The sequence below is a fragment of the Psilocybe cubensis genome, chromosome 12 (assembly GCF_017499595.1).
Source record: "Psilocybe cubensis strain MGC-MH-2018 chromosome 12, whole genome shotgun sequence".
Taxonomy (NCBI): Eukaryota; Fungi; Basidiomycota; class Agaricomycetes; order Agaricales; family Agrocybaceae; genus Psilocybe; species Psilocybe cubensis.
The window spans coordinates 1,444,417-1,556,686 of record NC_063010.1 but is presented as its reverse complement, the minus strand read 5'-3'; the positions used below and the strand labels follow the sequence as shown (position 1 = coordinate 1,556,686).

Here is a 112,270-nt window from a genome sequence, read left to right as displayed (position 1 = left end):
CAAGCCCACCCAGCACACAAGGTCCAAAGCAAGCTTTTATCAATCTCCACCCCTGCGATTCACGGTAGAAGCGACGATGTCCTGCAAATCTACCGCTACTGCTTAGGGGGGTGGGCGAACCAACCAGCACTCCGTACCTCACCCCCTGGTTTCCACGACCCCCAATTACAGGAGTGGCGGCGGGGGGGTGCCACACATCGAGCGGGTAGGGTCAATTTCAACTGCCCCGCATGTCATAAGACAATCGCGCACTCCAGCCTGACACCAGCAGACTGAAGATACGCGACCTGAATGGAGTGGTATACTTCTGTGCTGGGCTTCTTGACCGTTGTGTGCGAGCGAGCCTGCGTTGTGTGGGATTGGTTAGTGGCTTTCAGGGAGATGGGACAGATGTTGGTTGGTCCAAGGCGGGTTGATCAAATTGCTGTGGGACGTTGTTAGCACAATTTTGACCTAGGCGAGATGGACTTACGCATGTGGGGAGTTGCCAGACCAATTACGGTGAAGATAGCTCAAGGCGGGGTAATAAAAGTGCTACTCAATGATGTTAGTAGACAATCTGATAAAGGCGGGTTGACTGTAACTTACTTTGTTTGAATAAGAGCTATCACATGTAGAGAAATCGTCAAATGTATATAAGGAACTCTTCGAAAATGAGATGAGATGATGGTAGAAGAGAGTCAAGAGACGATGGGGGTCTCTGTACACAACCGTCCGATTATTATACCCTCCCAGGGTATGTTCCTGTTTGCTTCCAGCTTCCCTCGATCTCTGACATGATTCCCCAAAACGGATCTTCGTATGTCGTCAGTGCACGCGACATAAACATGGCACGACAAACCGGACATGATGGAGTGAGCGACCGGCAGACACAAACAATCGAAACCACAAATTCATTCATAAATAGTCAGCCCGTGGATTTCTGTGTATTGTCGTTCGCAAGTCGTCCGTTGGGTAAAGTTGTCACGGTCGAGTTTTGACCACAGTGATCAAAATCTGCAGCGCGAGCTCACAAATCATAGGTATTGAGGGTCGGGAACCGATTCCATCTGCATACACGGGAAGGATGAACAACAGGGCACGCGTTGTACAATAATGAGCATAGAAGCAAGATAAAAAATGAGTCACGACTCACTAGCAAGGGGTAATCCCCTCACAATCTCGCGTTCACCTTACTGTACCCGTACGTCCAGCCTACCCACTCTGTTCTCGTCTTGTCGCGACAGAGAGAAGAGGAGACGGAACTCTGGTGTTCAGACCAAAATCTGCGTTTGGGACTGGATGTAGTGTTAGGGATGATGATGCGTGTATGTAGTTAGAGAAAAACCAATCGAGGTTGAGCTTGAGCTCATTAAACTGAACATATCAAAAGACCCACATACCCTCATCCATTTTCATTCCGTCCGTCTCGTCTAGAAGATGGACATGGTATGGTAGCCTACCTGAACGTATGGGGCAAGTCTGATTGTCACCACTGCTTTTTTACGTTCGATAATTGCAGACAGGTACGGTGGGGAGAAGGGGTGGGATTTTTTCAACATGAAAAGGATATTTGACCAGGTAAAAACAATGACCAAGATCAAGTCGAGGGAGAAAACAAGCGGAAGGTGTCGGAAAAAGTTGCACATATTCAAATATCACTGGTACCAGACATCAGCGTCAGAAATGCCACATAGACATGTACGTACGCCTTATAACCTCCCGAGAAGCTAGCGTAGACCGACTGAAGCACTGGCGTTTATTGCTGCCGTTGCTTGAACTAATCAAGTTACTTATCAAGGCACAGGTGGAACAAGCTGGATTAAAGTATTACGCCGTGCTCAAACCGGGTCGCCGGAAATCACCGACTTCGTCGTATCTAATCGCGTTTTGGGTTTTTCTGTTGATTTTTTTGCTTTCTGCAAGGAACCTCCACATCCATCCCCTACGTCGGCCTATCATACTGCGCTCAAAAAGTTGTCGCAGATGCTCGGAGAAGCTCTGAAATGGCATCACTTACAACTCACGTATCTACCCACGTCACACTAGGATAGGCGATAGCGAAGCAAGGGCGGCTTGGTGTGGATGCGTAGCAATGGGAAAGGTACACATGTATTTAGCCTTTAACTGAATGAGTGCGCAAGGTTTTCACAAGTTGAAAATGCAGAGAAAGGATACAAAGTCTCGAGCAGTCGTTCAGGGTCGAGAAGAGACACGGCGCGCTTAGATTCTTTGCTTTATTTGAGATTCTGATCTTTTCCTAGGGATTTTGTGCATCGGATTCATTATCGAGGATGAACAGCGCACTGTTACTTTTTTTTTGTTCTATTAAAATGCCTATACTGATATTGCTACCACGCACAGATATATGCGCATTGTCATGCACATCTCAATGACCATCCCATTCTCTCTTCCGAACTTGAAATAATTCATGCAAGACGCGCAAACACACCGTGTACCACCTATACGACACGCACAATTACCTATTGAATATCAATGCCGCCATCTGTAAACAATCTATAAACCCCTGCGTTCTTCTGTCCCGCTTCAAAATTCGGATTTGGAATTTGCATCTCACCGATCGCTCTCACACTTTTCTGCTGCTCCCAGACACAGTGACGTCGATACCGTTGAAACGCTGAGTTCAAAACCTTTATACCACACCAGAAAGACAGCATCTAATGAACTGGCTACCTCTCCCCCATCTATTTATTTGCCCTGTCAGCGCAACAGTCTTGCCGCCCTCCTTAACTGTCAGCCACCTCTACCCAGATTCGGTACTGCTCTCATCAAGCTCTATGCTGGAAACAATCAGTGTGACCGCTTCCCGTCAAGCTTCTTCCATTATTACTTCCTTAACAGCAACAACGAGCGGCATGCATTTGCATCGCTGCTACCTTACACTATACCAAGCATCTGTCAAGGGGCTCGTGGTCTCGGTGTCTCTCACACTCCTGCCGTCAAACTCAAAGAGCATCCAGAAAGCTTACTAGTATATATTTCTTGCTGGTGCTGACTATCTCTTCTTCCTTATCCGCCATTATCTCACATCTGCCTTCAGCAAGTAGCAAAACTGCTTCTGTCTCCACCTCTGTGCCATTCTCATGCGAAATTAACAGCGCACAATGCTTGTCTGACTCCCATCTCTCGTTATCTCTATGCTAAAGAGTAAAAAACCACCACTTATCTTTTCAACAACTTAGTCGTCATCGTTGTAATGCCTCCCGAGAGTAGAATCATGACCAAGAAACTTTATGCATGGCATTTGGTATGAGGTATCAAGCGAGATCCAATACAAATTGTAAAGTACAAAATTTAGTGAGTACACTACAACTCTCTGTCGCCCTTCTCTGGCTCCGGAAGAATATCATGGCTCCGGAAGAATATCATTAACCATAACGAGAGTAGTAAAACTTTCCTTCTCTTTCTCGTTGATTTCGTTTTCACTGTGCATATAATTGATTACTTGTGTCCAGAACCTTAGGCTAAGATCAGGGTGAGCAGCACTATTGCCTGCATCCCTGAACGTATTGGTACTGTGCGCCATCCATTCCATAGCGAGGTCATTGCTCAGGAGCAACTGGATAGCAGCCAAATGATCTTTGTTGAGTGAGGTGCTTGGATTTTCTAAAAGCTGACGTGCAACTTGAAGTCTTTTGTCGTCTCCAGAGAGGGACTGGTCTCTAAGAATTTGATCCAGTTTTTCTCTCCAGAACCTCGCATTTCCATGTCTTTTTTTCAAATATATAGGCACCAGACCTAACATTGCTGCCAACCTTTCTTGTGTGGTTTCAATAATTCTTCGGCGACGGATTTGGTTCATCCATTTCGGATCCTACGAGCACAACAGTCATAAGTTAAAACAACTAAAAAAGTGTAGAGGTCGCAACAAGGATACCTGGGTTTCAGTATAATCAGTGGCATCCCTAGTCACCTCGTCGGATACCGCTCCAATAGCACCTTCAATGGTGAGTGTATCTGTAGCAATCCTTGATGTTATTTCATGTCTATCCTTTGACGTTAATTGAAGTTTGTGTTCAAGCTCCTGTCGCTCTCTTGTTAGCGTTTCAATTATGGATTGAAGTCTACTTTGCTCAGCCTTCCACTTGGCCCTCTCCATGTTAAATTGGGATGTGAGTTTTTTCATATCTGTTGTTTTATTTTGAATAGTGGATTGAAGTATGCGCCGACCTTCATATGCCTGATTTAGTAAGTCCAATTGGTTCATCGATTCACTTTCCAGTTCATCGCGCTCCTTTTTAAGATTTGAATATGTAATCTTCAGCTCTTCTAACTCGTTTTTCAGCGACTCCAAAGACTTGATTTCTGCCAGATCTTGCATTTCCTCCGTAGCAGAACCTTCCTGTGATTCAGAATATCCTTGCTTTGGCAATGCATCTTCTTGCAAAGGTTCTGAGTCATTGACCAAAGCCGTTCCAAGAACAACTTCCCCAATCTCTGAATTGGGTTCGCTGATCTGATCATTAACCGGAGCAATAAGATCTAGAATTAGTTGGTTAGATTGGTCTTGGAATCCGACAATGATCACACACCTTGGGGGGGCTGGGGAACGCTGCCCTTTGACAGTGACAACAAGAGAAATGCATCCTCCAGCGTGGGTTTCCTTTCTTCTGCAACGATGGTGAATGCTGATCGACATACTGTTCATAGAGATTTAGGTAAAACTACTAACCTTGCTCTGCCCGGGCAGAAGCTAAGGAACTACTCCCGCTTGCTTGCTTCAGAGATTCCATCTTCATACGAGTTTTCTCTCTCTTCCGCTTCTTTTTATCTGCGTAGATAGTCAAAGGTAAATGTGAGTAATGCAATAATTAAATTGTTGCTGACAATAAACACACCTGATGATTCATAATCAGGCTCCGCGTTCGAGATGTTCTCCGAGTCTGGTTCAGCTTGGGCTGTCTGGCCTTCATTTATTTTACTGAAGAAGGCTCTTACGGACATCCTCTCATCTAAGATTTGTCAAAGATATAAGAAGACCGCATACACCACTTATCAGAGAAGATACACATACACAAATCTCTGTCAACTTCATGGTCGTTGACCCCATGCTCAATTGAAGGAGCAGCCAGCGAAAGGTGCCATACATTGGAATAGTATTCGACAATAATCGATCTTTCACCATCTAACCAATGGCCCGGGACTAAAAATGCCTTAAGATCACTGTGCTCGCTACTAGTGCCTACTATATAGCTATATCAACGATGTAATTTGATAAATTGGAGAGAAAGCCACATACCTTCATGATCTAATGGCTCAAGAGGAACTACCAATTGGCTACCGGCACACCGTGGAATTTGTGCCTTTGGGACACCGGCGTTTTTCGAAATCTTATTGATAAATTCCCTTTCAATGTGATTTTTATCCTTTCCTCCGCATTCAATTTGAAGATTGACAGCATCAGTGCTCCTGTCGGTGTGTAACTGGATTTTGAGAACCTTCATGTTCGATGACCTGTATAAAGGGTAGAAAAAAACAGAGGAGTCGATTCTTTCATTATAATTAGTCTTTATAAATCATCACCTGGCGTTATCGATGACTATTTCCTCCGACACTCCTCATGTTCGTGGTAAAATGGGTGTGGAAAAGAATAGATAGGTATCCAAGCACATGCTGCGCTTTTTAATCAACCTCCTACCTAGTAGAAAATAGTATAGCCTCTTTCCACTAGCAGATTTCTCCGCTAAAGGAAGACAATGTTAGCTTACTGTTCCAAACTTACATATTCCGATTGAGAAACAAGTTCACAGAATTCATACAATTGGTAAACAATAGGATCAACAACAACATGGTAGTGACTAGACTCAGAACTGGCACACATATAACTAAGGACGTTGGAAAGCAAAAGCAGGCCAATACAAGATATAATTGTCAAAGCAATAAAATCGGTGGAAGTCTACAAGTAAACATAGTCGCAGTAGACGAAGGATTATAGGACTTATGTAGGTGCATTGTCGGTAACGGCTTCAGCAGGGGAAGGACAAGGGAAGGAACCCATTCTTGTCATCAACATCAACCGTTTTCTTGCCAGATGCATCTCTGACGTGGTTTCTCAAATTCTAAGCAGCCCAGCAAAAGGAATTATTTTTCTAATAAGATATATGTCAAGACAATATTAAGACCCAAATTTGACACAATACCTCAACACGATGGTGCTTAATGAAGCTGACTACGGCGGCCAATTCGTCGATTTCTTCTTTAAAATTGGCCAGTTTGGAGGAAATCTGATGGTCAAACTCTTTCCATTCCTGTTGCACTGTGCAAATTTGGGCCCTCTGTTCTTCAAACTGTAGTTTCAAAGTCAGTACCGCCCTGTCACACTTCTCCCAGTGCAATCTATTTTTCTCCTGTGCCTCGTGCAAAGCGGTAGCAAATTCGTCAATTGTGGCATCCATGATTGCGAGGTCAGAGTCAATCTCCCTATCCAAAGCAGCCATGCCTTCGGTTATTGAGGCTAATCGGGCTGCATTCGCATTACGCTCTGCTTCCCGAGTGAGCCTTTCCTTTTGATATTCCTCCCGCTTCAAATTCAAGGCCTTGGATTTTACCATCACAGTGTTTGCATTGAGTATGCTACCGGGTGGTTCAGATTGTGTTTGACTGGTTCTGTTTGAATCAGAGGAAGAAAGGCTATCCTCCGATCTGCGTTGTCGTTCTTCAACTGCTGTATGAAAGTAGAAAATAATTTCGTTGTGTGCTCGGAATGATGTTCCATCGGTCCTTACCTTGCTGACTCCTAGCTGTAGATTCCTTCTTCTTCTTCAGCCTCCTCTGGCTTCTCTTAGAGATATTTCCTGGCACAACAATTTCTGGGGCATCTGCGATGGTGAACACGACGTTGTGAGTACTGTGTAATTGTGTGGCATTAGGAAGTATTACACACTTGGTTTGACTTGAACCAGTGGTCGTGACCGATTATTGCCACCATCAGTTTCTGGCAGTGTGTGTACTTCTATCTTGTCGGCAAGGCTAACCATGGCAGGCCTTCGAATTAGATGAAAGAATGAAAGACAAGGTAGATTTACGTTCAACTTTGGATTCCGGATGACATGACAAACTCGGCACCGATGGCTGCTTACGTCACACCGTTATTGGTTGCCTCGCAGGGTCTACCAACTTGACGTCAATCCATTGCTATCCCATTTCACACAGTTTAATGCTTTTGATTAACACTGAAATGCTACAGCTCTGTCTCTTGGGAAATTGTAGATAGGACAATCAGATTGTCTTTGTATAAGGCATTCAACTCCGGATTCCACTCAATATATGGGGGGCCGCCACCCATCACACAGTGGCCACCAGGCAAAATTTTGGAAGTCGACAACGCCTCAAGACTAGTTGCCTTGATCGCGTCCTGCAGCACAAACGTGCTTTTTGTGGAGTACCGCGGAGTCTGCTGCACCGTTTCCCCAAGAAACGAATCAACCTAGCGGCATACGTTAAATTAAAAAAACAAAGGAGATCTGGAGCTCACGCTGCCTCCACGCATGCGACATTTCAAATACCGCGCCGCGCCCACACTGGGCGTTTTTCAGAACCAGCTCCGCCCATCAACACGTCGACAATCCCTCCACTCGTGATGGACGCGACTGTTCCGTCCACCGACATCGCGCCGTTTGTGCCAGGCGGGTCCGTCTTCAGCGTTGTGATCAAGCGCGGAGACAAGGGCGACAGGATGCCCAACTCCGATGCAAGCCTATGATTTCAAGCAGCAGTACTCTAACATGAATCACTCACCAAAGCGCAGCAAACACCATCTTCGTCGGGCACCACCCACTACTCGAGCGGCCGTACACCAGGGGTGCCGTCAAACCCAACACCATACCACCCATATCAACATCAAGCAGCGTTATTGATTGTGGTCCAAGTCGTGGTCTATGTAGCCTTTTGGACAGCTCCCGTCTGACCCTAGGCTGGGTTGCAAGTTTCAACGTTCATGCGTTGCAACTCCAGAGTCGGGTACTCGTTAGCGTAGTCGGGTGTTGGGGGTATCTTTCAAAGATACCCCCAACACCTTTGACCAGTTGAGTACATCACATTGGCTTTCCCGAATCAAGTAATCATGGCATTAACAGCCCAAAGCTTGTCCTATTAGACGTTACAGTGACGCAATCTAACCTACGAGTCATGAAATGTCTTTGAAAAGAATGAAAAAATGCCCGTTATAAGACAGAATAAAAGGTCAAAATGTATGAGGCAATGCAAACAAAGCGTTGTTAATACATCCAGCGTGGTGAGTGACGATTTCACTGGGACTACAAACGGTAGCAGAAAAAACGTGTGCATCTATCTAAAAAGAAAAAGAGAAAAACAGAGAATCTAATAAACTTAGTATTCACATTGTAACAAAACAAGAGGGACGACTTACATAGAATAATGAGGTCCAACACATCAGATCTCTTTAGACTCGGGTGTTCGACAAAGCTCTGAGCTCGAGGCGCTCTATTAGTGTGGCATCGGGGGCGATGGCGTGCTTTGAGATTTATATTGAATATCATTTGACGATGACTGCTTGTATGCATTCGGGGACTTTTGTGGCAGATATAATGACCTCCTAGGCCTTCAGTGTTCTTGTGATGACGAAGGCAAGAATTTAGTGACATGTGATAGGAGTACAAGTCCTGAAAACCTGGAATAAGATAGTGAGACGATGAATTATGGCAGGGACAGGTTTTACTCACCAGAGAAGAGATCTTTCGACGCAAAGACCCTGACACATAACCTTGTGACTACTTTGAGAGCAAAACTAAAAGAAAAAAAAGAAGCTAAACGCGAAAACGAAAACAAAAAAGGAGAAAAAAACTTGGGGAACAGTAATTAGGCAATAAGGCTTATTGAGGATGATCAACGGGCGGACTCACAGCTGAAGCGGAATACAGGTACCCCAAGATCTGACTTCACTCCAGATGGCTCCATTGTTGGGCTATGACTGAATGACTGGCGTTGATGTGTTGCCAGTGTACATGTATTGCGGAGGGCCTAGGTAAAGTTAAACTGCGAGCCTTGCGAGAAAGAAATTAGACAGTCATGATAAAGGGAAAGTTAACTTACTAGTCATGATCTTTCCAATACATGACAGGGTAAAGAAGATCTCGAGTATCTCGAGGAATGCTAGAAATATTGCATATCAAAAGTTGGAACATCAAGTACTGTACGAGACTTACTGAAGGTGCCCTTTCCCGAGGAGTGCCCATCCATATCCCAACCAGACTTCGATGCTATCACATAAACTAATAAGCAAGCGTAATGCGTCGAATACGAGGAATAAAACGCGTTAAAGTATCGCAATCAAAGGGTGTGCAGTATCGTGTTGGTTGTCGTCTGAGGCTACAAAAGAAATAAGCCAATGTTATCAAAGAAAAGCAAAAAAAAAAAAAAAACAAACTTACCCCACGCCAACCACCACTCGCCCAAGCCCACCCAGCACACAAGGTCCAAAGCAAGCTTTTATCAATCTCCACCCCTGCGATTCACGGTAGAAGCGACGATGTCCTGCAAGTCTACCGCTACTGCTTAGGGGGGTGGGCGAACCAACCAGCACTCCGTACCTCACCCCCTGGTTTCCACGACCCCCAATTACAGGGGTGGCGGCGGGGGGGTGCCACACATCGAGCGGGTAGGGTCAATTTCAACTGCCCCGCATGTCACAAGACAATCGCGCACTCCAGCCTGACACCAGCAGACTGAAGATACGCGACCTGAATGGAGTGGTATACTTCTGTGCTGGGCTTCTTGACCGTTGTGTGCGAGCGAGCCTGCGTTGTGTGGGGTTGGTTAGTGGCTTTCAGAGGATGGGACAAACGTTGGTTGGTCCAAGGCGGGTTGATAAAATTACTGTGGGACGTTGTTAGCACAATTTTGACCTAGGCGAGATGGACTTACGCATGTGGGGAGTTGCCAGGCCGATTACGGTGAAGATAGCTCAAGGCGGGGTAATAAATGTGCTACCTAATAATGTTATTAGACAGTTTGATGAAGGCGGGTTGACTGTAACTTACTTTGTTTGAATAAGAGCCAAAGTATGTAGAGGAATTGTCAAATGTATAAGAAGAACTCTTCGAAAATGTGTTGAGATGATGGTGGAAGAGTGTCAAGAGACGATGGGAATCTCTGTTCTCAACCGTCCAATTCTTATACCCTCCGAGGGTATGTTCTTGTTTGCTTCCAGCTTCCCTCGATCTCTGACATGCTGTCAGCCACTTGACCAAAAGGGAATTACGATTCCCCAAAACGGATCTTTGTATGTCGCCAGTACACGCGTGATAAAGACATGACACAACAAACCAGAAATGGCGGGGTAGATGCTGGGCTAACAGAGACGGTCAAAAACACATAGTCGTCCTTACTTTGCAAGTCATTCGAGTTGATAAAGTCGCCACAGTTGAGTTCAAAAAACACTCACCAAAATTCCCAGCGTGAGTTCACAATATGGGCTTTGAGCGTCGAACATGATTTCTTCCTCGTCCGTTGCTCTATCCCAGTTGTGTACGCAAATCACTGCCAGCACATAGAAGATAATCAACGAAAAATAATTTGTGTAATAAGTAGCATACAAACACTTAGCATACGGTCTGTAAGATGATGCGAAAAGAACACGAGCCACGACTCACTAGCATAATCTTCACGATCCCATGTTCACCATGGTTTATACACGTAGCTCCAAGCCCCCACCCTATCCTTCTCCGAGACAAAATTCAGGCCAGTTTTTATGAAATTGATTTTATTTTTAAGGTCGAGGCAACCTCGGCTGTTGGTTTTGTCGTGACTGAGTAGTTGAATGAGGGAAAGGTCAAAGAAGTTCTGGTAATTGCTACTGGAAAAACTACAGGTGATGACGCGTGCGTGCTTGTGATTAGAGGAAAAGCCAGGAGTCCTGTCTAGACATGGACTTGGTATGTTGGCCTGCGTGGACGTGTGGGGCATGTCTGATTGTTTCCACTGATTTTTTGACATTCTACAAGTGCTGCGGGGAGCGGGGAGTAATATTTTTGGGCCTGAAAAAGATATATAGAGGGTGAACTGAGTGATCAAGATCAAGTCGAGGGAGAGAATAAAAAGCAGGTATTGAACGAAGACATACCTATTCAAGCACCCGTCGTCAGGAACGTTGCACAAATATTAACGCACACCTTATGAGTTCCCGAGAACTTAGCGTACAGTACAAAGTGACTGGAATGATTCTGGGCGATCGGTGATTGGATATGTAAAGCCCGTCTGAGCTGAGCGCCATAGGGTTCGCGCACATCCGCTCGCGTTGTCGACGTAGACAAAGTGCGATTGCGACAAATTGTACAGGTGTCTTATTGAAACGCAGGTGGGACCAATTTAGATTGGGAGGTTACATTTGATCCAAGGAGGGATGGAAAGTCAAGCTAAAAGAGACGACTCGGAGTCAAGAGAGCTTTTAATTACCGGGAAGTAGCCGAAATGCGCATCTAATCACATTTCGGTTTTTTGCTCTTTCTGTACACAACCACTACAATCATCCCTCACCCTTACCTCTCGCGCCATACCCACAACGTTGCCACAGATGCTCAGTAAAACACTATAATTCGCATCACTGCCACTTTTTGTATCTACCAGACTGGGTAACATGCGACACAATAGGACCTCTGCTCGGTGCTGTACCTCCAGCTGGAGTCCGTGCTCACAAATGCAGTTGTGCCGCAACCACACCCACAACCCTTGATTTGACCTGAAACTAGAAGAGAAACCGGGCCATTGTCATTGTGGGCATAGGCGGCGATGGTAATAGATTGCTCGGTTCAAAGTCGACCTGGTATCACTGGGCTATTGGGACAGTATTCGTGCCCAGTACATAGTTGCGTCCAGAACCTACAACTCGACCGTTGATGTAAAGCGTGTATTCGTTATCGGCAAAAATATACATCGTGATGGTGTCTGCTAATTGGCCGGGAGGGAGAGTGACTACCTTGCAGAATGCGCGAGCGGCTTGTCATTGGTCATGGGTGCTACCCGATGGCGGGTTTGAGCGTGGGTGATAAACGACGTGCGTGTTTATAGAAGTGTGTGATTCAATGTGCACGGGAGGAACAGGGTATCAGAAGGATTAGCACTTCAAACCGATGCTTAAACCTGGGGAGCTCAATTGGAGGATCTCAGGCATGTGGTGTGCGTGATTCTGCAGGGTAATAAAAATACATTGCCCGCCCAAGTTGAATGATTGGCAGGGTGTCCGTCAATGTGACTCACGTTGAGCATACCTTTCTCCACGACAGTGGTGATTTAAAATCTTGACGTTTCTCTCGTTTTCCTCACACTATCCACACACTAATCAGTGATTAACCAGTACAATCTGTTTGAAAGACCTCTGTACACTGCATCATGAAGCTCTTCTATCAAAGGAAACACACACTACCATCTCTGGCACCTGAAATAGTCCAATCCATCGGTCAAGAGGTGGGTACTATAAAATCACGTCCAGGTTTTGGTGGTTGATACAAATTGGTCATGTAAACAGCTCGGATTGTCCGATATCAAGAATCTTCGCCTAACGTGTAAAGTCATGGCTGACCTCCTGCTGTATCGAATGTTTCGGACACTGGACTTACAGATATCAAGATTGAACATGGAAGACGGGGTTCAAAAAATCGAGGCGCTATCAAAGGGGTGTGGTGCTACTTCAGCAGTGCGGGAACTTTCTATCGGGTCACTTTCACCGTTAAATGATCCAACATTCCTCCACTACTCCGTATATGACGTTCAAACCAATCAATGGGTTCCCGTTCCCTTCCCTAAACCTCCTCCTGAGGTGGTCAAAGCTGAAGAGAGGCTGAATCAATATCTTTTCGATGCTATTACTTCCATGAGGGGGTTATACCGAGTTAAGTAAGTACATAACTACTTTGTTCTTACATGAAAATTCTGAATCTCTGATGGTTTTCTCGCACTTAAAAGATGGGCGCCTGGTAAATATGATGGCGACCCTGTCTATAGACATATTTTGGACGCTTTGAAATCTCTGCCCAACTTACGCTCCCTTGAGATTCATTTTTGCAAATTCCAAATCCCGCTGGAACTAGATATGTTTAGAGGTCTTGACGAGCTAGTTGTGTCAACAGTTAAATCCTCGCCACTTCTACAAGACGAAATTCTTGAAAACCTTGCCAAAGCCATTGCTCAAAATCCGGATCTAAAATCACTGACAGTTACCGGTATCTCACACTTTGGACGACCCGAGGCCAATAGATACCAGAGCCTTCACCAACTATTCAAATATTGCTCGACGACGGCACCTCTTCGCCTCCGAAGCTTGAAATTGAAGTATTTTCTTATACGTCTAGACGACATTAACATAAGACACCTACAATGCTTGACAACTTTAAGCATCACACACGTTGACGATCCGAACTATATGTCCCCCCGTCTTGTCCAGCGCGGTTACTTTTTTGATGAAAAACGTCAGCCACTCATTCAGGAACGGAAGCTTTACGGATCGAGTACTGAAGAAATTTGGCAGAAACTCATTTCGACTGGGATCCATCTGGAAAAGATTGCCGTTGGCGGAGTGCCGAAATCGCTTCTTGATTACCTCTCATCGTATTCAGGGCTGAAGGAACTGAGTCTAATTCCAGGAGGGTTTGACGAAGGCGCCACATCCGATGCCATGGCTATTAGGTTCTTTAATTCGACCCTCAAGAGCCATGCCAACTCACTGGAATTGCTTCGTGTCCTACCACACTACGAGGGCGAATGGTGCTTCAGCTCCCGCAACAGTAAACAAATTTCGACTCTAACAAAGCTAAGACACCTGGCCGTTTCCATCAAACTATCCGATTTGAAGTTGGTGTCAATTACAAGCAACATTCAAGCACCCCTTCTTTCACAACAAGACGCAGTAGTAAGTTATCTAATTTTTTATTGTCAAGTGCCCAAAATAACGACTCTCATGATGGCACAGACACTTTTTCTTGATACAACACTGACCCATATGCCCAATATTGACAGCATCGATATCAGGGCCTCCGTGTTGGAAAGCCATCGAGGTGTTAAATGCGCCACTATTCCCGGACAATACTCCAGGGAAGTTTACAAGGAAATTGTAAAATGCATAACGTGCTATTCTGCGCCACTATCTTGCCAACGCCTACCAACTCTAGAGACAGGCTTTACCAAAATGATGTTTGTGGGAATGCGTACTATGCTTACTTCCAGCAGTGACAACGAAAATCAAGACGTCTCAAGCTTGCTGAAATACGTCGAGGCTACACCAAACATCACAACACGCCGCAGACGGCCTTTGCCTGAAGCATAGCTATCTCTGTTTTCTCGAGCTTCCAGGCCTGATCACAGTGTGTTTTGTCATGATAATTAACTTAATTTTCTGATATACATGTAACAAATTAGTCAGTACTATAAACATAAACATACTTCACTGAAACCATTCCAGTTGTGCCCTTGTCTGCCATGAGGTCTGACCAAATTCATTCTCCAGATTCACAACGTTTGCGGTCGTGAACACAGCCATGGTGCTCGTCGCAAATGTTGCCGGGCGCTGCTGACCATTATCCTCTATAGCATTGAGAGCATTATTTCTCCGTTGGCGAAATATCAAGAGCATTACACGGTTGGCAAAAATTGAGTGTAAGGAACGCTGCATGGGTAGGAGGACGGGTTTAAAAGCATACTTTTTTTCTTCATTAGAATAACCTCATGTCATGAAAAGAATTGTACGTACCGGCGCTGCGAATACCACACTAATATTTGCTAGGGTAAGGGCTGAGTTCGAGTGTACAGGTCGTTATTCCTACACTTATATTTGATTGATAGGGACCTACTGAGCATGCAGACACAGTACAGTATGCCGTTTTTATATAACTGAACAACCCACCGTGGGGTGAACCTATCAACTGATGGAATGGAGACATTTGTCATGCAATTCATGTTAAATTGAGAAATGGGTGGGCATACCGTCATAGCTAGCTCGGATTATTGTTAATCCAACAATTACTGCACAACGTTAATAAAGAAATCATCCGTCGACTTGGTACTTCATGTTGACTCACACGCTTCTCCCGAGAACACCATGGCATAAATAACAAGCAATGCTACGCGTCCTCGATTGTCGATGGTGAGAAATGCGATTTTGCATTTCAAGGCATCTGGAATGGGCAAGTCCAACGAAAAGGTCTGGATTTTTTTATAATCGAGGTAGGTCTTCCATGAGGTGGCAGCGAGCATGGTACTGAAGATTATCTGATACCAATAAGTAAATTCTTCGACTTTGAAAACGAATCGAATTTCTGAACATCTTACCATCATGAAAGGTCCCATGATCCACAGTACCAGCTTCCTACACCCCCATATTGCATATGTTCGAAGAATCAAGATACCTAATGTGACAGGTAAGCTAAGTACGCAACAGTGATAGCGAAATGCAAACACTGAGATAAGATCAGACCAAGCGTGACAAGCCCTGTCGAGGATCTTCAAATATGAGATCACTGCAAGTCACCCAAGCCGATGTACATACAGAAAGTAGTCGGATAAACAATTTTACATTCCTACAAGGGATATAAAGACGTCCGGTCTACATTTTGAAGTAAGAAAACACGCACGCTCTGAGACACATCTCCAGCCAATAAGGCTGGAATACAAATCAGTGATTATTTAGTCAAGTCAGTGACCATAATCGACGTACGGCGCAGAAAGAAAAAAATATCCAACACAGGCAAATATCGATTAAGGAAGAATAAAGTCAACCCTATTGACCGTGGACGCGTCCATGCAGTGTCAACCTTTGAATATTGTTATAAGATATTAGAATGGTAATTGACACGATTAGGAATAATGAAGGACTCTCACCTCGGTCTGTAGAGTACAAAAATAGTCGTAGATCTGAGGCAATCGGTTCCCAGCAAAGTTCAATGTCAGTTCTGTAGTGTAACAGTAGATTGATTCAAGCTTCAATAAGAAACTCACTAAGATAGTGTAACCAACAAATCCTACACTTAATGCTGCTCTTGCGGGTCCAGTTTCTGATGAAGAACCCACAGCTTGAAGGTGTTCCAGTATTGAATCGAGCATGGGTGAGTAGGTCAATTGTTCGAGAGGGATTGAACTCTATGTGCACGTCTCCAAATGTACTATTTGTGCGCATATACGGTCTATACCTAAGAGTTGTGGAGAGGAATATAGATGGGAAATGGGAAATTGGAAGGGAAGAGGGAAGGGCGAGCAGGACAGTTACCCATCTTTTCAGGCTTTCTTGAATGATCGGATGGAATTTGTAAAGAGCGGCAGCTCTATATTTAAGACGGCTAACACCTGGAATGCGATTCCATCGAGCTCGTAAGTCAAAACCGGAACGCCTAAAAAGTCGAAACTAGCATGGAAAAAGTTCATCAGCGTTGACAGTGACAAGTGCTCATCAAATTTTGACCCGAAAACTCTTCAAATGTGAACCAAAATATCGAATTGACTTAACTTCGAGCAACATGCTTTTGAGAAACGGGATAATCTCCTGACAGTCACAGCCATCTTTTAATTACTCATTGTTGGTAGCCAGAGAGATCGGTACAGAAAGTTTTCTCAATGACCCAAAGCAAGCATAGAGAGCAGAATCAGGAAATTAGGGCCTTTCGAGTCTCGACAACATCAACATCGTGGTTTCGTCGAGGCATCGCTTGTTGCCATTGGGCAACGGTTTTGAGCAGCGTGGGCAATCGTTTCCAAATGCAAATTGATGGCATCATTATCCCCGGCGGATCCCGAATTGTAGATGAAACTTGAAATAATTATCACACCGGCTTATTCAAAACAGCGTGGAGATTTCAGTTTGGAAAGTCAGACATTCGAGCGGGAAGCGCTAGAATGCCTGAATACCTGTTTATATACCTAAGTCATTCCGTTGTCTGGCCATACTTATCACTCTCTGACATGCTGTACATCCAATTTTTGATGGATAATTATATCTTCATGAGCGGTAGTGATAAATAATTGACTAGCATCGAGCCTACGATGACATCTGCGGCCATACAACGGACTCGAGTCATGAGTGCTATGTGGCGTTCGAGCAATGATTTATTTGAGTTCATCGTATCCACTCTAAATTATGTAGCCCTCTCTTTCCATGAATACCCCTCCAACTCTCCCTCTCGATATTCAAAATAAACCGATGTAAACATATCCATGGTACCATCCAACGCATTACTTGGGCGTCGCCTCGTATCTGAATCTACATGCTCAAATGTGTCGCGTTTCCGATTTTGAAATATAAGAAGAATAACTCGATTGGAGATTATTGAGTGCAAAACACGCTGTGCTGGGAGAAAAGTAGTTTGGACCGCGACCTGATTTTTTAAATCAGCTAAATAGGTAGAAGAAGGTAAAGTTCCGACGTACGGGTACGATGGCTAATACGAGAACATTCACGGTACTAATTCCTGTGAAAGTTTTGTCAATCAAATCTAGAATTTGATGGCCTATCCTGACCTAGCATGCAGATACAATAAACAATCCCTCTTTGATAGAATTGGGTTATCCACCGCGGGGATGAATGATGAGATACTAGAATGAATTCAAGATAATAAGAATCAAAGGCAAGGTTGGATGGCAGGCAATTGAAAGACAGGACCAAGGGTTTGTCAGACGACGACAGTGTGTCTGGGCGACAATTCGGGGTATGTCGAGAGATGTAAATATCAGAGTAGCCAACGACAATCGTGCAACAAAATGAATCAAGAGGAGACTTTTTAATAACCTGTCTCGAGAAAGGATTGAACAAACGGCCTTTCCGATGTCAGATCTTCCTTTGTAATGAACGACGAGATAGACGCCGCGGTCAATGAACAGTTGTGCAACTCCTTCTGTGCTTGTCGTAAAATTGAGTTTTCGTGTCGATTTCCCGCAACGACATTAAGTGCACAAATTCACGTTTTGTTAGCGTTTGTTCTCCAACGACCAAAATAAGGAGGCAGGCGCCGATAAGACACAAGCAGGTACCTCAGGTACACAGTGTTCTGAGAAAATTGGAGGTCCCGACAAAGTAAAACTTTCTAGATCAGAATAAGGCCGTGCGCACGATCCATTCAAATTGCAGAATCCTTCCCAAAGAGTCCGTTATACATCGTGATGAACCATAAAGCAGGTGGGTGACTAGATTGAGATCATTGCGGCTAGTATTGCAGATAGGATGTCGAAATTCAGGGTCTGCCGACAGCGCAACTAGACGTGAGACAGGAGATGAGAAAGAAGCAAAGAGACGCCATTATTGGAACTGGTCGGTTGTTGAAGAGAAATCCCAAGCAGTAGATGACAGTCGAGGTCAAGGTCTGTGATTCAACCCTCTTGATAGGGGACTCTGTTACGTAATAGGCTGGACGATAAGAAGCCAAGAAGACGACTGCAGCAGCGGTGAAATAGCGACAATAACATAAGTTTTATGTTCTGTTACATGGCTGAGAGAACAAAGGTCCTTTGAATAATATTTGCAGCGCTTGAATGAGGGGAGAGAGGACAGACGGTGTGCACGGACCCCAGTCGCGGCGCAGTCATACCGTTCAAGTCACGATTCGTGTTTTGTGCATACATCTCTCACTTGCATCCACTCCATCTCGCAACCACGGCCTCTTCAACTCCAGAGCGTAGCCCCAGTCCACCGCCGCCCACGACGAGCACGCCCACAGCAGCTCCAGCTCCTTCACCAGCCCCCGCCACCCCCAACTCACCTGCCAACGTCGCATTCCAGCAAGTAAAACGAACAGCCATGGAAGGGTGGAACAAGATCTCGTCCAGTCTCAACAGCATCAACTTTGCCCAAGCTGGCACAAAGTTCACAAAGGGCTTCAGCTCGAGCGTGCAGGCCACCCGAGAGCGTCTCGGACAGGTCTCGCCAGATGAGATCACCGAGCTTCCGCAGGGTGAGCAGAATCTGTCCAGCTCAGCGTTCAATAGTGTGCCCATGCTAAATGCTTTGCAGAGTACAAGGACCTCGAGGCCCGTGTCGACGCCCTGCGCGCCGCACATCTCTCCATGCTCAAGTGCGTAACAACTAACCAATACCAACCAGAGCCTCCAACTCACCGTGACCCACTCACAGGATAACCAAAGTCTACGAAAGCGAGTCGTACGACTACCCCGTTCAGATCCAAGAGTCCATCTCCGAGCTGTCCTCGTCTATCGGGTACAACATCACCTCGTTCGCCGCGTCCAACCTCAAGGGCACCAACTTGCCCGTGGCTGCACCCTCCGCGCCGCCCGCCTCGCAGCACAAGACGCTGCCGCACGCGCTCACCCGCGCAGCGCACGCAGCGACAACCGCCGTCACCTCGACTGCCGCAGGCGACTCGGACAAGCTCGGCAAGGCCCTCAACCTGTACGCGAGCGGGTGGGACAAGGTCGCTGCCGCGCGCCTTGACCAGGACACATCCATCCAGGAGAACTTCCTCCACCCCTGGCAGACCACGCTGAACTCATCGCTTGCCGTCGCAATCAAGGCGAGACAGGCTGTCCGCGTCAGCAGGCTCGAGCTCGATGCTGCTAAGCAATCGTACGCGTTGCACCTATCTCTAACCCGTTGATCTATTTTTTCTAATTGTTCACTACAGATTGAAGAATGCCAGCCCCGCTAAACAAGAGCAAGCTCGCCTTGAAGTCGAGAACGCCGAAGACGATCTTGTCCAAAAGACCGAAGTCGCCATCACACTCATGAAGACCGTCTTGGAAAACGTACGTCTTTCATTCCAACTTTCCATCTCCAACCAGTCCTAATCTCGCCCCTTGATAGCCTGAACCCATCAAGAACCTCAACGAGCTCGTCAAAGCACAGCTCATGTACTTCAGCATCGCCGCCGAAGCACTCTCCTCCGTCCAGGGCGAGATCGAAGAACTCAGCGTCGCCGCCGAAGGCGAATACAGGTGCGCAACCTCCCCCATCCCCCATTTGCTTATCTCTTCACTTTACTGACGCCGCATGCCCCCTAGGAAGTCCCGGGACCACTGAGATACCTCTCACTTGAACAAATGTACATTCTTAATTCAAATGATGAGATTAATGTCGTGTCGTATCGTATCGTCTTTTTTCCTTTGTTTTCTTCGATCTTTGCTATGGTTGACATTTCAACTTTCAACTTCCACCTTCCACCTTCCATTTCTCTTCTTTCTCTGCTGTTTGTTCCTCTGCGCTTCCGGCTGTGCCTTCTTCCTTCTCCACTCCCCTCGGCCATCTTCCAAACAATAAAGCAACACTTTCGACCCCTCTTCTCCGGTTTTGTGTTGGCTCTATTTAGTACACTCGTGTACAGCATTTACAGTCAGCATTCGTCCAGATTCCATATGCCTTCCCAATTTTTTCATTCTCCCATCTTTTTTTCCGGCGAGGGCGATTGAAGCAAAGAAAAGTCTTAATGTAGTACCACTACGAACTTTTACGCGTTTGGGCTCGAATATCTTTGGATTTTGAAGAGCGAGAGAATACATAGAGCATGTTCTCCTCCACCGATAAGCCACTTCATCCCATTCACACAGAGAGAGTTCAGAGAGCAATGGAGTACAACCTGAACCGCGAACACCAAGCATGAATGACGAAAATTTGAAAATCGAAAATCGATGGATAAGTCATAAATACGTGAACCGCCACAGCGCGCAGTTTACAATATCCGTGATGCTACTAGTGTACAGTATTACACCTTGTATCTTCTGCCTGTCTTGGTGAAGAATGTCTGGAGGATGTATACTTGCAGTCTAGCACAAAAAAATGAGCCTTCGGAAGAGGAACAAACGGAATTGCATTGAACGGGACTTACGCGGCCATCCCGACGACGGCTATGCTCTCGATCACGGCGTACCAGAAAAGGCGGCTGTAGAAAAAGAAAGAGGTGGGTAGTCAGTACACGGACCAAGTTAGCAGGCGATATCGCAGGAACCCACTTTTGCGTCGACTTGACTATTGAGAAACCACGGTTTTCCTGCGTATGGTGGCTAGAAAAGGAAAAGAAAAGACGAGATCAACATTCACATCCACATCCCCACACCAGCGCCCATCCGACGAAGCCAAACCCGACTCACAATTTCTGCATCCTCTTAATATTCATCAACAGCCCATTAAGCCTAAACACACTCTCCTCCAGCGCGCTCGTATGCTCCGCAATCTGGCCTGCCTTCGCCGGGGGCTCTCTGCGCGGCTCGCTCTCAACCATAATATCAAAGTCGACCAGCTTGTCCGTGAGCGTCGACATGTCGTTTTCGAAGCAGAACGCGTATTCGCCGACGGTGTTGGCCGTGAGCACGTAGTCGCCCTGTCGCTCGCGTTCGCCGTCTAGGATGACCTTTTGGTTGGGGTCTTTGATGTCAAAGTCGATGTCGAATGAGCCTCCAGATTGAACCTGTGAGTCGGTTGTGTCGTAACATTGACGAAAGAGAGAGATAAGCGGGGTAAAGGGGGGCGAGGATGGGGAATATGAGCGGTCATATCACGGGTAGTGGAGAGACGACAAAGACAAGAATACAAATATTCTCAAAGTCAGCACATATCCCAACCCAAAGCAACCATCGACGTACAGCATAATAGAACTAAGCAAAAAGCCAGACATCAGCATCCATAAAAATGCAGGTAAACACGACCGCTCCCACTCACCCCAATTTTTTCTCCAGCCTTATCCACATCCGCATAGAAGCACACCCTCTCATTAGGCGCAATCGCAGTAGTCAGCGCGGAAGCCTTGACCAGCGCCACAAGGTAGAGAGACACAAAGAACACGGAAGAGAGCAGCACGCGGAGCGGTCGTAGTGATGGCGGCATCTCTTCACGAACCGCAAGCTATCGTAAAAGATTAAGTGAGAAGATTATAAGAGCAAGATAAGGGAGAAGAAAATGTGGACGGTCAACGTCTTCGTCGTCGTCGTCGTCGTTGTCGAACAGTGCTGAGAATGTGCGGCCCTGCGAATCAAGTGCCCGTGGCCACGTAAGTCGGAGTTTCAATATCTCACCCCTAAGTTCGAACCATATTTGGGTCTATCCTGGATACAGGATCCCTGAACCCGCCTTTCTTCCACTCAAAGTGACGCTGAGAACAAATAAATCTCCCCGGATGTACCAAATAAGATTAAAGTTACGATTTCATTGATTATCTGTTCTACAATCTAAATTCTGGGTCCGAAAAACATACAACTGATCACAACTACAAAAATTCTTCGTGTAACAATTTAAAAAAACAAATATCATACATCGAACACCCACGAATGAACGGAAATTACAGACAAATTTTTACAACAGGGATTTTTCACAACAAATAAACAGAGGGAGGAGATAATGAGAGAAAAGAAGAAGACGAAAAATTCAGTCGAAAGAGTGTTCAGTTTTAAGCATCTCCGTTTGTCAGAGACAAGATGGTTGATAAGATGTCGTCGTGTTCGTAATAGTCGCCTTCGCCTTCCAGAACAGAGTCCTGGTGACAAGTTGCCGCATGCTTCCACCTGAAGAATATATTAGAATCGGATTATCGAACGAACCTAAGACATTACCAATGCAACTCTTTAACCTACGCCCGAGCCACGATTAGCAACGATCTGAGGAGAAGAAATTTACACTTTACTTTGCTCTCCATATCCTTGATACCTTCAACTGCGACCCATTTCAGGCACTTGTGGCATTTTCCTTGCTGGATATGGAGCTTCTCCTTTTTCCCTGCATTTTGACGAGCAACTACTCGGAAATCCATAGGTGGCGAAAACGGCCTGCCAGTGGAAGCGGAGATTCCTGGAGGGACCAAAGTGGAAAAACGTTATTGAGAGACTCCATATATGTTGTCCAGATCAACCTACCATGAGCGTACTGCATGTGATAGCTTTGACCATGTTCATTAGAATATTATGAGAGAACTGCCAAGATGTAACTCTGGTTAACATTTATTGTATCGTCAGATAATGCCTTAAGACAAGAAATTTAAAAAAGCAACGCACCACTTGAACGCTGAGAATTTCATGGCGAACCACAATTTCTTGTGCTCACCACCTCGAGCGTGAGGCTCGATGCAAATAGGACAAAGGCCCACTTTCTCCACACCCTTACCTTTAACAAAACGGGGAGTGTAAAGGTCGAGAGGGCTTCGAGGAGGATTATAGACGCCTCCAGGATGGGATACCTCGGATGATATGAACCGAGGTGGACTGGGAATAACAAACATAAAACATTCAGAAAAATATGAAACAAGCTGTACCAAGCGCAACCATCTCACTCGACATTACTCAGCTGGTAATAAGCGCTCACAGGAAAGCGCCTGTAGAATAACGAAAAGTTATCCGAAATCTTGATATGATCAGGAAACGTCCGAACAGAGTGGACAGAAACAAGATTTTGTTCCCCGGGACCATAGTCAGGCGACGAGCGCGCGGAAGCCGGAGTGCTGTACGCCGACAGCGGAGATTCCACAATTGCCACGTTCCTTCGGGGCCTTTTGCTGCGTCTAATGGGAGTCGCATTTGGAATTAATTTCCTTTTTGGTCTAATAATAATTTTGAGTGGCAACTTTGGCGAATCCGGAGAGCTAGGAAGAGGTGTCAGAGGAGAGAGGGGTTCGATAGTCTCTAGTTCGTTTTGAGTAGTATCAAGTGCAAAGCCAACATCTAATCGCTCAGAGGGTACAGCATTTTCCAGAGGTTGCGCAATGGAGATAACAGCGTCGTCGGCGACGTTCGCCTGCCTTTGAGGCAAGCGATATGGAGACATTAGAGGAGGAGGAGCCAAAGGAGGACAAGTAACCGGAGGACCGGGGTTTGGAAAAACCACAGGAAAACTCGTCTGCTGAGGCGCTGCGCAGAGTCTTTCCACAAAGGACGAAGGCTCCTTAAAGTGCTTAATGCGTCTCACCGTCTTTTTCTTCTTTGTTTTCTTTACAACTCCATCATCAACTCGCTGCAGGTTCTCCGCACGTACGATAGGCGATACATCAGAGATAGAGATTGGCTGCAGCAAAGGCGGAGTCGAAGGCACCAGGTCACAGAAATAGTTCAGAAAAGATTTCGTTTCCGGAGACGTGATCAAAGGCGGAGAGAAAGACGAAACAGTCCGATCTTCAGCAGGGTGTCCAGCAGTGTCCGAAGGGGACATGAGAGTATGAGAGGATCGCAGCGGTGAAGGCGTGTTAATTAGTGTTCGAGTCGTTGATTCCAACGACACCATCCGATGATGGCGATTAAAGCCTTCTGAGATTGCCTCCCTTGAGAAATCTTCGCCAGCGGCAGAGCCACCACTTTGAGCCAACGACGGCGTCGAGTTGGCGATGTCGGAAAGATCGTAGAAATAGTTCAAGTTATACTCCATCGGTTGAGGAACATTGACTCTCGACGAAGCAGTAAGATCCTGAAAGCACAATGGCGAGGATGTGCTAGGCTCGGACGTCGGTTGAGTAGAGGTTGTAGGACTATCTGTCCTCGGCGAGATATGAAGCCAGTCAGTAATATCTGGAGATGTAGACATAGGTATCGGAGAACTTGTACAAATAGCATCGAGAGAAAGGAGCCAGGCAAGGGCAGCATCAGTAGTAGTCATTGAAGAACACAGTCAAAATGACCCATCTAAGCCACAAATCTTTGCTTTTCTGTTTACTCTTGCTTGGTTTTGTGGACCATGAGCACGGACCACCTGATTTCCACATTTCCTTGTTAGGACGAGGCGGTAAGGACCTCTCCATCTTAATGGTGAGATATATTTCTGCTGGTTGTATTTGATGCTTCAATTCTCTGAACATACTTATTATTCCTGCAGCGCCGACATACTAGCATCTGTTTCCTTTTTCCCTATGAAGCGTGGCATTCAATAATGCGAGTATATCCTCGTTGACGCTAGATGACTCCCCAGCTACTTGGGCTACGTATACATGGACTGTGGCATTTTGATGAGTAACGAGTCATCGTATGTATATATGATATCGGATACGCATATCAGTGCAATTTACTAGATAAACAGGAGATCTCACGGTTATAATTGTAAAATGCAAGGCATCTCTGAGCGCCGCTCGGGCTTGATTATCACAATGGTAGAGTACCTCTTGACATATTTAAACACATTCCCCAAATTCTGAAAATACACCAATGTTTATATTTACAACAAGTCCCGTAGTACCCGAAGCGAAATTGGCTCAGTGATAGACCAAATTAATCATGCTTGCTCTGCTTAGTGTCAGCATGCCACAAAACCGGCTTCACAGTCTCCTAGTGTCTGACGTGCGCATCAGTCAATATACATAGCCATCTCATTGACAGACCATATATGAATCAGTGCTGTTCAACAACGATCTGTTACGGGTCTACTCTACGAGGTCTAGAACGGTCTCTTAATATCAAAACTTTCCTGTTCCTCTACTGTGCAATAATACAGTAAGCACCCAATGGAAGGGCTTTGTACATGATTGGTAGAATATATATGTAGGATCTGGTCATTGTAAAAAACCATCCAATTCCCATGCTACTTAGCAATGGTTCGCAAGAGTAGAAGAAGTATGATGGAGGGATCCTTTAACTAGTTGAGTTACTAGTTGAGTTACTGAGAGAAAGATGAGAATAGACCATGATAATACACCAGGATTCGAAGAATCCATCTAATACACCCAGATCCAAAAAAAAAAAAACGAAAATGAAATAAAGAGCAAAAGATGAAGCATACAGTTCAGAACAAAAAAAGGTCCTTACGAGGAAGATGACGCCGCTTGAGAACGTCGAAGCCTGTCTGCATATGGTGGAGGCAGAGAAACTCTAGCCACACCGCCATCTTCATGCTGGAAGACTTCCGGTCCACCACGCAACGTAGAATCAGTGAATTCTGATTCGGGTGAGCGTGTGGTAAAAACATTGCTCTCTTGCAACTTCGCCGACTGTCGGATCGATGTTGTTGGGAACCTCGCAAATCCAGAATTGGACCTCACGCTCCCCGAGCGCGAGCCAGCCGTGGCGACCGAGCTTCCAGATGCATCGAATTCGCCTGCTACAGAAGCCAATAATCCCGTCGTAGAATCAGGCGAACCCTGAATGGGCGACGACTTCCCCCTCCGCGAACTACTGGCACTCGTTTCTATATTCCGCATGTCGGCCATAATCGCAGCCTTTCTGGACGCTGGTGTCGTCTGCCCTCGGTTTTGGTTTGTTTGACTCCGACTTTGATTCTGATTTTGATTCTGATCTTGAGCCAAATAATTGTTGATGGACAGCATCGTCACTTCCTTGGGCGCGTCGACAAATTGGATCGCCTTTGCTTCTGCCAGCTCGGCTTGTTCCTCTTTCTGGCGTCTGCGAAGGCGCCAAAATATGAGCCCTGCAATCCCGATCACAAGCAGCAGAAGCAGCGTAACCACCACTCCGACAACAGTGGTTCGCTTTCGCTTCGCCGCCTGAAGAGTGGCATTTTCAGCGTCCAACTGCTGCTGGATTATCGTGTTATTGCCACTCGAACTGACTAATCCTATACACGAGCTATCAGTAACAGGAGGGCCTGAATCAAATATCAAGTAAGCATAATTTTTTGATTAAACCAAAGTATATAACACACCGTTTGTGTTGACAGAAGGCGTCCCAAAGGCCCATGATCCATTGCTATCAACAATAACATTGTCACTAAAAAGCATCAGATATCTGATGATGATGTGGACTTACAAGTCACTGACGGCAGCTATTATTAGAAGCCGCAAATAAATCAACCATCAGTTTCAGGCAGATAATCATGAAACCCCGTAATCCCACATACCGACAAGTAAAGCACCTGGATCGGCGCGATCAATATAGGTAAACCGGTCAAGGCCGTTGGGTATTGTAACATTGGTTGTCACCGGTGAATTGAGTTCCACAATCGTCACATTGTAAGGAGGCACACCTCCTTTCACAGTTAGTCCCCATGGTTGACATGTTGTGAGGTCTGTCGTGACATTGGAGGTAACTGTGAAAGACGGCGTAGTTGGAGAAGACACAACGCATTGCGTTGACTGTCCCACTTCAGAACAAAGTAATGTAAATTAGATGGGTAACCTGGAGCAGAGACGATGGCAGGTTGCTCACGCGTGACGGTTATTACCCTTGGAGGTATTCCTCCTGCACCACCCGTCGAGTCGACAACACTTAACACTAGCTTAGAGCCTAAAATCCGATGAGCATTATCAGCGCACGCAGCCAGTCATGAAGACTCACCAGGAGCATGTGTGACCTGCCAACTGAGATTAGCATCATCTGTCCCAATGAATGTCCTCTGAGGTGTTCCACCAAGTTCGAAAGATAGCATATAGTAAGGCGGAACGCCATTTGTTAAATTTGTCGTAGGATCAGAAGATTGGACGATAATCGCCAATTCAGCGCATGACGGGATAACATCAGCTATCGCCTAATCAAACACAGACGCATTGTTCAGTTTAGAGAAGAATATTCGCCGAATTACACTCACAGAGTTTGCGAACTTCCACTGAAATTGTCGACTTGACTGAGCCACGGAAGGCAAAGCAAAGGAAAGGAGACCAATAAGCGTCAAAAGTTGGAAAGGCAGTATGAATCTTCTCTGTGTCATGATGAGTTGATATCTGAAGGGGGACGTTTGGAATGAAGATGGGGAACAGATGCCAGCACCACCGAACTTGGCTAAGATACGACAACAAAATGAAGGGAAATAGTAAAGAAAGAAGCGACAACTCCTTCCTGCGGAGGCCTACAAGCGTCAAAGTCAGGAGTGGGTGGCAAAGGGAGCGAATATAGAAACGCACCTAAAAGTTTTGAAACGTCGGTGCCAGCCCTAAAAATCAACGACGAATGTGAGTGTCAAGACACAAGAAGGTTTCCGTCAAGACTCCCGATGAATATGGCCGCTTAAGCCCTAAGTAAGGTGTGCAGACAGACGACCATGAGAAATAACTTTCTGATCCGATTAGATCAGCCTTGACAGAATATTGTTCTACATCCAACTACATCCGCACCGTAAGGCTGGGCTTGACCTATAAACACCCTTGAAACTAAATGAACAGCCAATCAAAAGCCAGTGGCTGGGGTAAACGGAGGGTTAGATGTGACGTTGATCCTTTGCTCAAAAAAGATTGCCATCTCCCTCCGTAGCGATGAGCGAGATGGAAACCAGGCCGCGAAGTGGATATCATCAATCTGAAGCCGTATGTGCCCGATAGCAACATATCCACAAACTGTAAAACCTTCATTAATTTTTGAGAATGAGGTACACATCGACGTCAATATCTTCTCAATGCGTTTGGAGATTATAATAGCTCGTCAATCGAAACTGGCAGTGCTGTGCCTGCCATAATGCTTTGAGACCAATGTTAGGTGGGGTTAGGTGCAAGGAAAGACAATTACTAGGTGGGCGCACTCGATTTCAACGGAACTTGAAAGCACGTGCATTCTGGAAGTATTTTGCGTCGAATTAACGGCATTCTTCCCCTCCGAAACCAATCCAAGTCTTTATTTTGGTAATACAACAAGGGAATAGAGTAGATTGATTCTTTCATTCGCCTGATCTCATTTAATCGTTGAAGACTTTACCATTAATTAACATAATGTATTTTTTCAGTCCATCTATCATCTTGTAGAGTCATGACCTAGGGGGAATAGGGGACCCATTAGCTTTCTGTTACACGCTATAGTTAGCCTTTGCTTTGCGGCGTTGGGGAGTGTGACGAGGTCAATGAGGGTCGGCTCAAAAGTGGTAAACTTTAAATGGTCGCACAAACGAAACTGTGCACGGACGGGCTTCAGTGGTGAAGCTCTAGGAGGTCATAGTGAGGCCATAGTATATGGCTGCCCAAGTGGGGAAATATTCCCCGTAAATATAATTTCCTTATTTTTGAGAAGTGCGTCAAGAATAGAACAAAATTTATGCGCGGAAACATTTGTTTGGTGCCCGGATTGATTTCGAGGTAAATTTGACGAGTCCGTAAACAAAATTGACTGCGCGGAAACATATTTTTCGCATAATTTACATGCGCGAGTGCATTATGATCTCCCCAAAATATATTTACTGTGTAAAATACATGCGCGTAAATACATTTTGCGCACTGAACAAACCTTTCACTGTGCGGAAAACATTATTCACAGTCACTGATTCTTATGTGAAGTGGGAAGCCGTGATTGCCGAGATTATGTAAAATGATCCAAAATGGCACTTCGGCAGACGTAAATGAGTTCAATCTCCGACTGTTCAATTTCGCTTTGCTTGTAGTCACTAATCCTCTTTCACATTTGTCATTGCTGTGCTCGGTGTCTTAGTACCCATTAATTATTGTTGAATAAATGTCTTTCTATGTTTTTAAATCGTATTTAACTATGCCTGACTCTTCAGATGCACCAATGCACATACCACACACACAGATGTACTGATTGATGTCTTTCCCACAGTTATTTTTACACAGAGGTGTCTTAAATGGCGTACAGGCTGTACTACTAATGGGGAGTCCTCAAAGTGACCTGTAGTGTGTAGTTGACACATATGTACTACTACAGAAGCTGTTATATCTCTCTATAAAGTGGTAATGAATAGAGAATAGCTATTTATTTTGTAGAAAACAGTCGGAGCTTGACCTCATTTGCGTCTGCCGAGGTGCCATTTTAGATCATTTTACATAATTTCGGCATAACGGCTGGTGACTTTAGGCTTGAAATAGTGCAACTGAACAATGTTTTCCGCGCATCGAAATATTTGTTTGGGGCTCAAAATGTTTTTACGCGCATAGGATTTATGCATTAAATATAATTGAGGGCAGTAGAAATTTATGTGCGCTGGAAAAATATGCCCAAAATATGTTTCCGCGCAGCCAAATATTTTTATGGCTAACCTAAAAAACAATCTGCGCACTCAAAAAATGTTTCCGCGCTCCAACATAGTTTTTACAGATTCACGCAATAAGAAAAAAACCTAAACAAGTTTACGGGGAATATTTCCCCACTTGGGCAGCCATACTCGAGGTCCATGTGAGCTGAACTGAATGCGAGAAGTACAGAGAATTACTAAACAAAATCTATGCAATGATATATCATAAAGTATATTCGTTGACATCGCAATACTGAATCCATAAACTTCGATGGATTCATCTTGGACTTGGACTCACTAGCATATTAATTGGACGCTAATTATATAGCACTGAGATATTAACATCTCTTTGACTTCGTATCTTGCGTTATTACCGATTCCAAGGCCAGACGTATTGGTTTCTCAACCAGGGTTAGAAATTCAACGTCCAGCCTCTCTGCCTTTATCTCGTAGGGGTTTTTTTCAACTTGCTCATGATCACTCTCGATGCGCTCAGTCAGGCCCCTCCCGTGGTTGTTCAAATCAACTCACATGTGTTGAGCTGAACCTGTTCCAACTTCTTTCCCCCAAACCGCAGAATTTTTGATTCTGTTACACTTTTCTGTAGGTGAAATTTCGAAGACTAGGGTCTGACCATCGAGTTTGGCATTTATTTTGTTGTGTTACTATCGGGCTCGCGATCACATCCTCTTCCCCCCGGTGAGGCGAGGGCGTTATATTCCATTATTGGCAACGAGAAGCTTGCCTCTCCAAGACATTCACTGCAACTGACAGTTTCCTGGGAATCATCTATTAAAGTAGCCTACAAGGTTGTGTCTGCATACGGGGGAGGTAGAGAAATTCTAGCCACACCGCCATCTCTATGCTGGAAGACTTCAATTCCACGACGTAAAGCGGAATCATGAAAATCTGACTCGGGAGAGCGTCCGGCGAGAACATTGCTCTCCAGCATATTTAAAGACTGTCGGTTCGATGATGCTAGGAACCTCGCAAATCCAGAATTGGACCTCACATTCCCCGAGCGCGAGCCAGTCGGCCCCCCCGTGCTTCCAACTGGATCAAGTACGCCTGATACAGAAGCTAACAGGCCCATTGTAAAGTCATGGGTGCCCTGCATCGACGACGACCTCTCCCTCTGTGAACTACTGCCACTCGGTTCGATATTCCGCAACTCCGCCAGAACCAAAGCCTTCCTCGAAGCTGGTGTTGGTTGTCCTCGGTTTCGATTTGTTTGACCCCGACTTTGATTCGGATTCCGCTTCTGTTCTTGAGCCAAATAATTGTTGATGGACAGCATCTTTACTTCCGGGGGCGGGTCAACAAATTGTGTTGCCTTCGCTTCCGCTAACTCGGCTTGTTCCTCTTTCTGCCGTCTTCGACGGTGCCAAAACGCGAGTCCCGCAATACCGATCACAAGTAGTAGGAGTAGCGTAACCACCACTCCTACGATAGTGGTTTGCTTTGGCTTCGCCGCATGAAGGCCGCGATTTTCAGCGTCCAACTGCTGCTGGATTAGCGAACTAATGCCGGACGAACTGACTAATCCTGGACATGATGTATCGTCAGGGAAAGTCCCTGAATCAGATACCAAGTGAGCCAACAAATTTCATTAAACCAGAATATAGAACGCACCGTTTGTGTTGACAGAAGGCGTCCCAAAGGCCCATGACCCAGTGCTGTTAACAACATCATTAAGGCACTAAGTTAAATACCTGATGATGATGCTGACTTACAAGTCACTGACGCCAGCTATTATTAGAAGCCGCAAATAGATCAAATATCAGTTTCGGGCGGGCAGATAATCATGAAACCCCAGCCATGATCGCACATACCGATAAGAAGAGAATCAGGATTGTTACGATTAATATACGTAAAGCGGTCAAGGCCGTTGGGCATTGTAATGTTGGTTGTCACTGGTGAATTGAGTTGCACAAGAGTAACATTGTAGGGGGATACACCTCCTTTTATTGTCAATCCCCATGGTTGACAGGTTGTAAGCACTGCGAGGTCTGTGACGTTGGCCGTCACTGTAAAAGACTGCCCAGCGGGTGAAGGTACAACGCATTGCGTTGAATTACCCGCTTCAGAATATAGTATTGTCAATTTAAAGTGTAGCAACAGGGATAATAGCAGGTTATTTACCTATGACACCGATTACCTTAGAAGTTATTCCTCCTGCACCACCCGTCGAGTCCACTACGCTTAATACCAGCTTAGAACCTAAGATTTAATGAGCCTAGCATACATAGCCAGTCATGAATTCTCACCAGGAGCATGAGTGACCTGCCAATTGAGATTATTATCATCTGTCCCAATGAATGTCCTCTGAGGTGTTCCATCAAGTTCAAAAGACAACATATAGTAAGGTGGGACGCCAGTTATGGAAGGCGTATTAGTATCGAAAGGTCGGACCACAATCGGCAATACAGCACATGAAGGGATAAGATCAGGTAACATCTAGTTATGAATGAACGCACTGTTGAGTTCGAAAAAGGATGCTCTTCATATTACACTCACAGAGTCTTTCAACTTCCACTGGAATATTCCACTTGACTGAGCCAGGGAAGCCAAAGGCAAAGACAGGAGACCAACAAGAGTCAAAAGTTGGAAAGGCAGTATGAGTCTCTTTTGGGGCATGATACGTCAATATCTAAAAAGTGACGCTTGGAATGGAGAAATAGATGCCGGCACCACCGAACTTGGCTAGGATACGACAACAAAGTGAAGGGAAATAGTAAAGAAAGCAGCAGCAACTCCTTCCTGCGGAGAGGCCTACAAGTGTCAAATTCAGGAGTGAGTGGCAAAGGGAGCGGACATAAAAACACACCTAAAAGTTTACAAACGTCGATGCCAGTCCCAAAATCAACGACGAATGTGAGTGTCAAGACACAAGAGGGTTTCTGTCAATACACCCAATGAAATGGCTTCCATACTCTAATCAAGGTGTGGAGACCATCATGAGAAAATAATTTCTCATCCGCGATTAGATCACACCGAACAGAATGTTGCTCGCACTAAATCCAACCACAATCGCACTGTAAGGCCGAGCTTGCCCTATAAACACCCTTGAAACTAAATAGTAATCCAATTAGAACACAGGCGTTGGGTACACGGACGAATAGATAGATGTGATGCTGATCCTTTGCTCAAAAAACTTTGTTCTCTCCCTCCGTGGTGATGAGCGAGATGGAAATGAAACCGGGAAGTAGATATCATCAATTTGAAGCCGTATGCGCCCCATAACAAGCTGCAAAAGCTTCATTAAATTTTGAGATTGAAGTGCAAAGCAACGTCAATATCTTCTCATATGCATTTAAACATGTTCAAAGCTTGTTGATCGAATCAGTGCTGTGCCTGTCATTCTGCTTTGGGACAAGCGGTAAGATTAGGTGCGTCAAAGACAAAGGTGCCAGGAAAGATAATCAGGTGAGCGTCCTCCTCAATATTGACATACCAAGCAGACAACTTGTCGTCTATCAAACGGGACTCCAGAATGGCCAAGCCCCGCTTCGCGCGAGCGAGGTAACAATTGTATTGCATCGCAGAAGAACGCTAGGCACCCGAATGGAAAACCAATCACGATCCGATGAGAAACATCTGTGGATATTAAAAAACTTCAATAAGTTATTATCACCATCTCCCACAGCAAACAGGAAGTTTCCCAAATAACCCTTTATCGTTTTGTTGGGAAGCAGCAAAATCACGCTTGATAAAACAAACATCATTTACGAGAAGGCGCACCAGAAGCCTCGTTCTTGATGATCTGCTTCCCAAGCTTTAGGATCTCTTTTGGCGCGTTCAAGTTCTTATTTTCCGCATTGTCGTCTCCCGTCTTGATGTTCCTAGACCCGACACCCAGAGGGAGTCGCTCCCACGTCGTCACCCTCATTCCAACACCAGCCATCGCATGTGCGCGCAGATACGCGATCCAGCGCTGCACGACCTCCGGGTCCGCATCCCATGCCTTCACAGCCCTCTTGTGAACCTTCCTGTCAAAATTTTCCTGGGACTTCTTATGCGCGAAAGGACTGCGTAGCACAGTCCAGAGGGTCCTCTGTGTCGGCAGGGGAACCACCTTCGACGTCGGGATGCCTAGAGATGACGCCGCGTGCGTGGCGAAGTGGGTAAAAAGATTAAGGAGTTTGACGTGGTGAGATCGGAAGTGGATGTTTGCGACGGGGATATCATGCGTCCGCGGGTGGAAGAAGGGTTGGTGAACGCTGCGGCCATGGACGACAGAAGCTGCGTAGACCTCTTCTGAGTAATCTACTTGTGTGGGATCTAGGGTCTGGACAATAGGCAGCTGGGAGGGGTCATATCTCAATCCGAGAGCTTCGTACTCCGGGACCGGTCTGAAATATGGTCATGAGTAATTACGGGATAGAAAACCAGTGTAGCATGAACATACTCAGTTTTGGCGCGTACAGCCTTGGATGAGGCCTGCTTTTTCGGGGCAATTTTTCTGGATAATGGTCAACACAAAGCAAGGAAATAAAGCAAACAATGACGAACTGGGGGACCACCTTCGCCGAGGCTACGGAGGTACTGGACTCCGCAGGACTTGTGCTCGAGTTTCCCTCCACTTTAGCTGTTCCTGGCGCAGACCTATCATGCAAATTCAAGCCGGCGTTCATTACAAAATGACCAACAGCCTTACGAGCTCTCTCCATGGTTCAGGGGACTGCCACCACTAACCAACGTGTAAGGGCCCAAACATGCGAAGAAGGATGCTGTAAAGATACTCACTTTGCAACAGTACTATCCCATCGACGCCTAGATATGGTTGTTGGGATGTATCGACGCGTTGAGCGAGCAACGGTGGCGAGCCTTAGCATTGGGTATCGGAATGGTCGTGGTTGGAGAACAAAATTATTCCAATTTCCCACGGCCTTGAACGCCGTGAATTACGCGTCGCACTTCTGCCTTTTGATTTTTACCTTATACCATCTGGCTCCATGATGCACATAATCAATCCGTATTTCTTGTTAAAACATCAACATTCAACGTTGGAAAACGCCTCAAGAATTACTGATATCATTCAACTACGGAAGACCAAAACGTTCAACGCCTACGAGACACTTGAAGAACCCTCAAATATACTGCAACGTTGAGACCACACATTGGTGAACTCGATTTCGTACATCTTTTTCCTTCACATGTTCCTCTTCTCCTTCTTCGGACCACTGGGCCTGCCAATCTTCCCATGAATCGTATGGCACAGTTGACCAAATATAGGACAACTGTCAAGTAAACCTTTATGAGGCGCTTAAAGCCTTGCATCTTGTTTGCATCCTAATCTCTCCAACCTTCCAGACGTAGAACCTTTTACGCGTTTTATAGCCAGCCATGCCCATTCTTCATGCCGCTCTTGACGCATCAGGCCACGCCCACATTCATACGTGTTATTCATCACCAGTCGTACGAGCATTATCATTGGTGATCGTTTGATCAAAATATGACAGTACCTCGCAGAATCTCATCCACCTACCTCCAAACGATCCCGAATATCAACTAAGTACGCACATCATAGACTTCAAAACAGGCCATCTTACCCAATGTACTTTGTCTAATCGAAGTTTCTGGGGCGTTTCTCAACGGTTGGAAACATCCACACAAGGCCAAACCGAGAGTCCAAAGAATCTTCTACGTCGCATATTCGGGCGCGGGGCTGACACACCTATGTAAATTCAGCGATTACAGGTATTTGCCTCATTATTTATGTCAAACAGCAGCGCTGACTGATGTATGCACAGCAACAAAGTAGGAAATACACAGATGCTCTTTCACGGAACCCGGCGAGCGTGCAAGATCGCCGAGACCCCATCCATCGTCACAACATGCACACTAACAGACTGTCACCTCTGCCACATTCTGAGAGGGTCGTATGACATCGAACGAGCCAAAGGCGGTACGTCGCATCCTCCATTTATGGACAGAACAGGCGCAGCACTGCTTTCCAAGTCGCGGAGCTGATTGAGTTGACTCTTCTTTCCAGCTAGGATGTTCGGCCCTGGAATTTATTCCACAGCTGTGTCGTCAAAGGCTGATGATTATACGACGAATGCCCAATCCAGCACCCGCACCCGAGTCATGATCGTCAATCACGTAGCCTTGGGCAGATCCAAAACGATGTACGAAGCTTGCCATGACATGCAGCACGCACCGCACCTTTACAACTCGGTTAGTCAATCCTTCGCTCATCATGATATAGAACTATGTCGATTTTGATTTGTTCTCCAGGTCACAGCAGCAACATTCCCCGAAGGAGGGAAAGTTAATTACCACGAAGCGGTTGTGTATCGAGAAGACGCGATATGCGCCAATGCAATAGTCGTGTACCAATAAACACTCAAATTAGTATTGCATTTGTTGTACAGTAGTCGTTGCGGAATAAGTATATGGTGTCCAAATCAGATGTTAATCTAACTGTATCAAGTCCATCTAGGGTCAACATTTCAATGTTCCAAGGAAACCGAGTGACAACATGCAGAGTAGAGCAAAATGAATCCAGCGTGCGTAAGTGACAGAAATGAAAGGATGAATCATCATCATAAAATTGTGCTCATTCGAATTGCTTTTCGATGTGCTGCCTGATTAAGCTCGAAAGTTCACGTTTGACAGCAAGTGGCACCGAGTCTGGGAGCAAAATATCAAAAGTTTTAACCAACTACGATATTTAGATGTGCAAGAAACCACCCACTCTCTGCTTGAGGTGCCACTTTAGCATGTAATGCTTTGAAAGAAAGTGGTTCGATAGTCTTGGAGACTTCTGAAGATTAACATCAGCTCATTAATCGACGGATTACAGATACAAGAGGCACGCACCTTTGCTTTTGTGATGAATCTCGTCGCACCATCCAGCCTCATTGAGTTTCGCGTGCATAACAGCGCGCAGTCTGATTCATCCGTCAGTGACACCCTGGAGTTGCATGGCAAGCTACCCTCACTGGTCCCATTCCCCACTTTCAATGAGACGGCGACGAACTTGTGCGTAAAGAGAGCTTACATCTCCCTGAGGCATGGTGCCTACACATACAATTGGTTCGACGATCAACTTCCAAAGAATATGCTGCACAAAGTAAATAAACATACCAGGGTATAACACAAGTACCAGAGCTACTGTTTACGGTATTGTAACAACAGCAGCTATGAAGCAGCTCCGATCCCAGATCTCCAGAAATCAACCTGCAAATACAGAAGGTCTCTAGAAGCCAAGGAGGAAAGGAGACTGTCAGCCTAGAGCGGAAGAACCTCAGAACCACCAAACAAGAGTAACGCGAATACAAACGCACCTTCGGCAACAGCTAGCCCACCAGAACTAAACCAAGATACGACGCCAGCTTATGCGCAGCTTTCGTCTGGTCAAAGGACAAGACTTGGGACAAGTGTGAAGAACAGAGTTGGTTGTAACCTTGTTCGGGTAGACCAAAGTGGAAATTGACAGCCTGACGTCGAGGACGCTGATCGTGGGAAGACTTGAATATTGGTCCGTGACATTCCGGTCACACTTGTCGTCACACTCTACTTGTTCAGCATCCACAGCCCCAAACGACGCCAGGAGGAAATTTTGGCCCAGTACGTTGATGACCATCAATTTGTATCGGTCTATACAAGTATAATACATAATTTTTTCTTTTATTCATCCCAGCCTTTCTCACTTTCTTTCGCAGGTGAGCAGGCAACTTTTGAACAAATTGTCACCTTCAGCAACTATGGCAGGCCCTTCCCATCGATGTTGATCAGCAAGCTCTGAACCAAGTCTTGCAATTCGATGCCTCCGGCGTTCGGTCTTATAAAGGTTCATGGCTTCTCGTTTCAACTTCAGTATCATGAACGTCGTCTGCGACCAATATCGTTGCCGAACATTTAATGTTGTACTCTCGCAAACATTCGACGTAACCAGTGGCGTTGAACTTTGGGGAGCATTCATTGGAACAATTTTTGTTTATCTTTGGTGCCGAGCGGCGAGCGGTCTATTTTGATTTCATTGTTTCCAATCCCGGGTCAGATGGCGTATTATATATAATGCGACACAAGTGTTCCTTCCATGGTTACTTTCTGCTCTGAAACTTGCCTTTTGCACGAATCATCAACCTCAGTGAAGCCCCAATGATTAACACTTCCGCTCTTCTTTCTCTTGCGCCTGAGCTAATTCATCGGATTTGTATGGAGGTGTGTAGCTTGCCACTGTCGCTGGATTGCTGATTTTGATGGAACATACAGACGGAACTGCCTGATGTCAAGCAGCTTCGTTTGACTTGCAAAAAGTGGCGGCACTGTTGGAACCGTGTATCTATCGTACAGTTTCGCTTTCCATCAATAGGAGCAATATGGATGACGGAGTAAGAAAGGTTGAGGTATTAGCAGCATCTACTCACCCTTCCCGTTTTGCGTGTCGAGTTCTTTTCATTGGATCGCTTTCCCCCTCTTACGACCCGGTCTATCGAGGCTGCCGTGTGACAATTATTCGACCTCCAAAAGATCTCCCCGAAGTTACCAACGTCGAGGAGAAATTGAATGTACACCTGTTCGATGCACTTACTTCCATACGCGGCGTTCAATATGTAAAGTGAGCATCAAATCGTCAGTTATTTTTACACTTATTTAAACCGTTATATCAAGGTGGTCACCTACCTGTAAAGATGGCCATTCGATACATCGCATCGTAATGAACTCCTTAAAAATTCTTACAAGCTTTACAACGACTTAAAAATCATCTTCCCTGATTGCGAGATCCCACTGGAATTAGACGATCTCAGAGGTCTACACGAAATCTCCATATCTACACAGAATACTTCGCGGGTAAAACAAGCACTAATATTGGACAACGTGGCTAAAGCAATATCTCGCAATCCTAACCTGACCTCCATCGATGCATCCGCCATTCGACAATTTAGGCACATGGCCGATAAATCTCAAAGTATGCATCAGCGTTTCATACTACCCCACTTCCGCTTTACCTCTGCGCCTTCACAACCTGAGGCTGGAGGCTTGTCTCGCGCGTTTTGACAATATTACAACACCGCGCTTTGTACACTTAACCTCCTTGGATGTGGAGGATCCTTTTGTCAGTAATCGCATAACGAAGGCAGGCCAACATTTCTATCCAGATGTTTTGGCTCCACTTGAAGAGAAAAAACGCTACGGTTCGAGTATGAAAGACATATGGAGCGCATTGACAGCCGCTCGGGTACGTTTAGAGAAAATCGTTATCGTTAATATACCTCAATCTTTCCTCGATTATCTCTTGTCATATTCGGGGCTAAAGCACTTGAGCCTGATTTGCGTTGGTTACAATCATAGTGGCTTTTCCAATGGGGCGCTCTCCGACGCCATGGCCACTCTCTTCGTTGAACAACCACTAAATAACCACGCTGGATTGCTGGAAAACCTCGACAACATGCGGCCTACGAAGGTCTTTGGTGTTTTGGAAACCATAACCAAAATGGCATATCAAAGCTTGCAAAGTTAAAGCATCTTTCAGATTGTCGGATCTGGGGGACTACCATGACAAATCTCATAACAAAAATTCTCTTCTAGGACGAGATGGTATAGTGAGTGTATTTATGTCAAAACCAAACAATATGGTGATTACTAAATTTCATAACTTTTTGGCACTATAGTACGATCTGGTAGACATGACAGCAATTTGTATGCCGGACATTGAAGCTATTGACGTATATCCAGTTTATTTGGAACGCAACCGTGGAGCTCGGTGTGGAACTGGAACCGTATCCTATATGGACCTGGTCAACGGGGCAATCAAAATCAACGTGCAGATGTATACATCTCCTCCAGGTTGCAAACATACCCCATCGATTCGGAGCAGTTTCATTTTCGCTTGGGGTGTCATATATGTTGGAAAACCCGCTCAACCATCTGGTAGTGACAAAAACTCTGTACAAAGGGATGGCCAAACTCAGGAATCTGACATCCTGAGATACATCGCTGGAACTATAATGAACGGGTAGCGACTCCAACTCAAGTAATATGGAATAATTGTTACAAATCTGTACCTGTAAACATGATTTACTAAGGCTAATTATATATTCCCATTGCACATTTTCGGACACAATAAAGATTGGAAAAACCGCTTGTTTGAGTTCAAATGTTGGTTTTCGACACTCGATATCGGTGAAAATTTCTTTATAACAAATACAAAGATCTATCATCATACCCATTCAATATGCACATCAAGGGGCTTCAGGGTAGATGGAGGTAGAGAGATCCAGTCGTACTTGGCCTACTAGAACTGGAGCTAGAAAATGACCGTGGATCGATATCCCGTAGGCGATCGTGCATGGAGTATGGGCCTACATTTCAGTGTGTTTGAGTAAGGACTTGTGAAAAAGGACTGCAACGACCGCGTGACGTAAGCGGCTATCGGTGCCGAGTTTGTCATGTCATCTCAAGTTGAACCGTAATTCTGCCTTTGTCTCTCATCTACTTCGAAGCCTGACATGTCTAGCCTTGCTGAAAAGAGAACAGTGCGCACACTTGCTGAAACCGATGGCGATAACCATCAGTCACGATCTCTGGTTCAAGTCAAACCAAGTATATAATAATTACTAATGCCACACATTTGAACCATACTCATTGGATTGTGCCCACCTTCACAGATGTCCCAGTAGTAGTCATGCTGGAGAATAGGTCTAAGAAGAACCAGAGGAAACAGAAGAAGAAGAAGAAGAAGGAAACTATGACCAGGAATCAGCAAGGTATGATAGGTTGAACATCATCTCGGGTACACGACAAATCATTATTTACTTTCACTCACACAACAGTTGAAGAACAACGACAACGTAGATCAGAGGATAGTCTTTCTTCCTCTGGCTCAAGTGGAATCAGTCGAACAGAATCTGAAACGTCGGATAGTCTACTCAATGAACAGACCCTGATGGTAAAACCCAAGGTCTCGAACTCGACGTTGGAGGAATATCGAAAGGAAAGGCTCATTCGGCAAGCAGAACGTCAAGCGGATGCAGCCTTGTTTGCCTCAATAATCAAAGGCATGGATGCCTTGAAGAAGGAAAGGGAATCTTACTTCGAAATCACCCATGCAGCTATCAAGGATATCACTACCACTTTGAAGGAGCAACAAGAGGAAAATAGATTGTACTGGCAAAAGTGCAATGAGGCAGTACTTGCTTTTCAATTACAGCTCGAAGAACAAGAGGCCAAACGTCGAGCAGAGAGACAGGCACAGCAAGAATTTCTACGCCACATTTCCTCCAAATTATCCAAGATTAAAGGCGATGCTATTGAATTGGCCTCCCTAACTAGCAACGTTGAACACTATTTTATTGAGGTATCGTGCCTAGTTCGGATCTTAATATTTTCTTAACATCTATTTTATTAGCAAAACGATTCCCTCTCGCTGGCCTGCTTAAAATTTTGAGAAACCACGTCGAAGACACGTATGACCAGGAATCAGTTGGCGTTGAGGATGAGAACGGGTTCCTTTTCCCTGTCCAAGTCATACCAGCGCCGCACTTGCATAATTCTTAAAACTCCGTGATTGTCTGCCATGACTATGTTCACTTGTAAATCCCCACCGATTCTATTGCTTTCACAATCATATCTTGTATTGACCCGCTTTTACTTTCAGTTCCGAATATAGTACCCTGTTCTTGTTGATTTCATTGTTTACCAATTGTATGAGTTCTATGAATTCGCAATTTTTCTCAGTCAGGACATTAAGTTTGGGACAGTAAGCTATCATCGTCTTCCTTTAGCAGAGGAGTCTGGAAAGAGAGACTATTTCCTGCCAGGGCGGGGGTGGGGGGGGATTGAACGGTGCAACGTGTGCTTGGACACCTGTCTGATCTTTTCCGCACCTAGTTTACCACGAACATGAGGAGTTTCGGACGAAATAGTCATCGATAACACCAGAAGATGATTTATAAAGACTAATTATAATGAAAGAATCGACTCCTCTGTTTTTTTCTACCCTTTACAGGTCATCGAACATGAAGGTTCTCAAAATCCAGTTACACACCGATAGGAGCACTGATGCTGTCAATCTTCAAATTGAATGCGGAGGAAAAAATAAAAATCACATTGAAAGGGAATTTATCAATAAGATTTCGAAAAACGCCCGTGTCCCAAAGGCACAAATTCCACGGTGTGCCGGTAGCCAATTGGTAGTCCCTCTTGAGCCATTAGATCATGAAGGTATGTGGCTTTCTCTCCAATTTATGGAAATTACATCGTTGATATAGCTATATAGTAGGCACTAGTAGCGAGCACAGTGATCTTAAGGCATTTTTGGTCCCTAGCCATTGGTTAGATGGTGAAAGATCGATTATTGTCGAATACTATTCGAATGTATGGCACCTTTCGCTGGCTGCTCCTTCAATTGAGCATGGGGTCAACGACCATGAAGTTGACAGAGATTTATGTATGTGAATCTTCTCTGATAAGTGGTGTATGCGGTCTTCTCATATCTTCGACAAATGTTAGATGAGAGGATGTCCGTGAAAGCCTTCTTTAGTAAAATAATTGAAGGCCAGAAAGCCCAGATTGAACCAGAGAACATCTCGAATACGGAGCCTGACTATGAATCATCAGGTGTGTTCATTGTCAGCGACAATTTAGTTGTCGCATTACTCACATTTACCTTTGACTATCTACGCAGATAAAAAGAAGAGGAAGAGAGAGAAAACTCGAATGAAGAGGCAATCTCTGATGCAAAAGGATGAGAATAATCCCTCGGCAAGCTCGACCCGAGTGGAACAAGGTTAATATAGTTTTACCTAAATCTCTATGACGGTATGTTGATCAGCATTCACCGTCGTTCCAGAAGAAAGAAACCCCACGCTGGAGGATGCGTTTCTGTTGTTGTCATTGTCAAAGCGCAGCGTTTCCCAGATCCCTGAAGGTGTGTGATCTTGGCCAGATGGTACGACCAATCTGACTGGTAACCTCCAGATCTTGTTACTTCAGAGCCCAACTTGGGGGAGGCTGCTACTGGAACGGTTTTAGCCAAAGATCCAGAGCCTTTGCCTTTGCAAGAAGACAAATCAACAAACGAAGAATATACTGGATTACAGGAGGGCTCCACCGCGGAGGAAACGCAAGATCCGGCGGAAATCCAGTTCAACTCGCCACACAACGAGCTAGAAGAGATCAGAGTTTCGTATTCAACCCTTCAAAAGGATTACGACGTTCTGAAAAGAGAATTTGCAATGCAATTAGCCTTACTACAGCAATCATATGAAGAACAGAGCATCCGTGGCGCCGAGGTTCAAAAAAAATTCAAGGCTGAGATCAATGATTTCTATGCCTTGCTCAACGCAGAAAGGGTCAACTTCAACGAAATGAAAATTGGATTTCAATCCACAATAGAAGGGCTGACAAGAAAACTTCGTAAACAGGAGTTTGAACTACAACAATTACAGTCGATAATTGCCACGGATTCACTCACTGTTGAAGATTCCATTGGAGCGGCCATCGATCAGACCAGAAATACCATGGATAATATCAAGGTATTTTTCACGTTGCGGCCTAGCACTTTTCTAGTCTAAGTCAACTCTACACACAGGATCCAGTATTTATAAACAAAATCCGTCGCCGGAGAATTATTGAAATTACACAGGAAAAAATGGCAGAGATTCTACGTCTGGTGCCTAAATCTTGGAAAAAAAGATATGGAACTGCAAGGCTCTGGAGAGACAAACTGGACCAACTTAGAGATCAGTCTCTTTCTGAAGATGATGAAAGGCTCAAAGTTGCGCGTCAGCTTTTGGAAAATCCAGGCACCACCCTCAGCAAAGATCACTCCGCTGCAATTGAGTCACTCTTAAGCGATCCCCTTGCCATGATATTGGTAGCCCACAGTACCAATACGTTTAGGGAGGAGGGTAATAATGCTGCTCATCCTGATCATAGCCTCAGGTTCTGGACGCATGCGATCGAGTATATGTATGATAACAAAGAAATCACCGAACAAGAGAAGGAAAGTTTTTCTACTTTGATCAAGGTCAATGACATTCTTTCTGATCTAGACAAAAGCTGAGATTTGCAGTGTACTCTTGGTGTACTCATTAATTTTGTACTACTATATGATTTATATTGGATCTTAATTGTATACGGTATACCCATAGCTACGTGACTAGTCCAAATGTTATGCATAATTTCAAGTTGGTTGTGATTATATTTTGTGGAAATCCTACTCGCAGTCCAGAATTAAGATTGACCTCTTGACCTCCTTCAGCCTCCTCCAGACTACCAGCGGCAAAAAATCTGGAAAACAATGATTGACGAAGTTCCAAATGCCAACAACGCACATACATACGTAACATACGTATCGTGGTCTGTCTAGCTTAACGAGATTCATGGTGGCTCAACCGAGCGTGGGAAATACTTACCAACCACTCATTGACAGCCTGCTCGAACCTACCACGCCCTTGCACATAACCTCCTCCGACGCACTCAAATGTCCCTCGACAAAGACCCTTTCTACCTCAGGTACGTCCATCCCCACACAGAACACTACAACCGACGTCCCACTCACCCTCTTGTATTCTAGATACTAGTAAGCTTTTTTCTCGGAGCCAACGCATTCCGATCTAAAGTTCCTTTTTTTCAAGCACGGGCCACTCTGGCAAGCACGGACATGAGTTTCTAGAGTTTGAGTATTCCCATGGACGCCTGAGATATGCGAACAACTCGAACTACCGCAATGACTCACTCATCAGGAAAGAGAGTGAGTACTCACGTAAAGAAAAAGTCCAACATCGTTGCTAACCATTCATCTCTCTTTTCTTTTCTTCTTTCTTTTCGCTCTTTTCCTCTCTCTTTTTGCACTTGTAGTGTGGATCGGGCCTCTTGTCGTTAAAGAGCTCAAGCGCATCGTAGAGTCGAGTGAAATCACAAAGTACGCGCTGGTTGATTCATTGGCTCACCTCTACTTGCTGACAAACGCCATCCTCCCTGCTCCTCATATTTCTTCATCTGAACCACCTCATAATCTATCAGAGAAGACGATGCGAACTGGCCCAAAAAGAACATCGTCGGAAAACAAGAACTCGAAATCCGCATTGGGAACGACCATATCGCATTCGAGGTGCGTTTCTGTGTCTTTTTCCTCTCATGTTTATCTACCATTTCCATCTTCCTACACCCTTCACATCTGCCACCTTCACCTTCCCCGGCATCCCCACAAAACCCAAACAGAAACCTGATCACTGACATTTTTTTCGATTTAGACTGCCAAAATCGGCTCGCTCGTTGACATCCAAGACAGCGAGGACCCCGAAGGGCTCCGTGTGTTCTACTACCTCGTTCAGGATCTCAAGGTGCGTCCCTTTATGTTCTGTGCGAACGATCACTTGAACTGAGAACTTAATACACACAGTGCCTCATCTTCTCGCTGATCTCGCTCCACTTCAAGATCAAACCCATATAAACTTCGTGTCTACCTGCGCCATATACACGCGTCTGACTGAAAAAGGTTTGCAGTTCGGAATGGGTTGGGTTGATATGTGATGTGTGTGTTCTCAGGTGATTTTGTGATGGTGGTGGTAGTGGGTTGGAAGGATGAATGGATGGAAATTCGGAGAAGGCTGGTGCACTCTTCCGCTCATTCAGTGAGTTTCCCTCTCCGCTCACTCACTTCACCGTTTTTTTGGGTCTGCTTTGGGTTTTACTTACTATTTGCATTCCACTAGCTATATCACGCGTACCACCCGCCTCTCTCAAGAAAGCCTGCATGTTTAATTACAGGTAAGATTTTATTCTCAATGCATTCCATTCCATTCCATCCCACACCGCTCGTTGAGCATCATCAAAACATAGACTGATTCGATTCTATCATTATAGAATGTTGTGATATGATATGATAAATCAAATTCCGAATCCATTTCTTTGCTCCTTGTTTTTGATTTTGTTTGTGGTGGAGGTGTAAAAATAAGAGGAGAGAAGAAGTTTGTTTCCCATCAACGCATCGACGCATCAACATATCGATGTCAACACTACACACATCCAACTTCTATGGTTTGATATTTGATACCTATTATCTGATGTTGATTCTTGTTCAGAACGAGTTTAGTACGCTTGCTAATATCCACCCCAATGCCTCCCGACTCGACCTCGACTGCACCACTCTGCACCATGGACAGATGGTATCACGAGCTTCCCGTGTTCTTGTTCTTTCTAGTTCTGGTCTTCCCCTGGTCGTCATGCCATGGCACATCCATGCCGAAAACAACAACAGCAACAGCGCAAAAAAGCACTTGTCCCTTACGAACATAGGTACTATACATCGCAAGGCTTCCCGTCCCACTAGTACCACCCGTGGGTCTTTTAAGTACTATGGTAACTGGTTACACCGTCCAGGGGGATCTCAGTTCCATTGATTCCACTGATTCCGTTGATTCCACCGATACCATTGGTTCGCATAGGCTCCGGACACGCCGAGGCCCGAGGTGCTGGGTGCGTAGAAGGAGGGTTTAAAGTACTTACTACCTTGGTATATGCGTGCGTGCGTAGATCATCCTGTGTTTTCCTGCACATACCCTTACCCCGCCGTGGCTTGTATTAGCCATATATGTGTTGATCCCTTTGTGTCCCTCGACAACGCACAACGATAACGGGCAGATCTACAGGCTGCTGCTCTTCATCGATCTTGCGGCTTAACGCTTCACCCTTGACCTCCGACCTTCGACCTTTGGTGTGGAAGCACGTTTGTGTGTTGCGTTCGTCGCCGCAACCACCAACAACGATATATCGGATTACCTTCTTTCACGTTTAGCGTTCAACACTCGCATCTCGCATCTGTTCTCATTGTTCTGGTTGGTGCGATACTCTATACTAACACCAACCCCAACAACGCGTATCAACCCTCATCAACGCGACGGAGATCAACTTCCACAACACCCCAATCACCCACCCAACAAACCCGACAAACCAATCACTCCAACAAACCCAGACGAAATCCATACATAATCCCCCTTCCCCCCTCCCTCCTCATCATCAAAAGGAAGATGGACATGCTTGCTATTTCACCTGCGCCTGCTTCCGCTCCCTCCTCGTCCTTCTTGTCTGCTGCAGCTGTGCAGAATTCGTTGAGTCCTTTTCGGGATAGGGATGGAGGTCAGAATCGCGATCGAGATCGAGGGCGAGGGCGGAGTCAGAGCCAGAGTCAGGGTCAGGCTGGAAACTGGACCCGAGAATTAAACCAATACCAATACCAATACCAATACCAATACCGGGGCGGCAACGCGAACACGAACGCGAACCAAAACATGAACCCGAACTTGAATTCAACCTCAGATGCGAACGCGAACGCGAAAATAAACACAACCCCAAACCCGAACCCGAGCACAAATGCAAACGCGAACGGAAAAGGGAAGGGAAAAAGCAACACGAGCGCGAGCACGACATCTATGGGACGTGGCCCAGCACCTGCTCCGCCGCCTTCGATAGCGCTGCCTACGCCTGTCACGACGCCCACGAGTGATACAGGTGTTAATACGACTGCTAAAGTGAATGCTGAGATGGCTTCACCCAAGGACATAGCGGAACAGACATCCTCAACATCGTCCGAGCTCAACTTCACCTCCATCTTCGAGTCCACCTCGAATTTAAACTTAAACTTGAATTTGGATTTTAGTTCGCGTTCGAGTTCGAGTTCAAATTCGAATTCGTATTCGGGTTTGAAGAGGGACGATAGTCCATCATCCGTGGTTACTGGAATGCAACCATCACGATCCAATTTTTCTCAGAGTCAGAATCCTTCCCTCTCTCGAAATATCTCTCGATATCCCTCGCTCTCCAAAAATTCTTCACATGACCGCGACCCCCTTCCCAACCACAGCCACAGCTACAACCTCCACAACCAGGACAGTACCACTCTCTTCATCCAAGAAGTTGACGCGTGGCTGATCAAGATCCGAAGGCGGGTAGAAGAGCTAGAGAGACGGCATCGGCGGCATATATCGGTGTCGCAGGGTGGGTGGTGGACGCCTGCGCCTGTTAGCGTTAGTATTGGTGGGGGTGGAAGTAGTGGAAAAGATAAGGGAAAGGGAAAGGAGTGGTAAGGTGCTAAAGGCATAAAGTGAGGAACAGTACGTTGCAGGATGAGTCAGTATGCTGTTTCTGCGCCGCCGCCGCTACTACGGAGATGGTGTGATTTCTTTGGTGATACTAATGCTCATTATATTCTATTCTGTTGTTGCGCGAAATGCAAAAGCTGTAGCAATTGGATGTTTTTTTTTTGTATATATATATATATATATATGGACACTCTTTTGGTTCTTTTCCTTTCAGTTAAATTTTTGTATTCGTTATGTATGCATGTATTATGTTTGGCGCTAGGTGTGATAGCCTTTACGAACGCGGCCTATTTCTATTTCTCGTGTTATTCTTTTTCTAGAAAGTACTTACTTTACGCACGAAAAACTCTATGATGCCAATGCTCAAGCGCTCATTTTTGCTCTTCTAGGTGTGTTGGCACTGTAACAAACTGCGCTAATTTGTAAATAGGAAGGGATAAACAAATGTCGAGAATTCAGGGTAACTGGCAAGAGTAACAACCCTGAAGTAGGATTAAAAAATAAAGTTGAAGTGGAAAACAAAGAGGTAGGATCTCAGAGCCAAGGCAGACATCGCCGCCGGAGCTAACTTCGACACCCAGAGCAAAACCACCAGCATCTGCATGAAGGCAGTCTCGCAGAGGAGTTGGCAGAGGCACGAGCAGGAGTCCGCCAGAGGGATCAAGAGGTGTCGAAGCACACAACCAACGGTATCAAGGAGTCACAACGCGATACTGCTCAGGCGTACACAAGAGACAGGTACCACAGCCGAGACCGTCCGGGGCGGCGTGGAGTCCGCCTAAGCGAGAAGTAAGGAGGCAGACTCTACTGCCGATGCGCGGGGCTTTAGCAGCGGTGTCCGGCGTCAGTGCGACAAGCCTTGAGGTTTGTGGAAGTGAAGCAAGGTGCATAATGTAGTGTGTAGAGAAAAGGAAAAGATGGGTGCTGGGGTTGTTGAAGTGAAGTTCAAATCCAATAAAAGAATAAAAAGGGGAAATGAGACGGCTGTGGATAAGGGGAAGGGGTCAAGAAATAAGAAAAGATGGATGCTATATGACACGATTTTCCGTTGAAAATGCGAACATTGAGAAATAGAATTCTGCTCACTAGTCTCCGGCCTTTTCTTATATTATAGTACTTACATTTTGCGTGTGCAAACATCTAAGTGCTTAGTGTCCAGATAAAATTAGTACAGAGCGTGGTAAATTTTACCTTGTGTCGTGGTCGGGTCATGGTCAAGTCGTGGTTTTCATCAAAACCAATGCCGTACATATTGATATTATTGTAGGATGGTCCCTCTGGCAATGGTTTCTCTAAAACCACTATTTTAATAGATGATTAAGAGTATAATTACCCCAGATAATCTAATTTTTTTCTGAGTTTATATTGGGTTGTCCACGGCAAAGCATAATGCTGCAGGATATATCTTGTTGTGGCTGTTTCCGGCACAATTACATTGATTAATTTGAAGCCGAAAATGCCGAGAGACTTTAGAAATGACGAACTCTGAAAAATAATAATCACAGTTGTGAGAGAGGGAACTGAATTTGGAATATGTCCATGTAAACCTCGTAGTACTGTGTTATTGATAAGAAAATCATTAGATACACCAGCATAAACCAAAGCCACAGCACAACCACACCAAAGTATGCTGTTCATACTGGGGTGTACGCACTAACAACTAAGTACCTAGTTACGAAACCTAACACTAATGTACGTACTAAGATTCTGGACTTGCTATTTTTGTACTGACCAAAATCTGAAGCCAGACACTTCGCATTTTCAACGGAAAATCGTGTCATAATGCTAGGATCGTTGAAGTGAAGTTGAAATAAAAAATAAAAAGAAAAATAAAAAAGAAAAGGGAAATGAGCCGACAAGAGTAATAAGGATACAGTGTCGGAATCATGGTTGAGGTGAAAATAGGAGTGGCGACATCCTAGACTTTCGCGTGTCAGGATCATGATTGGAAATTTAAATGTTGGAGGTGACGTTGAATGCAAGAAAAGAAGGGAACAAAAAAAGAAAATATATGAGAAAGAATTGAGGACAAGAGGACAAATTAGTGGTGTCGGATCATGGTTAAAGTAAAATTATGAAGGATATTGCTTTATGAAGAAAAAGATTGTTGGTTTATGTGGTTCAGAGTAGCCGGGGAAAACCTCCAACATCTCAAGAGCCAAGGCAGACAAAGCCACCTGTGATGAAGACCCCAGAGCAAAACCACCAGCATGCGCATGAAGGCGGTCTCACGAAGGAGCCAGAGGCACAAGCAGCCGTCCACCAAAAGCCCAAGAGGCGTCGAAGCAGACAACCAACGATACCAAGGAGTCGAGACGGGATACTGCTCAAGCGTACGCAAGAGACAGGCACCCCGAATGAGACCGAGGCGGCGTGGAGTCCGCCAAAGCTAGAAGCAAGGAGAATGACTCCGCTGCCAGTGCGCGTGGCGTCAGCAGCAGTGTCTGGCGTCGATGCGACAAGCTTTGGGGTTTGTGGAAGTGAAGCAAGGTGCATGATGTAGTGTGGCGAAGAGGAAAAGGTCAAGGAAAGGAAAAGATGGGTTCTGGTGTTGTTGAGGTGAGGTTAAAATCCAAGAAAAGAATATAAAGGAGTAAATGTAATGATGAGAGTAATAATGTAGAGTGGAAAAGGGCAAAAGGTCAAGAAAAAGAAAAGATGGATGCTGGGGTCGTGGATAAGAGGAAATGAAACGAAGAGAGTAATAAGGGTGCAGTGTCGGGATCATGGTTGAGGGAGTGTAAGCAGGATCATGATTGAAAATTTAAATATTGGACGTGTGGTTGAATGCAAGAGAAGGAGGGAAGAAAAAGGGAAAACATGTGAGAAAGAATTGAGATGAAGAGGACAAAATAAAGGTGTTGGAGAATGGTAAAAATGAAATTATGAAGAAAAAGATTGTTGGTTTATGTGATTCAGAGTAGCCGGGGGAAACCTCCAACATCTCAAGAGCCAAGGCAGACAAAACCACCTGTGATGAAGACCCCAAAGCAAAACCACCAGCATGCGCATGAAGGCGGTCTCACGAAGGAGCCAGAGGCACAAGCAGCCGTCCACCAAAAGCCCAAGAGGCGTCGAAGCAGACAGCCAACGGTACCAAGGAGTCAAGCCGGAATACTGCTCAAGCGTACGCAAGAGACAGGCACCCCGAATGAGACCGAGACGGCGTGGAGTCCGCCAAAGCAAGAAGCAGGGTGACAGACTCCGTCATCGATGCGCAGGGCGTCAATAGCAGTGTCCATCAGTGCGACAAGCCTCGAGGTTCTTGGAAGTGGAGAGCATTATGATTTATGCGGTTGTCGAGTTGGATACAGTGGGTAAAGATGAAAGAGGACCAGGTGGACTGTGTTGACGTTGAATGGAGTGTTCAGGGGAAGAGAAAAAAATAAAGGCGAGGTTCAGAAAAGATTGGGAAAGGGCGGTTTTGGGCAAAGGCGGTGTTGAGATACGGAGGACAGGCGAGGTTGAGAAAAGGCGTGGACTACCAGACGGAAACAAAAACCAAAGCAGAGCTTGAGCTTGAACACGCTCCTGAGAACTATAAAAGACATTGGTCAGTCGATACAATACCGACGACAGTGATCATGGGCACAGGCACTCACAACATTTGAGACTAGGCGATATAACAATTTGTTGATCGCCTAGGCCCAGTGTGCGTATGGTCAGGCTCACCGCCTTATGAAATAGCATTGGGCGATGTCGCGACGCTGAGTATCCTTTGGTTACTACGACTGAACCCAGAGACCAAACGCGCGAGGGCGATGTGAAGCTTGAAGCTTGAAGGTTGTTGACAGGTACATCATTATCACCACTCCGCTCTGAAGTTGGAGTAGTAAGGGGTACTGTGCAGTGATTGTAGTAGACGAGAGTCAAGTTGATGGGGGGCGTCCGGACGAGCAATGCAGGGTTTATATACCGCACTTTCGATCGTTGGGCGGCATGGAATGCCGTACTTTCGGTGGCTGTAGTGAGATGTGTGATGTCATTGTCAGCCGCGTTGGGTGCAATTAAGCGCCAGCCACCAGCCAGGTGTAATGTTTGCAACTGGACCGATCTTCAAGATTGGGAAATGGCACAATTCGATGGTGAATATGGTCCAATTCCAAAGTATTCTGATTCCAATTCTCAACTATTCTACTAACTAAATTTAAGGATGGTCCCAGGTTTTCCCTTCAAAGTTCTAGGGCATAACATGAGCAAAGCCCTGCCAAGTTTAGCTTCTTCTTCGGGAGACAGTTAAATGAAAGAAGAAGCCGGGGATCCAGGAACAGGGCTTTTAGCTGGACCCATACGATGCGCGGCAGTTTTGTCTAAGCGAGCTGCGTTCTCTTGTTCGATTTTGTTTTGTTCCTGGCCAACTGTGAAAACCTTGTTCAGACACCCTGCAGCCACGCATCCTCGAGTAGTTCCCTGGCGGAAGCTCGATCCTCCGGGTTCAACTTCAAGCATCGACGCACGAAGCGTTCCACGTCTTGGAACTCAGACGAACCCTCTGGACGGGCAAGATCTTTTAGACTCTCGGCGAGGGGTATTGCTGTTGATCTGGGGCGCCACTTCCATGTCCCTGCCATACAGAAGCCGTTAAACGTAGACGGAAGGGACCTAAAATCACTCACCATCCTCGTTGAAGTACTTGGCGCTGTGCTGGCATTTAGCGAGAAAGGCCGGATCGAATTCTTCTCCGAGGGTATCGTTCATTTGGTTGAGATGGTGGGGGTCTAAATCGTCTTCGAAAATAGGGAGCTCAAATAATGGCAAACCGATTAACCACTCCATAATCTGGACCAATGACCATCAGTTTCAAAGTCAAGGCTATTCACCACTTACAAGGCATCCGAGGTTCCATATGTCGGCTGATGTCCCCCAATGGTACCCGAGTGTGACTTCAGGCGCCCGAAGAGCCACTGGTTGGATGGATTCATTGAAGTGTCTATCCACCCACTGCGCTATAGAGAGGAGTGATACGTAATCAAATGAATTCGGATAACCGCCACAAAGTACTCACCACAACCAAAATCAACGAGAACAGCGTGGTACTCATCCAGAGCTGGGTCATCTGACTTTGAAAACGGGATTGGTTGCGACCTGACGGGCACATCAGGGTTACAATCTGTGTCGACTTCGTCGACGTAATCAATTGGATCGTAGACACTTGACGGCTCCTTATCAAGCGCCCATTCAACGATCTCCGAGACATTTGAAGGGCGGAATAAAATGCAGTCATCTTTGAGATCTACAAGTCGGAACGTCAGTCTCGTGCTATCATCAATTATTTTTAACGTACCGGTGTGAACGACGCCGCAAACGTCGTGTAGATACACCAAAGCGGAAAGGATGTGCTTCGTGATACGCTTCGTCAAAGCCATGGGGAGGTTCATCCTTGGACTAGCCCTTAACTCGCGGACCTGGCCCAGATTTTGACCCAATACCTCAGAGACTATGCACAGATGTTTTCCAACGGGTCCAGTGAACAGGAATGAGCCGTAGAACGCCATAATATGTTCGTAACCAGGACTGCTGTTGTTTCCAGTCGCTATCTTTCGAAGAATATCTAGCTCTGGACGTTCGAATGAGTCGTCGAACGGCGTAATATGTGCGTAACCAGGACTGTTGTCGTTTGCAGTCGCCATCTTTCGAAGAATCTCTCGGTCTGCATATAGTGAAGCTCCGCCAGGGCCAAGGATGGCCTCCGTTGCGTCACAAGTGAGGACTTTAAGAACGACGTAACGGTGTTGTCTGGGCAGGGTGAGTGATTGTGTTATTTGAAGGTATGAAGAGAAGACTCTACCGGCTGTCATTGGCAAGCCAAACAGAAGAGAAAGCCCCTGTACCAAGCTTTCGTACGATCGTGTATTGACCGTCGCCCAAAGTCATCCCTAACGTAGCAGGGAAGAATCCAGGAACATCTTGACCTTGCCGACGTAAATCTTCTTCGGGGAAACCATGTCCGTAGAAGATGGGCTTGGTCTTGACCATGATACCTGGAGCGATGGAGGTCTGAGAAAGTTGAGGACGACTCCATTGATTGGTGATTGGTGGTGGTTATTTATTATGATCGGAACCGGCACATCCCGCGTCATCGTTCAACTTGGTTTTTTCACATCGCCGTATATCGTATATAGCTCATAGTATCGTAGCGGCGTTTGTTTGTCATCTACGTTAGGGAAATGCAGAACATGAACAGTATTATGAGTGAACAGCAATGTGCGCTTGCTGCAGTGGCAAGGCACTGCCCTTAGGTTGTAGTTTCAAACGCCTCTTGGTGGTTTGAACTAATCGTCTCACACTTCGACACGATTTACAGAGAAACGTTCGTGTTTCCTCTTGAAATAACACTTATCCACAGGGAGTGGAGTCGGGGATAGCTTCAGCTTGGGCATCGGCAAAATCGAGGGCATACACATTACTCTGGTGTGATAGTTGATACAGCACATCCAATTGTTTACCTTAGACAATTGCTCTCGGTCGTCTGACACAATCATTTACTTATGAGAATGGGCATATTACACGCGAAAACACCGGGTGATATACAGAGGACGACATTGACTGATGTACAAGAAAGTTTTATATTTGTTAGGAATGAGATAGGGGTTGGGAATGAGAGGCGTGTTCAATGTCTTCTGGTGGACTGTGCGTGTGTAACCAACGTGAATTCAGATAATCATTAATGTGAGACAACTGGAAAGAAGACGGTCGTATACGCACCGTGAAACTAGGTATGAACATGTTTCGTAGTAACGTGAGTGCCGTTCTTCTTATACTCGACAGTGAGGTGATTCTTGCTGTCCGAGGGGCTCTGGTGAATACCGCCCCTGAATGTAAAATGAGTAACTCAAAAGTATATGAACACACATGGTCTAGAAAAACGCACTTAATTATCGCATCGGTTGCCCCGCGCTTGACGGCACTGGTAGTTTCGCTGGCGCTTTTAACCGCCTGCTCGCATTTAGCCTTGGTTGTTGGGTCGTTCTTGTAGGTGTTAGGGTCAGACCACGATGTCTTAATGCTTGACATTGTCGAGAAAATAAAGCAAAGGTAATTCGGCTGTGAGTGTACCGGGCTGACGGGGAGCCAAAATATCAAAGCTTGAAGGTTGTTATTTGCTTGAGGTATCTTATATACTTGGATGCACCCAAGTTTTATGCTTGAAGTTTATTCAGTTTGTCTAAGCTTTCATACGCGTAACAGGTGAGAAGCGGAACTACATAAAACCCTACCGTCCTATTCCGTCCATCCTGTCAAACCCAGAATACGAAGGGAACATAGAACGGTGGGAAGCTCTGAGAAAACACCTTTCAAAGCCCAAAATAGCTCGTTACTGTAGACACTGAGTTTACAGCTGTCCGTGCTGGAAGAATTACGGATTTGCTTGGGTCTTACTACAGAGAGTGCAATGGAGCGCACACGCACACAATGGTAAAAGTTGGTCCAGGCAAAGGTCAGAAATGGTAAGGAAAAGGCTTAATCGGGACCTTTAAATAGCCCCTTCAGGCAATTACACAAACCGCTGGTTCTGAGAAAATTTCAAAGGGAAGGAAGAACACAGTGGCGTATGATGAGCTCACGGATATAGATTCACCTTATGCCAACGTGATATATGGAGGATATTCTTGTCAACTCATACATCCTACTGCCTCCATATCTTTGTGAAAGCATTCAGACTCGTCTCTGCTTGATGGACTCGGCGGAGACTGCATGTCTGCGGCATAGACCTTACCAGGACCTTACTCAAATGAATATGGACTAACATGAGCCAGGGATACTTAGCTTTATGATTCAGCTAATTATCGACTCCCCCAGTTTGGAAGCCGGTAGTAGTCACCCTCCGGTTCGTTTGCGCTTCCAAAGGCTTTCCGTTCATAGGGGTGGGTATCCCAAACAGGAAGTGACCAATTAAAAAAATGTAGAAATAGGGAGAGATTCCCCATGCATTATTTTTGCTCAATCTGTGAAAAGAAAAGACTCAGTGTTACTTGACAATATGTATACATTACCGCAAACACAATTTTGTGAATCAATTAAAATTGAGCCTCAACGATCCACAACGCCTGTAGTCGAGCATGAATTGAATGCAACAGTGTGCACATGTGGCTGTGTTGCGACAGTTTCTACTGATACTGTCTTCGCCGCGCACCCACTTACACCTGAACCAGTGAACACCTCGTCCTGATAAGAACCTTTATGAATGTGAGAGTAAATTCGTCTTCTTGCCCCTTTGTGTCAACCTTGTGGTGGTGGTGGTCAGCTTCGATTGGCTGCCTCCAGGGTTCTTGATAGCAGACGGTCCGTGCGCCACGACAATGCCGTCGAGCGAAGCTTGATCGGTGACCGACGACTCTCACGTTCGGACTCTTCTCCTGGCATCAAGGACAATAGGTCTCCGGTTAAATTTAAAGCTTAATCGAAATCGTCCCCCTATTCCTATAACAAAGTTTGCTGGCTCCACTCAGCACTGGTCGAGCTTCAGGTGGTACTGTGGGCGACGAAAGACGTGCATGAAGTACCGCCCAATCAGTTGGATATCCCAATTGACACGTATACCCCGCAACACATCCTCTCTGAATCCTCTGAAGACCCGCTACACATCCTCCTTGCGAACGACGCCTACCGTCAGTGTCAGTGTCAGTGCCGCGCCCCAACCGGCTCCAGACCTTCGCGATCGTGACTTGAAGTTAACCCCGCGCCGAATTCGAACCCACTCGACCATGTCTCCACCGGATTCCCCCCGTATCCCAGCCTTCCCAGAGGAAGACCTCCGTCAAGAGGGCGACGATATTCCAGGGTACTTCCCCTTACTCCTCGGCGGATCGCTGCCCGACAACGGCCGCTTCATCGTCGTCCGCAAGCTCGGCTGGGGCCGATACTCCAACGTCTGGCTAGCCAAAGATCAAAGGTGACCAATACCAATACCATCTCCATCCCACCCACCTCCAATTCACACTGCTGCCTTTACTTTTTTTCATTTCAAAAACACAGAGACGACACCTTCGTCGCGCTCAAAATCCTCACCCGCGAAGGCACCGACGCGCTCACCGCCCCGGGCGCGCGCCAGCGCTCCGACGAGCTGCGGATGCTCGAAAAAATCTCCACAGCGGACGCACAGCACGCGGGCCACGCGCATCTCGCGGCGTTCCACGGGTCGTTCGAAGTGTCCAGCCGGCTCGGCGTGCACCTGTGCGTGGTGACGGAGGTGCTCGCGCCCAGTATCGCGGACTACCGCACCGCCGCGGGGCCGGATCCGTATACTGCTGCTCCGTGCGCGCGCATCCCGATTGGGCAGGTTAAGCGCTTGACGAAGCATGTCCTCCAAGCGCTGTGGTACCTCCACGAAGTGTGTGGGATCGTTCACGCCGGTGTGTGCCTTTTCCCTTTCCCCTTCCCCCCCCCCCCCCCTCTCATCAATCAATTCCCACGTAACTGGACTTGACTTGGATCTAGACATCAAACACGATAACATAGTCCTACGCCCAAAGGACGTCCCAGCGCGCGTCGCCGAGGCGCTAGTGGACGACCCTTCATGCCACTACGGATCAGCCAGCATGATCTCCATCGCCTCTCCCCCCGCCATCCCAGTCAAATCCCAACCAATCTCTCTGGGCCGCAACACAGCGTGGCCGCTGCACCCTGAAGAAATGGACGTGGTTCTTGTTGACTTTGGACATTGTGCGTTCTTTTTTCTGTTTTTTTGTGTTTTGTTTTTTTTTTTTTGAGTTTTTTTTGGGGTTTTTGTGTTTTTGTTTTGGGTTTTATTTTTGGGTTTTTACTACACCGAAATCAATAGCTGACTGGGTTGCATCCATATCCATTAATTAGCTCACTGGGTCGACCGCCATTTTCAAGAACAGATCCAGCCGTTCGCGCTCCAAGCGCCCGAAGTTGTATTGGGCTATCCATGGGGCCCATCAGCCGATATCTGGAATCTAGGATGCATTGTGAGTTGTATTTGTATGGACTTGCGAATTGACCTTGAACCTTTGATCTTTGACCTTGAACCCTTTAATCCCGAACCTCTAATCCCGAACCTTTAACCCTGAAATAAACAACACAACACAACGCTCACCTTTAAATTTATCCAGATAGCCGAATGGATTTTTGGGTTCGTGCTATTCGATATCCCCAGCCCGCGCGAGTGGAACGAGCCGTGGGACAGAGAGACAGAGCTTCTCGCTCTCATGACGGAGATTCTGGATGTTAAATTCGGTGATGACTTTTTGCGGGGGTGTACCCGGCGCGATGAGTTTTTCAACGGGGATGGTAAGCCTTTTTTTTATTTTTTATTTTTTTCTGGCTTTGGGTGGATTATCTAGCTGGGAGTTTTCCTGATTCTGATTGAAACCTTCATGACTCGTCTTGTAGGTTCTTGGAAAACATTCAGCCCTGGCGAAGATCGTGAAGTTTTAACATTAGACGCACTCATCCAGAAACTCGCTTTGCAATCCCAAACCGAATCAGAATCGGGTGGTACCCCCATGCCGCTCGACGACGCAGAGGTGAAGAAGACAATATCGTTCCTACGAAGATGTATGCAGTTGAATCCGGGGGAGAGATCGAGTGCGAGGGAGTTGTTGGAGGATGGTTGGTTGGAGGGTGTTTGAGTTGGTTTGTATTGGTGTGGATGGGGATGGGGATGGGGGTGGGGATGTGCGGATGGGTAACCTGCGGTTTTTTAGTATACACCTGCGTTTTTTTAACGTGCGCAAATAGGCTTACGCTTATGTTTCTGCGTTGTGTTGTGTTGTGTGTGGGTAGGATATGAGATATCGTGTTTGATACTCCCACCTTTAAATTTTTGTAGTGCTCATAGAACCTCTGGTTTTAACTCGCGATCGCTTTTACCGTGCCTCATGATCATTGCCTCATTCTTTTTCCTCTCTCGAAGTACTTTCTCATTTCTCCAAGTACTTTTTTCTTTCTGGAAGGATAAGCGTAATTGCATTGGTCTTGACTCCAGGCTGATATCTGGGTAGGTGTGATCTGTGTAGGTATGCATACGCTCAACGGCTTTCTGAATTCCTGGTTACCATTGACATTAAGTATATTATATTAACTTGAAAATTTTCATTTTTTACGAGGGGAATTTGAGTGATAATAGATATGGGATCTTTGAGAATTGAAACTTAAAGTAGTCGTGTCGGCGAAATTCTAGGTTTCAAGTTTATGTATCTGATTAGTAGTAGTCTTGTACTGCTCGGGAGGGACGGTCTTGTTTCCCTGCATCGTGAGACGAGACGAGATGGGACTGGGATTTATGTTCAGGGGATGACCCTGGATGAGATGAGTGTAGCCGGTCCAGGCACCCCGCATGGGGGGTTACGGTACGGTCTAATATAACCTGAGGAGACCTGAGGCACATCGACTTGGCAGGTTCGCTGCGTAGGATGTACATTGTAAATGTGATGGGTACCAGACGGAATCGAGCCTGCCAGTGCACCTGTGACACTGGTGTAGCAGTAGTAGGTCCATGACAGGAGACGGGGCGACTCGGAATGCGGCTGTCTGACAAAGTTGAAGCTCAGCGGTGACCGGTGAAGGGCATCTTGCGCTGCATACGATGTGAGCAGGCCAGACTTGGATATCGATAGCTCACTAGCACTGCACTCATCACTCGTCGAGTTTAAAACCCAGCCAGCATCTCTGTTTCAAGATTAGAGTGCCACAGTGAAGGACGCCGAGAAGCCGGCAGGCTGACAAAGACACGCGTTTGTTGGGCAGCCTCGTGGTTGATATTTTCCGTGTCTTGTTTTTCTTTTCCTTCGTGCCCACCACGCCACGCCCCTTTATTGTCGATTTGACCTATCGTGCCGGCATATCGCTTCTCACACACCAGCCACCACCGCCAGCCACCACCTTTGCCACCGTCCAGCACCAGCACGATAGCCATAGCCATAGCGGAGTGTGAGCCATGGACTATACGACTTTTGCTGGGAAATACCGTCTCGAGGAGGAAATCGCGAACGGCGGATGTGGTTAGTCAGCCTTCCTCTTCCCTCCCTCTTTCCCCTCCCCCTCTTCCCCATCCCCTTCCCATCAAACTAACCCATCCCACAGGGACAGTCTTCCTCGGCGTGCACACCGTCGCCGGCAAAGAAGTAGCCATCAAACTCGAGCCCGCCACCACCCCCGGCTCCACCCCCAGCAGCACCCGCAACACGCCCCTCAAGCAGGAATCCAAGCTCTACAAAACGCTCATGGGCGGCACAGGCATCCCCTGGATCATGTGGTCCGGCCGCCAGGGCGATTATAATGTTATGATTATTGATCTTTTGGGACCGTCCTTGGAGGATTTGTTTAAGAGGTGTAATAGGCATTTTTCGTTGAAGACTGTGTTGCTTTTGGCGGATCAGTTGGTGTGTGGATGTTCTTTTTTTTGTGTATTTTTTTCGTACTTTTATTTTGTGGCGCGTACCACCCCGCGCTCAACCTCTTTCGGACACCTCAACTAACCCCCCGGTTCCCAGATATCCCGCATCGAATTCATCCACACAAACTCCATCGTCCACCGCGACATCAAACCAGCCAACTTCGTCATGGGCACAGGCAAAGCGGCGCACATGGTCAACGTCATCGATTTCGGCCTCGCCAAGCGCTTCCGCGACGCGCGCACATCGGCGCATATCCCGTACAAGCAGGACGATGTGCATGGGGTTGGGACGTCGCTTTTTGCGGCGATCAATACGCATTTGGGTGTTGGTGCGTTGCGTTTGCTTTTTTTTTTTCTTTGGTCTTTTTTGGGGGAGTTTTTTTGGGGAGATTTTTTTTATATTTTGATTTGGTATGTCTTTTGGTGGATGGAATAATAAACTGACTTTTGTATACAGAATCATCACGGCGCGACGACCTCGAGTCACTCGCATACATGCTCATCTACTTCCTGCGCGGCACCCTACCCTGGCGCAAACTCCGCGCACCAACCACCCCTCCCCCCCTCTCCCTCCCCTCCTCTCCCTCCCTCACCCCCTCCGGCGCCGCCGCCCTCCAAAACCAGCACCAAAACACCTACAACCCCGTCTCCGCGACCTGGGACCTCATCCGCGACGCGAAAATCGCACACGAGCCGACATTGACGGCGGGATTGCCGCCGGAGTTTGATGTGCTGTATAGGTATGCGCGGGGGTTGGAGTTTGATGATTTGCCGGATTATGAGGGGTTGAGGGCGCTTTTTAGGGGGTTGGCGGGGAGGGTGGGTGTGGATTATGATGGGGTTTTTGATTGGAGTGTTAAGGGCCCTGGGGAGGGGAAGGAGGGGGGAGGAGGGGAGGAGGGGAAAGCGGAGGCTGAGAGAGAGGGGAAGGGAGAGACGCATGGGAGGGGTACGGGTGCGGGGGGGAGGAGGTATTGTGAGGCGTGTAATGCGCGGAGGAGGTAGAGTGGCTCGTGCGTGTGCGTGTGCGTGTGGATATGTGGATGTCCGTGCGTGTGCGTGTGTGTGTGAGAGGATAGCCCTCCCCCTCCTCTTCCTCCCTCCTCTCCTTTGACTCGCTTCTTGCTTCATATATGGGCCGTGTTTACAACAACGACAACAACGACAAGACAACCACAGCGATAGCGACTGCGATGACTATGACGTACGACTGGGACTATGACCATGACTATGACCTACCATCGATCAATCGATCGTCCTATCATCGATCATCGAGGGCAAAGTCGGAAGTCGAAGTCGGGAGTTCTTTGGTTGTTGGTCATATCCACTTCTATGTCTATGTCGTTGTTGTTGGGTGTGTCGTTGGTCGGGTTTATTGGCCACGTCGTTGGTTATGTTGTTGGCTGCGTTGTTGGTCATGTTCATTTCGTTGGTCGCGTCGTTGGTCGCGTCGACGTCGTCTTCCGATTTTCTACCCCGTACCCCCAAGTCCCAAGTTTCAAGTCTCAAGTCCCAAGTTCCAAGTCTCAAGGCGGATGCCACTGCGCCCTGATGCTGATGATGCTGATGACGAACACGCAAATTTGCAAATTTGCATATCCCACTTTGATACTCGGTACGATGGAGTCGATGCGATGGAGTCGATGCGATGACTCGATGCGATGGAGTCGATGCGATGAACTCGATGCGATGACTCGATGCGATGGAGTCGATGCGATGGACTCAGCGTGAAGAGTTCAACATGATGGGTTCAACATGATGGACTCGATACGATGGACTCGGCGTGAAGAGTTCAATATGAAGCATTCGATATGAAACATTCGATATAAAGCTTTCAACATGAAGCATTCGACACGACGGATTCGACATGACGCATTCGATTACGAGTTTTGGGAACTTTGGAATTGGGAGTTTTGGAGTCTTGGAGTCTTGGAATTGGGAGTTTTTGGAGTTTTTGGAGTTTTATGGGCGTCAGTTTGGAGTTGGGGCTTTCAGGAGTTTGGGGCCTATGAGGACCTGGAGGAGGCGAGGATGAGGACTCGATTCAGGACTCGGTTCAGGACTCGACTTAGGACTCGATTCAGGACTCGGTTCAGGACTCAGTTCAGGACAAAGGACGGTCTGGCTCGATTCAGGACAAAGGACGGTCTGACTCGTCGGTTTACTTTTTGGTGAGTTTTTTTTTCTTCTTTTTTCTTCTTTTTTTTTCCCTTTTCTTTTTCTTTTTCTTTTCTTTTTTTCCCTTTTCTTTTTCTTTTCTTCTTTGGGTTTTGCGTTTGGGATGGTGGAGTGTAGATGCTGATACTGATGCTGACCAATTTTTTTTTCAAGTTTAGGATGTAGATTCTTTTTGACTCTCGAGGAATTTTTAGAATTTGGGGTTTGGAGTTACTTTGCTTTTTGCTCTTTTGCTCTGTGCTTGGTTGCTTGCTTCGTCCTACACAGTTATATCCATGCCCAGTCTACACGGTGCATCTGCGCCTACACCTGCACCTACATCCCGCATTTATGCATTTTATCCACGCATCCCTTTTATCCACGCATCCACTCATCCAGGCTTGCTCGCTTCTATACGCACCTCCCCTGCATTCTTTCTGCATTTTTACGTTTGGTCACACATTCGCATCGGCATCCACCCACGCGCATCCGCATACACATCGCCATCGGTACCGTCGCCTGCTTCTGATTCTGCTTGGGCATCTGCTACGTCACTACCTACGCTTGCGCGCTTGAACATCCACTTTTCCACTTAACTTTCATGCACTCGCACTCGCACTCGCACTTGAACTTGGACTTTTCACGTTCACGTTCACGTTCACATCCACGTTCGCATCTACAACTTGCACTTGCACTTTCATACTACATCCTGTTCACATCCATTTCCATATCCACGCCCACTTCCACATCCACTTTCACATCCACATCCACACTTGCACATCCACACTTTGCACATCCACACTTTGCACATCCACACCCCGTATCGCACATCCACACCCCGTATCGCACATTAACATTCCACTCACGCACCACCCTTGCACATCCACATCCCACATGCCTTCACGCACTGCCCACATCATATCCCATATCCCACATCCCCCATCTCACATTCCATATCCCATGCACTGCCCACATCCCACATCCCACATGCACATTCCACATCCACGTATTCGCACATCACCATCACCATTAACAAAACATCAACACAACAAAAAATGATTCTACATCTCTCCATCCTCCATCCTACATCCACATCCTCCATCTCTCCATCCTCCATCCTATATCCTCCATCCTCCATCCTACATCCTACATCCTATATCTCTCCATCCTACATTCACATTCACATTCACATTCACATTCTAAGTTCTACGTTTCACGTTCTATATCTGCACATAAAAACCCCAACACCAACACCCGCTTTCTCTCGCTTTGCACGTTGCTTTCTTGATTGCTTTCTTTCTTCTCTTTCTTTTTCTCTCTTTTTCTCTTTTGTCTTTTTGTCCTTGGTCTTTTATCTTTTGTGTCGTAATATCTTCTATTTTTCTTTTTCTTTTTATCTGGTTTTTTGTCTAATGAAATTTTTTTTTGGCTCGGAGGTTTTGCGTGGTCTTTTTGGCTTTTTGCATTGGCTTTTTGCATTGGCTTTTTTTGCATTGGATTTTCGGCATTGGCTTCTTGCATTGGATTTTGCATATTGTCTTTTGCATTGCATTGGATTCTGTTATTGGATTTTTTGCGTTTTGCCATCATCCATCATCCACCCACACCGAACATCGAGCATCGAGCATAACCACAGGATTCCTTCTACCTTCCTTCTTTCTACATTCTACATTTTATATTCTACTTCTTACGTGCTTCTTACATACTTCTTACATGCTTTTTTTGTCACTTTTTTTTTAACTTTCTTCTGTTGCGTTTTTTGTTTATTTCTTCTAAAGCGTTTTTTTTTCTACATGCGCTTTTTGCGAGGATTATGTTTGTATGATTTTTTTTTATGTTTGTATGTATGTCTTGTAATAATACCACAAACACACCCACCAGTACACAACATATCAAATGTCGATTTTGTAGAATATCGCGGGAGGCGACCCGAACATCTAAAAAATCCTCCCTGACGAGTGGCTGAGACACTCACACAGCCGCTCTGTTATACATTTCCTTTATAGCTTTTCTATTCGAGATATAACATAAAGTTGATAAACATGTAGATACAGTGTCTCAATACTTGAATTTTTATTTTCGAAGCTAAATATCGACGACTTGGATAAAAGAAAATCTAACAAAACGTATGTACAACTCGGATTCTGCCGCGCAGAAAAACATCGTCAACAACATACCTAATTTACCCATGCCTACGATCAGTAATGGGGTTTTGGTTTAAATCTGACTATTATCTTCTTTAAACAGCGGTTGAAATATGCTGGCTACTCGACTCGTCGTTTTCGCTCGTGCGACTTGCTTGAACGATGTCGGACTCGGCCCCCATTGTACTATTGTGCAAAGCGTCACCATATCGGGCGGAAAGAGAGATCATAGTACAGGTATCGTCATTCAACGGCGACTCTGAATCTTTCCCTTTTGCTGGGTATCTGACCTCAAGATCCGCGCAGTCCGCGAAGCTCGTGAGTGATGTTAGAGAGCTGCTAGCACTGCGCAGGTGTAAAATGAGATGACATCCCTAACGCAACCAAAAAAGAGAGAGAACTTTGAGTGAGCCTGGACGTATTACTGGGATTATTCAGTGAAAGAGACGTACGGCGTAGCTGTAGAAAGCGCCGAGCCAGAACTGCAGCAAATCAACGTAGGGGAATGTGCTGGGCCCGCCACATGATACCACCAGGTCCGCAGCGTTGATAGCTGTATTAAATTGATTCATACTGTGATAAGACGATTTGCGAGACAGTTAGGAAAAAAACTATAGTGTACCTATACATCCAACAAAATATGCCACTCCCTCGCCGACAAAAAACGAGAACATGGATCCGATCTGAAGTGATCTAAGTTCCCGTACGCTCTCCACGAATTTGTACAGGGTTAGACCGAGATACATCATGTTCACAATCATAAAGCCGATCCTTGTCGAAAAGGTATTTCATGTCAGAACAAACGTGACGTGCATATGAAAGGAAGGAGGGAAAGGGGTACTCTACATACACGGCTATCTTGATCATTCCTATCTTTTTGAAGTTGATGGAGGGCACCACACAGCCAGCAATCGCGTCAAATGGTGGGGGCGCCGGAACAGGTCTGGAGAGGCGGAAGCAGTACACGGTAACAGGGATGACAACCTGTATTTTAAAAGGGGTTTGTTTAGAAGACAGTTAATTTCAGTGAAGGTTATTTGAAAGCCGAAATGGAATAGGACGAACACAGGCTGCGACGAGCCAGATGAATATTACTGTAACACCAACTGGTAAAAAGACGCATCAGTTGGGCGCTTTGAATGGAGCTGTGGGGGCGGCGTTACCGGATTTTTGAGCCCTGTAGAGAGCGCGTATGCGAAGGATCATGAGTATGTCTACGAGAATCCACAGTACGACTGGGCCTATAGCTTGCAGCGGAGGAAAGCTCGTGCAAGACTGTGTGATATCGAGTGAGAATTCGTCATAGCGAAAATGGAAATCACCCTCACGAGAGCTGAAAGCTTGTTTCCATGGGTGACTGGTACATTGTACATTAATGTCAAAACCACTGTATTGGTCGTCATCAAGAGAAGTATAGCGTACGGTGAATTATGTTCTGGTACCTACGCCAAGCAACATGGGTAAATACGAAATGGTAGTAAAACTGACGAAAATGCTCACATCAACCAAAGAGGTGCGTAATATCTCAATGAGACGTACAGCACCTTGGGCACTGTCCATCGTGTTTTCCATACAAGTTCAACCTATATCACATTGCAGTTCCAGGTGAGTCGACTGCCAATGATCCATGACTCTACCAGCGATGCGACTCGTTACTGACCTCCTGATCAAAGCAGGTTATAATATCATAAACAAGCCATGTCAAGCTCGCCACTAATCTCAGATAATAGATGAGTATGCAAAATCAAACTTCTTATATGGACTCATAGGCGTGTACCTGCATTGAAATTGACTCTATGATTTATAGACGCAAGTTGGATATACGCTTGTATGACTGCCTCTGGGTTGGAAATGGCGCCTGCAGGGATGGACATGGCTAAAACCACTATGCAGAGATGATTTCAGAGCAATCGATATCTCCTGTTCGGATAGTTTTATGCGATATGGCCGTCCCGAATTTGTAAAGGAAGAAAGCCATTTTCAGGTACTTCGTACACACGCCGTGGGCGTTTATAGAGATATCATCAGTGCACGGAAATAAAAGTATGGGTTTTTATCAAACCTAGATGATGCTAGGAGTGTTTAATCGGACAAGAAAACGGATCGATGATGAAGGGTGGTAGGTGCTATCATGTCAGATCACCTCGAATGGTATAGCAAGGGCTAACCAGGATGTGGTGGGGCGTGTGGAAATGACAACGCGAAGTGGCTTTGCCTGTCATAATTGGAGAAGTACCGTGTCCTTTCATCGAGAGCCATAGTATATGTTAATTTTGAAGAAAATACGGTTGGCAGATAATCATGATGATGCGCGCCTGATGCCAGTCCACGGTCACATTTTCTCAATGAACTGGCGGGTTTAAACGCTGGGGTGTAATCTGAGGTAGGAAGGTATGGGAAGGGCCGTGCAGCTATATCAACTGATTTCAAGAATAAAATCAGGAAGTACATATCAAGTCACTTACATGTAAGAATAACGGTGATGAAGCTGGTTATGCATAGAAATTTTAAGGAATGTCAGACAAGTCCCAATTTGCCGGCTCCAGTTTTCAGCCCTTTCGCGCTGCGGAGTTGATTTTTCCCAATATGAGTAAGTATTTTAGGATTCAGGAAGAGGGCGTACCCAAAAGCATACCGACGTTCATCACAATTGTCTGTGATGATCTTCAATGAAGTGGAGGTTAAAGAATATATCTCCCACGAATTTGTACTTCGATGACTCTGTTTCGTTCTCCGCCGGGACACTCCCGAACACCTGGTTGGCGGAATACCACCAGAATACAGCAGAGTTCTGCCACTAACAACCCTTGCATTCGTTGACTCGGACTGCCATTAATCACCCACACACTTGCACAGATAAAACGCCATACTACACATACGCAACGCAACGCGACGTTAGTAAAACAAAGGCGCAAATCATCAAAAAGTCCTTTCAACGGTGACACACAAAAACGTAAACCCGCGCGACAATTTATTTGTTCCACGCCACAGAAGGTTTTCGACCGACGGGTCTTTCATCTTCGCGTCTCTCTCTCTCTCTCTCGCCAACTCAATTTTTTTGTGTTTTTCGTTTTTGGGCAAAGGGAAACAAGGTCTGACAAGGAGCGTTTCTGGTTGTGATTGTAAATCAAGCTGTCTACGACTGCGACTATAACTACGGCTGGACGTTGAAGCTGAAGATTATATTGAAGATTGGACACCGGACGTCGAGCATCGAACAGTGACCGGAATCCGTCGAGCATCGAGCATCGAGCAGCGAGCAGCGAGCAGCGAACCGCCGTCCGACCCGACTACGTGACCGCCGACCCGCACCGTGACGGCATCTCTGAATCACTCACCTTCCTCACTCACCTTCACCACCACCATGTCCACGACATCCTCCACCGCCCAACCCATCTTCAACGCCCAAGAGCGCGTGCTGTGCTACCACGGCCCGCTCATCTACGAAGCCAAAGTCCTCAAAACGAAAACTTTCGACGCGGCCTCGCCTAGTCCTACCACGGGCGTTGCGGGCCCGCATTATTTGGTACATTATAAAGGGTGGAAGCAGACGTACGTGTGTTTTACTTTTTTTCGGTTTTTAGGCTTTCTTAACACCCCCCTCCACAGCTGGGATGAATGGGTACCCTCCACCCGCCTCCTCAAGCTCACCGAAGCGAACCTCGCAACGCAGAAGAGCCTGCAGCAGGCGAACCCGGGCAACATCCACGGCGGCTCGACGGCCTCCAAGGCGCAGAACAAGTCGGCGGCTGGTGGTGGTGCTGGGAGTAAGGATAATGTCAGTACGAGGGCAGTGACGAGGAAGGATGGGACGCGCGGGACGAAGAGGGCGCGGGAGGAGGTGAGTGTGCTGCTTTTTTTTGCGGTTTGGGTGGGAGTTTGGCTTTGGAGGGTTCTGTGGTTCTTTATGGGGCGTCTTGCGTTTTTTGTTCTGTGACTGACTGGATGCCCTCTTTCATGCTCAGGATGACAGCAACAAAAAAATCGACATGAAACTCAACGTGCCAGAAGCTCTCAAATCCGTACTAGTAGACGACTGGGAAGCAGTGACAAAAAACAACCAGGTGCGCAGCTTAGCAACTTACGAACGACTATCGTCTAACGAACACAATACAAATACATGTATATATGTAAACTTGAATATAGCTGGTGACACTACCTCGCGAGCCGAATGTCGTACAGGTTCTCGCTGACTTTGCGGAGTATGTGAAGACGACGAAGCCGCCTCAGTAAGCCGCGTTTACTTCCCATTCATTCAGGCTGTGCACTTCTCATAATCGTCCTTCCACCACCTCCCTCCCTGTTATCGCTCGCTTCCAGTCTAAAAGAACCAACGCTCGTAATCCAAACCGTAATCGAAGGCCTCCAAATCTACTTTGACAAAGCGCTCGGAAGCACGCTTCTCTACCGCTTCGAGCGGGTCCAGTACGCGAATGTCCGGAGGGAGTATTGGACGGGTCCGAAGGTTATTGTGGGGCAGGAGAAGGAGATGAGTTGCATTTATGGCGCGGAGCATTTGTTGAGGATGTTGGGTACGTCTGCGTTGTTTTTTTTTTGGGTTTGCTCTCCTTCCTTGGTCGCTCGTCCCTTCGTACCGGTGTCGCCGTTGAACCCCGACTGCGGGCTGATTCTAGTCCCCTCTCTTACGTCTCCTCATCTTTTTACCCGTCGTTTTGTGAATATCTGACTTATAACTATTCATATACGTTACAGTGAGCCTGCCACAAATGATAGCAGCTACGTCACTCGACTCGGAGTCTGTCATTCTCATCCGCGATTATGCGAATGAATTGATGGCGTAAGTTTATCTTTTCCTTTTCCATTTCCTCATTTACCCATATTTCGTATTTGCATCCCATTTCCCATTTCTCTTCTATCTATCCATTCCTTCACTCGTTGATTCATCTTCACCTTCATTTCCCCTATTTGCCCATATCCCATATCGACTAACACATGCTTATTCTAGATACATGGTGCGCGAGAAGGATAGACTGTTTTTGAAGCAGTATCAGAATGCTGCGCTGGATTATCAGAATCTATCTAGAGCATGATATTGCTCCTTTCCTCTTCTTCGCTCCCAACCCATCCCGACTTCCCTTCTCTATGTAGTCTTGTCTACGTACGTACTTATCCTTGTTTTTCTTTGTTCAGTTTATGTAACCGCTTCTTCGTTTTGCCGTTAGCTTTAGCTTTAGCCTTAGCGTCTTTTCTTGTCTTTTTCTGCTTGTTCTTGTTTCTCTTTTTTTATTCACTTTCTTTTCTTTCTTTCCTTTCATTGTGTCATTACTGAATTCCCAACATCAATATCATCAATATTATACGCATGCAATTCACTTGAAGTCTGCTTCAAGTTAAAAGTCGGAATCTCCGTCCTCATCTTTTCCTTTCTTGTCTTTTGTTGCGGTTGCGGGTGTGTTTGTGTTTAAGAGACGTAGGAAGGTACGTACGCTTTTTTGCGAATCTACGTTCGTGCGACAAGCTGATACTCAGACGCTCAGTGCGACAAGTTGATACTCAGACGTCTTAGAGTTTACAGTCCAGTGTCGCATTCCATCAACCTGGGCCTGGTTATCATACATCGGTGAATCACTACATCACTGCATCACTGATGTATCAAAAAGTTTCATTTACGTATGCAAACCTCAGCGCCAATGTCAGTTCGCGGGTCCTGGGTTCTGGCCCGTCTTGGAGCCTCACTTGGTCAGCCAGCGGCGGACCCTGGTAAGTACTTCTTGTTATGTTATACCTTTTCATTTTTCTCGTTTCTGTCCAGATCAGCAATCATCCGGCCCCGGCGCATTATCATTATTAATTACCACTGGCAGCGCATGTCTCTCTATCCACCTGTTCCTCGGACCTCGTTACATGCACTCGCATTGAAGGAGTTTCAAAGCCAGCGAGGACCGCCCTTCTCTTTTATGTACATTCATATACATCTGGCCCCGGTAAGTTGAATTATGTACATAGTTATCTCGAGCCAATCACCGCTCCCCCTGGTCCCTTTCCCCTCCTTCACATTCACATCATAGCAATCGCAATAGCTTAACCCCGACCTCGACACCCACATTAATATCCTTTTCTGGCCCCCAGATCGTCCGTCCAGATCCACCCATTCATTCAGCCCACAAAGCGGCCGAATGAACCTGCCCAGCCCAAGGATTGCACTTGCAGTTACAGGTAAGTATAGGCATACGTAGCCACCAGCACCAGTCTGCCAGAACCAGAGGTTTTCCCGAGCCGCCGCCGCCGCCGCGCTCCATATATCATACCTTTAAGCACATATATAAAGCCCGAGACCCAACCCAACCCAGGACCGACCAGCGTTGTAATTTGAGCAAGGGTCTTATAATTACCCTATTTTATATTACATACAACGGTACACCCTCGAGAGCCCTTTCCCTTTGCGCGGGATGCGACAACCCTCCAGGAACTAGGAAACGACAAAAAAAACTCCGCGGGGCTCTCGATCTCTGTCCCATCCCATCCTATCCTGTTCTATCCGTTGTCAAGCCTGGGAGGGTACGTTTTTACCGTTTTTACCGTGCTTATTCAGTGAGTTGCTTCTCCTTTCTCCTTTTTTTTGCGTTTTTGTCGTTTGTCGCGTTTGTCGATATGTTGGGAAATGTCATGTATACGCGGATCCCTATACATATCAGAGGCGGTGTCCCCGTATCTTGTTTCCCCTCTTTCTCTCCCTTACCCTCTTGCCACTCCATTGCTTTGTTCATTCCGTCTGCTCTTCCCTTTCTTCCTTCTTTGTGTTGTATCATTGACTTCGACCCGCAAAAGAACTCGCTTTCGCTTTCGCTTGACGCAAAAGTTTCCAAGTTCCAACTTATATCAGAGAGGGGAGGGATAGGATTAGGATTTAGCGCTAGGAATGGAGGCCTCGACGAACTCGTTCTTTACAGTGTATACCGACAGCCAACTGCAAATGTGCGTGTTTCTACTTTCTCTCGTCATCCTCCCCCCACCCCCGCCCCCACACACGCTCCATCTCTGCCTCTGTCTCTCGTCATCGTTATCATGGTTACTTACGAAGTGTGGGGTATAGTATTAGGTATACTGTCGCTGGTCAGCACCCTCACGCCTAATTCTGAAACTCTCACTAACATTGACGCGTTTCGTTGGACGCGTGTATCTCTACAGGCACATGTAACTATCTTTTTCCGCACTATGAGATTCACGGAAAGGTGCTGATGAACCGTGATACATCGCACAGATATTCTGTCCGTGTATGATTTTCTGCTATTGTGAGTACTACCGCATCACTTTGTCAATAACCACTTATGTATAAATGACGTTGTTCCTGACTAGACTCGATAAAGAAATCCGCTATGCAAGTGTCAACCTTCCCCAAACCACCCGCACATGCAATGCAACGCGGGTCGTCGTCGTTCTCATCAAACACACACACTAACCCTGTCCTGTTTGCCCACAGATCTACCGCTCGCGCTGGAACACCCTCAAAATCCTCTACCTCATCTGCCGCTTCTGCCCGCTCCTCGCCTGGCCCCTCTCCCTCTGGACATTCATCTTCCGCACCAGTGGCACGGTGTGTATGTTTAATGCGGTGTGGCAGCAGCTTTTTGTGATTTTTTTGGTATGTGTTTGGTTTTCTCTTCCCCTTCCCTTTCTATTCCACACTCCAGTCCTGTCCTCCATCACCATCAATATCAAAACTAACCTGCTCATTTCCATGGGGTTGCACATATATCTACATCATATCTTTGCGTATTACTTGCCCATCCCCCTCCCAGCAATTCACCCCGCACTGCGTCCTCGTCCTCCGCGCATGGACATTCAGCGGCCGCACAAAACTCACTCTCTCCTTCCTCCTAACCTGCCTCGCCTGTTGCCTGAGCGTCGAGATCTGGGCGTTCACGGCTGTGGTCCAGAATATCAAGTTTTATAAGCCCATTGAGAAGCCGGGGTGTTTTCAGACTTATCCGCTTAATAAGTCGACGATTTTGGTGAGTTGAAGTTTTCTTTATCACTGTTGAAATTTCCCCATCTACTCTTGCTCTTGAACCACCGCCTTTCTCTAAATCGTAATCGTTTGCTGACCGGAGTACATGCTCAATCTCGCATTTGCACTTGCATTTTTGTTGTCGTTATACAGGGTAACGTCGTAAGTTGGCCGAGTCCGGATTGAATATTGGAATGATGAGAATCGGCAAATTGATTATTTTTTTGTTCTGGTTGGTTAGATGTCCGGGATGTTAGTTGATGCAGCTGGATTACTCGTGATTGTCGTGGTGCGTTTCACATTTTTGTCCCTCTGTTACATGCGAACCCGTTTTCCTGACTTTGCGTGACAATTTCTTTGCTTTTGCTTTCCGCAGTATTGTTACCGAACGGGCATTGTATACGGACAGCTCGGCAAGCTCTTTCTACGACAATGTGAGTAGTTCTGTTGTATTATGCTGTATTGTGGTAGTGGTAGTGGTACCATCCCAAGTACCAAGTACCAAGCGTGACGGATGTTGAATGGTGATTCATGATTGATCCTATCTATACAACAGGCCTTGTATTCTTCATGTCGATGTTGGGAATTTACATTTTAGCTCTCATCTTATTTTTCGAGTTAGTATCTACTATTTAATCCCTACCCTGTTGGCTAATTTTGTGCAATTCAGGCCTACGGAAGGACTGGGTGGTATATCATACGTCAACGTTGTCATGCTTCCTAATATCTTGGTAAGAAAAATTAGTCTGTCTTTTTTTCTTTTTGAAATGGTTAGCTTACTCGTGAACGTGAATTATAGGCATGTCGATTGTACGTGTCCACTTCCACTACTTATCATCATCATCAAAATATTTATATTTGACATCCTTTTCTATTTTTTTGCCATTTTTTGCAGCATAATCCAACTCCGAGAACATTCAGGTGGCGGTCAAACCAAAACACAGCAGCTCCGCCTCGTATCGAAACAGATTCGGCGGGATATCCTTTTAGACGAAAGTGCGGAAAGTGCTGCGAAAATTCCAGCGGATAGTTATCCTTCCTCCCCTCCTTCCTCTCCTTCCTCTCCAGCTTGAGGCCTAAGGCCTGAGGGAGTGAGCTTAGAGATACCGTCTCTAAACTCTGCGTATGCGTCTGCGCCGCCTCGGCCCGTTTTCGACTCTGTTCAGAACGATTCGCATATAGCCTTGCTATACATGGACATGGACACGGACATTTAAAAAATTCTCGTTACGACTTCTTTCAGACTTCGGACATTTGCCCATTATCGACAGAATTGTACGTGAGCCTGTTCAAATATATTGAAAAATATGCGAATTGTTTTGGGAGCAGTGACTGATGATGATGTTATCTGCAGGATAGGCTATGCGGTTGCGAGTGCATGCTGTAAATCCTACTCTTACACCCACGATCCACGACCACGATCCACGCCCACGATCCACAGACCAAACCGGCCAGTTACGAGGGGGTTACGACGCCACCACGCCACCACTCAGCCACACCGAATTCGGTCCTTCTCGAATCTTCACGTACTACACTCAACACGCAACGCCCACCGGCCCTGCGTTGGGGGTTGGGATGGTGGGTTGGGCTTAGCGTTGGTTATTATCTACCTCCCTACCCTCCCTCCCTACCCTACCCTCTTTGTCTCGCTGTCGAGTTCGAGGTTCGACTTCGGGCCCCGACGGCTTGATCAGTGAAGTCGGAGTTGTCCCACCCCTGATAACTGAACAGACTTGGCGATGGTTACAATATCTATTTATCTACGCCATCATTGTCGTTACTCTGCACTTGTGAATGTGGCAGGTCCGAAACCGAAAATGTTAGTACTTTCGAAGTTCCTAATTTCTAATTCAGTCGATACTCTTTAGAATTTAAAGTTTAGGGTATGTATGTACACATCTTCTATAGAAGAACTGAACATGAACATGTACATGAAACGTTGTTCTGGGGTTTTGTTTTAAACATCATGTGGCGGTCGTACACATTGTACAAGTCCGAGTGACGATGCAGATTGAAGATCGCAGATTGCAGGTTTACAACGCTGTTCTGAAGGTCAAACCGGTTGTTCCCTCGTAAGTTATAACTTATAAACTCAAAAACACTCAGCGTTGTCGGTGTCGGTACTTACAGTTACTACTGACGCAACCGAGAAAGCCTGTAGTTTGGACTCATGCAAGTGAATTTGAACATTTATGTATGTATGTACATTCTTGTTTCTCAGTGTCGCAATATTCCCATTGGGGAATCTGTATCTGCCCTCCTCGAGTCCTCAAGTCCTCGACACCTCATGCACACTATCCCCTGACGCTAGTTGTGGGGAATGGCTACCATTTCATGACATTGTCAAGGTATTAACTCCCAATGTCTGCTCGAGCCTCGTAGGGCGTCTAGTTCGTGGGTCGCGACTCGTCACTAGGCGGCCTACGCCCCATATCCTTTTCCCCATCCGGGTAGACGAGGGATTAATGCGTATTAGGAATTCGATGATGAGGAGCGATTCCGAATAAGTAAGCTGAATGCAACCTACTTTGCGGCCTTGATCCCTGGATTCACAGTGAGATGCGGAGTAGTAGTGTAACCATCGACGATTATATTGGGGGAAGTAATATTAGTAGCGCTGCCAGACTATGTCTGAATAAAAAGGTACAGAAACATAGCTCCTATTAATATTTACAGGAAGTTCCAGTTCTACGTTTAGGCTCACTCTCAACTTTTCAGAACACATAAGCAGGTGATTGACCTGTATTTCAAATTTTCAATTGCATCTGGATGGTGTTTCACCACATAACTTAACCTAACTGCTTATGTGGGTACCTGATCCTATTCTCGTAATTCAGTTCGTGTAGAACTAAATAGTACATACTTGCGTTTTTCTTCTTTGGTCTTGTAACCGTTTCAATAATCGAATGTTCTTGCCAGTCATGGTGTCCCTCCTGTTGCATGTATACATTGTTAAGTTACATCTTGACCATAAGTTATCGCACTGGCTTGCTCCTCGAGTCCTCGTAGTCCAAAAATAATCTCCACTATAGAGTACCGACCCTTAACTATTAATAGGTGCTCCTGACCGAATCACTATTCTTCAACGGCTTCATACCTAGTCAATATAGATAATTTATATTCACCGATCTACTTACGTGTTAGCCACTATAAAAGCTGCCAGCAGCTAATTTCCTGCAATGCCTTCCTTTACTCCACTGCCGTGAATCTATAACAAAGGTTTGACAACACCACCCGTCGAGCAAGTTTGTTAGCAATGTCGTTTGCCCAATTACATGCCGCTGATCTTTGTTTTTCAGGATCTTCTGCTGAGCCACGTACTGCCAGTTATCTACGAGATAAAGTTTTCCATTCAAATAAGAGAGAAAAAGGTGAAACCATGGTGACATCCCATGTTCCAATGGAATTCTACTTTGAAGCAAGAGCGTAGGTTCAATCTCTTTAAACCATACTAGCGCCGGTGCTGATGTTGTCATAAAAGAATTCGCTACACGTCTGTCGGTTAGTATCGTGAACCATCAGTTTCAACTCGCCCGCGCCATCCGGTATATTGACCTTAAAAAACTTTCAATAACAGCCATTTGTGAGGGAGTTCGATATTCATTTAATTGCTGACGTTTAACAACATCAACATGACCCATGCTCCAATTCCGTAGATGTTATCCCTGTGTTGGATGTCTTGCTACTGTAAGTCACTTCATCCCTTATCCTGGCTGTGTAAAAATAATTCTGGATGGATTTCATAAAGATTTGACCAAGAGTACAGTCATGTACGTCACTGCTCAACATAAGACTAGGTCTAGCATTTGAACTTGAAGCCGGACGTCTAGATTTATCAGTCGAGATGGACTATAACAAAAGTACTTTATCTAATTTGCCGCTACCTCCCCTTACTCCTTTGGCCTATGACCGTCTGGACTACTGTCTCTAAACTTGAATCTCATACCTGCGCGGTAATGGCAACCGTTGTGCAAATAACATATCTTCCACTGGTACGACAACACTCCACATAAAGGCAAGGGATCTAAAACTGACTCAATTTATCTCATCTTGACACACGCCTTGAAGCAATTTTTTCCCCACTGCATACTCGTTCTACGTTCGTGGACCTTTTGTGGGCGAGAAAGAGCGACCTTGGCGATCTTGTTGATATTTCTACTAGGGTTTCTAGCGGTAGACCTATGGGCCTTCACTGGCAATCTTCGCAATACTGGCACGTTTTCTACGATAATAATACAGGATGGGTGCTTCAGGAGGAATAAGAAGAACAGAACCGCTTATGCTGTAAGTTTTCTCCGTAACGTTCTGTTGACAGTAATTATATTGTACGTGTATAGGTTGTTGCTGTAAGTCAGGGTGTACTAGTTGTGGAGGGAAATGATTAATTTTGACGCCAAGGCATCAGCTATGATACTCGATACAGTTGGCGTTACTGTTGTGGGCATGGTAGGCATAATTCCTTTGCAACCGACGATACTAACCCTCTACATAGCACTGCTTTCGTACAAAGAGCCTGTACGGCAAATTGGGAAAGCTCTTCCTTCGACAGTGTACGTATTTATCAACTTGAATATTTCCTTACGAATAATATCTAAGCGGCTTACTAGGCTTCGTATTCTATGCTTTAATGCTTGGAATAAATTTGTTAGCAGTCATTACTCTTTTGAAGTAGGTCTTGTAATTTATTTCACCCAATGAGAATTGACTCTTCGATTCAATAAGGCATATTGATAGTGCAGGCGCATTTGCGTTCTCTACCATCTTGATACTCCCCAATGTTCTGGTCCGCATTATTCTCCTTTTTATAGACTATTTTTCTTGCTGAATGATTGCATACTGTAGGCCTGCAGATTGTAAGTATAGTGTATTTTAGTACTTGACTAATTTTGTTGAAGCCGTAGCGCGTTCTAGCATTATACAACTTAGAGAGCATGGTGTCCCGACGACTAGTCGTCAATTGCGCGCCATTTCTCGCCAGATGCGGAATGTCATCCCGCTCAATCCCATGCCTGCGCCAGCGTTTAGTAGCTAAGAGCGATAACACTAGGAACGCAGAAATCAGGCGTCTCTAACTTAAGTTCAAGCAACGCTTGGCACCTATTTATAGATCTTCATGGTTCTCTATCTATTCTAGACTGCGTGAACCGTTATTTGTTGGGTCGGCCCTATTGGCTGGCTTGTGAATTATGAGGCAATGCAACTCCCATACTATTCCTCCCGCAAGTCACGATTTGCCATCGATTACTCATGCTTCTCATGTGGCTCATTAGCGATATTTTATTGAAATTAGGCAGTCAGCCAAACATTGCAGCACGCTTGAGATATACAAGCCATTGTACATTCGGAGGTTCAGAGCTCAAGCGTGGTTCTCGAGACTTCTTTGTCTTTCCAGCATGGTATGCAGGAGCCTCATCAACAAAGTTAGGTGGCAATCACCGAGTTATCTTTAAATCGCGAGTATAGCCACCGATTACGCCTTCTTCTCTGAGTGATTTAAAGAGGCCCCAAGCCTGGGGTGCAGAGCTCAGCCTTCCCATATCCCTACCCATTATCATCATGTCCTCTATTATTGCATCTGCTGGAGAAGCTGCGCACAGTTTTGTCGCCTCTCTACTTGCGCATGCTCAAATCAACCCTGGAGACACCATTCCAAAAACCGAGATCAAAGAGGATGCCCCTGACCAGACAGTGCCTTTAGTTCTCACCGGAAAGAATGTTCTCGTAAGTCCTAAGTACCCTGGACCCGAATACAAATGGGAAACCACGATCGCTAAAGGAATGGTACTGTAGATTGGAGTGCCTGGAGCCTTCACAACCCCATGCAATGGACACATTCCCCCATTCATCGAAAGCTACGAAGAGTTCAAGGCAAAAGGTGTAAATGCCATATACATCTTTGGCGTCAACGACACCTTTGTGACCAAGTGTGTTGAATTGATTGGCTGACGAAAACCTTTGCTAACTTCAAGCGATTAGAGCGTGGAAGGAGAAACTAGCACCCAACGGAACTCGTGAGAAGCGTCTCATTATTCTATTTGACTCGTACCTAATCGTTAAACCAACAGCTATTCATTTTATTGCCGATGATAAAGCTTCGTTCGTCAGCTCTGTCGGTCTTGCCTTTGATGCGTCTGGTTTGTTGGGGGGAATACGCTCAAAAGTAAGTTTCATTGCTTCATTCAGAGGATACGGGTGTTTAATTGTACCATGTCATTTTTTTCAGCGCTTTGCCATTGTTACTGAAGGAGACAAAGTTGTTTCCGTTGCTGTCGAGGAGGCGCCACCCAACGTCACCGTCACGAGCGCCCAGTCTGTTTTGGCGTCCCTTTAAAGTTTGGTAATGCCCTTAATATTACCAAATCAAAACTCTGTAGTAGCAACAATAAATGACTTGTGAAATATTGGAGCTCACAGGTGAAGCGCAAACGAACGCGCCACGAATGTCGTCAATGATCTTTGGATCTCTCTACGTGAGAATATTCGGCGTTTTCCAGACGGAACAGCTTGCCGAGTGATTGCAGTGATTGGACTTTTTTCATGGAAATTCAAGTCATGTTTCAATGCATGCTCAAGCTGTAACATCACACTCCCGAGATTCCGCACAATCACCTTCGTCTCGCTCTCGACGCCCCGCTTAATCACCTATCGTATTCAACGCTGAAATAGATTCGTAGTGATGCTAACCTGCTTGGCCTGCCGTCGCGAGCAGTCGTTTTCAACAGCCCCAACCTTGCTGACGTGTAAGGATACCCTTTGCGGCCCTGCTCGAGCACCAAAGGAACCGCCTAACGCTGCTTAATCTCCTTAATCCGACTGGTCTATAACGCCTACTGCCTCCTCGTCGACAAGCAACACTTCACTACTGTCGTTCAACCATTCGTATACAGAACCCCTATTCATTCAAGATTTGCTACGGCTTGGAGATAACATGAGATGGCTTTGAATGGTGAAGCGCACCTGAGGTACAGGAACTCTTCTGGTGGTATCTCTGTTGCAGCACTACCGGTGGATGTTGAGAACTTCTGGCCGAAAAGACCTTTGTCTCTGCACAGAACTGCCTCGTGCCTTGCCACCGAATCGTTGCCCATTGAATGTCCCTTCACACTTCCGAGGTCGCCTCTATGTCCACTGAGACATGCTCTACACATCCATATCCCCAATGTATCTTTTAACCCCAGGATTGCTACTATGGAAATGATCGATATTGACGTCGAGTGTGATTGTATCTCTGAAATTGATCTAGAGGTTTGGCAGTCATGTTGCGCAGCTCGATGTGCTCAACGCGGATATATCATTACAGTAAGTGTAATTGACGACAGCGAAAGGAAGACACCGACGTGCATAATTACTGGCACAGGCGACGGAACATGTCCAACATTGCTTACACCCATATATCGACAATATAATTACCCCACATTCAAACTCCATTTTCCAACTCACGAGATGGAATAGTGATGGCAACGATATGATGAAAGAACTAAAAATTGGAGAGTAACATAAGAAATGTAAACCTGCCAAAAAAGCATTTTCATGCCAAGTCCAGAACTGGATTCGAGGCTGTAGAAATTGTACAACTGACGCTCATGTGAATTAGGTCCTGCAACCATCCTGTGCTATTCTAAAAATACGTAGCAAAATAAAAGGGATTGTCGATCTGGCCGCTGCGATGTATTAGTCATAAATCACATTGGAGCTGACATCATGAAGTGGAAATGCTGTCTCTATGCGGTGTGTTCGGGTAGTATCATTTCTATCACGAAAGCGGTTCGGCAGGATGACAAAAACTGGCGAGCACACACAAGGTTGTCAAAAATGTACTGCGTTTGTTTTATCAGAACATTGCGTGGAGTTGAGCAAGGGAGAACGCACCAACATCAAGCTTTACATAGAAAGTGCCGCAGGGGATGTGTCTCATAACAAGCAATCACATTTTTGTGATTATTTTCTAGCGACGATGGACACCGAGCTAGGTACACGCAGTACACGTCAATCCTGCGTCAATCCATAGCGGGAGCGGGACCTTTTGCGCATGTTTCAATGAGGTCCGGACGTCCGACTCCGTCGTAATTATAATCACTCAACTTGGAAGTGAGAAAGATAGTAATCAACTAGTGGTGTAATCAATGGGCCCTTCAAGTTGTACTAGTGCGTTTACTTTGATCACACCACCTAGCAAAAACTATGATTCAATGCTACCATCCGGCAATCTGAAGGATGTGAATATCAGTGTGGAGACAAACGTGCCAGATATATTTTTAGGCATTGTGATCGCGTTAGAGAAGCCAGGAGAAGCGGGTAAGGAAGCTGATGGAAAGCGCCCAATGGATCCGACCCATACAAGGCAATTAAAGGGTCTGACAAACGAGTTTCACCGGCATCAGTTTGCGGCTGTGCCAAACGTTGTTACCACACAAGCATTACTTATCCTCTTTGCTTAATCCAATACTTCTACCCTCGCTTCAATACCGTTTTCTGGTAGTTTATCAGTCTCTTACTCTTTTCTACTGACCGGTACCATTCACCGTCGACAGTCTGGAACTGTAGTACCGACATCCCTTCATTCAGATTCTTATCTTTACAATCATGTTGAGAGGACGATTCAACTACCCCGACCTCGACGTTCTGGACTCTCCCGTATTGTCACCTTCACCCTTTGGAAGCGGCTCACTCAGCAGCATACCAGGAAGCGCCATTGCAGAAAGGATCTTCAATGACCCTGATTCTTGGGAGGAAACAGACGGAGATGAGGGGGATTTTCCCGAGGATGTCGACCAGCTCGCCTGGCTAGCGGAGGAAATTGAGAAATTCAGGGCTGGGGTCGAGCCTAACAAGCTACGCTTTGACGACTCCGATGATTCACCTTCAACCCCGACGGACAAAGCTGCCCATCTCATCACGACACCCACATCCAGCCAGGGATCGCTGGCTAGGCGTGATACCTGGAAAAGCATCGGTAAGAAAACCGGCATGCGTCCTATTTCTCTTGCTGCCCTCTTCGAAAACTCCAACGAAGACTTTTCGACCGAAATACAACAGCAGCTATCCAAAATTCTTGATTCTGGCGGGATTCCACACCATATTCGTCCAATTCCCCATTCCTCCGCTCTCTCTCCGCCCTCTACCAGTAGCACAAATGGTACCCTCAACACGCCGCTACATTTGCAGACGTCTTCCATCGCCCCCAACAATGCTGGAGAAATATCACCATCACCTGTCAACATTTACTCGGCCTCAGCTACATTGAGTTTCCTTGAGTGGTATGGTATCTTTCCAGACTCGCCTAGGTTGGACATCAATGGTCGACGGATGCAACCAAAGTCTGCACGGCTGAAAACGCCATTGTTACAGGTGCCATCGCCAAGACATGCAGCCCGTCCAATATCGTTGCTCAGTCCCACGTCTGGCACTGATGAAACGCTCACCCGCAATACGAAACGTTCCTCCTCCGTTCCTCCGCCAGGTCTTGACCCTCCATCCTTCACTTCATTTTCGGAGTCTCGGCCACCGACGCCTCCGGACCTTCCTCGCTCTCCATCTCCAATGAGGGAAGAGGATAAGCCGGCAGGTCGAACGGAGTCAGCACCTGAGCCGGCTGCATCTCTTCCGAACAGTTCTGAACGCGGCCGCCCCTTACGCATGACAGCGCCCCCGCCATACGCCAGGGCACAATCTCCTGCCCTTCCGGTCTCCAGGTCGCATTCAACCAGCACGGCTCCCTCAAGGGAAGGGACCCCGTCAAGGCAGGGACGTCGACTGCCCAGCATCCCTCCTGAGAATATGTCACGGCCTTCGACGCCATCCAAGCCACCGACAGTGGATTCCCAACCTCAATCCCGAAGTCAGTCGCAGACACGATCGCAATCGCAACCTCAGCCTCAGCCTCAGCCTCAGCCACATGCTCCCAAACGCGTAGCATCGAATCCAATGCAGCCCACTCCTTCGCGCTTTGCCACTGTTCCTGCTACACATTCCACAACTTCAGCTCAGCAGGGGCAGCAGCAAGTACCCCGGCCGAATTCCGTACGTTCGCCCCTGGGCGGCCCCGCAGGTCCCCGCATTCGCAGCAGGGCGAGCAACGACATGACAACCAGGGCTCTTGGAAACACCGCCAACCGACCGCCTGGGCTGAGGCTTTGAGTCGTGCCGGAGGGAAGGAATTTGTACGATATTCGTGTGTGTATGAGTTTTACCATTGGTGTGGAGCGTTCGTTGTGTGCGTACGGGCTAGCTCTCGCTGTCTTTTTTTTCTTTTTGCTGCGTTTTTTGTTATCGCCATCTATCTTGTGCATATATCCCCACTTCACGCTCTTAGGAAGAGGCTTCCTTTTTCCTTTCATTTATGGTTTTTATCATACCCCCTTCGTCCGTAATGACTCGCTATTTTGTCTTCATCGTCTTAAACGTCGCCCCCCATATCTAAATCCTTTCCTTTCAACTCACTTCGTACTTCGCGGATAGGCATATCTATGCTCATAACTATAGTACCAATAAAAATGTTTTAAATTAAATGGTGCCGAGGAGCGTGGCCATATAAAAAGCCCCTAATGATGATCATGCCCATGATTAAAATCAGTCAATGCTCAGATGTTATATAACTCAACCTTTTGACGGTGTGGGCGGTGTCGGCTATGACGTCTTAACGCTTACATTCATACACCGCTTGCACTGGATGGCGAACTCGGGCATTCCTTTAATTCAATGAAAGATGTGGATTTTCTTCCTGTGCATCATATTTATCAAAATCGCGGACTCCAACGCATGATCATTGATACTGACCGCAGCCTCTTCGTCAAGTGGATAAGGTGAAGGTGATGATGTTATTTTTAGAATAACCGTACGATCCATCATACCAGTACAAGTTGCAACTAGCCTGTGATAAATCATAACAGCCACATATATGAGTGGAAATTGATTACAACATATGAAGATAAATCCTGAAAGATAGAAATTTTATATTCTCTTTCATAATGCACAACAAATCCGAGGTCCATTGATATGCGAGGCTGAATTAATTTTTTAAAAAACAAATTTATGACCGTTTAACCAAGTTACAAGTCAATTCTTTCTGACCACATCCTCTGATCGTGGGTTCTAATATAAATACTTGAGTAGTGTTCTAGCACCAGAGACTTTGGACCGTCAAATTTGGACTGTTTCAGAATGTCTTTTGCCGCTTTAACACAGGCCATCTCCGAGCTATGATTCAATGCGTCTTCAAATGTCGTACAACTAGATTGCAAGGTGATATGAGATAGGTTTCTCAATGCAGCAAGAGGCTTCAGTATCGCCTTGAATTGTGGCAATCAATAAGGCGAGTAGATAAGATAGTGGAGCTGGCTTACCACATCAATAGAGCGTTGAAATTTAATCGAGCGGAGGTTCGGTGCTGCCTTTACCAGACCTGAGGTGATTTGAAGCCAATTATTAAATGTTACATTCTGTGCCGTTAAAGAATGACGCACGTCTCATCTGTCGCTCCCCCTCAAACGCGAACTGTTCAATCTCTTCCACCTTTTTGCAACACTTTGCATTTGCACTGATTAATTTGCTTGCGTCCATAAAATCGACGCAAACGACTTTCTTGACTTCGGGACACGATCTCAGGATATTATGGGCGTAGGTAGGAAGCATGGCGGTTTCTATCTGGGAGAAAACGTGCCCGTCGAACGCCGTTTTGAGAGCCGTTGACATCTTGTCGTGGGCAGTCGCAATATAGAGTGTTTTCAAGTTCGGCAGTGCCTCGATTCCACGCACAAAGGCAGGAAGCACCGTGGAAGCTGAATAGCGAGAAAGAACTACTGACACAGACCTTTGGAGATGAAAGTCACGGTCAATGGAAGACGACGTTATTTTTGAAGGGTTCAACCTACCGTACGTGCGATGCAATATCCCTGTTTTCTGTGACAAGGAAGCACTTCCTGATCAACGTTTCGCCAAATACTTGATACCATGCTCCTGATTCAGAGTGTGTCGCAAGCACGTCAAGTCTCTCCCATAGCAAAGGGAGAAAAATATATCTCCAAAGCCTGCATGTTTGAGAGAGACTGCGAAGAGCATCAGTCCGTTCGAGATATTTGCTAGCTTCACGGTCGAAGTAACGCCTATCGTAGAAACCAACCGGTTCACTTGGGAAGGCGTTGAAGTAAGTGACGATTTCCAATAGCAATTCAAGGGGCAACTGCAAGGCTTTGGACTTTTTAATTGGGAAAGTTGCATCAACTTGCAGGCCTAATCCAGTAGAAATTGGACCAGCAACGGATGGTTTGGATTTAGCAGAAATTTTTGCCCGTTTGTTGACTTTGGGAGCCATATCTGAGGTGAGATGAAGGTTGATAGTTGGACGATGGTGAAGAACGCGCTTAAATAGAGACAGAATTATTAATAGGGCACGTTCGAGTCACTCGACGCTCGTCTGCGGCAATGGCGCGGGCCTGTTCGTGGCCAATCGGTAAGTGAAAGGTGACAACCGCAAGGCACTTGATCGAGTCAGAATCTGATGGTGATGGCGGGATGTCGGGGCGCGTTTGCACAAATGGGCTTAAATCCCGCCATCATTCAATAAGTTCGGGACCGCCAGACTGTGATACGCTTCTTATCAGCTTTTATGCCCAAATTAAGTAGAACTCACTCAGTTAGTCTAATTAAGTGTGAAAAGTAGGTGAAGTGTATCATGCAAAACCTTTTCCTTGTCCATGGTGGTGGTAGGAAAACAAATGCCGACTTTGAAGAACTTAGGGGCCTGTTGTGGGATGTTTGCCTCAGAGTTAAAAATTGGTTCTTGATCAAGGTGGATCACGTGGATCTGCCGACTTGCTTTCAACCACGACAGACACGAAACTTTGGCGACTGAGCTTTCCTAACTTCAACCTGCGACGAAAATTAAAGCGACATTCTTAACATATATCATGGAAAATTCAAACCAGGACTGGTCACTAGCGGAATACGATACATCAAAACCCCCCAGATTATGTGCTACCTTCAGCACTGGCCCTGAATCCGAAACAGCCTCGTCACGCGGAAATTTCCCTCGATCTGCTAAATGGTTACTGGATTTGCCTCTTGCATAACACATGCTGTGCTCAACGAGTCTATTATCTCACCAAGGTGTCCTGACGGATCTTTTATCCTTGCAGTATGCGAGGATCATACTTTCCAATTCTTTGATCCGTCGTAGGTGCTACTTTCTGATAGGTCCGTGTCGACATATGCTCACTGAAAACATCACAGGTCGCCGAAAAATGATTCAACACAAACAGGCAAATTACACGTTATATCTCTGATCTCAATGCTAAAATTACGACAGTCCAGTGCACGTCTACACCTGTTCGACAATTCAAACAGGCGGCACCTATTCTAGATTTTCTGTGGTATCCATCAACAACCTCTCTTGATCCAGCCTCATTTTGCTTTGTAGCATCTGTCCGTGAATGTCCCGTAAAACTTCTGGATGCATCCGATGGCAGAGTAAGTGCCCACTCCCCTTATTTTGCTGTCATTTCTTGTGTTGACTTGTCACTGAATTAGCTCCGTGCATCCTACAGAATAGTTGATCATCGAGAAAGGCAAATAGGCCCACATAGCCTTTCTTTCAATTTGACAGCACAGAAGTTCGTGTTTCAACTCGGTGCAAATCCCCCTCGGTAACCGTTTGCATAGACTGTATTGCGGATTCGAAGATGCTATCGAGGTGTTTGACCTCTCCCGACCTGGAGAGGGCACCCGGATCCATACAACTCCTTCAAAGAAAAGCAAAGATGGTCTGAAAGGTATTTTTTACTCCCGAAGAACGTGATGCTTTTCATCTCAATGAATACCGCAGGAATCATATCGTCTCTTGCTTTTTGTCCCTCATACAGCCCCGAAGAATGTTTCTATGCTGCTGGGAGCTTTTCACCGACGGAGAATAATATTGCATTGTTCAGTGATGTGAGCTCCGAGCCTGTAATGTTCATCGGAGGAGGGCCACAAGCGGGCGTTACACAGGTTGATTTTTTTTCTTCACCTTCGTGACAAAGCTTATCCATTTTTAATAGCTACAATTCAATCCGATGCAGCCTAATATCATGTATGCGTCATATCGCGGAAAAGGCAGTGGTTTAGTATATAGCTGGGATATTCGATCCAATGTACACGCCCCGATGAAAATATTTCGAGCTTCTACGTCATTGCCGAATGTTCACCAATCCCGAACAAATCAAAGAATACGTTTTGACATTGACCCAGCTGGACGCAAACTCAGCATAGGTGATCAGGTTGGTTATTAAACCCTTAATTACGATACTTCATATTCAACTTCGACCTTTCAGGCCGGAAACATATCCGTATTTGATCTAGGCGATGGGACAAGTACTGATGACTTATCCGACTCCCATTCACAAAGTATACAAGTGGATGGACCATGCTTGACGTTCAAAGCACATAAAGGTTGGTTCATCCCTTCTATTCGTTGGATAGTATCATTGACAAAGCTCAACCCACGCTCTAGATACGGTTGGCTCAGTAGCTTTCCATCCCTTCCAATCTAAGCTAGTATCTGTCTCTGGCGCCCGCCATTTTACTGACGATTACTCATCGTCGGACGAGGGTTCTGATGATGATTTTGGTCGACATGCTAGACATAAAAAACATTCTAAACCAGTTTCCTTCGACTCGACCATCAAAACATGGGATTTTGCTTGAAGACGCATTGCGAATCTCAATACTTTGGCTTTTTTAGACTATTTGGGTGCGTGTGCCGAAGCAACGTTGTCCGAAATGGTTGTTTTGGGAGTCGGAACCTGGTCGGACCTGAGGTGCAGTTTTTTCTACAAAACATAATTATATTAATTTGGACATACAACATATTAAGTCTATCTTCTAGTTTGTTTGACGAGCTGCTCGTTATGCGTAAAAAGTCGTAATGAAGGGATTGAAAAGTGCCTGAAAATCTGGCCTATTTCTTTGGAGATCCTGGAGTGTCTTCTGGTGGTACTACAAACGATGCAAATGCAGTCATGCTTCGCAAATCGTCGCTGAATCTCTTGCCGTTCGTTCTTAGCAAAGGTCGATCCAGTACCGTCTCCGGTGGTCTGAACCAATTGGCGATCCCCTCCTCTGGCTCGATGATAAACGGTTCTCTCTCGAAAATGTCAAAATCTGCGTTATAGCTGTCGTCGCCAACGAAGGTACTATCTTCAAGTTCGGGCGGTGTCAACGGAGGCGTTCGCCTTATGGACCTGTTATGCTCTCGTCTCTCTTTCTGTCGTAGTCTGCTTTCGCCTGAGCGGCGTCTAGCGGGTATGGTGGCTATATCTTGGCTTGGGACGTGGTCCACGCCTAAAGGTGCTCGCCAAACCCCGAATACCTGGGCCCACTTCCCCCAAACAATGGACACCATGGTGTTGAGCGACAAAAGCGATTTGATCATGGGAGTGAAAGGTGGAAGGATAAGAGCAGCCATATCCTGTCATGTTCTTCAGCGAGACTCCCCAAAAACAGGTGTATGAGGCTCACGTCTGGGTGGGCAAAATCTTCTTGCATACATATATAGTGAAGACCGTCTATCATGCGGAGAGTATAGCGTGACATCGTCCTGTTCAGGATTGTCAGTTTCAGACACGGCTTCTGCACTGCATAGCACTCACCGAAAAGGCACAGGTTTGAAAGGGGAAAGGCGAACATGCAATAACAGAGAGAGATCTACGTAGACCATGCCACGAAGTCTGTCGAAAACTTTGAACGTCTGACGTTAGATGAAAGATCCAACCGAGGTGAAATGGTCGAACTTGCCAACATCCCGAATATCAACGTCTATCTTTGGGGCGAGTGCTCTCTCCCACCTGTAGTTGCATGTACGATCAATATGCCAAAATTCTGTGCCCCGCCTAATAGAAAACGCACTGATAGATTCCCAAAACTCCTTCCCGAGACAGAAAACCAGGTTTAACATTATAAAGAGGATGACGGAGACCAGCGTCGGACGTGAAGTATTTATTGATAGCAGCCTTTTGGATGTCGGGTGAGGCCGATGAATGGGCCATTTTGATAACGGCCTGAATCTCAACGCTGGGCCGCTGCATGGTGGATAGTGAAGGATAGTGAAGATGGTCGAAATATCTCGAGTCTGTATAAAACAGACAGAAGAGTTGATCAAGCGTTGTTACGAGTAACAGCCATGACGACCTCATTTTGTACTCGATCGACTATTCGCTCATTATCTTGTTCTGGAACCTTTCGTGTGATAAACTCAAATGATCGACGCGAGGCCAGAGTCCAGATATCCACAAGACTTGGTGAACTGTATCTAAGTGAGTGCTATCGGTGGTGACAAAATTTGATAGCGACAGATAGCATTAAACAAGAAGATAGTACCACCAGGAAACGCTTTAAACGATTATGAAGATAACCAGAAGAACGAACGCAGTGCAGTTCACACAGCAAAATCAAAGGAAAAAGGGTGTTCAAGGAAAACGAAAGCAAAAGGTAATTGAATCCGCAGCGGAAGAAGATGTGTTGATTTCATCCGTTGCGATGAAGTCGTTTCGCCAATTTTTTATTTCCTCGAGTCGATCTGTTTCCTTCGATCCGCCAACAAATGATTGTGCGACCTCAATTTCATCACGATCCCGGAAGGTGACGATATCATCGTGATCCACGCGGCACGACCTGAAAGCATTCATCGCGGTGGCAACTTCGTTTTTCCAAATTGAACCAACTGGTTCCGCCCAGTGGGAAGGCGAGTCGTCGTTTAAGGAAACTTCTGGTAAGCCGGCCGGTAAAATCTCATAGCTGTTGTCGTCTATCTCGTAGCTTTCACCTTCGGAGTCAAGCATGAAAGAAAGGCCGCATAGCGACGAGTCGTCATAGATGCTTTTAGCAAAAGAAGAAATGTCCTGGGAAGAATGTTCTTGAGTCTCGTTGCAATCCTTGTCTACATGCCATAGCGGGTCATCACAAGGAATGAGCGCTGCTTCGCATTCATTAGTCGAAGTGCGTCTCTTACCGTTCGACAGATTCGAGTCTACTCGCCACGGTAGAATGACAGGAGAGTCCTCTTCTGCAATTGTTGAAGTCGAAAGAAAGTACACCCCTTTACCACGAGGAGCTGGCTGTACATATTCTGATGCTTCAACGATACCTATTTCAAGTAAATGGCAAAAATTGTCAAATACCACGACGTAGGCTTACTTCTATTTTGACTTCGGGCCTCCAGGGCCCCCTGTCCAGTAGGACTAGTCAGAGAAACACATAATGCAGGCAAGGAAGAGAAAGCACCTGCTCCATTGGACCAGTCACATCAGATGACTCATAAATCGACGTGGGTTGCGATTGTGACGCTTGCTTCCTGAGGCAAAAGACCTTGACCAATGCAAAAAAGTGCGTGAGATATTGAAAGAATCTAATAATGAACTGGAGCTGGGTCATCATATCAATGGGCAAATTTTTTGGAGAAACACTAGCAACTTAAAGAACTTTACTGGCGAGCCTTGGCTGACAACCTTCGAAAGATTGTCTGCTTTGGACAAGTTTTTAATCGATCAGACCATTTGGGCTGGTCAGGGACACTGGATAGGCTAGCAGATTAAAAGCAAACGATAGTTTAATGTGCGTTCCACAGCGTATTGCAGTAGTTGCATGTATTAAGTCGATTGTTTGATATAATATGACGTGGAAGCGGGATAGTGAGGATGGTGTGGCCAGGGTGTCAAAACCCTTTTTGAGTTTAAAAGTTAAAACTGAACATAAAACTTTGAATGTCCGTCAAAGCACCGTCTTTCTCGATCAGCGGCTGCCGCTTGTCACTGTTATGGGTGCGTCTTGAGCTTAGGCACGCCGTCCACAAATGTATCCAATAAGAATTGTGCCCTGAAGTCAACCCGGCTCCTTTGGTGTGACGCGTAACCTCCTGTAACATCATACCAATCTCCCACAAGCTAAAACCTTCAAGCTTCAAGCTTCAGTCAACCCGGGATTACTACACGGCTGCAATTTGCCCGTTTTCGTTATTGCCTCGTACTACAATTAAAATCCAGCGGAAATACACGTATTTCGTAAAACGCTCTGATGATATTCGTTCTTGGTATTTTGTTTGTACTGAGCGCTTATTATCGAAACAGTACACTTGTACCTTGTGAATCATGTTTTAGATCATGACCACACAGTGCATTCATGGTGTGTTCTATGAAACACGTCGCCCGAGCCGCTCTTGCCTCCTGGCATCGGAAGATGTAAGCCAAAGTCAACCGTCAGCGTCGTTCTGGGCAAAAGCTTCGATTGATATCTTTTCACTCTCCTTTCCCCTTCTTTCCCCTTGATTTCGTACGATGAAGGTGCCTTAAGTTTTTCCGTCCACCAGTAAGAAAGATATCTGATTCTTAGTAATAGTGCTTACATTTGCTAGGCAAAGATATCTTAGGTTATACTTAGGTGTCCGAGATAGCCACACAGGTGACCGGCGACAGGCAAGTTATGGTAAGTAGCTTCAGGGTAACTTAACCACACCGGCTCGCAGGATGTGCGCAAATTCACGTCACTGAAACGATAGCTATATTGGTTTATTAGAAGTTATGACTCTGAAGCTTATCAAAATGATAATCAGAGTATGGTTAAAAAATATAACGGCCTTGAATGCCTTATGTTTAAACACTTAAAAGTTCAACGGCCTGACGCTCACTTCGTTGCATTCCGAGTGCCTGGAGACAGCCGTCCCGGAAGTATGGCATTCCCGGACTTATTCAACCCTGTCTCCAGGGTGGAATCGAGGAAAACTCAAAAGCTTTCGAGCACAAGAGATACGGTATACCCAACTCCCCGTCCTACCACTTGCGTTGAGAGTTTTATCAGTTGCAGACGCCCTTTCCAAAATTTGGACTGGGACGTCGACTCGGCTAAAACCGTTGAAGTCATCAAAGCAATTGAAGTCATGTCTCACACGGCACCCGTATCCACCGGTTTCTCCTCCAACTTTTTCAATTTGCTTTCATCCCTTATCCCTGCGAGGACCACCACAAACATATGGTTTGTCAGCTATACATTGATGGTAGGCCATTTTTCTCTTCCGTGAACTTGTCCATTTTGATTGCGCTCATGATTTCTTTTCATACAACCTTGGGCATTCGGTGCGGCTGACGTCTGTGGTATGCTTACTAGTTTTGCGATTATTTCAGTACTCTAGAAATAGAGGTATTTTCGTCATGTTCTGGAGTGACACTGTATGTAAGTCAAGCCTGATGATGACTTTTCTGTAGATCAGTGACGTTTGGACATGTGAACTATCTTTTGGGGTGCTTTTATTCTATGTTAATCGATACTTGCCGTTATTCGATTTGGTTATCTTCTTGCGTCGTGAGCATAATTTTTTGGTATTTTATTGCTTTGCGCTAATTGTTATACATGTTCAGCGGTTCTAGCAGGGCCATTGTCAGCCAAGGTATGTCATATGGTAGTTCAAACAAAACGCACATTAAATTTCGTACCATATGAACCAGGAGTGTAAATTCAATTTCCCGACAGCATTTTGTTAGTCTGTCATTCGTATATTCTCTTCCTCGACCATTATCTAACATGCATTACAAGGGCTTATTACGGTTGGCCTGATAACTTCCCAAAGTACCGAGCATTTTCTCTGCAAAAAGATGACAGTCAATGGTCTCATTAAATATGAATTTTGGTTTTACAGCCGTCATTATCCTTCGAACATATGCGATATGGGGCCGCCGCCGTCTCATATTATATATCTTAACACCGATTGTCACCGTAAGTGGTATTCAACATGAATATGCCGAAATAATTACCCACAACCAAATTTGAAGATTCTCTTTGGTTCAATGCTAGCCGTCACAAGTTGGAAAACCTACCTATATCACGTTAAGACTCGGGATTTCTCAATACCTGGGGTCCCTTTCCTACCAGAAGACTTTAAATGTACATTGGCATCCATCACATACGACAAAAATGACCGCCTAGGCATGTTTGTTCTGTTTTTAATTGTCACTATCGGAGAAACTGGTATGTGCAGTTCCTTGCACTCCTAAGTTTACTTCTGATCTGGTGCTGCAGCCATTGTTGTCCTGACCTTGATTAGGGCGAACTATCACAGTAAGTACGGATCTCATGGGCTTTGAGAAAGTAATTCTAACTCTTCGTGCAAAAAATGTTAGTGACCGAATTTTCCCCACAGTGGGTAGGCCAATTGTACAAAAACGGGATAGTTTTTTGTGTATGCATGGCTGGTAAGCAGCCTATACATACCATACTTGCAATGACTGACATCATATTTTGACTTGCAGGGCTAAGCCTAATTAATGCGATAGTAGTCCTCAGTGCACCCGTAAGCGCTGTTTCAACTTCTCTTGGGTACATATAAGCTCATCCTTGATCGATTCCTCGGCACAGGTGCATTACAGAATCATTTTTATACCTGCACAGCGTATCCTCCATTCCATTTTCGCCAATCGAGTGATGCTTTTGATATTCCAAAATCGAAGGCGATTGAAGGCAACAGGTAGTGTTACTGGCTCCAATTCAAGCAGGCGCAGTACGACCATGGATCTCTTCACATCTGTATATCCTGAAGATTTTGAGTTTGAGCAGCCTTCATGGCGTACAAGGGCACAAATTGAATGGATACGATGATGGATAGTATGTTTCTACCTAGACTGACATGTTCAAGTTGTAATATTAGTATTCGGACTGTATATATGGACACCAATTGTATTATTAGATTCAACGTGGAATATTTTCATCCATGTCAAGTGTCTGAAATGACCAAGAATTTATTTCAAAAGACCATCAACCAGTTCTAGACAGGCGCTTTTATGATTCTGCATTTCTCGACAATGTGCTATCAGAATACATAACTCACACCCAATCAAAAGGATCGCTCCACCACCAGTACTTAGAATCACTGCCCTTTAATCGTTCGTAATTCTGGCAACATACATCAGGATGCCAGATTCTTGAGCTTGGTCATCATCCCTTTTTGCAAAGTTCTTGTCACTGTTAAACGGTTGAATGCGTCCCCCCAACATATATGGTAACCCCAGAGTCAATGTTCATTGCTCGGATATGCCTGCAACCGGGAGGAGGTTCATAATTCTCCACACTGTCTTTGATTTTTTCGCCAGATCGGGATTTAGGTCTTATTAGCTTAGGTCCAGTTCGACGCCTTCTGGCCGGATTTATCCGAATAGTTGTAATATCTGGCATATAGTGTGCCGTCATGTCTAAGAGATCGTGCTATAATGTCAAAGGGTAGTAAATAATTATATTATTTGATCATGACCCCAAAGCACTCACTATAGGATCTCGTTTGGGAAGAGAGTTCTTGTCCTTTCTTTTATCGCGGTAATTCCACAAGTCCGATGATCTAACACTCATACCAAGATTCTTCAGTTTTGTAAGATTTGAGATGGCATTACGGTTATGGCCCCCAAAACACCAAAGACCTTCCCAGGCCGCGTATATATTGAGATTTTCCAGCGACCTGGCGTGGTTGCTCAGCGATTGTTCAAAAAGGAGAGCAGCCATGGCGTCGGAAGCTTTCCCATCGGAAAAGTCACTATGCACTGAGCCAGGATAAATCAAGCACAATTTTTTTAGCCCCGAGTATGACAAGAGATAATCGAGGAAAGATTGGGGTATATTATCGATAACAATTTTCTCTAAACGGACCCGAGCGGCGGTCAATGCGTTCCATATGTCTTTTGTACACGATCCATAGCGTTTTCTCTCTTTGAATAGAGCCAAAACGTCTGGATTGGAGTGTTGACCTGTCTCCACCAAGTGATTGCCGCTGAAAGGATCATCCACGTCGAGCAGGATCAAGGAGGTTAAGTGTACAAGGTGTGGCATTGTTATCTCGTCAAAACGCGTGAGACAGGCTTGCAGGCGCAAATTTCGGAGGCGCAGAGGCGAAGCAGAAGTGGGATAATACTTAAAAAGCTGATGGAAGCTTTGAGATTTATCGGCCATGTGCCCATATTGTCGAATGGTGCATACATCAATGGAGGTCAGATTAGGATTGTGAGATATTGCTTTAGCCACGTTGTCCAATATTAGTGCTTGTTTTACCCGCGAAGTTGTTAGAGTAGTTCCCCTACTCTAACAGTAGACACACACACGTGCTTGAGTCACACGCCCGTAGCTACTTAGTCGGACTCAGTAGCTACATAGACACCAGTTCCTTCTTTGTTCACTCACCCATCAACACGTTTCGTTCTCGTTTCTCGTTCTCCGTCGTCCGTAGGGTCTCCTCCTAACATCAAGAAGGAACTAAACAACAAACCAAAACCCCTTTTCTCTACTTTCCCCCCACTCGCCAAACTGTCTACCTTAACTTGCACCCCTTTCCCCTCGTCTCTCCAACGTGACATTGCATCTTGCACCGACATCTGCGACCGTCTCGCCTGGCGCCTCTTTTCCCTGCAAGGCGATCTTTTAGCACACGAAGATATTCTTCGTTTTGCTTCTGACAAAGGCGAATCTTTCAACGTGCTTCGTGACCTCACTCTTGCAGTAATTGATTGCAAAGCTGAAATCTCTCGTACAACCGAGCTCTTGACTGCCGCTGAGAACCAACGCCGCTGTCTTCTAGCCCGTGCTGACCAGATCCTTGAACTTCAGGAACGCCATAACGCACTGTGCCTAGACTTTGAACATCTCTGCTCGTCTCTGTCCTTGGATCCCGCTCTGCTCTCTGATTTCGAGAATCGTCTTCGCGAACAAGCAGATATTCTGTTCCCCTCTCGTCCTTCCACCCCTGACAGCCTCCCCGAACTTGAATTCCAAAATTAAAAGCGCATATATTCCGTTTCTTACACTGTTTTCGCGCATATACTCGACTCCTCTGTTATTTTTTTCTCTTGTTTCCTCCCCTACACGTCTTATTCTCTTTCTTCTTGGTATCCTTATATTCTTTCTGCGATGCCGGGCCCTAAAGCTAAGGGTAAATCAAAATCTGTCTCCCCACGCCGCAGCGATGACGATGATTCTGGCGACGCTCAATCCGCCAGAACAGGTGAACGTGGCCGTACCCGCGACCCGCACTCGCGTGTCGACCCCGCTATCATTGCACTCATCAAAGCCAATCAAGAAGCGAGCAGGGAATCAATGAAAGACATATTGGAACTCTCACGCATTCAAACCGAAACAATGTTCCGCTCTTTTCTCGCGTTACCACAACTCCAAACGGTCGCACCTGCACCTGTACACCCCCCTCCTCAACCATCGTGTCGTCACGACTCCCGCAGCTACAAAGTCCCTTTTCCGGGTGCGTTCGACGGTTCCTCTGGTGCTGTCGAAGACCTTTTGGCGTCCTGGCGTAACTTCTTTCACTCGGATCCGGATGCCTACAAAAACGATGAGGCTAAAGTCCGCACTGCACTAAGTTCTTTCAAAACGGGTGCCCCTGCCATCTGGCGCAATCAAATTATCGATCAGATGGACACCGGGGCATACGTCGTTACTACCTGGGCCGATTTTGAACAGCGCGTGAGGGATTCCTTCCTCCACCATTACATCCAGCAGCGCGCAGGCCGGGAGATTATGTCTATCAAGCAAGACTCTCTCCCCGCTCAAGAGTTCATCATTATTTTTGATGATTTGGCTTTTCGCTCAAAGTTCAATGACGAGTCGCTAATACAATGTTTCAAGCAGGCTCTCAACGAGCGGATCCTCACCGAAATCGGTCGCACGCACAGGGAGATGACTACCTTTGCCGAATGGAAGAGTGCTGCCATTCTTATGGACCATAGACTGCGTGAGAGCGACGCCACTATTAATTCGAAGCATCGTGCGAATTGGAACCCCACTTGGAAACCGAACTCCGCTTCTTCTGCCTCGACTACGACCAACTCCGCTTTGCGAAACACAACTCCCCTGCCCCAGACCACTCCCGCCCCAAATGCATCCCTTCCCTCCACTGTCAGTGCCCCCCAGAACACTCGCGCGTCTCTACCCTGTTTCAACTGTGGTGCCTTCGGCCACTTCATGCGCTCCTGCCCTAAGCCCAAAGATCTCGACTTCCAGAAGAAATCTCGCGCCAAACTTGAACGCGCTCGAGCGGTACTAGAGTGCTACGATGCACTCCCCGATGGCGATAAGGAGGAAATTCGGTGTGTCGAGGTTGATGAGGATTTCATGCTAAGTGATCCGGATTTTGTTTTCTGCGTCGAGTGATCTGTACGTCCTCGACGCCTGTGTACGCTTCCCCTGTAATTACATCTCAATTACATGACTGTCCACAACTACAAACCGTACCCGCACCCCTCGCACTCTCGGCTGATGAGTTCTTTCTCCCGGACCCGGATTCGCCGCCACCACTCGAACAGCCTGAAGAGTCTGACGACTCCAGCGACTCTGAGTGCGAACCTGACGAGCCGCCCCCCTCAAACCGCACCCATCCACCTGACACACACAACAAAACACCCATTGACGATATTGTCAACCTTACAACTAACGCTACACTTCCCACCACTTTACCCACAGCCCCAGCCGGCGTTGACGCCTCTCTTGAATGCCTGCCAGCGCCAACCAACGTCGATGCCTCTCTCGAATGTCCGCCTTCGATTCCGTCCGCCACGCGCTCTCTCATAACCCAAATACGACAACTGAAGGGTGCTTCCTGGCGCTCCGAGAAGTTACTGAAAGCTTGGGCTCCGAAGGAAAGGTGGATTGACATTGATGACGACCTCATCAGTGCCTTGTGCACCCTACCCTGGACACAAGCCGCTGAAGTCCTCTCCCAACTCAAAAGGCCTCGCGATTACATTTCCCGCATCGGCAGCAAGTGCCTCAACATTGCTGTCAATGTGGCAGCGCCGGACTCTGCATCTGCGGTGTCCCTAAATGCTTTGCTTGATAGTGGTGCAACTGGTTGCTACGTGCACCCCGATTTCGTGCGTGCGCACAACCTACCAACCGAGCAACTGCCACACCCGGTGAGTGTTTACAACGCGGACGGCTCCCGTAACTCCAATGGAGCCATCACGGAAGTTGTGCACCTCATTATACGCATCGACGATCATGTCGAACGTCTGCGCCTCTCAGTCACCAACACGGGGTCATCTGCGCTGATACTCGGACACTCCTGGCTATGGTTCCACAACCCCCTTGTCGACTGGCGTGCCGCCAAGTTGTGCTTTTCACGCTGTCCAACATCTTGTGGCGCTGATGTTGTTAACACACACCACCCTGACGGTGATTATATCAATGTCTGTCGTGAATGCCCCGACACCACCCACGACACTCATGACCCTGGTGAACACTGCAACGACTCCTTTGAAAACTTGTCAGCGGAAGACTGGGCTGCTGCGTTCGCCACCGAACTTGCCGACGGCGAATCAATGTGCGCCATTGACATGAATGACTTCTTGCCCCCGACCCACACCCCTTCATCAATCGACCCATGCACCGCGGAATACCTACGAGCACAACGTGAGGCGGCTTCCTACCCTGATCGTTATCTGAAAGACTTTGCCCCTGTCTTTTCGAAAGAGGAGTTTGATGAGCTCCCGCCACGTCGCCCGTGGGACCACGCTATCAACCTCAAGCCGGATGCAAAGTCTTTCAAAGCTAAGCCCTACCGCATGTCCCCCGCCGAATGCGCGAAGGTGAAGGAATGGATTGAAGAAGAAAAGCAAACCGGCCGGATCCGCGATTCTATCTCCCCCTTCGCCGCACCTTTCTTCTTCATCCAAAAGAAAGATGGCTCTCTGCGCCCGGTACAGGACTATCGCCGTCTGAACGACATGACGATCAAGAACCGTTACCCGCTGCCTCTCATATCCGATCTCATGGACAAGCTAAAAGGTGCGAAGGTTTTCACAAAGCTGGATGTCCGCTGGGGTTTCAACAATGTGCGCATCCGCGAAGGCGACGAGCATAAGGCCGCCTTCATTACCGAATGTGGCCTCTTCGAACCGCTGGTAATGTTCTTTGGGCTGACCAACTCACCAGCTACCTTCCAGAACATGATGAACGACTTGTTCAAAGACCTCATCGCCGAGGGCCACGTTGTCATCTACATGGATGACATTCTCATCTTTTCGGACGATGTGGACTCCCACCGCTTGCTCGTACGACGCGTTCTCTCAATTCTGGAGGAGAACAAGTTATACCTACGCCCTGAGAAGTGCTGCTTTGAACAAGAACAGGTTGAGTACTTGGGTGTCATCGTTGGTAATGGCGTCATGTCAATGGATCCGAAGAAAGTCAATGCTATCACCTCATGGCCCACACCTCGGAACCGCAAGGATGTTCAGCAATTTTTGGGATTCATCAATTTCTACCGACGCTTTATCAAGAACTTCTCCCGCACCGCCGCACCCTTGCATGCTTTGGGTGGCTCCTCACCCTGGCAGTGGACATCCACAGAAGACGACGCTTTCTCAAGGCTCAAGGCCGACTGCGCCTTGCACCCCGTGTTACTGCTCCCCCGCGATGGCGCGCCCTTCCGCATCGAGGCCGACAGCTCTGGCTATGCAACTGGCGCCGTACTCAGTCAGTTTGTTGACGGTACATGGAGGCCTGTCGCATTTGCTTCCAAATCGCTATCCCCTGTTGAACGAAACTACGAGATACATGACCGCGAGCTCCTGTCCATAATGCGATCGCTCGAAGACTGGAGACGTTACCTGCATGGTTCCGATACGCCCGTGGAAATCCATACTGACCACAAAAACCTGCAGTACTTCATGACGGCACAGAAGCTCAACAGGCGACAAGCCCGATGGTCCCTACAACTGGCCGAATTCAACTTCGTTCTTGTCCACAAACCTGGCCCTACGATGGTATGTGCTGATTCTTTATCTCGCCGTCCCGACCATGACAAAGGCGAGTCCGACAACATTGACGTCACCCTACTAAAACCCGAGCACATCCGTCGGACTGTCTCCTGCGACCTCCCAGATGACCCCATCCTCACCGACATTCGGGTCCACAAGCATCAAATCATGGAGATGTGGGACAAGCACAAGAACTTACCTGGTTGGACTTTGGAGGATGGCCTGTTGTGTTGGCACAACCGCGTCTTCGTACCCAACAAGGGCAACCTTCGTCAGCGCATTCTTTCAAACTGCCATGACCATCACACCGCCGGACACCCTGGTCGGATGAAGACAACCGAACTTGTCTTGCGCGACTTTTGGTGGCCAACTCTCGCTAAGGACACTCGCCGCTTCGTCGACGGCTGCACCCGTTGCCAGTCCTCTAAACCGCTACGCATGGCTCCCGCAGGACTGCTCACGCCCAACGAAATTCCAACGCGAAACTGGGAAATCATCTCGTGTGATCTCATTGTTGACCTACCTAAATCCCGCGGGCTCGACTCAATCTTCGTTGTCGTCGACCGCCTCTCGAAAATGGTGCGAATCATCCCATGCAAAAAGACAATCACCTCCGAAGGCCTGGCCAAGCTATTCCGTGACCACGTCTGGAAGGATTTCGGGCTGCCACGGAGAATCATATCCGACCGCGGCTCAGTTTTCCTCTCCAACTTCACTCGCGCACTTAACGACTTGCTCGGTATCTCCCACAACGCCTCCACCGCCTTCAGACCTCAAACAGACGGGCAGACGGAACGTGCCAATCAAGAGATTGAGCAGTACCTACGTCACTTCGTCAACGCGCGCCAGAATGACTGGGTGGAGTGGCTCGCCTGCGCGGAATTTGCGATCAATAACAAGGTCAACTCCTCAACCGGTTACTCACCCTTCTTCCTCAATTATGGCACCAATCCCAAACGCCCCATGCAACCCTCACGCCTGTCCGACGACCGTGTTCCCCGCGCGCTCGAGTTCGCGTCCCAAATGGAAGCACTCGCGAAGGAATCTAGCTCCGCACTATGCCTCGCTGCGGAGGCCATGAAGCGATCGTATGACGCGTCTCATCGCGAAGCCCCTGTTTTCAACGTAGGCGACCTCGTTATGCTTAGCGCGTCCGACATAAAATCCTCTCGCCCATCGAAAAAACTCGACGTTAAACGCCACGGTCCCTTCCCCGTTACCAAACGTGTTGGCTTACAGTCCTACACACTACAACTACCGCCCTCTTGGTCTATTCACCCAACTTTCCATGTTTCTAAGTTATCTCGTTTCACGCCCCCCGCTTTTGACTCTCAAAACACAACTGAGGCCCCCGTTTCCATCCCACTCGCGACACCCCCTCCAGGCATCGCAAAGGTGCTCCAACACAGATCTCTGCGAAACCGTACTCAATACTTAATCGTCCTCGAAGGGTCGTCCGATGACGACGCTACTTGGACCAACGCTGCTGACTTTTCCAATTCAATTGTCTTGACCAACTACAAGAAACACCACGGTATCAGTGCCGCGGACCCACCTTTAAGGGAGGGGTGATGTTAGAGTAGTTCCCCTACTCTAACAGTAGACACACACACGTGCTTGAGTCACACGCCCGTAGCTACTTAGTCGGACTCAGTAGCTACATAGACACCAGTTCCTTCTTTGTTCACTCACCCATCAACACGTTTCGTTCTCGTTTCTCGTTCTCCGTCGTCCGTAGGGTCTCCTCCTAACAGAAGTATTCTGTGTAGATATGGAGATTTCGTCTAGACCTCTGAGATCGTCTAATTCCAGTGGGATATCGCAATCAGCGCAGACAATTTCAAGGCGTCGTAAGCTTGGAAGAATTTTTAAGGAGTTCATTACGATGTGATGTATTACGTGGTCACCTTTACCAATAGGTGACCACCTTCAAATAACGGTTTGAATAAGTATAATAAATAATTGACGATTTGATGCTCACTTTACATATTGAACGCCGCGCAGGGAAGTAAGCGCATCGAACAGGTGTGTAACCAGCTTCCCCTCGGTATTAAAAACCTCTGTGAGTTCTTCATGTGAAGATGAGTCGGTCGCGGTAGACCGTGGTTGATATGATAACGGGTCATAGGAAGGGGAAAGCGACCCGATGAAAAGAATTCGACAAGCATAACGAGCCGGGTGGTTAGATGTTGCTAAGGCCTCAAGTTTTCTTACTCCCTCATTATGGCTGTCCGTTTGCACATTTAATACCAATATATAAACTTCTTGTCCCACACATATAAGTCACAATTGAATATAATTCCAAATACATTCTTTGGTGTCCCGGTTATAGACAGATGTTTTCCGAATATAGAGGAAACCATCCCGGTCATTGTTTTTGCATGCCCTCCAGTTTGAATGAGAGGTACACACATAGAAGGAGATAAACCGTACATAAAAAACGTAGCACCACATTCTGTGACCCTCTCCGCATAATACCTCGACTTTTGCCCGAAGATATAGAGTTGTCAAGATGACTATCATGCGTGCCGTCCTTGCCGTACAAGCGTGGGAACTCAGCTTTCGTTCCGCTTTGCAGTGGAATTGCTACTTGTGAAGGATTTAGGACGACCGTTGCAAGGTCACAAAACTCTTTAGGAGTATTAATTTATACTATTTAGCAGTGTAAACGTATGTATAGGCTATAAAGGGAAATTCATTGCAGAGTTTTACCTGCAATCTCAACTTTAGGCCTTTTTAAGTAGGAGTGGCCAAAATACTCGTCGAAAGCTATAGAGACGTGATACTTTTGTAATCAGGTCTAATACTGGCAGATAATTACTTCTATCAGATATGTAAATCTTTTTCATTGCTCAATTAGTGTGTGTCGACAGGAACAGGTAATGTACTGTTATTTGCCTCCTCATTTGCCGATATTTGCCGAATTCTCACGATGTCCAGGCAAGCACGGCATAGACACATGCCGAAAAACGACTATATATCTTTGGGAGGAAGAAAGGCAAAAGAAAGGTCAAATCACTCATACGGGGAACCTGAAAACATATGTGAGGAAGCAAAATATATATGAAAGGGCGTGTTTGAACTCTCCAAGGGATTGTTCTTTGAATATGTGGGCACCAAAACTATATGTATGGTACTCAAAGTTGTATCTGATGGTGCAACCTGTAAATGTATGGACACTGGATCTATATGTTTGGCAATCTCTTCTCTATCTGCGGAAATAAGAGCAAATACTTATTGGAGTCTTACTTCTGAAATTTCTATGTATGGAACAAAAAGTTTATAGATTGGTATTAAATGTGCACCATTCATTAAAATTGAAGATTCTGTAAATACAATGATCGGGATGATTTCCTCCATGCTCGGAAACTAGTTCTCTATGAGTGGGACACCAAGATATATAGTGGGGGTTGTGTAAAACTGTTCTCTATATTTATGGGACAAAAAGTTCAATGATTGGTATTAAATGTGCAAACGGACAGCCATACCTCATGCATATTGTTCCTGTTGATAGAAAGTGAAAGTGTACGATAGATACACGGTTCCAATAGTGCCGCCATTTCTTTGCAAGTCAAACGAAGCTGCTTGACATCAGCCGCTTCTAACTGTATGTTCCATTATGGTCAATAATACAGCGAAAGTGACAAGGTACACACCTCCATACCAATGCGATTACTTAGCTCAGGTGCAAGAGAGAGAAGGGCGGAACTGTTAATCATTGGGACTTCACTGAGGTAGACGATTCGCAGAAAAAGCAAGTGTCAGGGTAAGAAGCAACCATGGGAAGGAATATATGGGTCGTAATCGTATCATATGTGTTACATGCCATCTGACCCACCGGAACAGAAACAGTCCAGATAACTTTGACGGCTCGCCGCTCGTCAAAAAGGCAAACACAATTTTGTTGCACCGAATGCTTACCAAACTAAATTGTCCGTCACGTTGAATATTTGTGTGTAGTACAAGAGTGAAGTTGTCGATTTATTATATGTCCCAGTCAGCGCCAGGTATGATACTGTAAAAGGTTATCGGCTAACGTTTAACGTTGAATATTGAATTTGGACCAGTGGATAAGCGGACTTCAAGAGGAGAGCCCGGGAATTTACGGCCTTCCACAGGGTGACACGTGATATGATGTAATCAACTATAGCGTTTCTAAATTTGAGTAATTACCTGCCAAATTTGGATGACGTGCATGGCCAATGGCCATCCGACAGCACATAAGCGAACCCACCATGAACATTATCCTGAGCGGTTTACCCATCATGACTATAGGTCTACAGCCAAAAATTAGGGCAGGTTTATGAGTTAAATCCCTCAGGCTTACAGCGGCATTCAATGAAAGAGATTCTAATATTTGTTGAATCCAGCCCGGGGCTAGTTATGAGATGAAAAAAGTTACAGATTTCCAAAGCTGTTTAATGCGCATGGTTAAATTGGACGTTTGCATTTTTGCACGCCACTCTGGTGACTGAGCATTTATAAAAATTCTATGTGGCTTTCACTTTTACCTTATATTTAAAGCCATTCACTATATGTATCATTAACAGAGGTAAAAACTGGAGCCTTCACGTATTTAAGACCGCGACTCTCTTTCAAACCAGCTTCGTTGTTCGAGTAAGTGCCGATATTCTGTTTGGTTTTACACTGGTACACCAGTTTTCCTGAGCTAGAAACCATTAGCAATGGAAGGCGGTGACAAGAAGGCGGGGGCTCGTATTCATCAATAATTTTTGATAGCTTTCTATTGACAGCTGCAAAATGAACCATTGAGATGTATCCACTTCGAGAGGGGCGAAGAGCTTCCTGGTTGGCGCCAGCTATCAGAACAATGCTGATTCTTGGCATGTGCAGCACAACAGTGTCTAAAAGCAGTTTCTAAGACGCCCGCGGGTATTCAGAAAACTGAATGATATCGATTATTGGAATATGGGGCTCACCATGTCATTTGCTTCCTCGATAGAATGTGGTTGCTGTGACGGCAGCTGGTCTGAGTTGATACACATGCGTAGTTTCCTGAGCTTTGTACATTGCGATATAACATCCACGTTGTGAGATCCAAAGCACCAGCGGCCTTCAAACAACGAAGCTATCTGGAGGTCCTCCAAGGTCTGGACATGATATTTAAGTGCCACAGAAAAGAACTGATCAGCTGCTGTGTCTGATGAACCTCCCCCGTGAAATCCACCGGGCATCAGCCGCAGTATCTTCAGACCTGTGTAGAGCGCCAGATAATCAAGCAATGCGCTTGGCACCACATCCACAGTAATTTCTACCAGATGTATTCCAGCATTAATCAGTGCTTTCCAGATATCATCCAATGTTGAGCCATATTTGCTTCTTTCGTGTACTAATGAGTCGTCCTGTACACCCGTCGGGAATGTAGCAACGACAGGGACATCTGGATCCTCGATGCATGTCAAGCTCAGAGAAGTTAGATGCGATAAGTGATGAAGAGTGATACTGTCCAGTCGAACCAGAAATGAGCGCAAGGAGAGGTGACGCAAACGGAGGGGCGGGGCAGTAGCAGGGTAGTATTTGAAAAGTTGATGAAGATTTTGTTGATTCAAAGTACCGCCAAACGGCTGACGCCAACTTCTGGAAAGAGTGATTGAAGTAAGACATTGGTTCTGGGCTATGGCTTTTGCCAGACTTTCGAATATGTCTCCCTGACGCAGCAATGTAACTCCATCCAGGTTCACCTCGTGCAGATATTTCAGAAATTGAAGATCCAGTGCAATTTTAACATCGGAAAGACGGATGCTGATGCGATTTAGAGTTGGTAAGCTACTTAGAGCATTCATAACGGTTTGATGAGACCATGCTTTATCGGTCGAACTTGGTGACCATCTATGTCGACCCAGAAAATTGAGCGCGTAGGGCAAACGGAAAAAAAGTACCAGTTCACTTACTCTACATTTCGAACGTTCTTCAGAGAAGCTATAGCATCAAACAAATGTGCCATCATGAATTCCTTTGCGCGGGCGACGTCATAGGACTCTTCCGAGGATTCTGATTGTCCCAATCTGTTGCTGGGTCTTGTTCGCGTCAATGAACATATGGTCCCATACAGGTCCTGGTTATGCGACGGCGAGAGGGACCGGATTACTAATTTTTTGGCAGAATAACAGACAACGTGATCTCCCCTGGAAAGGGCTTCGAGTCGAGGTATAACCTTTGCAATAGTGGATCTCGAGATATCTAATGTGAAAGTGTGAAAAAGTTGAGGGCCGAGATGTGCAGTAAGCTCTTTGCACGTCAGACGAAGCCTACACACGTCTGGGATATCAAGCTACAAAATGATAAATGACGTTGATAAGCTTAACCCCTCACTTCGATGTAAGTACCTATGGCCAATTTCATGCTTCTCACCTCATCGCTGATAGATTGAATCAGTTCTACAGGATGTGAAAGGAGAGTTGAGAATTCAGTCATCTCGGGCATATGAGATCCTATGAATCGATGTCAGAGTGTAAAAGAAGAAAATCGCATTGATGTCGTTGTTTTTCCGAGCTCTTCGTAATCACGTGACAATCATGTTAACCGCAAAAAGAACGGTATCGCAGACGAAAGTTTTGCTATGATACATTTCTGAAATCGTATTGAACCGATGTACGTTCCACTCCACAAGAAAGCGATATCAATTATGCCCATCGTTGTACGACAACACTGTTGACGAGGCCTGCTCCTTGGATAGTCGCGGTATCGTCATCCAATGTTCGGTTTGGGAAGGTGGTGCCGATAGTGTAAGGGCGTGTCAAATTTTCAGGGCGAGAGCTAATTGGAATAGATATGAATACAGGTATTTAATCGAATTGGAAACAGGACGAACGCGTTGATGAAATTCCTGATATCTCCAACGGTGTGAGTCAAGTTCATACGAGCAACCATTCTAAATATATTTGATTAAATCAACGATAGATAAACAAAATGACCAAGAGACAAACCTAGTTCCATCGGCCAGTCTTATTTGAATACTAGTACTAGGCTTGTCTTGATCAACTTCGAATTTGGTAGCAATTTTAGGACGGTCTTCGGATGACGCGGAAGTGGCTGGAGCTGATGGAGGGAACGTTCCGGGCATTTGGGTAGTGCTCCTGCCTGCCTCAGCATTGAAGTCAGGGACGACGGCTCCAAGTCTATGACCTGATCCTGAGAAGACTTTTGTTCCTTTCGGGGGAACATAGTCATCTTCCGTTCGTTTGTTTACACGCAATTCGACAGGTTGGCCGCGTCGAACATTGAGAATAGAAGGTGGAGCATGGCTGGAGAAAATTCAAATTAGAATTGCGTTCAATGGAAGAAAGAGAAAATCAGACCCTGCATTTATTTCTGCCAATATTTGGGCATTCGCGGGGTCGTCATATCGCATGAGCTCCCCATCTTCAACCTGGAATCCATCACGCCAAAAGGTTAAATGGCGAATAGCGGTTTCCTCTGTCATTCGCATTCATTGAGAGAGATTCAGCAATCCAGCGAGAGAATTACGTGCCTTCTGGCTCTTGTACATTGCCTGGGATATAGGAGCTTTCAACTTCATCGCTACCCAGGGTGTGACCACCGCCAGTGAAGACATTAGACGATCTGGCCGGAGCTTCGGGAGGGGGGCCTGCCCTGATTAAGTCAAATATTGAGCTGCGTCTGTTTTGGAAACACAATCTGAACATACTGTGCCGCGCGTCTAAGAAGATCTCGGACCATATCACCTCCAGGGACCGCACGTTGTCGATCGGGATTCTGCACGTTAATACCACTGGAAGAGATGTAAGATATACTGATATGTCATCCGAGGTGTCTATGCAAGTTCACACCTTCGTTCACCACCAGCAAACCAGCTCTCGGCACCCTTATTCTCGTCATCCTCGTCCTCATCGTCACCCTGTGGCTGTCTTTGACCTCCACCACCGGCACCACCGCCCAAGCCCGAAATCGTGGCGAATCGGCCGCCTCCTCTAGGTGCGCTGCAACGTACAATTCAGTCAGGAGACCAGATCTATAGCATAAAACTGTGCACCTTGTTGATGATGAACCAGACCAATCGCCAATCCTTCCAACTCTTGGAGCTGCAGCAGGACGCGCCCAATTGGACGGCAAGGGTTCAGCCGGGTCACCTCCAAGGGTACGGCCACCAGAATTGTTGTTATCGGACATCTTTGAATAAAAAGCAAAAGATCTTTTGTGGAGATGAATTAGTTAAAAGTCGAAGAGTTAAAGTCGAAGGCATCAATACGCCTCAAGGACGCGTCACTGTCCAGCGTAATGAGTCATATGACCATAGATAAGATAAGAAGTTCATCTAATCTTATCTCAAGGAAAATGTAAGGCGTTCAACTTTTAAGTAAAAAGCAGCCCAAGTTCAAATCGGTATGCATATTGCGGATAATAATCGCCGTTCCGTCGAAACATCCCGCAAGGATTGGGTACCGGTACGTATCCGGATTGTGATCATGTAAAACGAAATTTGTCATCCGTATGTCCTTCGCAACAATACGGATACGTGGGAATGATAGAACCATAATAAAACCGCATTGAAGTACATTCATCGATAATTATCGACGAATGGATCAAATTCAAAGGAAAGAATTATTTAGAAATATTCTATGCTAACTTGCAATCGTTCCCTCAAGAGCTATAGGCATGAAATCTAGGAGAAGCTAAGAGGATAAGCTAATATGATTGGAATAGATATTGTGCAGGGGACCACGGACTAACACCCAAGGATGCGTACGCGCTTATTGCAATCAATTAACAATCAATTAACACCCCTACTCATCTAAGGTTATCTTTCTGGATGCTTCGGCCCAAGCATACGTTTCAATGATGAAAACCAGTTTTGGTGATCGAATGTTCATGAATCAACAACAAGGATCAAGCAAACCACGATCCCGAAATTTCAAGACATTTTCTCATTCCTAAGCTCAGAGGTTGATACTCACCGACTGGATGCTTCCACGAATTCTATAAGAATAAGATGTGGTTAGGCTATAGTATGGATAGTATAATAGTATCCTAATAAGGGGAAGCGCTTCGAGCATTAACTCCCATTTCAAGTGGATTGCGAATCGAGTGGGAACAAAGCGCGAATTCAAACTTCCAATCACAATGGAACCGAGCCATGAGTCAAACGCCAGAATCAGCTGACTAGCTCTGAATTCTATAAAAGGCGGAGAAGAAAAGGCCATTTGTGCCCAGAAGTTGAGACGACAACCATATTATCCACTTCACGACTATAACAAAGCAACATGCCGTTAGCCCATCTTGGTATTACCGTGCAAGATATCAGCAAGGCACGCGCCTTCTACGAAGCTGCCCTCAAGCCCTTGGGATACACGGTCCAAGTCACTTTCCTAGATGACAAGGTCCTCGGTTTGGGAGAACACTATCCCGATTTTTGGATTTCTGAAGTGAACGCGCGCAAGACGGAAGAAGAGAAGAAAGCACTTCCACCGCAGTCCGGTCCAGCTGGAGAATTCATTCATCTCGCGTTTAGTGCTAAGAGCCGTGATGAAGTCGATCAATTCTACGAAGCAGCCATGTGAGAATATTCATTGTTGGGTGACCTTCGCATTTTCGAGACTAACTTAAACCAGTGCTGCTGGCGCAAAAGATAATGGAGCCCCTGGCTTGCGCCCTCACTACGGACCAACTTATTATGGTGCATTTGTCTACGACATTGAAGGCCGAAACCTTGAAGCTGTTTACCTTGGGGAAGCTTAGTAAACTCTAGGATTACACGGGAGAATGGTAGAGATAACGTACCCACTTCGAGTTTAGAATAAATAATTGGGGTATAAATTGACATATCGTTATGTCGAAGCCCTTGAAGATCAAAACCCCTGTTGGAAGACGCGTCATTTAATTGTCCTGACGCGCCTCGTCACAGCACGTGTACATGCCAAAATGTTGTTGTTGGACTTTGCATGGCAACGAGAAGCTCATCAATGCATTCGCCCATGTCCACCAATCCTTTGAGCAGCCAGCGCACTACTGTTCTATTCTATATTTTGTATCTGATCCATCCTATATGCGACTAAAATGGAGATCCTTCGAAACTGTCAATACATGACGTCATGAAATTCTGACATCACAACTCTCTCGCTCCTCATAAGTCGTTTGGTATTGCATATCCTGTTCTCCAACTTCCGTCCAATGTTATCTGACGCGCACAAACCAATTTACCAGACCACAAACGAATTTCTCGATGAATCCGCCAAGCTATATCACGGGAGTCAATTCTTTGCGTTGGCGAGTCCAATGAGGATCTTCAAATATTTGTGGCGAATTTCCTATATCCTGACACAACTTGTCATTGTTTACCTCTTCAAGGCGGTAAGTCTGAAATGTTTATGCTTTCTTTCACTGATTTCTCTGCCGTCTCCATCCTACCTAGCCGCCTCCCAAACGTTCCGATAGCATATCCAAACCTCACGGAAGAATAGCCGTCATTGGAGCTGGAGTAACTGGCATTAGTTCAGCTGCGTAGGTCATAAACTACCCTCGGCGTGAATGAGCTCAGCGTTCCACGTCCCATTAGGCATGCAATTTCACATGGGTTCGAAGTGGTGATTTTCGAAGCGGGATCGAAAGACAGCGTTGGGGGGATTTGGTCACACGTAAACACGACCTCCGGCCTCCAGTTGAATTCATTACTTTATCGCTTTCACCCCGCGATTATCTGGAGCAAGGCGTTTCCTCTCAGAGACGAAATCCTTGGGGGTATGTCATTGTTCACCATTCGCCCGTAGTTTTTCGTTCTAACCCGCTTCTAAAGAGATTCGAAGAATTTGGAAAGAGTACCACCTCGACACAAGAACGCGTTTTGACGTACCGAAACCATGTTTTCTTTTCGCATGTAAATTACTCATGCTCAATTTAACAGACCAAAGTCACATGCGTGAGCAGAGCGCCAGAACCCAAGGATAAACGCGAATGGGAAAGCGATCCTGACAGGACCAGGTGGCTAATCAATGACGGGAAGGAGGGTGTTTTTGACGCTGTCATTGTAACCATTGGTACATGCGGGGAACCAAATTGGATTACTCTCCCTGGCATGCCTGACAAAATTGCGAATGAAACGAACAAATCCAAAGAGAAGGAAGACACGAACGATCCTTGGCATCCATCACAAGACTCGCCCTCTCCGGATTTGCATAATGACAATGAATTCCCTCCTTTACCTGAACCTGGCGAGGACGTCCAGAAGGAGCACGGGGACAAGTTCATGAAAACTATAATCCATTCCTCCGAGCTTGACTCTCCCACCTTTAAACTCAAAGGAGGTGAGCGCGTTGTGGTCATTGGAAGCGGGGCCAGCGGGGTAGAGGCCGTTGAGACCGTGATCGATAAATTTGGTAGTGTTGTCGATCATCAAGGCCAGTCCTCCAAGGGTGAAAAAGACCAAAGCCAGACCAAAGGCGTTGAGGTAACGATGATTGCCCGCGACGACAAATGGATTATCCCTCGTAATATCATTATCGACACCTGCATTGCGGGACAGCCGTTTGGACGAGAAATGCCCCTAAGGTGCGCGTGAAGGTCCCTTTTACCTGTTGTATCTTATTCCAACGCAATCCTTTCTTCAGCTTCCTGTGGGAGACTTTCTTAAGATACTTTCAGTATCATGGAATAGAGGAATTAATTCCGAAGACGACCGGGATATATGAGGGCACACCAGTAAACAGAACATTTAACAATTGGATTTTGGCTGGGATCTGACGTAAAGATTTTAATCTAGGTTGTAAATGACGTGTTCCTCTCACACGTACGCACAGGACGCTGCCACTACGTCAGGGGATCACCCATCCGTCTAACCAGTAAGGGTGTTGTAACAGAAGCCCGTAAAAAGAGCAGGCGATTGGAGAACAAAGCCAACATGAAGCCAAGTTCTTTTGTCGAAGAAATTCAGCAGGGCGAAGAGAAACTCGTCGAAGCCGATGTTATCATACTCGCGACCGGATACAAAAAACCGTCAATTGACTTCTTACCTCAAGATTTATTCCCGGATGGTTACCAGGTTCGCAATACCTCTACTTACAGGTCTCCTATACCAACACTTAACGCACTTTCTGTAGCGCCCCGACTTATACCTTCAAAACTTTTCAACGGAAGACTGGTCTATTCTAATGACAAATTCTGCATACATGAACGCCATTGGAACTGTGTAAATCTCTTCTTTTTCTTGTCGCTACCGTCTATTGAAATTTCGACGCAGTGGACATTTGTAAGAAACTGTATATGCGATTTTCCTTCCCGATTCTGATGCCCAATTCCAACGTCCGCAGTCATATTGGAATATGTAGGTTGCTATGGGTTTGGCATGTCCTTCTCACCAAATTCAATGTTGCCTTTATTTAGACACTCGCATTCTCCTCACTCTCCTATTGGACAAAAGTGCACGGCCAACCCCTAAGGATATGAAGCTTTGGGTGGACGTCCTCCGCTTTATCAAACGCGGCGCCACCGGCGGTGCTTTAGGGTTCTTCACCTATATGGAATTGAGTAAGTGCATCTCTTAGTGAGGACCATATGGCCCAGTCGCTGACAGTGTCTTTTTGTTCAGCTATTTGGCTACTTGGATTTCATTTGTTGCGACCGGACAGGCTGCGATGGCTTTTCTTTATCATGAATGGCTGGGGTGTGTATACATCGAGATAGAGGCCTTTCATGAAAAACATGTAGAGATTATAGACATACTTCTACCAACTTGTTTTCCTATTTGTGTCTGACGAAGAAACAACAAAGTTTCAGATTATGCTCTGGGCGCTTATTTAAACTTGAAGGGTGTAAAGAGGCAATTGGATAACCAGTTCCTGATTCGTTCTCTTCGTTACAGGATCACATTTTTCTTACTGATGAATATCTACTCCTTGCAGTGATTCTTATCAATATAGGTGCTCGTACAGCCATATAACACAGAACCCAACGATCGTCCGCCGTAAAACATTGGCCCCTTATCAAACAATTTAAATTTGCAATACGTTCACGTACTGCGACAGTCTGATCTCATGGAAATTCTGATTCATTTCCATAGCTGTTGGCTACACCTCACCGGTTCCGGTTATCAATTTTGCTGCCAATG

General features: G+C 46.2%; 35 protein-coding genes across 35 annotated transcripts; 18 read left to right on the top strand and 17 right to left on the bottom strand.

The window, feature by feature from the left end:
* Positions 1–3,346: 3,346 nt before the first annotated feature.
* Positions 3,347–6,977, bottom strand: JR316_0012485 (uncharacterized protein; the record flags this gene model as incomplete). Its single annotated transcript, XM_047898110.1, has 11 exons — positions 3,347–3,814; positions 3,878–4,482; positions 4,533–4,628; positions 4,673–4,771; positions 4,839–4,952; positions 5,015–5,182; positions 5,240–5,454; positions 5,995–6,059; positions 6,141–6,664; positions 6,726–6,818; positions 6,884–6,977. 11 exons carry the CDS (start codon positions 6,975–6,977, stop codon positions 3,347–3,349), a joined length of 2,541 nt encoding a protein of 846 aa, XP_047742999.1.
* A 203-nt stretch (positions 6,978–7,180) lies between these two features.
* Positions 7,181–7,757, bottom strand: JR316_0012484 (uncharacterized protein; the record flags this gene model as incomplete). Its single annotated transcript, XM_047898109.1, has 3 exons — positions 7,181–7,426; positions 7,522–7,696; positions 7,738–7,757. 3 exons carry the CDS (start codon positions 7,755–7,757, stop codon positions 7,181–7,183), a joined length of 441 nt encoding a protein of 146 aa, XP_047742998.1.
* Positions 7,758–12,345: 4,588 nt separating this feature from the next.
* JR316_0012483 (uncharacterized protein) lies at positions 12,346–14,275 on the top strand (the record flags this gene model as incomplete). Its single annotated transcript, XM_047898108.1, has 3 exons — positions 12,346–12,420; positions 12,482–12,849; positions 12,919–14,275. 3 exons carry the CDS (start codon positions 12,346–12,348, stop codon positions 14,273–14,275), a joined length of 1,800 nt encoding a protein of 599 aa, XP_047742997.1.
* Positions 14,276–14,392: 117 nt separating this feature from the next.
* On the bottom strand, positions 14,393–16,047 carry JR316_0012482 (uncharacterized protein; the record flags this gene model as incomplete). Its single annotated transcript, XM_047898107.1, has 12 exons — positions 14,393–14,647; positions 14,699–14,739; positions 14,799–14,870; positions 14,932–14,970; positions 15,027–15,216; positions 15,277–15,353; positions 15,404–15,436; positions 15,494–15,524; positions 15,579–15,607; positions 15,662–15,758; positions 15,826–15,858; positions 15,943–16,047. The coding sequence occupies 12 exons, from the start codon at positions 16,045–16,047 to the stop codon at positions 14,393–14,395; spliced, it is 1,002 nt and encodes a 333-aa protein (XP_047742996.1).
* A 2,680-nt stretch (positions 16,048–18,727) lies between these two features.
* On the top strand, positions 18,728–19,963 carry JR316_0012481 (Protein GVP36; the record flags this gene model as incomplete). The annotated part of the gene is made up of 6 exons (XM_047898106.1): positions 18,728–18,881; positions 18,941–19,001; positions 19,061–19,510; positions 19,569–19,689; positions 19,748–19,878; positions 19,945–19,963. The coding sequence occupies 6 exons, from the start codon at positions 18,728–18,730 to the stop codon at positions 19,961–19,963; spliced, it is 936 nt and encodes a 311-aa protein (XP_047742995.1).
* Positions 19,964–20,642: 679 nt separating this feature from the next.
* Positions 20,643–24,436, bottom strand: JR316_0012480 (putative membrane protein C17A5.08; the record flags this gene model as incomplete). The annotated part of the gene is made up of 9 exons (XM_047898105.1): positions 20,643–20,703; positions 20,766–20,819; positions 20,890–20,940; positions 21,028–21,344; positions 21,596–21,778; positions 22,554–22,717; positions 22,783–22,805; positions 22,921–23,127; positions 23,250–24,436. The coding sequence occupies 9 exons, from the start codon at positions 24,434–24,436 to the stop codon at positions 20,643–20,645; spliced, it is 2,247 nt and encodes a 748-aa protein (XP_047742994.1).
* Positions 24,437–25,643: 1,207 nt separating this feature from the next.
* JR316_0012479 (uncharacterized protein) lies at positions 25,644–27,502 on the bottom strand (the record flags this gene model as incomplete). The annotated part of the gene is made up of 7 exons (XM_047898104.1): positions 25,644–26,443; positions 26,501–26,565; positions 26,605–26,620; positions 26,696–26,938; positions 27,004–27,081; positions 27,133–27,322; positions 27,383–27,502. 7 exons carry the CDS (start codon positions 27,500–27,502, stop codon positions 25,644–25,646), a joined length of 1,512 nt encoding a protein of 503 aa, XP_047742993.1.
* Positions 27,503–30,545: 3,043 nt separating this feature from the next.
* Positions 30,546–32,101, bottom strand: JR316_0012478 (uncharacterized protein; the record flags this gene model as incomplete). The annotated part of the gene is made up of 6 exons (XM_047898103.1): positions 30,546–31,318; positions 31,376–31,419; positions 31,477–31,492; positions 31,576–31,824; positions 31,886–31,963; positions 32,011–32,101. The coding sequence occupies 6 exons, from the start codon at positions 32,099–32,101 to the stop codon at positions 30,546–30,548; spliced, it is 1,251 nt and encodes a 416-aa protein (XP_047742992.1).
* Positions 32,102–33,464: 1,363 nt separating this feature from the next.
* JR316_0012477 (37S ribosomal protein S10, mitochondrial) lies at positions 33,465–34,413 on the bottom strand (the record flags this gene model as incomplete). The annotated part of the gene is made up of 3 exons (XM_047898102.1): positions 33,465–34,095; positions 34,152–34,205; positions 34,256–34,413. 3 exons carry the CDS (start codon positions 34,411–34,413, stop codon positions 33,465–33,467), a joined length of 843 nt encoding a protein of 280 aa, XP_047742991.1.
* A 676-nt stretch (positions 34,414–35,089) lies between these two features.
* Positions 35,090–36,088, top strand: JR316_0012476 (uncharacterized protein; the record flags this gene model as incomplete). Its single annotated transcript, XM_047898101.1, has 6 exons — positions 35,090–35,161; positions 35,216–35,258; positions 35,320–35,443; positions 35,497–35,651; positions 35,739–35,923; positions 35,984–36,088. The coding sequence occupies 6 exons, from the start codon at positions 35,090–35,092 to the stop codon at positions 36,086–36,088; spliced, it is 684 nt and encodes a 227-aa protein (XP_047742990.1).
* A 217-nt stretch (positions 36,089–36,305) lies between these two features.
* JR316_0012475 (Transcription and mRNA export factor SUS1) lies at positions 36,306–36,764 on the bottom strand (the record flags this gene model as incomplete). The annotated part of the gene is made up of 4 exons (XM_047898100.1): positions 36,306–36,379; positions 36,444–36,512; positions 36,569–36,639; positions 36,691–36,764. The coding sequence occupies 4 exons, from the start codon at positions 36,762–36,764 to the stop codon at positions 36,306–36,308; spliced, it is 288 nt and encodes a 95-aa protein (XP_047742989.1).
* Positions 36,765–39,077: 2,313 nt separating this feature from the next.
* Positions 39,078–39,714, top strand: JR316_0012474 (uncharacterized protein; the record flags this gene model as incomplete). The annotated part of the gene is made up of 3 exons (XM_047898099.1): positions 39,078–39,210; positions 39,284–39,297; positions 39,367–39,714. 3 exons carry the CDS (start codon positions 39,078–39,080, stop codon positions 39,712–39,714), a joined length of 495 nt encoding a protein of 164 aa, XP_047742988.1.
* A 489-nt stretch (positions 39,715–40,203) lies between these two features.
* Positions 40,204–43,760, top strand: JR316_0012473 (uncharacterized protein; the record flags this gene model as incomplete). Its single annotated transcript, XM_047898098.1, has 10 exons — positions 40,204–40,297; positions 40,363–40,461; positions 40,528–41,056; positions 41,703–41,917; positions 41,973–42,143; positions 42,206–42,313; positions 42,381–42,482; positions 42,528–42,623; positions 42,674–43,230; positions 43,287–43,760. 10 exons carry the CDS (start codon positions 40,204–40,206, stop codon positions 43,758–43,760), a joined length of 2,445 nt encoding a protein of 814 aa, XP_047742987.1.
* Positions 43,761–44,180: 420 nt separating this feature from the next.
* Positions 44,181–45,152, top strand: JR316_0012472 (Protein mago nashi-like protein; the record flags this gene model as incomplete). Its single annotated transcript, XM_047898097.1, has 6 exons — positions 44,181–44,212; positions 44,335–44,450; positions 44,558–44,621; positions 44,723–44,810; positions 44,953–45,042; positions 45,102–45,152. 6 exons carry the CDS (start codon positions 44,181–44,183, stop codon positions 45,150–45,152), a joined length of 441 nt encoding a protein of 146 aa, XP_047742986.1.
* A 1,576-nt stretch (positions 45,153–46,728) lies between these two features.
* JR316_0012471 (uncharacterized protein) lies at positions 46,729–47,784 on the top strand (the record flags this gene model as incomplete). Its single annotated transcript, XM_047898096.1, has 1 exon — positions 46,729–47,784. The coding sequence occupies one exon, from the start codon at positions 46,729–46,731 to the stop codon at positions 47,782–47,784; it is 1,056 nt and encodes a 351-aa protein (XP_047742985.1).
* A 2,197-nt stretch (positions 47,785–49,981) lies between these two features.
* JR316_0012470 (uncharacterized protein) lies at positions 49,982–50,997 on the top strand (the record flags this gene model as incomplete). The annotated part of the gene is made up of 3 exons (XM_047898095.1): positions 49,982–50,269; positions 50,423–50,500; positions 50,719–50,997. 3 exons carry the CDS (start codon positions 49,982–49,984, stop codon positions 50,995–50,997), a joined length of 645 nt encoding a protein of 214 aa, XP_047742984.1.
* Positions 50,998–52,172: 1,175 nt separating this feature from the next.
* JR316_0012469 (Serine/threonine-protein kinase SRPK) lies at positions 52,173–53,775 on the bottom strand (the record flags this gene model as incomplete). Its single annotated transcript, XM_047898094.1, has 6 exons — positions 52,173–52,363; positions 52,416–52,578; positions 52,627–52,745; positions 52,805–53,032; positions 53,084–53,535; positions 53,588–53,775. The coding sequence occupies 6 exons, from the start codon at positions 53,773–53,775 to the stop codon at positions 52,173–52,175; spliced, it is 1,341 nt and encodes a 446-aa protein (XP_047742983.1).
* A 736-nt stretch (positions 53,776–54,511) lies between these two features.
* JR316_0012468 (uncharacterized protein) lies at positions 54,512–54,813 on the bottom strand (the record flags this gene model as incomplete). Its single annotated transcript, XM_047898093.1, has 2 exons — positions 54,512–54,611; positions 54,671–54,813. 2 exons carry the CDS (start codon positions 54,811–54,813, stop codon positions 54,512–54,514), a joined length of 243 nt encoding a protein of 80 aa, XP_047742982.1.
* A 1,691-nt stretch (positions 54,814–56,504) lies between these two features.
* JR316_0012467 (Protein kinase dsk1) lies at positions 56,505–58,394 on the top strand (the record flags this gene model as incomplete). Its single annotated transcript, XM_047898092.1, has 6 exons — positions 56,505–56,692; positions 56,776–57,152; positions 57,238–57,462; positions 57,613–57,731; positions 57,876–58,053; positions 58,156–58,394. 6 exons carry the CDS (start codon positions 56,505–56,507, stop codon positions 58,392–58,394), a joined length of 1,326 nt encoding a protein of 441 aa, XP_047742981.1.
* Positions 58,395–59,701: 1,307 nt separating this feature from the next.
* On the top strand, positions 59,702–61,165 carry JR316_0012466 (Casein kinase I isoform epsilon; the record flags this gene model as incomplete). Its single annotated transcript, XM_047898091.1, has 4 exons — positions 59,702–59,765; positions 59,848–60,146; positions 60,258–60,489; positions 60,618–61,165. The coding sequence occupies 4 exons, from the start codon at positions 59,702–59,704 to the stop codon at positions 61,163–61,165; spliced, it is 1,143 nt and encodes a 380-aa protein (XP_047742980.1).
* Positions 61,166–64,556: 3,391 nt separating this feature from the next.
* On the bottom strand, positions 64,557–66,021 carry JR316_0012465 (uncharacterized protein; the record flags this gene model as incomplete). The annotated part of the gene is made up of 7 exons (XM_047898090.1): positions 64,557–64,835; positions 64,914–65,034; positions 65,312–65,445; positions 65,527–65,567; positions 65,625–65,818; positions 65,884–65,903; positions 65,962–66,021. The coding sequence occupies 7 exons, from the start codon at positions 66,019–66,021 to the stop codon at positions 64,557–64,559; spliced, it is 849 nt and encodes a 282-aa protein (XP_047742979.1).
* Positions 66,022–67,825: 1,804 nt separating this feature from the next.
* Positions 67,826–69,512, top strand: JR316_0012464 (Chromatin modification-related protein EAF3; the record flags this gene model as incomplete). Its single annotated transcript, XM_047898089.1, has 7 exons — positions 67,826–68,013; positions 68,071–68,302; positions 68,427–68,525; positions 68,608–68,690; positions 68,782–68,993; positions 69,175–69,259; positions 69,428–69,512. The coding sequence occupies 7 exons, from the start codon at positions 67,826–67,828 to the stop codon at positions 69,510–69,512; spliced, it is 984 nt and encodes a 327-aa protein (XP_047742978.1).
* An 8,311-nt stretch (positions 69,513–77,823) lies between these two features.
* On the top strand, positions 77,824–78,761 carry JR316_0012463 (Peroxisomal membrane associated protein 20; the record flags this gene model as incomplete). Its single annotated transcript, XM_047898088.1, has 5 exons — positions 77,824–77,826; positions 77,894–78,151; positions 78,221–78,354; positions 78,407–78,590; positions 78,654–78,761. The coding sequence occupies 5 exons, from the start codon at positions 77,824–77,826 to the stop codon at positions 78,759–78,761; spliced, it is 687 nt and encodes a 228-aa protein (XP_047742977.1).
* Positions 78,762–81,013: 2,252 nt separating this feature from the next.
* Positions 81,014–82,567, top strand: JR316_0012462 (uncharacterized protein; the record flags this gene model as incomplete). The annotated part of the gene is made up of 1 exon (XM_047898087.1): positions 81,014–82,567. One exon carries the CDS (start codon positions 81,014–81,016, stop codon positions 82,565–82,567), a length of 1,554 nt encoding a protein of 517 aa, XP_047742976.1.
* A 911-nt stretch (positions 82,568–83,478) lies between these two features.
* JR316_0012461 (uncharacterized protein) lies at positions 83,479–84,740 on the bottom strand (the record flags this gene model as incomplete). The annotated part of the gene is made up of 4 exons (XM_047898086.1): positions 83,479–83,718; positions 83,773–83,831; positions 83,893–84,239; positions 84,301–84,740. 4 exons carry the CDS (start codon positions 84,738–84,740, stop codon positions 83,479–83,481), a joined length of 1,086 nt encoding a protein of 361 aa, XP_047742975.1.
* A 2,622-nt stretch (positions 84,741–87,362) lies between these two features.
* On the bottom strand, positions 87,363–88,488 carry JR316_0012460 (uncharacterized protein; the record flags this gene model as incomplete). Its single annotated transcript, XM_047898085.1, has 5 exons — positions 87,363–87,872; positions 87,923–88,001; positions 88,054–88,151; positions 88,203–88,248; positions 88,310–88,488. The coding sequence occupies 5 exons, from the start codon at positions 88,486–88,488 to the stop codon at positions 87,363–87,365; spliced, it is 912 nt and encodes a 303-aa protein (XP_047742974.1).
* A 381-nt stretch (positions 88,489–88,869) lies between these two features.
* On the bottom strand, positions 88,870–89,692 carry JR316_0012459 (uncharacterized protein; the record flags this gene model as incomplete). Its single annotated transcript, XM_047898084.1, has 3 exons — positions 88,870–89,546; positions 89,597–89,627; positions 89,684–89,692. 3 exons carry the CDS (start codon positions 89,690–89,692, stop codon positions 88,870–88,872), a joined length of 717 nt encoding a protein of 238 aa, XP_047742973.1.
* A 1,351-nt stretch (positions 89,693–91,043) lies between these two features.
* JR316_0012458 (uncharacterized protein) lies at positions 91,044–93,043 on the top strand (the record flags this gene model as incomplete). Its single annotated transcript, XM_047898083.1, has 12 exons — positions 91,044–91,448; positions 91,559–91,591; positions 91,657–91,753; positions 91,810–91,838; positions 91,897–91,927; positions 91,985–92,017; positions 92,088–92,164; positions 92,221–92,416; positions 92,468–92,506; positions 92,569–92,640; positions 92,698–92,738; positions 92,804–93,043. 12 exons carry the CDS (start codon positions 91,044–91,046, stop codon positions 93,041–93,043), a joined length of 1,293 nt encoding a protein of 430 aa, XP_047742972.1.
* A 366-nt stretch (positions 93,044–93,409) lies between these two features.
* On the bottom strand, positions 93,410–94,261 carry JR316_0012457 (uncharacterized protein; the record flags this gene model as incomplete). The annotated part of the gene is made up of 2 exons (XM_047898082.1): positions 93,410–93,646; positions 93,707–94,261. 2 exons carry the CDS (start codon positions 94,259–94,261, stop codon positions 93,410–93,412), a joined length of 792 nt encoding a protein of 263 aa, XP_047742971.1.
* A 93-nt stretch (positions 94,262–94,354) lies between these two features.
* On the top strand, positions 94,355–95,203 carry JR316_0012456 (uncharacterized protein; the record flags this gene model as incomplete). Its single annotated transcript, XM_047898081.1, has 2 exons — positions 94,355–94,418; positions 94,656–95,203. The coding sequence occupies 2 exons, from the start codon at positions 94,355–94,357 to the stop codon at positions 95,201–95,203; spliced, it is 612 nt and encodes a 203-aa protein (XP_047742970.1).
* Positions 95,204–103,710: 8,507 nt separating this feature from the next.
* On the bottom strand, positions 103,711–105,636 carry JR316_0012455 (uncharacterized protein; the record flags this gene model as incomplete). The annotated part of the gene is made up of 4 exons (XM_047898080.1): positions 103,711–104,070; positions 104,133–105,042; positions 105,105–105,484; positions 105,565–105,636. The coding sequence occupies 4 exons, from the start codon at positions 105,634–105,636 to the stop codon at positions 103,711–103,713; spliced, it is 1,722 nt and encodes a 573-aa protein (XP_047742969.1).
* A 200-nt stretch (positions 105,637–105,836) lies between these two features.
* JR316_0012454 (NSFL1 cofactor p47) lies at positions 105,837–107,343 on the bottom strand (the record flags this gene model as incomplete). The annotated part of the gene is made up of 8 exons (XM_047898079.1): positions 105,837–105,969; positions 106,025–106,084; positions 106,140–106,457; positions 106,512–106,627; positions 106,701–106,806; positions 106,862–106,945; positions 107,004–107,153; positions 107,207–107,343. 8 exons carry the CDS (start codon positions 107,341–107,343, stop codon positions 105,837–105,839), a joined length of 1,104 nt encoding a protein of 367 aa, XP_047742968.1.
* A 1,091-nt stretch (positions 107,344–108,434) lies between these two features.
* On the top strand, positions 108,435–108,909 carry JR316_0012453 (uncharacterized protein; the record flags this gene model as incomplete). The annotated part of the gene is made up of 2 exons (XM_047898078.1): positions 108,435–108,727; positions 108,783–108,909. 2 exons carry the CDS (start codon positions 108,435–108,437, stop codon positions 108,907–108,909), a joined length of 420 nt encoding a protein of 139 aa, XP_047742967.1.
* Positions 108,910–109,446: 537 nt separating this feature from the next.
* Positions 109,447–111,356, top strand: JR316_0012452 (putative monooxygenase y4iD; the record flags this gene model as incomplete). Its single annotated transcript, XM_047898077.1, has 8 exons — positions 109,447–109,521; positions 109,583–109,671; positions 109,727–109,908; positions 109,964–110,016; positions 110,072–110,715; positions 110,775–110,865; positions 110,927–111,205; positions 111,264–111,356. 8 exons carry the CDS (start codon positions 109,447–109,449, stop codon positions 111,354–111,356), a joined length of 1,506 nt encoding a protein of 501 aa, XP_047742966.1.
* A 94-nt stretch (positions 111,357–111,450) lies between these two features.
* On the top strand, positions 111,451–111,846 carry JR316_0012451 (uncharacterized protein; the record flags this gene model as incomplete). Its single annotated transcript, XM_047898076.1, has 3 exons — positions 111,451–111,487; positions 111,547–111,690; positions 111,752–111,846. 3 exons carry the CDS (start codon positions 111,451–111,453, stop codon positions 111,844–111,846), a joined length of 276 nt encoding a protein of 91 aa, XP_047742965.1.
* Between the last annotated feature and the right edge of the window lie 424 nt (positions 111,847–112,270).